This window comes from Engystomops pustulosus, chromosome 3 (genome assembly GCF_040894005.1).
Source record: "Engystomops pustulosus chromosome 3, aEngPut4.maternal, whole genome shotgun sequence".
Classification (NCBI taxonomy): Eukaryota; Metazoa; Chordata; class Amphibia; order Anura; family Leptodactylidae; genus Engystomops; species Engystomops pustulosus.
In genome coordinates this window covers 29,717,928-29,862,106 of record NC_092413.1, presented here as the reverse complement: position 1 = coordinate 29,862,106, position 144,179 = coordinate 29,717,928, and the positions used below count along the sequence as shown (strand labels likewise).

The following is a 144,179-nucleotide window of genomic DNA, read 5'->3' as shown; positions in this document are numbered from 1 at the left end:
GTACAACCCAAATATTTAGGCATAATGTTTTGGTTTTTAATTTTTAGGTGTATTTACATTTTAGGGGGTCATGCTTATTATTTAGGGGGTCTATGGGGCCCTTTTTATTTTAATCCCCAAATTCATTATATTTAGGGTTACTAGGGGGGGGCACATAGGGAGCACTATTCATATTCAGGGTTACTATGGGGAAAACTCTTAATTTTTAGGGGCACTATATTTAGGAAGACTTTGGGGCATTATTCTGATGGGGAAAGCAATATGGGGCAAAAGTGCATTTAAATCGTGAATCGTGGTGCATTTAAATCAGAAAAATCTTGGGCAGGACCCAAGGGGCCTTTGGGGTCACACTTATGAAATTATTTAGAATCTTATGAAATTATTATTTAGAAACTGTCAATATTGAGGGAAGGGGTCATCGGAGGCCCTATTATATTTCAGCGTACTATGGGGAGCACAATTTTTAATGGTGCTATTATTTCGGAGCACTTTTGGCAATGTATGGGGGCCATCAACAAAGCTCCCAGGGTTTGGTAACTTCTACAAGCAGTGGAACATCTCTTTTGATGTGGTTCCTATCTCTTCCTGATATAAAAGGGGTTACTGCAAACAAAACAATGGACCCAGAAGTTTCGTGAAACCTTTGCCCCAAGCTCCTATCCCGTATCTCTAACAGTTTTTCCTGAAGGTTTGCAGCCTCCCTGTATACCAGTGCCAAAATAAACTTTGAAAACCAAAAGTAGTACAATTAACCATGTGTAGTGTATATACTGAATATATCATTGCAGTGTGGCACAGCTCATGGCAGTTCTGTAATATGTACAGTAGACAATAATATATATATATATATATATATTTATTTTTCTAATAAGTTTAAAACAATGACTGCATCTTATCCGGACAAGTGGTTAGTCTTGATGAATGAGATCAAGGGACAGAGTCGTTCAGCACAGGGCACTTTTTTGTGACACTGTAGAACAATCCAATGTACAACCATCAACAACTATTACAACAACTATTAAAATAGCATATGTGGAACTTTTCAATATAGAGGGGCAGATTTACTTACCCGGTCCTGTCGCGATCCAGCGGCGCATTCTCCGACGAGGATTCAGGTCTTCCGGCGATTCATTAAGGTCGTGCGCCCGATATCCACCAGGTGTTGCTGCTGCGCCGAGGTCAGCTGAGGTCCGCCGGAGTTCACCTGGTTCTTCTCGGTGCATGAGAGTGCTTGATTTTGCGACACACTTCGTTTTTTTAAATTCTGCGGTTTTCCAAATCCGTTTTCACCCCCCCCCCCGATTTCTGCCGCGGGAAAGCCGGCATGATTGCGCTGAAATCCGATCGCGTGTGCCAAAATCCCGGCGGAATTTGGCGTAAAACGGAAAAAGTCGGGAAACCCGACGAAACTGCGGCCGAGGAGCCCTTAGTAAATGAGTCCCAAAGTGTTCCCAATGTGCTAATAACTGGGAAATTTGAAGGGTACAGAATGCTACATTGATTGTTCTTTCTGATTGAAATTGCACACTTTGGTACAGTTTGCTGACATTTGTGTAAATATAGAGCTATATTCGTGCCTAAGATCAACTATTAAATACAAACTAAAAAAAGAGTGATCAATACTGGATCTATACATAACTATACTAACCTACAAAAAGGCTAGATATAATGGGGCAGATTTACTTACCTGGTCTCTGCACGATCCCTGATCCGGACTGTGCGCCGAGGATGCTCTATGCTGCAATTCATGAAGATCACGGGGCTCATTTACTAAGGGCCCGATTCGCATTTTCCCGATGTGTTACCCGAATATTTCCGATTTGCGCCGATTTTCCCTGTATTGCCCCAGGATTTTGGCGCACGCGATCGGATTGTGGCGCATCGGCGCCGGCATGCACGCGACGGAAATCGGCAGAGCGAAAACCCGACGGATTCGGAAAAAACGCAGCATTTAAAACAATAAAAGTGTCGCTTGGGACGCGCTTACCTTCACTTGGTCCGGCTCGGTGAATTTGAGTGCGTTCAGATGCTTTTCAGCGCAGCAGCGCCACCTGGTGGACAGCGGAGGAACTACCTTGATGAATCCCGGCCGGACCCAAATCCACCACAGAGAACGTGCCGCTGGATCGCGAACGGACCGGGTAAGTAAATCTGCCCCATGTGTCGCTTCCCCGCTCCGGTCCGCCGGAGTTCACCTTGTTTTTCCCGGTGCATATAAGTGCATGGCTTGCAACACAAATTTAAATGTTAAATCCCGCGCGTAGTCCGAATCCAGCGCAATTGTGACACAATCCGATCGCGTTTGAAACAATCCCCGGCGCGATCCCCGAAAAGTCGGGAACCCTGACAAAAATTAGGCCGCGGGACCCTTAGTAAATAAGCCTCACTGTGATTTAAATGCCGCTAATGCCTTTTCCATTTGAACCAAACCCGGATGCAGCCACAAACTTCTAATAAAGTTACAGTTGGGTCACACAAAGTTTAGTACAAACCCATATTTTTGTACTGTGGTTTTGAGTGGCTTTGGTCCGCTGAACCCTACATATCACATAAACAAGAGCATTTTATATATATATATATATAAGCTTTATTCAAAATTTCCCATACAAAAATACATAATATAAAAGACATTGGGGGTCATTTACTAAGGGCCCGATTCGCGTTTTCCCGACGTGTTACCCGAATATTTCCGATTTGCGCCGATTGTACCTGAATTGCCCCGGGATTCTGGCGCACGCGATCGGATTGTGGCGCATCGGAAATCGGGGGGCGTGGCCGAACGAAAACCCGACGTATTCGGAAAAACCGCCGCATTTAAAAAATCGAAAAAGTGTCGCTTGCGAAGCGCTTACCTTCACCTGGTCCGAGGTGGTGCATTCCGGCGCGTTCAGAAGATTCAGCGCCACCTGGTGGACGGCGGAGGAACTACCTTCATAAATCCCTGCCGGACCCGAATGCAGAGCAGAGAACGCGCCGCTGGATCGCGAATGGGACGGGTAAGTAAATCTGCCCCATTTTATACACTGTTGAAATTCTATTTTACAAATACACATTATAAAAAAAATTACAATATACAGAACAACCCTAATTCCAACCTCCCTCCTTCACCCACCTAATATAGGTTCCCCCAGGCCTATAGAAGACTATGACCCACCCTTACACAAACAAGAGGATTATGTGTACGTACTTAATGGTTGGCAGATTGTGCCAAAATGATTCATGTGCAATAATATATTATACCACAAGATGTCAGTGTTGTTCAAATTTAACAAACCGAAATCAGAAAGCAACATATTCCTGAGTCTTATATTAATCATCAAGTTTATTATCCCTTGTCCAATTCCCACTAATTGATGGAGCTGTAGGTCGAGCATACATACTGCCACTCCATTCCTTACTATGGGAAAGGTGCAAATTGCACAGCACACACACGTCCAGCAATCTCCTAGACAGTGAATGGAGGTGCCCTAGATTTTATGCTTGAAAATACCCAACTTCCTTTGTATTTCATGGATCAACAGGTCACATGCTCATCCTCAACGACATGATACTGCATCAATTATTGAGAACAGGACCCCCATTCTGGTGATTGTGGGGGTCCGACTTTAGGATTGTTATTCGCTATTCTGTGGATAGGAAATAACATTATAACCACTCTGGAATGACATCAATCTACCATATCAAATTATTGAAGGGGTCCAAGGAAGGTTAGAAGCCCCCAGTCCCCCCTTAATCCACATAGGGTGTGCAATGAGAGATGAGTGCACCCGATTTCCATTTGGGTTTGGTCAGAGTAAATATTGGACTTATCTCCATATGCAATAACTTTTCAGATCAGTTTGAAATGATCAATGGGATCTTTGCCAACACCAAAATCTTCTGCTTTATGTAAATAAATCTTAATAATTGTAAAATAAATGATCTGCAATTCCTCAGTTCTTAACAGAAACCTGTATGTCTTCCTGCAGCTGTGTTTAGGGTTCTTTCTCTAGAATGCTATCACAGGCACACCTACTGACAGGGTTCCTTTAAGAAACCAAATAAATTGCACTGATGTAGAACTTTTATTTGTATCCTCTCTTTGTCAGGGGACAGTTTACTATCAGGGCCGCCATGGGGAGTCTATTTGGACTGTGTTCAAGGCCCCCCCCCCATTTTCCAATCAAAAGGCAGGCCAGAAGGGTTAACAGTACCCACAAACCCTGCAGCACTTTGCCGCGACCCCTTGACATCATAGTGTATGCGCTGCGCGGGCTCTTATACTATGATGCCATTCGTGCCATGTTGTGTATGCGCCCGGGCCAGAAGAGAAGACGGAGCCGCAGAAGGCCCTGCTGTGGACATTACATTAATGATGGGGTGGGGATTTATGTAAAGGGGAGCATCTATTGTAGACTGGGAGGGTGCCTGTGGACTGGGGGGCTGACTATGGACTGGGGGGCTGACTATGGACTGGGGGCTGACTATGGGCTGGGGGGCTGTCTATGGAATGAGGGGACACGTGCTGGGGGCTATCTATATACTGAGTGAGCACGTGCAGGGGCTATCTATATACTGAGTGGGCATATGCAGGGACTATCTATATACTGAGTGGGCACGTGCAGGGGATATCTATATACTGAGTGAGCACGTGCTGGGGCTATCTATATACTGAGTGGCCACGTGTTGGGGCTATCTATAGACTGAGTGGCCACGTGTTGGGGCTATCTATAGACTGAGTGGGCACGTGCTGGGGCTATCTATATACTGATTGGGAATGTGCTGGGGCAATCTATATACTGAGTGGGCATGTGCTGGGGCTATCTATATACTGAGTGAGCATGTGCTGGGGCAATCTATATACTGCTTGGGAATGTGCTGGGGCAATCTATATACTGAGTGAGCACGTGCAGGGGCTATCTATATACTGAGTGGGCACGTGCTGGGGCTATCTATATACTGAGTGGGCACATGCTGGGGCTATCTATATACTGAGTGGGCACGTGTTGGGGCTATCTATATACTGAATGAGCATGTGCTGGGGCAATCTATATACTGCTTGGGAATGTGCAGGGGATATTTATATACTGAGTGAGCACGTGCAGGGGCTATCTACACTCACCGGCCACTTTATTAGGTACACCATGCTAGTAACGGGTTGGACCCCCTTTTGCCTTCAGAACTGCCTCATTTTTCGTGGCATAGATACAACAAGGTGCTGGAAGCATTTCTCAGAGATTTTGGTCCATATTGACATGATGGCATCACACAGTTGCCGCAGATTTGTCGGCTGCACATCCATGATGCGAATCTCCCGTTCCACCACATCCCAAAGATGCTCTATTGGATTGAGATCTGGTGACTGTGGAGGCCATTTGAGTACAGTGAACTCATTGTCACGTTCAAGAAACCAGTCTGAGATGCTTCCAGCTTTATGACATGGCGCATTATCCTGCTGAAAGTAGCCATCAGATGTTGGGTACATTGTGGTCATAAAGGGATGGACATGGTCAGCAACAATACTCAGGTAGGCTGTGGCGTTGCAACGATGCTCAATTGGTACCAAGGGGCCCAAAGAGTGCCAAGAAAATATTCCCCACACCATGACACCACCACCACCAGCCTGAACCGTTGATACAAGGCAGGATGGATCCATGCTTTCATGTTGTTGACACCAAATTCTGACCCTACCATCCGAATGTCGCAGCAGAAATCGAGACTCATCAGACCAGGCAACGTTTTTCCAATCTTCTACTATCCAATTTCGATGAGCTTGTGCAAATTGTAGCCTCAGTTTCTTGTTCTTAGCTAAAATGAGTGGCACCTGGTGTTGTCTTCTGCTGCTGTAGCCCATCTGCCTCAAAGTTCGACGTACTGTGCGTTCAGAGATGCTCTTCTGCCCACCTTGGTTGTAACGGGTGGCGATTTGAGTCACTGTTGCCTTTCTATCAGCTCGAACCACTCTGCCCATTCTCCTCTGACCTCTGGCATCAACAAGGCATTTCCGCCCACAGAACTGCCGCTCACTGGATGTTTTTTTCTTTTTCGGACCATTCTCTGTAAACCCTAGAGATGGTTGTGTGTGAAAATCCCAGTAGATCAGCAGTTTCTGAAATACTCAGACCAGCCCTTCTGGCACCAACAACCATGCCACGTTCAAAGGCACTCAAATCACCTTTCTTCCCCATACTGATGCTCGGTTTGAACTGCAGGAGATTGTCTTGACCATGTCTACATGCCTAAATGCTGAGTTGCCGCCATGTGATTGGCTGATTAGAAATTAAGTGTTAACGAGCAGTTGGACAGGTGTACCTAATAAAGTGGCCGGTGAGTGTATATACTGAGTGGGCACGTGCTGGGGCTATCTATATACTGAGTGAGCATGTGCTGGGGCAATCTATATACTGCTTGGGAATGTGCTGGGGCAATCTATATACTGAGTGAGCACGTGCAGGGGCTATCTATATACTGAGTGGGCACGTGCTGGGGCAATCTATATACTGCTTGGGAATGTGCTGGGGCAATCTATATACTGAGTGAGCACGTGCAGGGGCTATCTATATACTGAGTGGGCATATGCAGGGACTATCTATATACTGAGTGGGCACGTGCAGGGGATATCTATATACTGAGTGGGCACATGCTGGGGCTATCTATATACTGAGTGGGCACTTGCTGGGACTATCTATATACTGAGTGGGCATGTGCTGGGGCTATCTATATACTGAGTGGGCACATGTTGGGGCTATCTATATACTGAGTGGGCATGTGCTGGGGCTATCTATATACTGAGTGGGCACTTGCTGGGGCTATCTATAGACTGAGTGGGCACATGCTGGGGCTATCTATATACTGAGTGGGCACGTGCTGGGGCTATCTATATACTGAGTGGGCACGTGCTGGGGCTATCTATATACTGAGTGGGCACGTGCTGGGGCTATCTATATACTGAGTGGGCACTTGCTGGGGCTATCTATGTACTAAGTGGGCACGTGCAGTAGAGTAGGGTCCTGTCTGGCTTGTTATTGCTTCAAAATGTTTTGGTTAAAAAAAATTGTGTATACAACGTTATGTATCAGTGTGGTAATGTGGGGGGGAATCTTCCAGTCACGGGCCCCAAAATTCCTAATGGCGGCCCTGGATACTATAGACAAAGTACTGTATATACCAAATATGTTTTTTGTGTTAAATGGTGTTTGAAATAAAGTATGTGAAACTTTTCCTGGCTCCCTGCCAGCGAGTCCCAGAGAGGAAAATGTAAAATCACAGCCTGGCTCTATAATATATTGACTGCTCTGTTCATCACTCCTTGCTGCTGCCCCTACTTCTACATCCTCTCCTTGCAGAGGGAGATATTGTCTGCAGTGAGCTGACACATCATTGGGGTGGGGAGGGATGGGTGCAGGAGGCAGAAGTGACGAGCAGAGCAGTAAATATATTACACAGCAGACAGAAGTTGTAATTTGAAACTTTAGACCTTTAGAGGTCCTTTCAAATGTCAAGGAAGTGTTGCTGTACACATGTGTGTGATAGGAGCCAACACACATGCCTGAGTGGTGTAGGGGTCTTTCCCCTTATTATATCTACTTTAACACAACAGTTGTCGAAAACACTGGTATGTCTGTGGTAGACGCTAAACCTTGATCCGTACGAGTGAAGGCGGTTCTAGGGATGTAATCAATATTTCACCTTAGAGTCTCCACTAGACTCAGTATAAGTTTGTTGTCCCAGACTTACAACCATGACTAAGTCCTACGGGAAGAAACACGTCGGTTTTGTGTCGTGTTCATCCCTATGCTGTGATGCTTGAAAATGTTTTTTTACTTATTTGAATAAACAAAGAATTATTAACTGGATTGCTGTAGTTTCTATTATCTACTTATTATATCACAGCCTAGTATCGGTGTTTTGGTTTAGATGACCATGTGCCCCCAAATCGCCCGCCCAAACAGCCCATATGCAGTACTGTAAGTGAGGGGTAACGTTATATAGCTAGAAAGAGCACGAGCACAGTAGACAGAAGAGAGATGGGTCCTCATCAATCCCATTAGAACGGTCTACTCATAATCCCAAAAGAAAATCATAGGGACAACTACAAGAGAGTCCCCCTTTTGCCTTGATACTAAGGAGCTAAAAACAACCAAACTTCTGAAACAAGAGGGATATCTAGATACTTCTGTACAATTTTGATGTCCAAGATACCATAGCGAGAACCTAAAATGACCTTCAAGATGACTGGACATGGCTGACATATTTGGTCCCAGTTTACAGAAGAAGTATAAGCTCTACTCCAACAAAAGAAGTGCTGTATAAAGAACAGTAACTTCTGAGAACTTGTAAGTTTCTACCTTGGGCGGAGATGAACTTTATCTTCCTCTTCACTGATGATTAAATCCACTTGTTCCAGCATTATGTCACCTGTTCTGGGTCCCGCACCGGCCTCTTTGGAGCCCTTTTAACCTATTTACATGGCACAAAAGAACTCAAGTAGATAATTTTAAACCATGTAAATATAACCTAATTAAACGCAGGAACGATATGCCGTTAAATTCATTAAAACTGAGGTCAGTCTAATCTGTAACAATAGACTCTCGCCTCAAGGATCGGGTTAGTACAAGGCTAACCAACAAGAGGCTTTCTAAATGCAATCGCAAGCTGAAGAACAGCCGGATGACTACTTGTTGGCTGAGAGTTACATTAGTTCTTGCTCAATTCAATGAAAAGTTAGAAATATATGTAGTTAACTAATGTAGGTAATCAAATCCACTGCTTGCAAGCATTGAGCAGTGGCTTAACCAAGGGTGTACATCATGGACGTGCATTCTATAGGAGATTTAGGTGGCCATAAGGTTTATATTTGGCTCAAATTGCTCTGTGGTTTACTTTTACTTTTTCTCACCCACGATCCATGAAAAACCTGCAAAAAAATCATTAGGGCTTATTTACTAAGGGTCCACAGACGCACTTTGGTCGGACTTTCTGATGTTTTCGGGTTATGCACGGCTGTGACAGGTATTTAACAGGGGATTGTGTCGCATGCGATCGAATTTTGGCACAGCTGCGCTGGCTTTCATGCGACAGAAGTCGGAGGGCGTGCCGTCGGACGATGCGACTGATTCGGACTGAGCGCACAATTTAACTTTCAAATTGTGTCTCAAGATCAAGCACTTACATGGACCAGGAAGAAGCGACACATGCAGGATATCGGGCGCACGATCTTAGTGCATCGCGGCACAGTGCATTATCATCAGACAATGCACTTTCAGTGAACTCCTCCGAACCGGGTAAGTAAATGTGCCCCATTGACTTCTAAATGCAGTCGGTAGAGGGGTTTAGCCAAATTTGTTATCACAGGATAGGGTATATGTGATCAGTTGCTGGGACCCGCACCGATTATGAGAGCGGAGCTCCTATTCTCACTAATCGATGGAGTGGCAGGTTGAGTACTTGCAGCTCCATTCAATACTACAGTAGCATTCATAGTATCATAGTATCATAGTATATAAGGCTGGAAGGAGACGCAAGTCCATCAAGTCCAACCTTTAAGAATTAAATAAATGTTTTATCCCCGTAACCCGTGATATTTTTTCTCTCCAGAAAGTCATCCAGGTCTCTCTTGAACATGTACATAGAGTCCGCCATAACAACCTCCTGCGGCAGAGAGTTCCATAGTCTCACTGCTCTTACAGTAAAGAACCTTTGTCTATGGTGATGGTAGAATCGCCTCTCCTCTAGGCGTAGAGGATGTCCCCTTGTCCTGGTCACAGGCCTAGGTATAAAAAGATCTTTGGAGAGATCCTTGTACTGTCCGTTCAGGTATTTGTACATTGTAATGAGGTCTCCCCTCAGTCGTCTTTTTTCTAAACTGAATAATCCCAAATTTTTTAATCTGTCAGTGTATTCTAGTTCCCCCATTCCCCTAATAATCCTGGTTGCTCTCCTCTGCACCCGTTCCAGCTCTACTATATCCTTTTTATACACTGGTGCCCAAAACTGTACACAATATTCCATGTGTGGTCTGACCAGGGATTTGTATAAGGGCAAAACTATGTCTTTATCATGAGAATCTATTCCTCTCTTGATACATCCCATTATTTTATTTGCTTTGGCAGCAGCCGCCTGGCTCTGGTCACTAAATTAAGTTTACCATCCACCAATACCCCCAAGTCCTTTTCAGCTTCAGTTTTACTAAGTAATTGACCGTTTAGAACATAATTGTACTTTTTGTTTCCATGGCCCAAGTGCATAACTTTACATTTATCTACATTAAACCTCATCAACCATTTCTCTGCCCATCCCTCAAGCTTCCACAAATCCCTCTGTAATGCTAAACTATCGACCTCAGTATTAATTACTTCACACAGCTTAGTATCATCTGCAAATATTGAAACTTGACTGTGTAAACCCACTACAAGGTCATTAATAAAAATATTAAAAAGAAGTGGCCCCAATACTGACCCCTGTGGCACTCCACTGGTAACATCAACCCAATCTGAGAATGTGCCATTAATGACCACTCTCTGTTTTCTATCACTAAGCCAATTACTTACCCAAATACACAGATTTTCTCCTATTCCCAGCAGTCTCATTTTATATACCAACCTTTTATGTGGCACGGTGTCAAATGCCTTTGAAAAGTCCAGATATACAACATCCACAGCGTCCCCCAGATCCAGTCTTGAACTTACCTCCTCGTAGAAACCAATCAGATTAGTCTGACAGGAGCGATCTCTCATAAACCCATTGCTGAGCCCAGCGGTATCTCCAGCACTCCCATTCACTGTCTATGAAAGAGCTGGAGAAACTCAAGCTCTGTGTTCGGTAATTTGCAATGCTACCATAGTACTGGATAGAGAAGTAAGATACATACAGCCTGCTAAGTTGTTAAGTATTGAGAACAGAACCCCAGTTCTTCTGAACAGGGAAGGTTCCACAGTCGGATACCCACCAATCAGATATTAATCCCCTAAACCAGACCTGGGTTTTGTGCCACATGGGTCACACACAGCCCACGTGAGATTTTTTTTTTTAATTTTAGCTCCCGATCAATAAATAATGATGTGATTATGTACTCCAAGTTTTCATGGAATCATTGTAATGTTTTAGTTACTGTTTTTTTAATGTAAGGATAGGTTATATACTGAATACAGTATATAGGTATTGGGTAGAACTGAGTTAAGTATAATAGTCTGGCCCTCTAAAAATATTCCCAATTCTCATGTGACCCCATGGGAAAAGTAATTGTTCACCCCTACCCTAAACTGTGGATAGAGGATTACAATAAAACTTGGTACAAATCCTTTAAAGTTAAGAGATGCCCGTGTTCTTTGTAGTGACAAAATACATCCATCATCTAGGATTTGTGCATAGGGCTCATTCTAAGGGTCTACAAAAGGCCCTCATCTTGTTATATATTAATTGTATCCTCTATAGTGATTGAAAGTCCTGTGCACAAACACTTATAAAGGGAGAGATGATAATCACTGTGTGTGGGCAGAGTAATCAGGACTCTCACTGACAATCACTGTGTGTGGGCGGAGTAATCAGGACTCTCACTGACAATCACTGTGTGTGGGCGGAGTAATCAGGACTCTCACAGACGATCATTGTGTGTGGGTGGGGTAATCAGGACTCTGACTGACAAACACTGTGTTTGAGCCGAGTAATCAGGACTCTCACTGACAATCATTGTGTGGGCAGAGTAATCAGGACCCTCACAGACAATTGCTGTGTGTGGGCGGGGTCATCACGACTCTCACTGTCAATCAATGTGTGTGGGCGGAGTAATCAGGACTCTCACAGACAATCACTGTATAAGGGTGGGGTAATAAGGACTTTTCTCTAGAAATCACTTTGTATGGTGAAGTAATCAGCACTGTCGCTGTGTATGGGCAGAGTAATCAGGACTCTCACTTCCAATTACTGTGTGTGAGCGGGGTAATGAGGGGTCTCATTGTCAATCACTGTGTATGGGCGGTGTAATCAGGACTCTCACTGCCAATCAGGACTGTCTCTCAACCTATGTATTATAGAACCCAGCTTCTCCACATCTGTCATACACTGCTTTTGTAGACATGATGGCAGAAACTATCCGACTGGTTCACTTTATAAAACCATAATGTGCAGGGTCGGCTCTAGGTTTCAGTAGGCCCCTGGGTGACAGAGCCTCTGTGGGCCCCTTTGCAGTGAACTCACATGGCAGCATTAAATATTCAGAAACTAAAACAGTCTCCCTAAAATATTCCCCAGTTTATCATATCAAACAGCCCCCTCATGGATATTTTAAATAAGCCCCCTTCACACCCTATGGATTCATTAGATACAGCCCCCTCACCCTATGGATTCCTTATGTACAGCCTTTTGTGGGCCCCCCCCCCCCCCAGCTGACCTGCACTTGGCGCCGGCCCTGATTATGTATATAACATATTCCCGTTGTGTCATTTAATAGTTTAATAGACATACTATATAACACAAAGTATAAATTCATAGAATTAACTTGGTACCAGACTCATCCAAAAAGCTGTTTTTTAACCAGAAAAAATAGCTCAGTAAAAGAATGGGAAAATCTGTGTGTGGGCTTTAGTGAACGAAATATCTGCCAGGATGGATGAGTCAGCAGGCAGGCACCATTTACATGTGGGAACAACATTACATGCCCCTGGAACGCTGCAGAAGTGACATTTGTTATATATTCTAACCTTAGATGCTAACACTTGTTGTGTACGATCGGTATGACATAATGGTTGTATTTATCATGTAGCTTTTGTAAGGCTATGTTCACATTTAGTTATAGGGATACATTCAAGTTAGACTAGAGACCACCAAATAAGTTAATATCTAGCTTTTTGCAAATGTTTCACGAACACTAGTAATAGCCTGCCTAGTGACTTAACAAGCCCCAAAGCTACTAGCGAAGGGGCTGAGGACTGTAGGGGGTGGTTTGAAGCCTTCTGGTAGGCTGGTGGGGCTTGCCCCTTTACTCCCCCCGTGCGAGGTCACAGGAGGTGGTGTTTGGGGGCGGGTAAGGACCCGCCCGGTGGTTTTATAAAGTCCGAGAGCACGTGGGGGGGCCTCTTTCCTTCTGCCCCCTGGACCGAAGAGGCGAGAAGTCACCCTCCCACCCTGCCCTCAGAATTATTTCTTTTCAGCTTTTCTTTCCTTGGTTCTGGCTGTTTCCTTCTGTTTTCCTACAGTTGTCACAGCGAAGACAGAAGTTACACAGGCCCTAAGGCGCTGGAAGATGCCCACATGCCGGCTGCAGGGCCGCAGCCGCCATTTCGGGCGAAGTTGGTTCTCAAGATTTTGAAGATGCCAAGCGGGCCTAGCAAGTTGGGAAATGTTTTAATTTATAACGTTATTTAATAATTTATCTTAGTTGTTAATAAACGCTGTGGCCTTCCCACATTACCCAAACATTTAGTTTCCCGGTCTGTTGATGGGTGGTTAGTCTAGGTACACGGTCAAGTACCAGACGGTTGGGTGGTTAGTCTAGGTACACGGTCAAGTACCAGATGGATGGAAGGTTTATCAAAGTACAAGGTCAAGTACCAGACGGATGGAAGGTTTATCAAAGTACAAGGTCAAGTACCAGACGGATGGAAGGTTTATCAAGGTACAAGGTCAAGTACCAGACGGATGGAAGGTTTATCAAAGTACAAGGTCAAGTACCAGACGGATGGAAGGTTTATCAAGGTACAAGGTCAAGTACCAGACGGATGGAAGGTTTATCAAAGTACAAGGTCAAGTACCAGACGGATGGAAGGTTTATCAAGGTACAAGGTCAAGTACCAGATGGTTGGATGGTTGATCAAGGTACAGGGTCAAGTACCAGACGGTTGGATGGTTTATCAAGGTACAGGGGCAAGTACCAAATTTAAGGTTTGGGTTTGTTAATCCCTACAGTCCTTTCCTTTTGTTTCTGTTTCTGTAATAGTGGTCCTGTCAGTATCCGGCTGCATAGCCCCTGCCTCTGTTTCTGTAATGGGGTCCTGTCAGTAACCTGCTCCCTAGCCCCAGCATCTGACTGTTCTGTAATGGAGGTCCTGTCAGTATCCTGCTCCTAGCCCCAGCATCTTACTGTTTCTGTAATGGGGGTCCTGTCAGAAACCTTCTGCCTAGGCCCTGCCTCTAAATATTTTGGTAATGGAGGTCCTGTCAGTAACCTGATGCTTAGCCCCTGCCTCTAACTGTTTCAGTAATGGAGGACCTGTCAGTATCCTGCTGCCTCTGACTGCCTCTGACTGTTTCTGTAATGGAGGTCCTATCAGTATCCTGCTGTCTAGCCCCTGCCTCTGACTGTTTCTGTAATGGGGGTCCTGTCAGAAACCTTCTGCCAAGCCCCTGTGTCTGAATGTTTTGGTAATGGGGGTCCTGTCAGTAACCTGCTGCTTAGCCCCTGCCTCTGACTGTTTCTGAAATTGGGGTCCTGTTAGTATCCTTCTGCCTAGCCCCTGCCTCTGACTGTTTCTGTAATGGGGTCCTGTCAGTAGCCTGCTGCCTACCCCTGCTTCTGACTGTTTCTCTAATGGGTGTCCTGTCAGTAGCCTGCTGCCTAGCTCTTGCCTCTAACAATTCCTCAAGAGTTGTCCTATCAGTAGTCTGCTGATTGACCTCCTTTTAGGAGTTGTCCTGTCAGTAGCCTAGCAGTAGTCTAGCCTGGCTTTTGCCTTAGACAACAACCCATTTATAGCTGTCCACTAGGAATATATACTCACACATCACTTCAAGATACTTCAAGATACTTGAAGCTCCCACCTTATTGTATCTCCCTAATGCAAACGATAAGGTGGGACCTAGTAAGGAAGACGGTCCTTCTCAGCGCCTAGATGTCATCTCAGTTACCGAGAACTTCAGTACTCAGTTCTTACACATTACTGTAGGAACAAGCACCAGAATAATGAATTCAGGGAAAAAAACTAAAAGTCAGCTGACCAAACATTCTCCAAAAATAATGAATCTGCCCCCAATGAGTTGAACATGTGACATTCCACAGATCGTATATTTTTACAAGAAATGCAACTCCTATAGGAAAAAATATGTAACGTAATTCTACATATCGATTCTGCAAGGCCCTCACAAAATATCAGTAGCAAGATCTTATAATAGCCACTCGCTTTCCACGTTTGCCAGAGACACTAACAAAGGATCCAGACCAGAGACCAATAAAGCTGCACTTAATGAGAGCTTGGACCGGTTCCCAGCGCCGGAAGAGATTGCTGGAAAAGAACATTCCAGAGCGCGGATGCAAATCCAGCAGCTGCCAAACATACACTGGTAAGGATAGGTACTGGCTGCGATGCCGAGATGATGTCAAACCAGGTGGGAAGATCAGAGCGAAGCCCCTTAATTAGGAGGAAATTGATAGAAACACAACATAAACGGTTCGTGTCTTTGTTATACTGTTGATGTGGATGATGAGATCAGGAACATATAAAGTTTGGGGATTTAAGGGACACACATACACTAGAAAAAAAAACTCCCCCTATGTCGTAGGAAAAGATTGGGAATGTAGAGGTGCAACTTTGCCTCAATAATATATATTTCATAGTACAGGACTAGTATGGAGAAGAGACATCTTATGGGTTCCCTATGTCCTACTGCCCACGAGAGAGTTTGATGCAATCAACTCACAGCAAACTTGCATCATGTATGTGCTGGAACATCTGTCCCGCATGCCCGTGTGTGATATCATATAAAAGAGGAATTTCTAGAAAGGACATTTTATACCCTTCGTGTGAGAACTAGTAGTTTAGTGGGTCAAACCTGGTGACAGGTTTTCTTTAAACAGTTTATGTAAATTTCTGTCCTGTATTCACTTACTGCTGAAAGACAGTCTCCGGAAAGTCTAATCACCTCAGAGAGCTAAATACTGAAGGAAAATATTTTCTAGGTATTGAAAGAGTTAATCAGTAGCCTCCTTATCTATCTGAAGTGGATGGACCTCAGAAGGCTTTCTGATACATTGCTCACTACAGGAGAAAGAAGCAGAAAAGGGGCAAAAAGAAGCTGCTTTCCCTAATGAATTATATTGTAATTTTACTATTATCGGTTGCTCTATTCATTTCAGAATTTTTTAACCCCTTCCCGACATGTGACGTAATAGTACCTCACACGTCGGGTGCATGTAGAGGGCCGGTAAGTCTTTGCTGCATATTGCAGCAAACACTTACTGGTAACACCCGCAATCAGTGCTAAGCAAAGACAAAGCCCGACAAAGCTTCTGGAGGTTTAAAAAAAATGGTCATCTTGGCGAAGATTGTCACCTTTTCTGAAGTCATCGGGGGGAGGCGATCGGTCGCCATGACAGCCTCGGGTCTGTAGTATGGCAGTATATGGTAGGATCGATCTTACAATCTAGGGTTAAAGTACCCTAGGGGGTCTGAAAAATAGTAAAAATAAAAATAAAACAAAGTTAAAAAAACTATATATTAAAAAAACCTAAAAATTCAAATCACCCCCTTTCCCTAGAACTGATATAAATATAAATAAACAGTAAAAATCAGAAACACATTGGGGGTCATTTACTAAGGGTCCCACAACCGAATTTCATCGAGTTTTCCGACTTTTTGGGGATCGCGCCTCAGGGACTTAGAATAGGATTTTGTCGCAATCTCGGGCGGGCCATCGGACGATCCGACTGATTCAGACTGAGCGCGGGATTTAACTTTAAATTTGTGTTGCAAGGTTTTAATTCTTGTAAATGAATGAAAAAATTATAAAACCTATAACAAATTTGGTATCCACGTGATCATACTGACCTAAAGAATACTTAGACATGTCATTTGGGGTGCACAGTGAAACCCATAAAATCCAACCCCACAAGAAAATGGCAAAAATGCATTTTTTCACCAATTTCACTGCATTTGGAACAAGCCATCACACAGCTCTGTACTTGGAAAAATAAAAAAGTTATATATTTTTGAAGGTAGGGGAGTGAAAAATGAAAATGGAAAAATGAAAAAGGGCCCCGTGGGATGGGGTTAAAAAATTGCTTCAAAGGTGTATTTATTTTTTTAACAGTAGGAGTTCCATGTTCAGGATTCTAATGTCTTGTCCAGACTGGAAGCGAACTTGCCCTTACTATTTTAGGCTACATTCACACTGCCGTTGCCCGCCGTACCGTATCACGGTGGGCACACGGCATTGCCGGGGAGATGATGAGGGGGAGAGCGCCGCTCATCCCCACCCCTCTTCACAACCTAACATACAGCCCGGCTCCATATTCCGTCAAAAGATAGGACATGTCCTATCTTTCTACAGGGTACGGAGTGGTACGGTGCCGCATGTGTGCTGCATCGTACCGCTCCCATTGGGAGGCGTGCGCCCATCGCCATCTATGGGGGGGGGGCGTATATTGGCTATATATACATTGGCCGTATATACGTCCCCCATACAGCATTGTGAATGTAGCCTTACTGTGTAATGTTTCATTTTTTTTACAATTATTTAAAAAAATTACCAAAACTAAATGAATTTTAAATCTTTGCAACACAGTGAAAAAGTTTTTTTGCCCCTAGGAAGCACATTTTGTCCTACAGAACACAAACCCCCAAACAGCTCTGTTAATGTAAAAACGGTAAAAAAAAAATGGAAAAATTGGAAATGCAAAAATGGGAAAGAGCCCTATAGTACTTAAAAACTGCATCAGGAAAGCTGAAAGTGTAAACCTATTCTAAACATTTTGCAGAATCTATAAAGACAATTTTTAACCCCCACCCCAAAAACCCTAGAAATACACCATATAATTTCAGACTGCAATGACCTAATGGTTAGGGGTTTCCCATTAAATTTTAGCAGCGGTTTTGTATTGAGCCACTGCACGCAGCGCAACTTATTTCTCTATCTTTATTAAAAATGTATGTTCCTCTCTCGTCTGACGCTTGTCTTAAGATCTGCTAAAGAAAGGTATTTGCAAAGCCACAAAATAGATCCCATCAAGTTATCATCTCATGTCGGAGGCTCGCAGTGCCCTACGTCCACATGTGAACTGCTCACGGATGCCCAGAAGGGAAACCTCTGAGTGAAAATTGTTTTCATATGCTGGAAAGTTTAGAATACATTTACGTACAAAACAAATGAAAAAACACAGCCCTGGGATAACCCGTAGAAGATGTGGTCGTAGGGGGAAAGACTATGGATGCCTAGAGAAACTAGCATTGGGTCAGAAAACTTCCCCCCATCGGCTTCATTCGTACATAATTTTACTGCAATGTATAGGATGGATGATATATCAATTATATAAATTTATACAGATAAGCGGCAATACCCAGTTTCCCGGAAAATAAGACACCCCCTAAAAATAAGCCCCCTGAAGAAGCGAGTGGTGAAAATCTGCATTGGGGTGGTGGTACGTATCTACACCATGGCTAAGACTATTTAGTCTTTACAAACAAATTTGTTATTATGTAAACCTGTGATATATGAAATGGTGACTCTTTGACGTCTTTGTAATGATAACTAGCAATTTATTAAGGTTGTCCTTGAAGTCTAACATAGATATTTTATAATATCTTTATCTAGAAACATACCGTGTGTGTAGACCACTAGCCAGCCAACCGTTTATAGACTGCTGATATCAAGAAGTAAGAAGAGGATATACTGTGGCGTCGGCTGGCTGCATACGGAATGGCTGGATGGCTATATACTAGAGGGGGGGCAGGCTGGCTATATACCAAAGGGGGATAGGAGGCTGGCTATATACTACAGGGGGCAGGCTGGCTATATACTACAGGGTGAATTACCCCTTCATCAGGTCCAGGTACTGTCTGAGTCTATGGTAGCGTGACTCAAAAAGGGCTGGATGGGTGTAAATTGTGAGAGGCTTATCTATGGTTCCTTCCGAACCATTAGCGGTATCTCTTACTGGATTCTCAGCCCTAGTTGGTAGGTATTAGAGTGGATGAGAGTTGCGAGCCGGCGGAAGGAACCATAGATAAGCCTCTCACAATTTACACCCATCCAGCCCTTTATGAGTCACGCTACCATAGACTCAGACAGTACCTGGACCTGATGAAGGGGTAATTCTCCCCGAAACGCGTTGTCCCAAAAAGAGTCTACCATTTATTATATCTACCATTTTTAAGCACTGTTAAATAAATAGGTTACTATATTATACATCTGTGCCGCTTATGTATGTATATGTAAGTAAAGCCATCTCTGCCGACTATACATCACATTGAGCTGAACATTTGAACTAACAGCGCAACACAAATACTGGCTTCCGTACTAAACTCAAGACATTGGGGCACATTTACTTACCCGGTCCGTTCGCGATCCAGCGGCGCGTTCTCTGCACTGGATTCGGGTCCGGCCGGGATTCATCAAAGCAGTTCCTCCGACGTCCACCAGGTGGCGCTGCTGCGCTGAAGTTCGCTGGAATGCCTCGAAATACACCGGCCTATCCAGGATGAAGGTGAGTGAAATTTTCGCGACACAATTTTTTTTTTAAATGCGGCGGTTTTTCCGAATACGTCGGGTTTTTGTTCGGCCACGCCCCCCGATTTCCGTTGCGTGCATACCGGCGCCGATGCGCCAAATTCCGATCGCGTGCGCCAAAAACCCGGGGCAATTCAGATACAATCGGCGCAAATCGGAAATATTCGGGTAACACGTCGGGAAAACGCGAATCGGGCCCTTAGTAAATGACCCCCATTATATCAGGATTTATTCCTGCACACCAGTAGTCTGCAGCAGCTTTGGGAAAAACTACCTGCCCTGCCAAATCTCCTTTACACATGCATGGTGCGCGGTGTACACACACTACACTACTATATACTACAGGGGGCAGGCTGGCTATATACTGCAGGGGGATAGGAGGCTTTCTATAGAACATGGGGGGGGGGCAGGCTGGCTATATACTACAGTGGGCTAGCTAGCTATTTACTCCTGGGGGGCAGGTTAGCTATATACTACAGGGGGTCAGGCTGGCTATATACTACTGGGGGCTGGCTATATACCACTGGAGGTTGACCGGCTATGTACTACTGGGGGCTAGCTGGCTATATACTGGGGAGGCTGTGACCAATGACTTTCCCGCCCTAGGCTTATACTCGAGTCAATAGGTTTTCTCCATTTTTGGTGGTAAAACTAGATGCTTATACATCGATCGGCTTATACTCGAGAATATACAGTTTATGCATGAAATTATCCTTCATTGAGAACATGTAAATGCATCTGTGTTTTTATTCTTTTTTTCAAGAAAGATTTATAGTGTTTTTTTTATCTTTGGAACTGTATATGCTCATTGCTTTTGAGTTTGTACCCCTAAAAATAATACCTAGTGCAATTTTTTTCACACTTAGAAATATAAGGCCTCCCCAGACCTATCGGCCGTCATTTCTGCAGCCCCCCCCCCCCCCCCACGCCGTACATTAGATGAGAGATTGGGGCCACATATTCTAAAAGAAGTGAAGTCACAAGAACTTCAGCATGAAATTCAAGATTTGGGGAGTTATAAGAAGGTTCAACTGTCTTAAAATACTGGGATCCGCAAACCTACTGCAACACCCTCGCCGATGCAATGGCGAGGTAGGGTTTGCGAATACGTCCCACCTGCATGTAATCACCTTACACTACATGGCCCTGATAGGACATAGGGGATATTGCAGTGGTGAATCCTGCCTGGCAAGGCAGAGGTTAAGTATTTTGTATGATGCAAGATGCTATTGTCCAATGATATGTGTTACATCCTGTGCTTTGTGAGCTGAGATGTGATTGGAGGAGCAGCCACCACCTGACCAAAGGGAGGTAGTAAAACCCTCTGGCCAGGAATGTTCTGGAGACTAGATTATTCTAGTAAGGATTCAGTATGATTATTCTAGTGTGGAATCCTAGAGATCAGTGAGTGAGTGAGTAATCTCTGTCTGGCCCATACCAGAGCAGGAAGAGCCTAGCCCCTGCCTCTGAAGAGTGGAGTATTAGATTAGAGTTAGTGTAGTGAGGAAAAGGGGTATCATCTTACCTTTAACCCCTTAAGGACGGAGGGTTTTCCGGCTCATTTCTCGCTCTCCAACTTCAAAAATCCATAACTTTTTCATTTTTCCGTGTACAGACCTGTGTGAGGGCTTATTTTGTGCGTAACAAATTTTACTTTCCCGTAATGTTATTTATTTTAACATGCCGTGTACTGCGAAGCTGAAAAAAAATTCCAAATGTGGAAAAATTGAAAAAAAACCGCACGTGCGTCACGTTCTTGTGGGCTCAGTTTTTACGACTTTCACTCTTCGCTCCAAATAACACACCTACTTTATTCTTTGTTTCGGTGCGATCGCGGTGATACCAAATTTATATAGGTTTTATTGTGTTTTAATACATTTTCAAAAATTAAACGAATGTGTACAAAAAAGAAAAAAAAATTTTTGCCATCTTCTGACGCTAATAACTTTTTCATACTTTGGCGCACGGAAATGTGTGAGGGGTCATTTTTTGCGAAATGAGGCGACGTTTTCATTGCTACCATTTTGAGGTCTGTGCGACATTTTGATCATTTTTTATTTCATTTTTTATGTTATGTAAAAAGGTGTAAAAGTCGCATTTCGGACATTTGGGCGCCATTTCCCGCCTCGGAGGTCACCGCCGGCCGTAACCGTTTTTATATTTTGATAGATCGGGCATTTTGGGACGCGGCGATACCTAATATGTCTGTGATTTTTACTGTTTGTTATGTTTTATATCCGTTCTAGGGAAAGGGGGGTGATTTGAACTTTTAATATTTTATTAATTTTTTTTATTTTTTAAACTTTTTTTTTTCTTTTTTTTTTCACTATTTTTTAGACCATCTAGGGTACAATAACCCTAGATGATCAGATCGCTCCTACCATATACTGCAATACTACAGTATTGCAATATATGGCGTTTTTGCAGGTCTTACATTACAATGAGCCACTGGCTCATTGTAACGAACCTGCATAAACCATGTAGCCTCGTGTCAAGAGAAGACCCGAGGCTACCATGGTAACCGATCGCCGCCCCCCGATGACGTTCGGGGGCGTGGCGATCGAAAAAAAGATGGCGGCGCCCGCGCGCCGCCGTCTTTTAAACGCCGCCCGCGACTTTGCGGGCGGCGTTTAGAGGGTTAATAGCCGCGATCGGTGCAAGCACCGACCGCGGTTATTAGCGGTGGGGGTTTTGTGCAAAATGCAAAAACCCCCACCTCTGTATGAAGAGGACTCAGCCCGTGAGCCCTCTTCATACTTCCCTTATACCTCTGCGCCGTAGAGCTACGGCGCAGAGCGTTAAGGGGTTAAAGGTGATACCTGAAGCCCTACAGGACAAGCTGAAGCTTCCTACCAGGACACAGCTGCCTCCCAGCCTGCCCTCTACATCCAGGCTGGTGAACTATCTCCTGAGGCTCCCTCCAACTCACATCTCGGCACCCTACCTACCTGTTAAAGGCACGTTTGCTGCGGTTCAAATAAAGAAATGTAAGTTGTTTTCTTCAACTTCTGTCTCCGTCTGGTCCCTGCTAATACGGCTGCCTTCATCACCGGCACCCTGTCCATCACCCAGAGACTTACACTCGGGACATTAAGGGGTTGCCCCAGGGAGATCCGCTATAGCAGCCTCTCCCTCATCATTTCTTGCCAACACCACCCTGCTGGAGACCTGCCAGGCTGTAGGACAGCCCTCCGGTTACCCCGTACCAAGCACCGTGACAATAGCGTGCTTAGGCCGCAACCGCCAGCCACTCCGGTACCGCGGGCCCCGGCTGTCTCCAGGCCTCCCCTGAAAGGTTAGGCCCCGGTGGGGGATGTTGCACTACCATAGATTGTTGTACAAGGAAGTAGGGTCACTCGAAATTCTTGATGGAATTCAGAGTTTGGCAGGTTCGCTGAGGCTTGTCATGGAATGACTATAGAATATTAATAATTGTTGATTTTTTGCTCAACAATAAATTCTTGTACACAGGAAAATAAGACCTAGGAGTAAAACAGGGTATGTAGATACTGCTAATCTATTTTTTATCTGTTATCTAATCCTGCAGAAGAACATTTTGTGATAAAGCTTTGCAGGAAGTTCCTTCCCCTGTGCCAGACACAAAATGACTGACATGTTTTGCTCCATCTCTTCTTAAAGGAGTTGTCCCATGAAAGATGTACAGGATCTGTGGGTAGGTTATATGAGGCGCGTTATCATATGCTGGGGTTAAGTTCCCCCACCCCAAAGCACCCACCAGAGCCTCCTGATAAATCCCAATGGGCAGCTGTGATGCGCTGCGCGAACAGGTCATTTCTACCCCAGGTCTAACCCTGTGTAGAATTGCGCCCTAATCTGCACATGAATGGGGTACCGTACAGATGCGGGGCAGGAACACCCCAGGGGAGGGAAAAAGGCCCTGAATACACCCTTTGAATGATGCCCCAGTGATGGGGTCCTAGTTTTCTGGTCCTAAGTGATCTAAAAACTATTGTTGTCTCTTTAGTAGGACAACCCCTTTAAGAAGAAGAGACTCAGCAATTCACCTCTAATTACAAGAAACATTGAACTTCTATAAATGTAAGTCGTCTCAAAGTCGTGTGACCTACATAATGGGGCACATTTACTTACCCAGTCCCCGGAGTTCACCGAAAGTGCATTGTCCGACTCCAATGCACTCTGCCGCGATTCACTACGATTGTGCGCCTGATATCCTGCATGTGTCGCTCCCCGCTCAGGTCAGAGTTCACCTTCTTCTTCCTGGTGCATGTAAGTGCATTGTCTGGCAACACAATTTGAAAGTTAAATCCCGCGCTAAGTCCAAATCAGTCGGATCGTCCGATGGCCCCCAATCCCAGCGCAGACACCTGTTAAATACCTGTGCAAGCCATGTAATCCCCGAATAAGGTGCACAGTCTGATGAAAGTGAGCAGCGTGACCCTTAAATGAGCCCCAATGTACTAATCCAGCATCCTTGTGTTTTACATGAAAATGGAACTACTAACAATTCTGAGAATTTTCAGAAATTATTACAGGATTACAATGTTGTTAATATTATTCTATTACATAATAAATAATTATATTGTTATTATAAATACAAGTATTATTATTGGTATTTTGAATTAAATTGGTTTACCCTAAAATAAAAACAATGGGACTCCCACCGATAATGAAAACAGGTGTCCCATTCTTACTAATTGATGAAGCCAAAGGTCGAGCATGTATCCTACCACTACATTCCACTACTACAACTGCAGCAGAAATTGCTGAGCACAGCGCTCAGCTACCTCCAGCATTCAAATTTATATTTATATCTTAGAATTGTATCCAATTGTCCTGAAGAGTGCTGCACAGTATTCTGCTCTAAGTAAAATCTGTCCGATTCAGTGCTACGGGGGCGTAACTAGGAGAGGCAGGGCCCAATAGCAGTCTTGTAAAAAGGGGTCCCCCTTCCCCTTAAAAAATATATATATTTGTTTACATACACATGTGAATTACAATCAATCAGTATATACACATGATATATACATACATACAGCATGACTACAGCACCATATACATCTATGGATCCTATACACAAACATGTGGCATACATCACATATGCACACACATATAGAGCAAATACAGGGCCACAACTAGGAAGTATGGGGCCCCTAAATGCCCCCCCACAGAATGATAATCTGGTCCTGTGTGCACAGTAAGTTCCCTGCACCTGGGAAGGGAGGAGGGTTTTCTGTGAAGGGGCCCTGACAGCACATTCGCACCCCACACATACAGCATATTCACACCCAATACACACCCAAACCCTCTGACACTGAGGGCCCCATAACAGCTGCTGTAGTTACGCCCCTGCACCCCATCTATGCTTGAAGAACCAACAATCCTGAAATATAAATCCTTTTTTTTTCACAGTCCTGCTGCTACTAACAACACACACAACGGTAAGATTACACAGATCTCCAGGGCAAATACCGTACCTGCTGACAGTTTCCCTTTAAAGCCTTTCTATGAGGATGAATACATTGGTAAGGTGTTTCTGTGATACAACTAACGCCATGTGCAGGTATTTAAATCCCATTTTAGATATTTCCACGAATAAAAAAGCTGTACAGAGAAAAGAAACAACACCCACAAAGTTTACTCATTGTCATCTTGGGTGGACAAAGTCTTAGTCACCGAGAACAATGTGTTCTAATCGCTACAGTTATACTTATCTAAACATTATGTGAAAAAAGCGCAGGCACTGAGTCACAATGAGTGGGCTTCTAATCAAAGCCGTTCCCAGAGTGCTGAGCCTGTGTGCCTACATGCTCCCAACACAGTCAGACACAAGGCAGCAATACTTCATTTTTAACACACAAAATGATTCATAAAATGTACAGCGAGCCTCCCCCTTACCTACACAGCAGCCCCGGAGATCGCTATTCATTATTTAAACACCTGATGTTATTTCCTTCTACATTTCTGCTAATCTTTCATTATTGCGAAAAAATAAGAAACCACGTGGATCCATTTCAGACCCACGTGACTCGAAATAGCTGTAAAATGCGAGTTATATTAGGTGAGAAGAGAGATATATCATCACATTTTGTAGTTACCAATTGGGTCTATCGAAATCCATGGTGCTTTATGCCCTCTCCAAAGCAGGATCAATAACCCATCATTACATCACTACTGACAATAGATGATGTCACAGCTTAACTCCTCCCCCTCCCTGTACAATGACCTCTATATAGATAACACTGACCCATCATTACATCACTACTGACAATAGATGATGTCACAGCTTATCTCCTCCCCCTCCCTGTACAATGTCCTCTATATAGATAACACTGACCCATCATTACATCACTACTGACAATAGATGATGTCACAGCTTAACTCCTCCCCCTCCCTGTACAATGACCTCTATATAGATAACACTGACCCATCATTACATCACTACTGACAATAGATGATGTCACAGCTTATCTCCTCCCCCTCTCTGTACAATGACCTCTATATAGATAACACTGACCCATCATTACATCACTACTGACAATAGATGATGTCACAGCTTATCTCCCCCTCCCTGTACAATGACCTCTATATAGATAACACTGACCCATCATTACATCACTACTGACAATAGATGATGTCACAGCTTATCTCCTCCCCCCCTGTACAATGACCTCTATATAGATAACACTGACCCATCATTACATCACTACTGGCAATAGATGATGTCACAGCTTAACTCCTCCCCCTCCCTGTACAATGACCTCTATATAGATAACACTGACCCATCATTACATCACTACTGACAATAGATGATGTCACAGCTTATCTCCTCCCCCTCTCTGTACAATGACCTCTATATAGATAACACTGACCCATCATTACATCACTACTGACAATAGATGATGTCACAGCTTATCTCCCCCTCCCTGTACAATGACCTCTATATAGATAACACTGACCCATCATTACATCACTACTGACAATAGATGATGTCACAGCTTATCTCCTCCCCCCCTGTACAATGACCTCTATATAGATAACACTGACCCATCATTACATCACTACTGGCAATAGATGATGTCACAGCTTAACTCCTCCCCCTCCCTGTACAATGACCTCTATATAGATAACACTGACCCATCATTACATCACTACTGACAATAGATGATGTCACAGCTTATCTCCTCCCCCTCCCTGTACAATGTCCTCTATATAGATAACACTGACCCATCATTACATCACTACTGACAATAGATGATGTCACAGCTTAACTCCTCCCCCTCCCTGTACAATGACCTCTATATAGATAACACTGACCCATCATTACATCACTACTGACAATAGATGATGTCACAGCTTATCTCCTCCCCCTCTCTGTACAATGACCTCTATATAGATAACACTGACCCATCATTACATCACTACTGACAATAGATGATGTCACAGCTTATCTCCCCCTCCCTGTACAATGACCTCTATATAGATAACACTGACCCATCATTACATCACTACTGACAATAGATGATGTCACAGCTTATCTCCTCCCCCCCTGTACAATGACCTCTATATAGATAACACTGACCCATCATTACATCACTACTGGCAATAGATGATGTCACAGCTTAACTCCTCCCCCTCCCTGTACAATGACCTCTATATAGATAACACTGACCCATCATTACATCACTACTGGCAATAGATGATGTCACAGCTTAACTCCTCCCCCTCCCTGTACAATGACCTCTGTATAGATAACACTGACCCATCATTACATCACTACTGACAATAGATGATGTCACAGCTTATCTCCTCCCCCTCCCTATACAATGACCTCTATATAGATAACACTGACCCATCATTACATCACTACTGACAATAGATGATGTCACAGCTTATCTCCTCCCCCTCCCTGTACAATGACCTCTATATAGATAACACTGACCCATCATTACATCGCTGCTGACAATAGATGATGTCACAGCTTATCTCCTCCTCCTCCCTGTACAATGACTTCTATATAGATAACACTGACCCATCATTACATCACAACTGACAATAGATGATGTCACAGCTTATCTCCTCTCCCTCCCTGTACAATGACTTCTATATAGATAACACTGACCCATCATTACATCACTACTGAAAAACCTTTACAGTAACTCTTTAAGCATTGTACATTTTCCGGACTCATGTGCCAGATTTATGTCTCTGTATTTTGCACAAGATTGGGACCCGATCCGTGCACCTATATTTGAAAGATGTTCTGGCAAACTCCCTAGGAAATACAGAGACGGTAGGACCGCCCACTGGACTCTCAGTGACTTTCAAGCAGAGATATACATGAAAAACATTTAAGTTATCCTGATTTTATTCCCACAAAACCGTATATTATTATTGTTGTTTTAAACATGCCCCTGGCAGATCAGATTGCAACTCCAACGCGAAAACGTTCACTTGAAAAAATGTTACGCTTTTTCCAAAAAAAGCTTGAAAAACCCGTTTAACAGAAAAACCGATAAAACATTTCGGCAAAGTAGTTCAATAATGAATTAGAGGGATCTTCCCTTTGAGGCTATCCTCCTCATCTCATACTTTATTTATAGCTCAGTATGTGAAAATGAAGACAAAGCCACAAGAGAACTGTTACAGTTTCACTTCATTGCTGCAGGAAGTTAGAGAGGATCATATCTATTAGGAGCCGCTGACCTATCAGCTTACAGGACCGGCTGTGACCGCACCAAGAATACGGCTCCCAGCGTCGCCATCTTTGCACGTCCATACAGAAGTGACATGATTTTTTTCATCTCTCCATTCCGCTTTATTTCTGACTCACTCCATGACCACTCATTTGTTGCTCATTACAGCATTTTCACCATCTGGACATGTTTTCTATTTTTGTATCGTATTAAAAAAAAAAAAAAAAAAAAATCTGCTTTCCTTGCAAAAGCTTTTATGGCTTTATCGAATATGAAAAATGTAACGTAGGACTATTTTTACAAGCGTGCAGAGATATTAGAATGCACAAGCAATTAGACTGTCTGGAATGTATGCACAAATTCATGGGAGTTGAGTCATGGGTCTCCCCAGTTGGCCTCACATGGGATAGAACTGAAGTCATTAAAAAGATTTTTTTTTTTCTTACATGTGATCTCAGGATTTTGGATTTTTAGCATCCCACTGTTCCTTAGACATTGTGAATATTTTCTCTATGACTTATATTGAATAGGTTACAGTGATCATCCTTAGGTCATTAAAGTCATTAAAGGAAACCTACCACCACAAATCTACCTATAAAGGTAGATCGGGCAGTAGGTGGATCAATGGGACGTGAGGATAGCCCTTTTAAGGGCTAATCCTCACGTCCCCACACTTTTTTGATAACTTTTATTACACATATATTCAAATTTACTTATGCGGCTACTGGGGCGTGGAGTAGCCGCATCTGAGGTTACACGAGGCAGCTACTCCACGCCCCGGTAGCCACTTTACCCCTCCTACTCACCCATCTTCGGCGCGCAGCTCAGCGTAGCTGCGCGCCCTCGTCCGGCGATCCTGCCGTCTGCGCATGCGCAGAAGAGCAGGCCCGCGCCTGCGCGGTCACTGCTCCGAAACTGGCGCGGGCCTGCTCTTCTGCGCATGCAGAGCGCCGAAGATGGGTGAGTAGGAGGGGTAAAGTGGCTACCAGGGCGTGGAGTAGCCGCCTCGTGTAACCTCAGATGCGGCTACTCCACGCCCCAGTAGCCGCATAAGTAAATTTGAATATATGTGTAATAAAAGTTATCAAAAAAGTGTGGGGACGTGAGGATTAGCCCTTAAAAGGGCTATCCTCACGTCCCATTGATCCACCTACCACCCAATCTACCTTTATAGGTAGATTTGTGGTGGTAGGTTTCCTTTAATGACTTAATGACAGGTCCCACTCACTTTTAAAAGTTGATAAAAGTTTACCTGGCTCAGTGCCAGCGAGTCATGGAGTCATCATCATTATCTGCACACTGCTCTTACAACTCTACTTCCTGCTCCCTCCTCCCCTCGCGCAAATGGGAGGTGACAGAGATTTGGTCGCAACACAAGGTCAGCGGGAAGTAGAGTTGCAAATGCAGTGTGCAGATAATGGGGCTCATTTACTAAGGGTCGCACACTGTGCTTTCCTTGGACTTTGCACCGTTTTTGGGATTTGTACTGCTATGACAGGTATTTAGCAGGGGTGATTCGGACTGAGCGCAGGGTTTAACTTTCAAATTGTGTCGCCAGACAATGCACTTACATGCACCAGGAAGAAGAAGGTTAACTCTGTCGGATCTTAGAGAATCGTGGCAGAGTGCATGATCGTCGGACAATGCACTTTCGGTGAATGCACAGGACCGGGTAAGTAAATGTGCCACAATAGTGATAACTTAAAGCAGTTTTCTAGCAGAGAGCCAAGTAAACTTTTAGCAACTTTTGAAAGTGAGTGAAACATTAGGTTTAATATTAGGTTAATTATAAAAGCAGAGTGGGAATAAGTATTAAACCAGCTGTAGGAACCTGATTTTGGACACAACTGCATTTTTTGGTTAATTCTAAAGGATTTTTTTCCAGCTTTCCAGTACATTGTACAGAATATTAAATAGTGCCATTAGGAAGTACAATGGGGCAGATTTACTTACCCGGTCCATTCGCGATCCAGCGGTGCTTTCTCTGCGGTGGACTCGGGTCTTCCGGCGATTCACTAAGGCAGTTCCTCCGACGTCCACCAGGTGTCGCTGCTGCACTGAAGTCCGCTGAGGCCCGCCAGAGTGCACGATCCTATACTTGGTGAAGGTAAGCACGTGTCCCGCGACACTTTTTTTTAAAAAATGTGGCGGTTTTTCCGAATCCGACGGGTTTTCGTTCGCCCATGCCCCCCGATTTCCACCGCATGCATACCGGCGCCGATGCGCCACAATCCGATCGCGTGCACCAAAACCCGGGGCAATACAGGGAAAATCGGCGCAAAACGGAAAAATTTGCGTAACCTGCAGTAAAACGCAATTCGGGCCCTTAGTAAATGACCCCCAATTTGTCATGCAGAAAACAAGCCTTTTTATGGCTCTGTAAATGGAAAAATAAAAAGAGAAGATATAGAATGCAGAAAAATAAAGACGCAAAAATGGAAATATGTCATAAGAGGTTAAAGGAGAATTTAGGTCATCACCTACATCACTGTTTAATAGTGCTCAACCCCCGAAAGTTTTTGGACAAACCTCCAAATGGCATATGCTCTAAAGTTAATGCGGGGAGGGGATTGAAATAATGCAGATTAATAGGAAATGCACCAGCATATACTCCAGTATACAAGTATTTACAGGAATGTTTAAAGGGGTTTGCTTTAGCTCTTATCACTCCCAGTGTAAAATTCAAGAGTGTGTGGGGGGGGGGGACTCTGTAAGAAGACACAATGGGGCACATTTACTAAGGATCCTGCGGCCAGGATTCTGTCGGGTTTCCCCAATATTTTCTATTTGCACCGGTTTGCGCTGAATTGCCCCGGGTTTTGGCGCACGCAATCGGATTGTGCCACATCAGCGTCGCAACAGAAATCGGGGGGTGTGGCCGTCGGGCATCCCGACGAATTCGGACAAACCGCGGAAATTAAAAAAAGAATTGTGTCGCAAGATCAAGCACTCACGTGCACCGGGAAGAAGAAGGTGAACTCCGGCGGACCTCGGCGCAGCAGCGACACCTGATGGATATTGGGCGCACGACCTTAGTGAATCCCGGCAGCCCCGAATCCTCGTCGGACAATGCGCCGCGGGATCACGGCTGGACCGCCATCGGTGGGATGCTATGTACTGACAATGTGCTTAGATTATTAGATGTGACGCAACCAATGCACTTATATACACTGGGAAGAAGAAGGTGAAATCCGGCGGACCTGAGCAGAGAAGTGACAGATGCAGGAAATCAGGCGCACAATCTTAGTGAATCGCGGCACAGTGCATTATCTTAGGACAATGCACTTTCATGAACTCTGCAGGCCTGGGTAAGTAAATGTGCCCCCATGTGTATTCCAATAGTTTACTTGATTCACTACAAGGGAAACCTTAAATGGAACCCGTCAGCAGCTCTACACCATCCAGATCAGGTTTCTTTCATGGTCCTGCATGGTTCCATCATCCACAAAATCAACTTTGAAGTGAGATGTAAATTGGTTGTATAAAGTCAAAGAGAGTGAGAGTTTAAAGCGGAAGTCAAGCTCTCTCTGCCTCAGAACAACTGTGATTGACATCATGCACAGGACTTCAGGAGATCTGGTTAGTGATGTCTCTGGATGCAGGACCATAAATGACGGTGATGGGGGTTTTCTGAGGAAGAGAGAGCTTAACTTCAGTGTTAAAATTTCCACCTTGTACGTTTGTACGTTTTGTATTGTTGCCTCACAAATTCGCATATAAGCTTTTCATTTGATTAACGCTACTGTCGGCACAATCCCTTCATGAGGAGGGAATGGTGATCGATGTACTTTTTCCATCAATTCCCACCTCTCCTATTACACGAAGCTGCATTCTTATACATATGACATTTGTGTTTGATTTTTAATCCTTGACTCCACTTTCCCACTCCACTTATAATCTTAAGTTATATTTAAATCTATTTTTAACTAGAAAAACATCCAAGCGCAGTGACTCAGATAACACGATCAGGCGTATTTTTGTACCTGATTTTCCAAAAGACAGGAGTGACTCATCCACATATTGAATGCAACATGTTGGATTAATATTATTTTTTTTTCCCGTTGCATTATTTGTCATCTATCAATAAGCAGGCACAATGACACTTATAAATCCAATTGCTTGGGTGGTATTGAGGTTTATGAGGAGAACTCTGCGATGATTCATTCATCTGATTCATATCTTATTTTGTACCAAATTCTAATCACATGTATTGGGAAATGTTATTTGTACAAGAATTTTGCCAAGGAAAGATGAAGTCTGTTCGGTGCCAGGCACTTAACTGTTTTGCTGGCATCGCATCAGGCTGATGTCATCACTTTCTCCAGTATTGGATTCTGCATTTATAATATTCCATTTAAATAGGTTGGAGAGGTAAGAAGGTGTAACGTTGTAGCGTAACAATTGTTATAATTACTTTTAGAAAAGATAGTGGGGCTCATTTACTAAGGGGCCGAATCGCCGGGTTTCCAGAATATTACCGTTTTGCGCCTTTTGGCCCTGAATTGCCCAGGGTTTTTTGGCACACGCGATCAGATTTTGTCGCATCGGTGCCGGCTTGCATGCGACGGAAATCCCGACGGATTCGGAAAAAAAAATTGTGTCGCAAGATCAGCACTCACATACACAGAGGAGAAGAAGGTGAACTCCAGCAGATATCGGGCGTGCGGACCTTAGTGAATCCCGGCAGAACCCGAATCCACGTTTGAGAAAGTGCCGCTGGATCGCGACTGGACCAGGTAAGTAAATGAGCCCCAGTGTGTAGCCCTTTAATAAATCTAATTACTATGAAAGTCAGTCATTAAAGAAAATCTACCATCAAAATCCAGCACCAAAAATTCCACCTCCAAAAATTCTCAGACGACACAGTTATAGTAGGCTTTGTGAAAGATGGTGATGAAAAGCACTAAAGAAACCTCATCAACTCCTTCGTGGTCTAGAGCAAAAACAATAACCTTATCCTTAACTGACAAAACAAAGAAAATGATCATTGACCCATGTAGGAATAAATCAGTCCCAGCCCAATCAACATCAATGAACAAACCATTGGTCAAAACTTACAAGTAGCTGGGTGTAGTAATTGATGACGAATGGGACTGGACCGGAAACTTTGGCCTGGCGGTAAAAAAGGCTGCATCAAGATCTTACTTTCCTTGGAAACTCAGGTCCCTTAATATATGCAAAAAAAGCCTAAGAATGTTTTATGAGTCCTCAATTGCGAGCTTGTTATACTTGGCCGTCACCTGCTGGGGGGAGCACTAAAGAAGAGATGAGAGTAAAATCGCAGAAAATCATCAGGAGGGCCCAGGGTATTATGGGCTCACCACTCTGTAGTTTTGAAGAAGTAGATGTATCAACAAGCTTTACACAATCACATCAAACAAATCTCACCCATTGTACCATCTAATAGCTAATCAATTGAGCACATTCCTCGAGCTTTACCAACAAGTTAACTGCCGTACTTAAAGATTCAGGAACTCCTTCATTCCAATGTCAATTGAACTGTACAACAAAACAATCAGCACCCACCCGTCAAGGGTTACCACCGATATCCCTCCCGGCCTTACCGCCCATCCACACCATTAATTGTCTTTAGATTTTTAGTTATTTGTGTGTTTCTTTACCTTTATGTAATCCCGGCTCGGACGTTGTGTGTAATACTCAATTTCCTGAAAGGGATCACTAAAGTTATATTATATTGTATTGTATGATAAACAATCAAAGATCCAGGCACTGTGACTGTGGTAATGCTCTTATATTTGTAATCCATGGCCTCCTTCCTTCTAAAATAAATGTTTAAAATTATTCTAATGAGCCGGGGGTGTTGACAGAGCCCCTACATGCTGCAGATTCACAGGCTGTTACACTGTCACACTCCCCCCTTCTGCTCCTGAACACACTCTCCCCTCAGGAGGAGCTCCTGAACTGTGTGCCAGCCTGTAAAGATACAGAACGGAAGAGCTCTAGTAATGGCTCCAGAGCCCTTTCCGGCTCATTAGCATAATTTTAGAAGGAAGAGGGTAATGGATGACAAATGTAGGAAGGTTACCACAGTCACAGTGTGTGGATCTATGAGTGAATGCCCCTGGTTTATCATACTTGGGTCCCTTCTGTGAGCTTTCAGTTCTGCAGTTTCAGGACTTGGATGGGCTCTTCTATACATGTATGTAAATACATATATAGCACATATATATGAGGATTTCAGGGGTTTTTTAATCCCTACCGGGCAGTATCACAATTGGCGGGTGGTACGTGTGGTAATGGACAGCCCATATTATAGTCCACCAATGAAGAACCAAATCTTTTGAAAACTTTTGAGAAGCAGTGAAGTGAATATTAGGTGAATCACTCATCTCTAGTCACATATCATCAGGTCTCCAAGACTTGGTCTAGTAGGGGCTCCCAATTATCCATCCTATGGACTTGTTGTACCTTCTCTGTGCTTCTTTGACGGTACTTCTGGTATTTTGCATTTTCAAAAATTTGTAATAACAAAAATGAGCAAAATTGAAAAAAAAAATCCTCTGAAACTGGGCCTAAATACCAACCTTAACATTGTCTTGTATTTTACTAGTATATTTTTTAATTTGCTGTAATGCCCATTCATTTTATTTTGCTATGGTGTGACATAGTTCTGTCAAAACAGACTAGAAAATTAAAATGTACCTCACCTTTCAATAAACTCCATATTCTGATGTGAGTACATGCGCAGTAACTATGTTTCTGGTCATTATGAGACTGCTTTCCCCTCAATATCTGTAAATTTACAGACCTCTTTAAAATGCTGGGTAGAGACCTAGGTGCCGGGACTGCTCGACCTCCCCTCTGCATAGACCTTCTATTTAGTCTGACACCTCAATAATCTTCAGTCTGTCTTGCTAGCAAGAAAGAATACAGCAGAAATTTCAGATTGAAAAACAAATTAGGAAGATAAGAGCGAAAATGATAAGAGGCAAAGTAGAGAAAGAAGCACTTTGCTCTATATAACAAATTTATTGGGGCAGATTTACTTACCCGGCCCATTCGCGATCCGTTCTCTGCGGTGGATTCGGGTCCGGCTGGGATTCACTAAGGCAGTTCCTTCGACGTCCACCAGGTGGCGCTGCTGTGCTGAAGAGCATCGGAACGCACTGGAGTTCACCGAGCGGGGCTGAGTGAAGGTAAGTGCAAGCTCCGCGACACTTTTTGTTTTTTAAATGCGGCGGTTTTCCCGAATCCGTCGGGTTTTCGTTCGGCCACGCCCCCCACCCCCCCCGATTTCCGTCGCGTGCATGCCAGCACTGATGCGCCACAATCCGATCACGTTCGCCAAAATCCAGGGGCAATTCAGGGAAAATCGGCGTAAATCGGAAATATTCGGGTAACACGTCGGGAAAACGCGAATCGGGCTCTTAGTAAATGACCCCCATTGTGTTTACTTATACTATTGGTTTGTACTTCTGTGGCCAACCATGGTTATGATATATGTCACAATTTGTTGTCCTGTTCTCCCCATGATCCAGCATCCAACTCTCCTTTCCCCCACCTGCCTCAACAAACTGCTCAATTCCAATGCCCACCAGTGGTCCTAGTTTTTAACCAATATAAGTGCCAATTGCCAACAGGTTCCTAAACACCCCTTCACAGTTACTTTTGGCCCATGCTGTAAAGTCATTTTGCTGCTGGCTATTGGCTAAGGTCCTCTGTTGCCAATTGAGTTTTTTAGGTTTTTCTTCAGACCTGATATACAGCCTTATTCCGTATCAGTTGTGCTACCTCCCCTGACCTACTCAAGCTTGCTTACCTGCAATTTCTGACCCACAAAATATAAGATAGCTGTTGGCCGACAGCTATTTCTCCAGACCACCTCACATGTGTAATACATTAAGAGAACCTCTGCCAGATGTTCTCCCATGAACATTTAGGCCACATGTAGACAAACACAAGCCTTGCACTGCTCACACACCAATGAACGCTGCCTGGACCTCACACTTGAGCAGCAATAGGATTTCTTCTATGTTCTGTGGCCCAGGCAGGCAGCTTGTGCATGGGGCCATGGAGTCCACAGCTTTGAGACTATAGAAAGATATGGGAACATGTGGAGGCCGCTGGAAAGACTGCTAGAACATAGCCCCATTTTACGTTCATCTGCATGAGAAACCAGATTGCAACTTACACATCTTGTCTTTCCCAATATATACCATTGGAGGAGAGTGGAGGAACATGGGGATGTCCTAAGTGGCCAACGGGTTTTCAGAAGCAAAGATGGTATTCCTGTAAAATCATTAGACTCCTGTCCCAGGTTTAGCCCTTAGCCAAATCTGCTGTAACCAAGTTGGCGTACACCCTTCCTCCGGGCCATCCATATCCTTTAAAAATGAAAATAAATAAAAACAGCATCACCACAACCAGACTTGACGCAAGCTGTCAGATTGGGAAAGTGGTGAAGAACTAACCCTGTGATGTCCCTGCAGGCTATGGCCTTGCCTACAGAAGATAAATTGCTCTGATAAGAGCAGACCCACTATCAGAAACAGACCCTGAGAGGTCCTGCAAGTTGAGAGTGAAAACAAACATTATCTGGAAGCTGTTGGATAGTGGAGCGAATAGGTAAAATGAGGTCAGAGGCAGACCAGCTTACATACAAGGACACAGAGGGACAAACAACAAATAAAAACAAATGGAGTCAACGAGAATCGTGTCAAAACCAAGATGACAGTGAAGCAAAGATTCAAATAACTAGAGAGAGGTCGAATAAACGTAACAGAGGTCGGATACACAAATAGCAAAGTAAAAGTCAGCAGAAATCTGGAAAAGGTATCAGGAGACTAGTAGAACCTGTGAGGTGTAATTGAACTGGGCAGGTATATAAAAGAATTCCTGGACACCACCCCCTGCAGCTGACTGAACCGACTCTCCATTACTGTAGTATCCCTTGCTGGACAGGGCTGGGCTGCAAAGAGCTGGGTGTAGTTTAGTCCATCCAAAAACAGCAGCAACCTAGCCACAGGTCACACACACAAAACACTGAGGAGATTTAACGTCCTCTGTGGACCGAAGATGATGCTGCCATGGATGTTACAGGATCCAATCACATATATAAATGTTGTCACTTTCTTTATCCAATCTTATATTTAATAGTTGGCACTTCTCTTCAACTTCTTATAGATATTTTCTTAAAGTCTTCAATATCTACAGTACTTTTGGAACACTTGAGTTTGCTGTCCGCAAAATGATCAGTTGTCAAACCATCGTCTGCAATGGGTCAGTTTTGCTTAGCGAATGTTTTCAGACCTACTTCCAGGAAGATCTAAGTCTAAATTAAATATTGTTTTAAGCATCGTACAATTATTATCTCTAAATTATTTTTCTAGGAATAGAATCAACATTTGTGTCATTTCAAGCATCAAGTATAAAGTATAGCTCTTCAACCACAATTGCCGACTGATTGATGTCAGGAGAGAAGGACAGTTGTTAAACGTTGGATAATGGATTATCATTTCGTCTGGCAAGATCCATGTAGCCACTTCAGACAACACACACTTTGGAGACTGGCTCAAGTCTCGATTCATACATCTTTGCTTCTTTTATTTTTGTCTAGGAACGTAGTAATATGGCAATATGAGAATTTACTATGAATTGTTTTTACAGATTAGGCTGCCAATGAATGTCTCACTAAGCTTACCAGAAACATGTAAGGAATAGGACACATTGCTATAATTTGCTGCCTATGCAGGATGCTATATACAATCTTCTCTGCTCATCTTGCTCTATAACATGCCCCCTGAAGATAGGACACTATGTACAATCTGCTCAGCTCCTCCTGTTCTATAACATGCTGTCTGCAGATAGGACAGTATGTACAAGAAGAGAAAAAGCTGCAGTGTGGTCCAAGAAACAGAAAAGGAGCCAGGAAAGGTGAGTATTTTTTAGGTCTGCTCTCGGGGTCTCCACTATTTTTCTGCTCTGGGGTCTCCAGTATAATTAGTTGTCTGTTTTGGGGTCTCCAGTAGAGATGAGCGGATCCGAACTTGCCATACTTGTTTAGGTGTGCCCAAAGCGACCCAGATTTATTGCCAGATTGGCTGAGGAACAACCAATCTTGCAAGTTTACACCCCTAGCTACTAGCCATACCTGTGATCGGCCAATGGGAAACCCCTTGACCAATCATAGCCATAGCTAGCTGCTAGGGGCATTCATTTGCCAGATTGGTTGTTCGACAGCAAATCCAGCAATATGTCCGAGTTGCATGGGCTACATTCAAACCCTGATCCCAAACAAGAACTTCGGATCTGCTCATTTCTAGTCTCCAGTATTAGTAGACATTGTTCTGGGGTTTCTAGTATTAATAGTTGTCTGCTCTGGGGGTCTTCATTAATATTAGTCTGTTCTGGGGTCTCCAGTATAATGTGTGAGCTCTAGGAGTCTTCAGTATTATTATTGTCCACTTTAGGATCTCTCCATTATTATTGTTGTCTGGTATTTATTGCTGAACTGTTAACTTCACGTTTTCTGCTGTGCTTTACTTTGGTTGTTATGCGTCCTGCCCCAAAGAAGTGAGCAGTATAATAGTGGGGCCCTCAGACTAACAAAGCTTGTTCACCCATCATCTGGAATTGAACAGACCTTTAAAGGACATTTCATAATTTTCACAAATTCTTATGAACACATATTCACCAAACCAAAATGGTCACCAACTCTGACTCTATAGCCCTCAATGATTTATTTATTATATGTTATTTTATTTAATTATTAATTCTCATACTTCATTAAGATTGGCTGAAGCATAGTACAAGCACTGTCACCTCCACTTCTTTCTTGTAGATCGTAAGCTCTTGCTTATTTTATTTGTATATGACACAATAGAAAAAAAGATTTATTATTACTATTATTATTATTATTATTATTATTATTATTATCGCCCACTTGGCTTCCATGCAAAGAAAGAGAGAATATTACAATGAATAGTAGTATCCTATTATATTGAGTCTTCTAATACATATAATACATGTTACGTACAAGATTGGTTATTAAGGCTTGTTCTTAAGTTGAATTTGTATGTAAGCTGGAACAGGTATACATTTATATAATGAACTCGAGGTTTTTATTTACATTTTGATCAAATTGAATAAACCCGCTAACCACTTCATTGTGACCTTGTTGTAATGGGTCCCTGCGCTATTGGGTGTGGCATCACATGGCATCCACCGCCGCTGCAGCACAGTACCAACAGGTACCAAGACCAGGTTGCTCCCAGCACCCATACAGGCAGACATACCCCTCATGGCACCAGGCCATGGGTCCCAAACAGCAGCCTGCACCACAGAAGCCATGGCGCTATGCAACACTGCACCATGTGTACAGGACTTAAATGCTCACCATGAGTGAACAGGTCTTGAATAATTACTGTTCCATGTGGTCTCAGACACTGGCTGTAGTTTAAAAATAAAAGTCGAATGGGGTGGAGTGTTGGTACCAGGCAAAAAACAAAATAAATAAGGGTATAGATTAAAACTAAACCAACATTGGGAGAGAAAAAAGGACTAGACCGCACATTGTGTAATTGTAACTCCATAAAAAAATGTCTTTGTCCCATTGACATTTGGATTTTCAAAACTTTTTGCTGTAATGGGACCAAGTATTATAAATAAAGATTCATCACAGACACCTTACATCTGACCATTGCAGCCTGGGAGTAAAGTAACATCCAGAGAGGTCACCAGAGGTCACAGGGGGCACATTGGACTCACATCAGAGGCTTTTGTGCTTCATCTTGCGATGAGGAAAGTGAAGCCAGGACAGTATCTATGGTGCTTGCATAGTGAAGCCGGGGTGTAATGCTCCAGCTTCATTTGCCAGAACGTGCAGGCGCTAAGGGATGGAGGGACTGAGGTAAAAAAATGCTTAAAATAATACAGGGCGATTTGGAACACTAAACCACCAGTCCATAAGGTTGCATATAATCCTGACAGGTTCTCTTTAAATATTGTAACATCGGTGCCAGCATCATATTCTGTCGTCAGAAGAATGCGGCTTAGGTGGTGTTGATTCTCTCTTTTTGTTTTTGTTTGACTTTTCATGGTGTGAACTGTGCCTTATGTTGCTGGTTGTATTGAGACTAATTGCACCACATCCAGTTCTCTGCAGTTCAGCTCTGGTCCTGCAATAGTTAACCTACTGTGATAGACAGATCTCCGCTCCTATACTTCTTATATCTCTGATTTTCCAACCTTGGCTTTTGTATTTTTGACTATCCTTTTTGACTTTTGATTTTGTGCCGCATTTGATATCTTCTTTGTGAGCCAGACATCTGACCTTGATTTTTGTTTTGTTTTTTTGTGAATCTTGTTTAAGTCTATGCACAGTGACCTAGGGAGAGATTGTCTTTGTGGTTGTCTCGTGTAACCTAGGATAAGCAGGGGCCAGCAGGCAGGTGACAGTTTGGGGGCTCAGTTTAGATCTCACTGTCTTGTCTGCCCTTCCTTTGTCCAGAGTCCACATTACATACATGACATTTTGTTTCAGTTTTTAATGTTTTTTACCATATTTTACTGCATCTAGCATAACTGTATATGCCATATTCGAAAGATTAAATTACTACTATCCAATATTGCTATCATTGACATAGGCACGTCTAAAACTACACTCACGTATAAAACTACACAAGAGCTCTATGTGGTCATACTATGGAACTTTGGCAACATTGTTTTTTCTACTGGTAACGGAGCAATATTATCATTATGATTACTGCATTACAGTAAATTGAAGCTTGAAAGAATATAGCGGTTTGTCCAAGACCACACACACAATGTGTAAGCGCTGGTGGTTAGAAACAAACAGAGAAACCACAAACTTGATGACAAAAAAATGGTTACAAAATGGGTTCTTAAAGGGGAGTCTTGAAAAGTGGTGACATGAAAACTTTTTTGTAAAGTGTTTTCATCATGCAAAAACATTTTGTAAATTATACAAATTTTGTGTCTCCCTATCTTCAGAATGAAGATAGCAACTTATTTATGAATACATTGATTAACACTGGGTTGAATAATTTGATGAACACTGTAAATTAAAAACTCCAATAAAGCATCAGAATTGCACTTTGTCCTAATTTTCCACCAATTAAGCATTAATAAAAGTGAATCAATAAACTCTAAAATAGTGCCATTACAGAATTAAACTCATCCCGCAAAACAAAAGCTCTCTTCTGGCTACAATGATTGAAAATTAAAAATATTCTGGTTTTTAACAGGTTAGGTTGAAAAAATTACAAAAGGTGCACAGACATCGAGCTGGTCTCTAAGAGGTTAAATGGGTTAAAGAAGTTATTCCTTTGTGGATATGAAATAACTTGTGTTTAGTGGGGTCCCAGTGGTGCGACAACCACTGGTCATTGGTTCTGCACGTGAACAGAGCAGCTAGTCACTCATGCACCTGTGTATCTATTCATCTAAAAGGACATAGGGGATCAGATATACTCGGTGAATGGAGCTGCATTGTGCATGTCCCACCTGTCGCTCAATTTATTTGGGGTACAGTGGACCGCCGTTCTCGTCATCTGTGGGGTTTGCACAACTGGGACCCCACCAATCAGGGAGTTATGTGAGTATATCAGTGAGCAAATTCCGTGAAGCTTCAAGCAGTGGGAATGCCACCGATCACGAGAACAAGGGGTTGATTGTACCCCTAAATGAAAAGGGAAGCTGCTCATGCACCTTTCTCTCTATTCACCTCAATGACCCCCACTCTGGGACCCTCACTGGTCAAGAAGTTATCCCTGACAGTGGATACTGATAGGGGAAAACTTGTAGCGACCAGAAAATCTCTTCTAAAGGGGTTTTCTCACCAATCAAGTTATCCCCACAGGATAACTTGCTGATTGGTGTGGGCCTCAGTGATGAGACCTTTCAGTGATACGACCACAGATCCGTCGGACCCCTCGTCGCTCCCAGGGATGAAAGGAGCAGACGGCCGCACATGTCCGTTCTGCTCCATTCATCTTTATGGAGCTGACGAAGATTGCCGAGCGTGGGGCTTTCAGAAATGAACAGGGGCACATTTACTAAGGCTGCTGGAAAGCGACAGATTCATGAAGAACGAGCACCAGACATCCTGAATCTGTCCAACTGTCCGAATTTCTAAGTAAATGTGCCCCTATGTATGATGTACAGTTCATACATTTCCATGGTGAATATGGGGGAAATGATTGTGAATTCCTCTATTTTTGTGTCCATGACATATATGAGTTATATTTTCATAGTGTAATAGATGAAGTAAGCGGCGTACAATGAATAGGTCAATGTCTTTGTAGTGAGCAAATCATAAACTAACAACGTGGGTAAAGAGGTTCATTGAGCATTACCAGGATAATGTACTGTACCAGATGATATCGGGCTTCCTGTTGGGTAATGCGGTTCTGCAGCTGCTTGTCGCTGTCTGTGATATCTAAGATATCATCTCAAGGAAATCCTGCTGTACATAACCCATCTGCTTGATCTTTTCTCACGAGTCACCGCCTTATATATATCATCCGACAGAGTCTCATACATCATTGTTTGAAATAAACAAATTTTTCAGTTATTTATAAGCGCATGTTCTCACGGGACAGAAAAACTGCACTTTTTTTTTTGCTGTCGAAAATCTGCAGCATTTCTGCTAAAAATCTGCAGAATACAAAAAAAAACACATTGGGGCACATTTACTAAGGTGTTAGACTTTTCACATTCTTTTAGCTGCAAACTGCTTGCACAGGTACTTAAGTAGTGTCCGCACCACAATTGTGTCCCTCGCGACCCTTCTGTGGCACAGCTGCACTGGTCATCATGCAACACAAATTAGGGGGCATTTTGGTGCTCGGACCATGCACCAGATTTAACATGCAAAGTGTTATCAGTGCACAAATAAAAAGTTGCAGGGCAAGTTGCAGGGGTGCAAGATTCATGAAGAATGTGCACCAGAAATCCTGAATCTGCCGCCCCGTGCACTATACACAGGCAAACTGCATATAGTGCAGACTACACTGTGCTTAGTAAATGTGCCCCACTGTTTAAATTGGGGAATTCTTTACAAAATTGCCATAGATTTGATTTAATTAAAGATGGGATTCAAGGCCCAAAATTGTATTGGTCTGCTCAAGTTGTATCAATGGGCTTTTTCAGACTTGCACTTTTTTTCACACGCGTGGTTTTTTTTAACGCACGTTTAAATCTCGGCATGCTCTATTTTTGCAAGTCACACACGCGAAAAATGCACCATAGAAGTCTATGGAGATGCATCAAAAACGCATCGCACTCTGAGACACATGCAAGTGAAATGCGTTTTTCACGCAACAATTCCCATAGAAAAGATAGAGCTCAGTCCTGAGTCCTTTTCACACGGATTATCTGCGCGTGAAAAAGCATTGAAATTGCATTGAAAATGTGCATGAAAAACTCTGACTGAAAACTCATTGAACTCTGAACGCACCCTGATCAGACTCTGACGAGATCTGCAACGCAAGTGTGGAAGGGGCCAAACTCTCAATTTCAAAAAGGAAAGGACATGTGGCCACCGTGGTTTGGACCGTCTCTCTCAAGACCCCTTTGAATGCCGGATGTCCATGGCTTTATACTTTACCTGACTGTGCTCACCTATTACCATCTGTTTGTCCTTCTCAAACATCACTCTACTTCCTTCTCCTTTTTGGTTAATGTTATATACGCTGTGACGCAAAACAGCAAGGTGACCATTCAGGTTTTGGTAAGTGTCAGTCACTACAGCAATAAAAATGTCCTTTTAACAAGATAAAAAACTAGGAAGGACATTTCTTTGTGGCTTATCTTAGTAATCACTCCATTTATTGAATGCTCATTTGTTAAGCCATTTCCAGGTTAAGTGAACATTATATATTCCGCTTGTTTAGACGTCTTTTCAAAGCTTCGGGATCGGAATCTGGAGCACAGGGGAAGAGCAGAGAAGGCTGTGGCTGCTTTTGGAAAATTCCACATGTAAAAGTCAATACGTGACATTAGTCTCAATTCAAAACTCCTCTGATCAGGACATGTAACACAACAATGATAATTACAATTCTATCCTGTCTGATATTTCTTCCCAATACTTAAAGGGAACCTGTCATCAGAAATTGGCCTAACAAACCACTATCAGTATGTTGTCGAGCAGTTGAACAGCTTCTAGATCATGTTTCCTTCGTGGCCCAGCTTGGTGTCATAATCCAGAAAATCAACTTTGAAGTGAGATGTAAGTTGGATGTATAAAGTCAGGGAGGTGGAGAGTTTAACGCAGAAGTCAAGCTCACCTCTCATGGCGCCCCCCCACTTCCCCAAATTATTTATTTGCTCCATGACAAAGCCTCTATAACTAGTGACAAATTATATTGTATATATCAATGTACAACTGGGTGGAGAGCATATGTAATAGAACAAATAGACATAACACATTTACATTAAGATAAAAACAAGCATAACGTATATACGGAGTAGCACAAAAAGACAAAAAGATGGAATAAAAAAAAAAAAGATGACTGCCACTGTTTTTGGTGCTTAAATAACCTAATAAGGCAAATTGTAGTAATTATGAGTTCACTATGAATGTTCACGTGAATGTATAATTTCTCCAGTTCTACCGTATGAATCTATATATACATGACATTTTTCAACTTTAGGTTATAAAGCACAGTATCATCAGCGTACAGGTTATTCAATAGGGTCGCTGAGTGGCCAGCTCTACAGCCTTGCAGTGCTGTGGTCCTGGGTTCAAGTCCAACCCAGGTCAACATCTGCAAAGAGTTTGTGTGTTTTCTCCATGGTTGAGTGGATTTCTTCCGGGTCCTTCGGTTTCCTCCCACACTCCAAAACATACTGGTAGGGTGATTAGATTGTGAGCCCCATTGGAGACAGGGACTGGTTAGGCAAGTTCTGTGCAGCCCTGCAGAATATGTGTGCGCTATATAAATAAAGGAATTATTATTATTAATAACTCCACCTCTCCACCCATTGTCTACCCTCTACCACCAGACAAGCCCCGAAGTTTCACAGCTAATGGTTCTACAGCGATAGCATACAGGAGGGGGCTAGGGGCAGCCCTGGAGGGTTCCTCTAGCCAGCGGAAACAGCCTGAACCTTTTACCAGAACAGAGGCCACGGGGGAGTAATGCAATAGTCGCACCCAGGTACAAACTCCCTAGGGAAGCCAAGCTGTTCCAACACTAGCCAAAGGTAACGCCACTCCACTGAGTCAAAGTCCTTGGCCGCGTCCAGCAAGAAAAATAACATTTTACTTATTCAAAAGAATTACTAGTTTGGCTAGTATTCCACATCATGTCTCTAGGCTTCTTGAGAGTCAGGTATTGATGTAAAGCATATTCTTAGCTTTTATTTATATGGTTGACCCATAAATAGGGGCCAGTTAGACTACAAAACATTATTATTAGGCCCATTGGGGACATGAACTGCTGAGAGCGTATATATACTCCATTTACAGAACTGTGAATGTCAGATCAGTTGATCAGTTTTTGCACTTAAAATTCTCAATTCTGAAAAAGTCTGAATCATCACGAGAGGTGATGTGGGAAAAAGTAGAATTTTTTTTCTCTAAAAAGCATGGCAAAAATAGCACATGTAGCCAAAATCAACACCATTATTTCCTAAACTTGCATAGACGTGAGACACCCACTTCATCTCATAAGCCCCAAAAGCAGGTGTACAGTCATTTCCGATTCCTACTTCCTAAATGTAGCCCACGTCAGAGCTTGTACATCTATTATCAAAGGAAAGCAAAGTCAGCACATGGAAACAGGGTCAGAGGTCCAAAGATTTATTACAATTCAGAATACATTCTTGGAACAAGATTATGATTGCTGGTTGTGCTATGAGTATCTGTTACACAGCTTTTACCTAGTTTTTTTTATCACCAGATGGATAAGTAATTTATGGACAGTATGGATTCCCTTTCATGCTTTACAAATAATTACTTTATGGAAATTCATGGCCTATTGTCTTCTAAAATCAACTTTTAAAATTATGCTTATGATATTGAGGGGCTACCCCAGCACCTCTGTGATCTGGCTTTACTGGCTGTTACACTGCCCACAGTGGGCCCCTTTACAGTAAACTCACTTGACAACATTAAAAATTCAGAAACTAAAACAGTCTCATATTCCCTAGTTTATCATCGCAAACAGCCCCCTTCATGGTTATTTTATATAAAGCCCCCCTCACCCCCTATGGATTAATTATGCAAAGCCTTATGTGGGCCCCCCCCCCCCTGCAGCAGCTCTGGGCCCAGGTATGCCCAGTGCTGGCTCCGGCCCTGGCGTCATCTCCCCCTGCGCCCTTGACACCCTTGGCACTAGTGCAATGAGCAGGAAGTATACAGTCAATAGGAAATAGAAAATCACAAAAAATATCTTACATGGATGAGCACATAAAAATTTAAAACAACAATGCAATAATATTATGAATAACAAATTATTTCATAAAACAAACACTTTTACCATTTTAAGGCTTTGTTTTTTTTATTTCCAATGTCAAATTTTTTGGTATCAACACAAGATATTGCTTAGATTTCAGGTAGATGTGTGTCCCACCTCCAGGGATCAACCTAAAACTCTCTGCTGCCTGATGCAAGCTATAGAACAGCGTTGCCCCATCATGTAGTAATATATCAGGTTTAGTAAGCAGGTTCTCAATTGTCAGGCACCAGGGGTAGTGGACCCACTGAACCTCCACGAACAATGACGTAAGCTGACACGTAAGTTTAAGTGGTACCTGGTTTTCACAAAGCGGGTTGGACTTGCTGCGGTGTGGTACCACCAGGTCGTTCCACAAGCGCAAATTTGTCCGCGTTGGCGGCCAAGGCAAAGTACAGAATTGTAAGGCAAACTCGTGGTCAGGGACGTAGCGGTAGGTCAAGACAGCAGCACGGGATCAGAGTCCATAACAGATCCGGGGTCACAACGGGAATTTGGAATACAAGCAAAGGGCATCAGACAAGCTTTCTCTGAGGCAGTGAGGCACAAAGATCTGGCAGGGGACACAGGAGGGGGCTGGCTATTTAACAGAATTGGCCTTTAGAGACAGGGACGTGCGCGTCGACCTGCGAGGTAAGTGAGGCAGAGGGGCACACAGAGGCACACAGGTGCGTCTGCGACCTGAGACATGGGTCGCAGGGGCACCCATGAAATCCATGCCGACATAGGGTGTGAAGAGACATTATTTTAAGTGTCAGGTCCTGCTTTGTAGCAGGTCACTGTGCTGCTGATGCTGCCCCCATATCTTGTTGCAGGTGGTGCTGCCTGAGGCAAGAGACTCAACCACCTACATGTGACTCTCAATTCACTTCTACAGGATTTCTGAGAACAGCTGGTCAGACATGCTGTAGTGAATTGAGAGAACCACAAAGCTGTGATTTTTTTCAATAGTAGCAGCTATTTCATTGAATGATCACCATTCACAATATAAGAATACCTGTTTAGGAAGCAGGTATATTATGGGGCACATTTACTTACATTCACTAAGATCGTGCGTCCGAGTTCCAGCAGGTGTCGCTGCTGCACTGAGGTCCGCCGGAGTTCACCTGCTTCTTCCTGGTGCATGTGAGTGCCTGATCTTGCGACACAAATCCTTTTTTAAATTCCGCAATTTTCCCGAATCCGTCCGACGGCCACGCTCTCCGATATCTTTCACATGCAAGCCGGCGCTGATGCGCCACAATCCGATCGTGTGCGCCAAAAACCCGGGGCAATTCAGGGCAAAAGAGAAATATTCGGGAAACCCAACGAAAGTGCGTCCAACGGACCCTTAGTAAATGAGCCCCAATATGCTTATAATAATGCAGATCAGTTAGATTTTTAGTAGTGACATAAATTGATGGAGTATAGCGGTTCATATTATGGTCCAGGTGTCTCATTGGGACCATACAAAGTGATCAATCCTATAAACAACATATTATAGTCAGGTGCCAGATCCACAGATAAAGCAAACCTGAAATTATCAGTGAATTTGCATCTGCTGTAATTCCTGCAGATTCTGCTGCGGATTCTCTGAAGATTTCTCCTCTACCATTGAGAAAGGAGGAATCTTTTGTGAATCCATATCAGAAAAAATTGACATTCTGCAGATAATAAAGTCTGCCCTTCATGTCAATTTCTGTGTACATCATATTCACTCCACAACTGCAATTATTAAAAATGACACCCGGAAAAAGTATTGAACACGTGCCTAAAGAGAGGTGCAAAAAGCCATGGAAAGTCATGACACCAGTTGAAATCTGTCAGTAATTAGAAAGCAATCTCACACTTGAAAATAATATAAACTGGCTATAAAAATGTGTCTTATTATCAAGGTGCCATACAAGAAACAAACTATTGAGCCGTCTTAAGACCTTTGCAGCCTTATTGTTGTGAAATATTCGGATGGTATTGGTTATAGGTGAGTTCATAACTACTGAAGGTTGTAAGAAAATAGAAAAAAACTGAAGGTTGTAGTAAAATGGTGATGTGTTCAATACTTATCTCAGCCAATGTAGATATTAGCATCGCATAGTGTGGTTGATGGGAAATATCATCTGTAGATGGACAGAGAAGCCATGAGCACAAAGATTGAGATAACAAGAAACAAGAAGACACATCAGGATCCCGGAGCACCATCGCTTTTTTTTTTGCTATGTAAATTCTGAAAATTGATTGTGTCCCATTTCTTTCTCATCTGGGTACAAAGAGTCCGTGAACTAGTTTTCATCCCTAGTTGATAAAACCGAGTATAACATCTAGTTCATACTGGTGTTAATAGTCACACATTGAATTTTACCCCTTCTGGTGCTGCTGAGTCAGAGCCGGAAAGGATCGGTAATTATAATCTGATAATGCAAATGTTAATGTTGGACATAAACCTTAAACCTGCCATTATAGAGGAAGCACTCATTTCCTACTCACTGGTCCTGCAGATGTTGGTACAAAGCCCTTGTCTTGCTTTCATGACTACAAACAAACAAGAACATTCACAACATATTCGTGTATAACAAATGGACAACTTGTTATAATAGAATGGTTCAAGGGGTTTCCCAGATGGGGGTCTGGGACCCGACACCCCAATACATCATCTGATTGAACAAGTTCTTTTTCACTTGCCAAGCAAAGCCCTATGCAAGATCAGCCCAATTTATAGGGAACCCGTCAGCAGAAATCGACCTAATAAACCACTACCAGTATGTTGCCAAGCAGCTGAACACCTTCCAGATCATGTTTCTGTCATGGCCCAGTGTGGTGGCATCATCCAGAAAATCTACTTTGAAGTAAGATGTAAATTGATTGTTTAAGGTCAAGTAGGTGGAGATTTTAATGCTAAAGTCAAGCTCTCTCTTCCTCAGAAAGCTCCCTTCACTGTAATTGATGGTCCTGCTTCAGAGACATCCCTAACCAGATCTCTATGATTTCTATGACAGGGGAGGAGGCATTTAGACCTCCCCACCTTGACTTCAGTGTTGAACTCTCCTCCTCCCTGACTTTATACAACTAATTTACAGCTCACTTCAAAGATGATTTTCTGGATGATGCCACCGCCCTGGGACATGAAAGAAACAAAAACTAGAAGGTGTTACACAGCTTGACAATATTCTGGTAGTGGTTCATTAGGCCAATTGCTGATGACAGGTTCCCTTTAATTGCAAAGAAGCCATGTGACCAGGGGCGGTTTTACACTGCCATAGGCCCTGGGCTGTATGGATATTATAAGTCTGCAATCGCTTCCTACATATGGTACTAGAATGAAGCTTCTTGGGTAATGGGGGATCCGTCCTTTTGCCTGCTTTCACTCTGCAGTTTCAGGACCTTTGGACCTTTAAACAGTCCTATAATGGCTTTTGTGTACATATTAATTGAAAGCAGGAACAGATATAGGAGGATTTTATGGGCGAAGGTCCATTTCGGTATAAAATTTAGTCAGTGGCTTAGATGGCCTTGGGCCCCATAGTAGCCTAGGGCCCTGAGCTACCGCTCATTCCACCTATATTATAATCCACTATGGCAGCTGATATATCTACTGCTGCTATAGTTACGCCCCTGATTAAGTCTGAATGGCTACTGCGGCCATTACCTGAGCTGCTCCTCACAACGAGAGGTGGGAGCGCACCTGCACAGTGTAACAGCCTGTGAAGCTACAGGCAAAAGGGACAATGGTAACCTCGCCGCCCCCAGATCCCTTCTGGCTCACTAGCACAATTTCAAAAGTTGATTTTAGAAAGAAGGAGGTCAAGAAGAACATATATAAGAAGATTACCACAGTCACAGTGCCTGGATCCACAATTAAGCATCCTTGGTATTTTAATGCTAGATTATAATGGTTGAGTGGCTAAGATCAGGTTCACAAATAGTTTTTATTTAGGATTCCGAGGCAGTCGTCCACCTTGTCCACCTGCGTTTGGCATGTGGATTAGCCATATACGGGGGGCTTATCTGAGTGCCATCACCTACCGCTGTTTGAGAAGTGATTCTGCCACTAAAACCCTGAAAAGACAGGGCATGCAGCTTTTTTTTCCACTTGCTGCAGTGGTTGGTTATGTCATGTTATTCCCCATTTGACAATTTTTCTACACAGACTGAACAAACCCATTGAGAGAAGTTAAAGAGTGGAGTGTGAGCTTATAGGATGCTATAGATGAAAGAAGACCATAGACCCAGGGGCGTAACTACAGCGGTAGCAGCCATAGCAACCACCATGGGGCCCACAGTGTCAGGGGGCCCCGGGATCTGATCTGACACATTGAAGAATGGAAGATGTGCACCATTATATACATAATGGGGCAGATTTACTTACCCGGTCCATTCGCGATCCAGCGGCGCGTTCTCTGCGCTGGATTCGGTTCCGGCCAGGATTTATTAAGGCAGTTCCTCCGACGTCCACCAGGTGGCGCTGCTGCACTGAAGTTCCCTGAAAGGCACTGGAATACACCGAGCCGGGCTGAGTGAAGGCAAGTGCAAGCTCCGCGACAGATTTATTTTTTTAAAATGCGGCGTTTTTTCCGAATCCGTCGGGTTTTCGTTCGGCCATGCCCCCCGATTTCCGTCGCGTGCATGCCAGCGCCACAATCCGATCGCGTGCGCCAAAATCCTGGGGCAATTCAGGGAGAATCGGCGCAAATCGGAAATATTCGGTTAACACGTCGGGAAAACGCGAATTGGGCCCTTAGTAAATGACCCCCATTATGCTGCACATTGTACAGCATATTTATCAGTGCATAAATGTGTGTAAGAGCGTATAAATGTTTGAGTATACAAATGTGTATATTTTCTAAGGGTCTACGGTGCCCCAGTCAAACATGTGCTATTGGGCCCTGCCTCTCCTAGTTACGCCCCTGCATAGACTATACATGCTCAACCCTACAGGGCTTATTTACTAAGGGTTGTGGATCACACTTTTCTCGGACTGTTCACCATTTTTGGGATTTGCACAGCTTTGACTGATATTTAACAGGTGTCTGCGCTGGGATTGTGTAACACGCGATCGGATTGTGGCGTGGCTGCGCTGGCTTTCATGTGACAGAAATTAGGGGGCTGGCCATCGGACGATCCAACTGATTCGGACTGAGTGCAGGATTTAACTTTCAAATTGTGTCGCAAGACCAAGCACTTACATGCACCAGGAAGAAGAAGGTGAACTCCGGCGCACCTGAGCGGGGAAGTGACGCATGCAGGATATCGGGCGCACGATCTTAGTGAATCACGGCACAGCGCATTATTGTCGGACAATGCACTTGCGGTCAACTCCTCGGACCGGGTAAGTAAATGTGGCCCCCTGCGTCAATTTTACAGTGAAAATATATCTTAAGACACGGCTACCATGTGACTTTCATTCCAATTGTTCAATTAGTTGTAGTAACCACCGGAAAGCAGTAGGAGGTGCTCACATAATTTACAAATTGGTTTTGTCATTGGTATATAACGTAAGCTCCATGTTATCCTAAATAAAGGGAGTGTAGGCTGCTGTTGTAAGTCATTTCCAGAAGATAAGATATATGTACGGACGGACAGTCAGGAAACAGAGGGGGGATTTAATTTTAATTTTACATTTTGTTACATTTTCAGTAATAAAATCCATAACGATTAGGAATTTTGAGAGTTTGCCAGGACACCCACTAGACTACAAAAATACAAATCATATTTGAAGGGGTTTTAGGAAACAGTGCCACACCTTTCCAAAGGTTGCATCTGGTATTGCAGCTTTGCCCCATTCAAGTGAATAGATCTGAGCTGCAATATCAGAACAGAAGGTTATTTTATGAAGAAGACAATTGATTGCTTGTTATTAGAGTGTTACACAGCCTCTCTCCCCATTCACACACACACACATATATACATAGCATCGGAGGAAATCGGAGCACCCAGAGGAAACCCACACAAGAACAGGGAGAACATACAAGCTCCATGGAAGGAAACAGCACTAACCACCGATTCCCCGCAGCTTTCATTCTATCCTGCCCCCCCTCCCCCCGAACATCATAAAATATCTATAGGTTGTATGCACATGGTCTGATTAGATGGGTGTGTCCGCAGCCAATGGCTGATCTTCATATAGGTGGTATGGACGGGTGCCCTTGGCCCTACATGAAGATTCCCCATCAGTGCAAAAAAGAAAAAGGTCTATACTCACCTTCCGGCTTCTTCTCCCCAGCCCAGCAGCTCCGCTTTCTTGTCTTGCAGCCTGGGCGCATACACTATGGTGCGGTGGTGGCGCGGCTGCATCACATCATAGTGTAAGCGCCGCGCGGGCAAGAAGAGGAGAAGAAGGAGCTGCAAGGAGAAAACAGACCTGGGAGGGATGGGGAGAAGAAGCCGTAGGTAAGTATGGATTGGCTCTGCTGACTGGGGACATTTCATTAATGGAGGGGGCATTTGTGTAAAGGGGGGCTCAGCTGTAGACATTTCAGTAAAGGGGGACTCTACTCTAGAGATTTCTGTAAAGGCTCAGCTGTAGACATTTCTGTAAGGGGGGCTCTGCTGTGGAAAATTCATTAAAAGGCGGGCTCTGCGGTGTAGTGCGGTCCAGGCACACGGGGCACCAGACCAAGGTAAGTCTTTTATTTTAATAGAAGCAATGGAGCGACTTGGTAAAGGGCGATTTGGGACACTAAACAACCGGTGCAGAAGGACCCTGACAGATTCCCTTTAAAGGGAACCTACCACAACGATTCTACCCATAAAGGTAGAACGGGTGGTAGGTGGATGTATGGGACGTGAGGATAGCCACACCCCAGTAGCCTCTTTTCTCCTCCTACCCTGACATCTTCGACAAACTCCGGCTTCTCGGACAAGGGCGCACAGCTACGAGGAGCTGCGCGCCGAAGATGTCAGGGTAGGAGGAGAAGAGAGGCTACTGGGGCATGGAGTAGTTGCAACATGTAGCCTTAGCTCAGGCTACTCCACACCCCAGTAGCCTCTTTAGAAAATTTACCTATTAGGGTATGAAAGATTTTAATAACATAGCGGGGACGGGAGGATTAGCTCTAAAAAGGGCTATCCTCACCTCCCATACATCCACCTACCACCCGTTCTACCTTTAAAGGTAGATTCGTGGTGGTAGGTTCCCTTTAAGTAAATTTTTGATAGGTTTTCAATATTGATTGTCTATCGTTACTCCATCAGTATGAGATTGTAAAGGGCTAACTCTTGGCAACCCCCAATGATTTGCTACTTAAAGGGGAGTGACACCAGCGCCAATCAGCATTTTGGCTGTGGTAGCTAAACCCCTCCCGATCCGATACTAAGGGCATTCCCAAAGGACAGGCCATTGATAGAATACTCTGGGAAGGGGGTGTGGCTTAGAATCCATGGGCCAATTGAATTGCAATAAAATTTTGCTGCAAAATTTTGGCAAATGACAGGGACAGGAAGTAAGACTGGACTGTTTTATAAACCTGGTGGACTGTCTTAGTCCCACTCTCCAACCATAAAGAACTTGATGCACATTTTCAGCTTTTTTCTGCTATTTCTTCATGATATACAAGGTAGACAGATTTTTGTTTGGTAGGCTCAGCTTTTCCTCTAAAATGAGCCCGTTTTGGTGGATATTAAGTACATCTCTTATTGATTCCTCATTTTTACTACCATTTTTGGCCTCTGAAGTCTTGACCAGGTCACTTTGCTGGAAATAGCAGAAGTGCCGATCAGTCTCACTGAGCCAAATCTCCGCAGCTCTCAGATCAAGTCTCAGGGACCTAATTTCACTGTAGAATTTATAAGAAAGTCTGGGTGCTATTTAGAAATTTCTGGAGAGACCCCTTTATTAATCTGAATATAATTTGTACACTTTATACTACTCCAGTGAATACATAAAAAAGAAGGCAAAAGGAAAGTGCACTTGTTAAGTTGACTGAATATTACCCTTTAAATGGAAACCATCACCAGATTTTACTGCATTAAATTACTAGGTAACATATCAAATGTCCTTTCTAGAATTCCTTTTTTTATGTGAAATCTCACTGGTTTACCTAAAAAAAATCTCCTCCAAAGTCACATGAATCTGTGCGGAGAAGAGTCATATTTTGCCTGAGAGGAGTCAAGTTTAAATGCTGCAGGTAGAATGTCACTAAAGATGCCCCGATCTTCAGTTCTATAACGCCTAGAAACATGCTGGCATCATATTAAGGCTACATGCACACACACGTGTGCCCGCCATACCGTAGCACGGCAGGCACACCCCGTCCCCCGGGACCCCCGTCCCTCTCCATAGAGTAACAAGGGACACGGCGCCATAGTCCGAGAAAAGATAGGACATGGCTACGGTACGGTGCGGAGCCGCATGCCAGCGGCACCATACCGCTCCCTACGGAGCTGTGCGCCCCATTGCCTGCTTATATACATCCGGCATATATACGTCCCCCAACGGCCGTGTGAATGAGGCCTAAATAAAAGAATCTTATCTTTCTGTTATCTACAAAACCAAAGATAGAAACATTTAAAGAAAAAGGCAGGAACTGGATCTTTAGCTGTAACTCATTTCCAACATTGGGGGTCATTTACTAAGGGCCCGAATCGCTATTTGTCTTTGCGTTTCCTGAAAATTACCGTTTTGCGCAGGCAATCGGATTGTGGCGCATCGGCGCCCGCATGCATGCGACGGAACTCGGGGGCGTGGCCGTCGGAAAACCCGACGGATTCGAAAAAGACGCCGTATTTTTTTAAAAGCTCGACACGCGCTTACCTGCACCCAGCAACGGATGGCGAACTCCAGTAAACTCCGGCTGACTTCACTGCAGCAGCGACACCTGGTGGACATCGGGCGCCGGAAGACCCGAATCATCGACGGAGAACGCGCCGCTTGATCGCGACAGGACCGGGTAAGTAAATCTGCCCCATTGTCTTTAACTTATCTTTAATATGACCCTGGCATGGTTCTAGGTGCTATAGAACCGGATATACAACCTTTAAACTTGACGCTTGTAAATATGACTCATTTCTGCTCATTTGCATATGACTTTGGAGAAGATTTAATGGATGAGAGGGAATAAAAGAGGGAATTCTAGTAAGGACATATGCATTCATACCCTACCTGAAGGGGGTGCTAGATTAATGGGGTAAAATCTGGTGTCAGGTTCCCTTTATAGGCATACGTTGCTCATTGAGTCACATTGTAGAGATACATGCCGTGTCTTTACTATTTTATACATAATCTTTACGCATAACTTGTATGTATAAAACTGTACAGATGTCTGGTATTTGGCAAACAGGAGAAATGTACAGTGCACACATGGAGTTATTCTGCACATGCTGCATCCACACATTTGGACATATTTTCAGCTATATAATTAGGAGGGAACACTTAATTAAAAGCAGATATTGCTGAATGAAGTTGTTCTGCTATTGTTTATACAGTGTAAATAGTCTGGATGCATTGTGCCCGGTACATGAGAAATGTCTGGAGTTCAACTCACTATTCTTCACCGGATAAAAAAGAATGCAGATATTAAAGGGGATGGCCAGGCATTACTGTTGATGGCCTATTCTCAAGATCAATAACTGATCGCTCAGGGGGCTCACATCATGCCTGTGGCTGGCGCTAATAAAATCCCACTATGTACAAAGGTTAAGCAACCCACAACACTCGAACTACAGTTCCACAAAAGCTGGAATGACACAGATTACGGACTCGTGTAGAAAACCTGTACAAGTGCTGTTGAAATCAATAAAAAGGATAAATCTGTATAGAGCGTGTAACTGAGCTCCCCCTAGTGGTGACTACAGCCGGCTGAATTGTATCATTTACCACTATGGATAAACAAAGATGAAACACAGGGTGATCTGAAAAAAAAACGATCACCTCTATAATTAAAAGGTAAAAAGATGTGAAATTACCTTCTGGCCCTGTGTCCCACTCTCTCCTGGCCGTGTCCCACTCTCTCCTGGCCCTGTGTCCCCCTCTCTCCTGGCCCTGTGTCCCCCTCTCTCCTTCCCCTATCCCCCTCCCTCTGGCCCTGTGTCCCACTCTCTCCTGGCCTTGTCCCACTCTCACCTGGCCGTGTCCCACTCTCTCCTGGCCCTGTGTCCCCCTCTCTTCTCGCCCTTGGGCCCTTTCTCAAGCACTGTGTCCCCCTTCTCTCCAACCCTGTCCCCCCTCTTTCATAGCCCTGTGTCCCCCTCTCTCTTTGCCCTGTGTCCCCCTCTCTCCTCGCCCCTGTGTCCCTCTCTCTCCTCACCCTGTGTCCACCTCTCTCTGGCCCTGTGTCCACCTCTCTCCTCACCCCTTTGTCCCCCTCTCTCCTTACCCTGTGCCCCCCTCTCTCCTGGCCTTGTGTCCCCCTCTCTTCTGGCCCTTTGTCGCCCTCTCTCCTGGCCCAGTGCCCCCCTCTCTCTTGGCCCTGTGTCCCCCTCTTTCCTGGCACTGTGTCCCCTCTCTCTCCTCGCCCTGTGTCCCCCTCTCTCCTGGCTCTGTGTCCCCCTCTGTCCTGGCCCAGTGCCCCCTCTCTCTGGCCCTGTCCCCCCCACTTTCCGGGCACTGTGTCCCCCTCCCTTCCGGGCACTGTGGCCCTGTGTCCCCCTCCCTTCAGCCCTGTGGTCCCCTCTCTCCAGTCCCATCGCCCTGTGTCCCCCTCTCTCCTGGCCCTGTGTCCCCCTCTCTCTTCACCCTGTGTTCCCCTCCATTTAGCCCTGTGTCCCCCTCCCTTCAGCCCTGTGTCCCCCTCTCTCCAGTCCTGCCCCCCCCTGTGTCCCCCCCACCCTGGCCCTGGTCCCCCTCTCTCCTGGACCTCTGTCCCCCTCTCTCCTGGCCCTGTGTCCCCCTCTCTCCTGGCCCTGTGTCCCCCTCTCTCCTGGCCCTGAGTCACCCTTCTGTCTGGCCCTGTGTGCCCTTCTGTCTGGCCCTGTGTCCCCCTCTTTCATGGCCCTGTGTACCCCTCTCTCCTGGCCTGTGCCCCCCTCTCTCCTGGCCCTGTGTCCCCCTCTCCCCGGCCCTGTGTCCCCTTCTGTCTGGCCCTGTGTCCACCTCTTTCTCCGGCCTTGTGCCCCCCTCTCTCTGGCCCTGTGCCCCCCTCTCTCCCCGGCCCTGTGTCCCCCTCTATCCTGGCGCTGTGTCACCCTCTATCCTGGCCCTGTGTCCCCCTCTCTCTCCCCCTCCCCCGGCCCTGTGTCCCCCTCTCTCCTGGCGCTGTGTCCCCCTCTCTCTCCCCCCTCCCCCGGCCCTGTGTCCCCCTCTCTCCTGGCCCTGTGTCCCCCTCTCTTTCCCCCCTCCCCCGGCCCTGTGTCCCCCTCTCTCCATGCCCTGTTTCCCCCTCACTCTCCCCCCTCCCCGGGCCCTGTGTCCCCCTCTATCTACAACTCCCCCGGCCCTGTGTCCCCCTCTCTCTCCCCCTCTCCCCGGCCCTGTGTCCCCATCTCTCTCCCCTCTTCCCGGCCCTGGGTCCCCCTCTCTCTTTCCCTCCCCTGTGTCCCCCTCTCTCCTGGCCCTGTGTCCCCCTCTCAAACCTCCCCTCCCCTGTGTCCCCATCTCTCTCCCCCCTCCCCCGGCCCTGTGTTCGCCTCTCTCCTGGCCCTGTGTCCCCCTCTCTTCTCGCCCTTGGGCCCTTTCTCAAGCACTGTGTCCCCCCTCTCTCCAACCCTGTCCCCCCTCTTTCATAGCCCTGTGTCCCTCTCTCTCTTCGCCCTGTGTCCCCCTCTCTCCTCGCCCCTGTGTCCCTCTCTCTCCTCACCCTGTGTCCCCCTCTCTCTGGCTCTGTGTCCACCTCTCTCCTCACCCCTTTGTCCCCCTCTCTCCTTACCCTGTGCCCCCCTCTCTCCAGGCCTTGTGTCCACCTCTCTTCAGGCCCTTTGTCCCCCTCTCTACGGCCCTTTGTCCCGTCTCTCTCCTGACCCTGTGTCCCCCTCTCTCCTGGCCCTGTGTCCCCCTCTCTCCAGGCCCTTTGTCCCCCTCTCTCCTGGCCCAGTGCCCCCTCTCTCTTGGCCCTGTGTCCCCCTCTCTCCTCACCCTGTGTCCCCCTCTTTCCTGGCACTGTGTCCCCTCTCTCTCCTTGCCCTGTGTCCCCCTCTCTCCTGGCTCTGTGTCCCCCTCTGTCCTGGCCCAGTGCCCCCTCTCTCTGGCCCTGTCCCCCCCACTTTCCGGGCACTGTGTCCCCCTCTTTTTGGCCCCTGTGTCCCCCTCTCTCCTGGCCCTGTGTCCCCCTCCCTTCAGCCCTGTGGCCCCCTCTCTCCAGTCCCATGTCCCCTCGCCCTGTGTCCCCCTCTCTCCTGGCCCTGTGTCCCCCTCTCTCTTCACCCTGTGTTCCCCTCCATTTAGCCCTGTGCCCCCCTCCCTTCAGCCCTGTGTCCCCCTCTCTCCAGTCCTGCCCCCCCCCTGTGTCCCCCCCACCCTGGCCCTGGTCCCCCTCTCTCCTGGCCCTCTGCCCCCCTCTCTCCTGGCCCTGTGTCCCCCTCTCTCCTGGCCCTGTGTCCCCCTCTTTCCGGCCCTGTGCCCCCTCTCTCCTGGCCCTGAGTCGCCCTTCTGTCTGGCCCTGTGTGCCCTTCTGTCTGGCCCTGTGTCCCCCTCTTTCATGGACCTGTGTACCCCTCTCTCCTGGCCTGTGCCCCCCTCTCTCCTGGCCCTGTGTCCCCTCTCCCCGGCCCTGTGTCCCCTTCTGTCTGGCCCTGTGTCCACCTCTTTCTCCGGCCCTGTGCCCCCTCTCTCTGGCCCTGTGCCCCCCTCTCTCCCCGGCCCTGTGTCCCCCTCTATCCTGGCGCTGTGTCACCCTCTATCCTGGCCCTGTGTCCCCCTCTCTCCTGGCGCTGTGTCCCCCTCTCTCTCCCCCCTCCCCCGGCCCTGTGTCCCTCTCTCTTCTGGCCCTGTGTCCCCCTCTCTATCTCCCCTCCCCCGGCCCTGTGTCCCCCTCTCTCCTGGCCCTGTTTCCCCCTCACTCTCCCCCCTCCCTGGGCCCTGTGTCCCCCTCTATCTACCCCTCCCCCGGCCCTGTGTCCCCCTCTCTCTCCCCGGCCCTGTGTCCCCGTCTCTCTCCCCTCTTCCCGGCCCTGTGTCCCCCTCTCTCTCCCCCCTCCCCTGTGTCCCCCTCTCTCCTGGCCCTGTGTCCCCCTCTCAAACCTCCCCTCCCCTGTGTCCCCATCTCTCTCCCCCCTCCCCCGGCCCTGTGTTCCCCTCTCTCCGACCCTGTGTCCACCTCTATTGCCCCCCTCCCCCAGCCCTGTGTCTCCCTCTCTCTTGGCCCTGTGTCCCCCTCTCTCTCCCCCCTCCCCCGGCCCTGTGTCCCCTTCTGTCTGGCCCTGTGTCCTCTTCTGTCTGGCCCTGTGCCCCCCTCTCTCCGGCCCTGTGCCCCCTCTTTCTCCAGCCCTGTGCCCCCCTCTTTCTCCGGCCCTGTGTCCCCCTCTCTCCTGGGCCTGTGTTCCTCTCGATCCTGGCCCTTTGTCCCTTTCGATCCTGGCCCTTTGTCCCCCTCTATCCTGGCCCTCTGTCCCCCTCTCTCGCCCCCCTACCCCAGCCCTGTGTCCCCCTCTCTCCTGGCCCTGTGTCCCCCTCTCTCTCCCCCCTCCCTCGGCCCTGTGTCCCACTCTCCCCCGCCCTGTGTCCCCCTCTCTCGTGGCCCTGTGTCCCCATCACTCTCCCCCCTCCCCCGGCCTTGTGTCCCCCTCTTTCCTGGCCCTGTGTCCCCCTCTCTCTCCCCCCTCCCCCGGCCCTGTGTCCCTCTCTCTCCTGGCCCTGTGTCCCCCTTTCTCTCCCCCCTCCCCCGGCCCTGTGTCCCCCTCTCTCCTGGCCCTGTGTCCCCCTCTCTCCTGGCCCTCTGTCCCTCCTCCCCCGGCCCTGTGTCCCTCTCTCTCCTGGCCCTGTTTCCCCCTCTCTCTCCCCCCTCCCCCGGCCCTGTGTCCCCCTCTCTCTCTCCCCTCCCCTGTGTCCCCCTCTCTTCTAGCCCTATGTCCCCCTCTCCCCCTGTGTCCCCCTCTCTCTCCCCCCTCCCCCGGCCCTGTGTTCCCCTCTCTCCGACCCTGTGTCCACCTCTATTGCCCCCCTCCCCCAGCCCTGTGTCTCCCTCTCTCTTGGCCCTGTGTCCCCCTCTCTCTCCCCCCTCCCCCGGCCCTGTGTCCCCTTCTGTCTGGCCCTGTGTCCTCTTCTGTCTGGCCCTGTGCCCCCTCTCTCCGGCCCTGTGCCCCCTCTTTCTCCAGCCCTGTGCCCCCCTCTTTCTCCGGCCCTGTGTCCCCCTCTCTCCTGGGCCTGTGTTCCCCTCGATCCTGGCCCTTTGTCCCCCTCGATCCTGGCCCTTTGTCCCCCTCTATCCTGGCCCTCTGTCCCCCTCTCTCGCCCCCCTACCCCAGCCCTGTGTCCCCCTCTCTCCTGGCCCTGTGTCCCCCTCTCTCTCCCCCCTCCCTCGGCCCTGTGTCCCACTCTCCCCCGCCCTGTGTCCCCCTCTCTCGTGGCCCTGTGTCCCCATCACTCTCCCCCCTCCCCCGGCCTTGTGTCCCCCTCTTTCCTGGTCCTGTGTCCCCCTCTCTCTCCCCCCTCCCCCGGCCCTGTGTCCCTCTCTCTCCTGGCCCTGTGTCCCCCTCTCTCTCCCCCCTCCCCCGGCCCTGTGTCCCCCTCTCTCCTGGCCCTGTGTCCCCCTCTCTCTCCCCCCTCTCTCCTGGCCCTCTGTCCCTCCTCCCCCGGCCCTGTGTCCCTCTCTCTCCTGGCCCTGTTTCCCCCTCTCTCTCCCCCCTCCCCCGGCCCTGTGTCCCCCTCTCTCTCTCCCCTCCCCTGTGTCCCCCTCTCTTCTAGCCCTATGTCCCCCTCTCCCCCTGTGTCCCCCTCTCTCTCCCCCCTCCCCTGGCCCTGTGTTCCCCTCTCTCCGACCCTGTGTCCACCTCTATTGCCCCCCTCCCCCAGCCCTGTGTCCCCCTCTCTCATGGCCCTGTGTCCTCCTCTCTCTCCCCCCGCCCCCGGCCCTGTGTCCTCTTCTGTCTGGCCCTTTGTCCACTTCTGTCTGGCCCTGTGCCCCCCTCTCTCCGGCCCTGTGCCCCCCTCTATCCTGGCCCTGTGTCACCCTCTATCCTGGCCCTGTGTCCCCCTCTCTCGCCCCCCTCCCCCAGCCCTGTGTCCCCCTCTCTCCTGGCCCTGTGTCCCCCTCTATCCTGACGCTCTGTCCCCATCTCTTGCCCCCCTGCCCTGTGTCCCCCTCTCTCTCCCCCCTCCCCTGTGTCCCTCTCTCTCTCCCCCCTCTCCCCAGCCCTGTGTCCCTGTCTCTCTCCCCCGGCCCTGTTTCCTCCTCTCTCTTGGCCCTGTGTCCCGGTCTCTCTCCCCTCTCCCCAGGCCCTGTTTCCCCCTCCCTCTTGGCCCTGTGTCCCCCTCTCTCCTGGCCCTTGGTCCCCCTCTCCCCCCCTCTCCTGGCCCTGTGTCCCCCTCTCTCTCCCCCGGCCCTGTGTTCCCCTCTCTCCGACCCTCTCTCTCCCCCCTCCCACGGCCCTGTGTTCCCCTCTCTCTCCCCCCTCTCCTGGCCCTGTGACCCCCTCTCTCTCCCCCCTCTCCTGGCCCTGTGTCCCCCTCTCTCCACCCACTGTGTCCCTCTCTCTCTCCCCCCCTGGCTCTGTGTCCCCCTCTTTCTCCTCCTCCCCCAGCCCTGTGTCCCCCTCTCTCTCCCCCTTCCCCGGCCCTGTGTTCCTCTGTCTCCCCCCTCCCCAAGTCCTGTGTCCCCCTCTCCCCAGCCCTGTGTCCCCCTCTTTCCTGGCCCTGTGTCCCCCTCTCTCTCCCCCGTGCCTCCTCTCTCCTCCCCCGGCCCTGTGTACCCCTCTCTCTTGGCCCTGTGTCCCCCTCTCTCTCCCCACTCCTCCGGCGCTGTATCCCCCTCTCTCTCCCCCCTCCCTGTGCCTCCTCTCTCTCCCCCCTCCCCCGGCCCTGTGTACCCCTCTCTATTGGCCCTGTGTCCCCCTCTTTCTCCCCCCTCCTCCGGCCCTGTATTCCCCGCTCTCTCCCCCTTCCCCCGGCGCTGTGTCCCCCTCTCTCTCCCCCCTCCGCTGGCCCTGTGTCCCCCTCTCTCTCCCCCCTCCAGCCCTGTGTGGTGTCTGCCCTCTCCCTGGCCCTGTGTCCCCCTCTCTCTCCCCCCTCCCCCAGCCCTGTGTCCCCCTCTCTCTTGGCCCTGTTTCCCCCTCTCTCTCCCCCTTCCCCGGCCCTGTGTTCCTCTCTCTCCCCCCTCCCCAAGTCCTGTGTCCCCCTCTTTCCTGGCCCTGTGTCCCCCTCTCTCTCCCCCCTCCTCCGGCCCTGTATCCCCCTCTCTCTCCCCCCTCCCTGTGCCTCCTCTCTCTCCCCCCTCCCCCGGCCCTGTGTACACCTCTCTCTTGGCCCTGTGTCCCCCTCTCTCTCCCCCCTCCTCCGGCCCTGTATCCCCCTCTCTCTCCCCCCTCCCTGTGCCTCCTCTCTCTCCCCCCTCCCCCGGCCCTGTGTACCCCTCTCTCTTGGCCCTGTGTCCCCCTCTCTCTCCCCACTCCTCCGGCCCTGTATCCCCCGCTCTCTCCCCCCTCCGTTGGCCCTGTGTCCCCCTCTCTCTCCCCCCTTCAGCCCTGTGTGGTGTCTGCCCTCTCCCTGTGTCCCCCTCTCTCTCCCCCCTCCCCCGGAGCTCTGTCCCCCTCTCTCTCCCCCCTCCGCTGGCCCTGTGTCCCCCTCTCTCTCCCCCCTCCAGCCCTGTGTGGTGTCTGCCCTCTCCCTGTGTCCCCCTCTCTCTCCCCCCTCCCCCAGCCCTGTGTCCACCTCTCTCTTGGCCCTGTGTCCCTCTCTCTCTTCCCCTTCCCCAGCCCTGTGTTCCTCTCTCTCCTCCCTCCCCCAGTCTTGTGTCCCCCTCTCCCCAGCCCTGTGTCCCCCTCTATCCTGGCCCTGTGCCCCCCTCCATTGTGCCTCCTCTCTCTCCCCCCTCCCCGGCCCTGTGTACCCCTCTCTCTTGGCCCTGTGTCCCCCTCTCTCTCCCCCCTCCTCTGGCCCTGTATCCCCCTCTCTCTCCCCCCTCCCCCGGCCCTGTGCCTCCTATCTCTCCCCCCGGCCCTGTGTACCCCTCTCTCTTGGCCCTGTGCCCCCCCCTCCTCCGGCCCTGTATCCCCCTCTCTCCCCCCCCCCCTCCACTGGCCCTGTGTCCCCCTCTCTCTCACCCTTCCATCCCTATGTGGTGTCTGCCCTCTCCCTGGCCCTGTGTCCCCCTCTCTCTCCCCCTTCCCCAGCCCTGTGTTCCTCTCTCTCCCACCTCCCCCAGTCCTGTGTCCCCCTCTATCCTGGCCCTGTGTCCCCCTCTCTCTCCCCCTTCCCCAGCCCTGTGTTCCTCTCTCTCCCCCCTCCCCCAGTCCTGTGTCCCCCTCTCCCCAGTTCTGTGTCCCCCTCTATCCTGGCCCTGTGTCCCCCTCTCTCTCCCCCTCCCCCGTGCCTCCTCTTTCTCTCCCCTCGCCCTGTGTACCCCTCTCTCGTGGCCATGTGTCCCCCTCTCTCTCCTCCCTCCTCCAGCCCTGTATCCCCCCCTCTTCCCCCTCCGCCGGCCCTGTGCCTCCTCTCACTCCCCACTCCCCCGGCCCTGTGTCCCCCTCTCTCTTGGCCCTGTGTCCCCCTCTCTCTCCCCCCTCCTCCGGCCCTGTATCCCTCTCTCTCTCTCCCCCTCCGCTGGCCCTGTGTCCCCCTCTCTCTCCCCCTTCCAGCCCTGTGTGGTGTCTGCCCTCTCCCTGGCCCTGTGTCCCCCTCTCTCTCCCCTCTCCCCCGGCGCTGTGTCCCCCTCTCTCTCCCCCCTCCTGCCCTGTGTCCCCCTCTCTCTCCCCCCTTCCACGGCCCTGTGCCCCCTCTCTGTCCCCCTGTGTACCCCTCTCTCTTGGCCCTGTGTCCCCCTCTCTCTCCCCCCTCCCCCTGTGCCCCCCCCTCTCTCCCCCCTCCCCCTGTGCCCCCTCTCTCTTTCCTCTCCTCCTGTGTCCCCCTCTCTCTCCCCCCTCCCCCTGTGTCCCCCTCTCTCTCCCCCCTCCCTGTGTCTCCCTCTCTCTCCCCCCTCCCTGTGTCTCCCTCTCTCTCCCCCCTCCCCTGTGTCCCCCCTCTCTCTCCCCTCGTCCCCCTCTCTCTCCCCCCCCTCCCCATGTGTCCCCCTCTCTCTCTCTCCCCCCTCCCCCTTTGCCCCCCTCCCCGTGTCCCCCTCTCTCCTGGCCCTGTGTCCCCCTCTCCCCCGGCCCTGTGTACCCCTCTCTCCCCCGGCTGTGAGGTGTCTGCCCTCTCTCTCCCCCCTCCCCTGTGTCTCCCCTCTCTCCCTGTGCCCCCCTCTCTCTCCCCCCTCCCCTGTGTCCCCCCTCTCTCTCCCCCCTCCCCCTGTGTCCCCCTCTCTCTCCCCCCTCCCCCTGTGTCCCCCTCTCTCTCCCCCCTCCCCCTGTGTCCCCCTCTCTCTCCCCCCTCCCCCTGTGTCCCCCTCTCTCTCCCCCCTCCCCCTGTGTCCCCCTCTCTCTCTCCCCTCCCCGTGTCCCCCTCTCTCTCCCCCCCCCCCGGCCCTGTGTCCCCCTCTCTCTCCCCCCTCCCCCTGTGTCCCCATCTCTCTCCCCCCTCCCCCTGTGTCCCCCTCTCTCTCTCCCCTCCCCCTGGCCATGTGTCCCCCTCTCTCCTGGCCCTGTGTCCCGCTCTCTCTCCCCCGGCCCTGTGTACCCCTCTCTCCCCACTCCCCCGGCCCTGTGTACCCCTCTCTCCCCCCTCCCCCGGCTGTGTGGTGTCTGCCCTCTCCCTCCTCCTCCCCGTGTCCTCGCAGCTGCTTGTTGCTGGGGAGGGTGACGTCATCGCTTCCGCCCCACTTCCTCTCCGTCTCTCTCTCCTCCTCGTCCCTGCGGCGGGTGAGAGCGCACACATCTACTGTACACACAGTGACTGCACACCCGGAGCCAACATGGAGTAACAGGAGATGGGGCTCGGACGGGGCCACCACCAGCAGCCACACGGGCGGGGCGCGTAGTCCGCCGGTCCCCGGGAGGTGCACGCCGCCGCCGCTCGTCCACAAGCCGGGGGATAGCGAGTCATACATCGCCTGGGAAAGATGAGCAGCTCGGAGCCCCCCGAGGCGGGTGCAGGACGACGGTGATCGGGACAAGATGAGCGAGGAAGCCCCCCCTGAGGAGTAAGTGCTGCCCCCTGTCGTGTCGGGGTGCATGGGGTGGGCTGGCAGCGGATCCCCTCCCCTGGCTGCAGATGTGTTGGGGCCGCTACGTGCTGGGGCTGCATGCAGCATGGCACTGTGTGCATGCACCGGCCTGCTGCAGAGCTGCTGCTGCCATGCTACACATGCCAGGGGCTGCAGTCATAGTCACCCCTGCATGCTGGGGGCATCAGATGCCAGGTGCAGGAGACAATGCTCATACCCAGGGCACATGTGTCGCCATTGTCTCAAAGTTGGCACCTGAGCGACAGGTGACACCTTCGTGGTTACACATTGAGCGCAGTAATTTGTCGCCTGGCGTGTTTATACGATGACAAAAATGTTATAGATTGCTTGCAAATAACCTGCCATCTGACCCCAAAATCAGTCTACACCTTTCATAGGGTGCTGTATTCCTGTAGCATACGATCACAGTCTCCTGATACCGTTTAGTGACACCGGCTGCTGCAGAACCTCTTTATGTAATTTGTATTTTGACTTGGAATGTTGCATGTACTTGTCCCCCTCCTGTCAGCCACAGTCGGACACTTATTGACAATGCGGATGACTTTGGGTATATAATGTGGGTATACGGTGGCCTCAGTGTGCTCCATTATTGTTGTATGTATAGATCTAAAGCGTAGTACTGCCTGCATTGATCTGTAAGAGGACATGGATGTCATGTATAGGATGCGACGCTCTGCTGGACATAGTGCATGTGCTGGTTCTGTGTCCATTTCTATATACAGTATTGATATGCAGTTCATGCCACGGACATAAGACTCTATAAGGACTAATAAGCTGCATCTGTCGCCATATCTATGTATGTATCATCATGTGCGCCTTATTATTGTACCAATATATTGTATATTATAAAAAAATGTGATGTTAATGTCATAGAACACTTTGTATGTCTTGCAATATCCTGGACGTGTCTATACTATGGTTTCTGATGGACTTCTATTATTCTTGAACATGTGTTCCGTATAGAATAACACTCAATGCACTGGATTTTGGGTGATAGTCGGTGTTATTACTTTGCTCCCGTGCCGGTATGAGGTGCTCTCTTTATAGACAGATCCATGGGAATGTTGTATTTATTGTGTGTGTATCACTTTCATATATAGGGTCTTGTGTGAGATGATATACATTGTATCCATGTGGACATTCTGTATTATCAATGCAGTTTGTAACTATGTATATACTTGTCTTGTGTGGCCTGATCTGGGCATAAGTGATGGCATCTGTAGACCAGTGTATTCTTTGTCCAGTGTCATGAGACAACCACAAGAAGACAGAGCGGTTCTGGTTGGACCGTTTACGGGTCAGCCATAAGATTCACGATTTTTGCCTCCAAGTGAATGAGATACTTTTATAAATGATTTTTTTTTTTTCACAAGACTGCAGATATATTAATAATAATATATACTAATATATATAATATACTTCTAATATATATAATATTATAGTGTATGTATATATATATATACGGTATATTAATATGTGTGTGTGTGTATATGTATATATATAGATGTATATATTTATTAATAATAATTCCTTTATTTATATAGCACACACAGATTACGCAGCGCTGCACAGAGCCTGGCACATTGGTCCATTTTCTTATATGTTGTTTTCAGGGGTCTTTAGAAAGTTAGGGGGGTGTTGTGATGGTGCCGTATGAGCTTTCACCCAACTTTCTCAAAATCCGACTCGCCGGTGACTTCTGTTGGCTGCGACTTTATTTTTAATTTGTAGGAAATCCTCTTATAAAGCCTCGCTATGTATCTGTGGTAAATGTGACTTTACCTCAGGAAGTGAACTTAGACTAAACACAGAGCAGCCACCGCCATTCACAAAAATAAAAGATGTCAGATTAGAGCGGAGTTACTGCTGCTGCTGGGTATTTTGCGCCCCTCATGACCCCCATGTGACATGACGTGCATTGTTTCCCGTTGGCACGTCTCTTCTGCTTGGCATTGTCCTTGTGGTCCGGGCACAGGACCTTATGTTTGGGTTACCTGTAGGCCTAACATTCAGCGCAGGCATTTGGTTACTGTGTAATTATGAAGCATTCATCAACTTCAATGGCTTGCAGGCCCCTGAGGGGAGGTAATGTGCGACTTGTCATTAATAAAATGCAGATTGTTATCGTATGGAGATCTTATGGAAGCTGGAAGAATAATAATTACTATTACATAGCGCTCAGTCTGCGGAGCCTATAGAGAGGGTCATTTAGGGTCGGATAATCCTTGGAGCCAGGTAGCCTATGTGACTGCAGATTTACCTCAGGCTCCTCTAGATATTTCCCTTTGTCTGTCTCTGTCGTGAGCAACATATACTAGGCTCTCTATATACAGTCTAAAAAAAATTTGAGTCATTGGTAGCCTAGGTGGTTAAAAAGCAGTGGTACCTTATGGGTCATGTACACAACGTAGGCCCATACAGTGGTCTGTCACATCCTCCTAACACATACATAAGAGGGAAGGCACAAACTTGAATGTGAATAGTGATATTCTATATAATTTATTAGTAATATACTACCAGCAGGAGGTACCATGAAGACAGCTGGAATGTATCCCAAAACCTACTTAAAGGGGTTGTCCAGTATGCCACTGTACTCTCTTTACTTGCTACTTTGCATAGTACAGTGGCTGTGCTTGGTATTGCAGCTGAGGTCTAGTCATATGAATGGGACTGAGTTGCACATAAGCCACTTCACAAATTAGACCGGCAGGTGGAATAGTTGTCAGACTTTCACTATTCTGATATAGAATAAGAGGTAAATTTTATACCTTTTAGGCTCTACTTGTTACTAGAGATAAGCGGACCCAACGATTGAGTTCGGACGCGCAACCCAGACATATTGGCGGCTCAACAGTCAATATCGATATGTCCGGTTTCCGCAGCCGAACCCGAAAGAAAATGTTGGGTATTCTCATCTCTACTTGCTACCGAAACCACCTCATGCAGATAATTGGAAGTGATGACCCATGAATAAGGATAAAATGCTTATCCAAAACACATAGGCCAATGCCTTGACTTTTGTTGTTTATTGGAGACCATTGCAATAAAGATTTCCTGTTTTTATTACACATGGATCGATGTATCTTTGAGCTGGATCTTCGGATTTATTGGCCACATGTAGACGCATCCTCGAGGACCCGTTGGGAGGAAGTGTGTTTTGTATGTTAAACTCATCAGATACACCACAGATTAAGTGAGGTGATCTTGCATACAGAATGTGACTCTTAGGCCCCTTCCACACTAGCGAGTGTGATGCGATGAACTCGCATCACACTCGCAACGCAAGCTGCCGGGAACGCACGGCCCGAACGCTGCACCGCGGGAGTGAACTCAGCATGTCAGTTCACTCCCGCGGTGCAGGGTTCGGGCCGTGCGTTCCCGGCAGCTTGCGTTGCGAGTGTGATGCGAGTTCATCGCATCACACTCGCTAGTGTGGAAGGGGCCTTATACAATCTGCAAACATAGAGTAATTCTGATCCACCATGCTACTGTATTGCGCTACTTATTTTCTACACGAAAAATCCATACATCATACCGTACGTCTGCAGTTGTGCTTTTTGTTGCCCGAATTTAAAGGGGCAGCATCATTATCACAATGTGTGTCCACTTTCACATTCTAGAAAGGAATCCTGAGCACTCGGGAACCTTGGTAAACCTGGAATTTACTTGCAGCTAAGGTTTCTCCTGACAAATCTTATGCCCTTCACAAACTAGAGAGAGTGAGGTGTCTCCTGGCAAGTTTTTTTTTTTCTGAGGGGACACATCCATGTTCAGTTGCATTAGTGGACTAGCTACGTACAGTCTGTTGTACACAGCTATGTGATAGTCTGGGAGGCCCCGAATGAACATCTGGCAGTAAACGTTTGTAGAAACGTCCCCTCCATTTCCCGCTCTTTATATGGAAATGAAGTATGTGAGGCTTTCTAGGAAGTCAAATTCCAGCTTCATCCTCAGGTTAAATTCACGCTGGCACTGAGACGACAGCATAGCAATGATGGGTGTACTCTCTATCAGAGCGACACAACCCAAGTGCTTGAAAATTAGTGGGATTTGTAGATGTTCCTCTGATGCATAGTCTCCTGTAGATGCTTGGCATTGTGAATGATGTTGAGTGATGGGGTTGCCATAGGTCAGTGATGGCGAACCTTTTAGAGACCAAGCTGCAAACCAAATTCCACTTAATTACCGTGAAGTGCCAACATGGCATTTTAAGCTGTAACCTATTGCTACCCAGTTCTTCCACATCATTCAATTGTATCAGTCCCGGAGGCCAGTTGAATGAAGGAGGACAAATTCAGACTCTCATTGTAGCTTCTCTCCAGGGTCTCTCTGTGCAGGAAGAACGGTGGGTCCAGCAGGATGTCTTCCAAAGATAATGTAGTTATGTCAACACCTGGGACGTTGGCCTGAGTGCCCACAGAAAGGGCTCCGAGTGCCACCTCTGGCACCCGTGCCATAGGTTCGCCACCACTGCCATAGGTTGTTGCTCACTATTGATGCACTATCTAACGGGTGGATGGTTTGCTGTCTGACGAGGTTGGGATGGAAAATCCCCTCAACTGGCTGACCACAAACTAGTTCTGTTCGAGAAACTGTAGAGTTTCCTGCACTGGACCTTGAATCAGTGAACTGAACTCTGCATGTCCGCTAAGGTCAGGGAAATCCCAAAGGGACTTCTCTGTGGTGCAACTCGCCCTTTACTGTCACACAGAATTGGACAGTAGTCCTGCAGGGACTGTGATTTCTAGCATCATGGATGATCTTGTTGGAGGCAGTAAATCAAGACCACACAGGGCCCAATATTGCAAGAGCCAGATTCACCATGTCCTCTTAGGTCAGGGCTGCTTTGTGACTTTGATCACGTATTTCACAATGCAAGTTGTAACTAGTAAAGAATCACTACAGCCGCGCTGAATCCACCTTAGGCCAGGTTCACAAATGCATTGGGGTTTCACATTACTCCCTTTCTAGGAGAACATAACAGAAACTACAAATGAAAGCTCAAAGCAACATCTTCTGTTCCCTTGTATTCTTCATTCTGTTCCCTTGTATTCTTCATTCTGTTCCCTTGTATTCTTCATTCTGTTCCCTTGTATTCTTCATTCTGTTCCCTTGTATTCTTCATTCTGTCCCCTTGTATTCTTCATTCTGTCCCCTTGTATTCTTCATTCTGTCCCCTTGTATTCTTCATTCTGTCCCCTTATATTCTTCATTCTGTCCCCTTATATTCTTCATTCTGTCCCCTTATATTCTTCATTCTGTCCCCTTATATTCTTCATTCTGTCCCCTTATATTCTTCATTCTGTCCCCTTATATTCTTATATTCTTCATTCTGTCCCCTTATATTCTTATATTCTTCATTCTGTCCCCTTATATTCTTCATTCTGTCGCCTTATATTCTTCATTCTGTCGCCTTATATTCTTCATTCTGTCGCCTTATATTCTTCATTCTGTCGCCTTATATTCTTCATTCTGTCGCCTTATATTCTTCATTCTGTCGCCTTATATTCTTCATTCTGTCGCCTTATATTCTTCATTCTGTCGCCTTATATTCTTCATTCTGTCGCCTTATATTCTTCGCCTTATATTCTTCATTCTGTCCCCTTGTATTCTTCATTCTGTCCCCTTGTATTCTTCATTCTGTCCCCTTGTATTCTTCATTCTGTCCCCTTGTATTCTTCATTCTGTCCCCTTGTATTCTTTATTCTGTTGCCTCGTATTCTGCGTTCGGTTCCCTCGTATTCTGCGTTCGGTTCCCTTTTATATACACGTCATTGTATCTTCTGTGATACATCAGTTCTATACAGGCTACTGCACTATTTTTCCCACTTATAATAACTGACTAGTAAACCGAACCTGATAAAATGTGTGAACTTAGCTTAAAGGGCATCTACCACCAGGATGAAGGGCTTTATGCAAATGAGCCTGAGGTGCTCCAGGCCCCATAGGTGTTAATGGAGCTTGGAGCCCCTCAGGCTCATTTGCATTCAGCATTTCATCCTAGTCATAGATGACTTTTAAAAGTCCAGTTACCATTTTGTTAAAGGGTCTTTTTCCTGCAGATAGGGCCTAACTTGCTTATCGTGGGGGTCTCCGTGATGAGCCCCCCCCCCCCCCCCCCAGATAACGAGAACGGTGTGTTGGACGGGGTACCAGATACTTCCGTCAGACCCCTCGTCACGCCGCAAGATGAATTGAACAGATGGCCGTGCATGACCGTTCTGCTCCATTCATCTCTATGGAGCCGATGGAGATTGCGCACGTCGCGTATTAGTTATGTAGTGTTAGGTATGCCAGCCATTGACGTGTATTCTACTGGGGACATACATTGTATATTTTAGGAATATATGTAGGACCATGATGTATACCACCTCCTATGTACTCAACACCTCTGTCGCTCCTAAAGATGTGCTCTACTCATCCGTGGGAGAGACGAGGGGTCTGACAGTATTACATGCCCCCCCCCCCCGTTCTCGTGATCTGTGGGTAATCGTGATCACTTAGACCCTCATTGATCAGCAAGTTAGGCCCAATCCTGTGAATAGGGCCTAACTTGTTTTGTGAGAAAACCACTTTAAGTGAAAAACATCTAATTTTGTCTTCAAGTTTGTTCCGATCTCAGCCCTAGTCTTATCCGACCGTCCGTTTTTTCTGGTCCTAGTTGTCATCCCACTTTATGTCAGACTTTCACAGCTCTGCGCTACTTCCATGAAACACGTGTGTGAAAAACGGACCTCCATTAGGACGACTTCCACATAGAACTTTTATTTACGAAGATGGAACCTAGATTGGTCAGAACCATAGCCCGATTCAAGCTCCATCGTGACTGCGGTTACTGACGTGAGACGCCGTTGTCTCGTTTCTCTGTCAGTGGTTAGCGGCAACATTTTTTCTTGTCTGGAAGAGCGACTCGAGTATATATACATGTGGGTTTTTACTTCTATACAACTTTAAGGTTCAGTATCTTGTTCACACGATGTCCGGTTTGCAGGTTAGGGAAGTCGTATATCGGAGATGATTATATGGTTATAGACTTGTATCGCCTAGTTTACAAGATTCTGTATAGAGCGTATAAATGTGTGAGGGGCGAGATGTCACCGGTGTATACGGTTATGTGACACCCTGCTATATGCCCGCCACCATGACCAGCCCTGCCAGCTGTGACACACGTTTGTTTGTAAGCAGTGCTGCAGGGGATTTCTCACCCCCTCCCCTGCCAGCGCCGCCATCTTTTCTCTATTGATTTGCATGCTGCTCTCCTCATTCATAAAAAACAAGCAGAGGAGATCGGGGCGGCAGCTGCAGCCTCCTCCTCCTCCTCCTCCTCCTCCTCCTCCTCCTCCTCCTGCTCTCCCTCCCCCACCTGCACGGCTATTGTCACGGTGAACATGTCCCAAGTGCACAGAGCACAGCGGGGTGGGGTCGGATGTAGGGGGGGGGGGGGGCGGCTCACGCTGCCGCCCGTGTCCCCGGCCCGGTATTTGTGAATAGGAGCGGAGCCTGACGGGGTCACGTGACCCGCGGCCATTCATAAAAACTTCTTCCCAGGCTCCTGTCACACGACGCACCGTGTGTATAGGGACCTGGCTGTTCGCTGCACTGCCCTATATACACACACAACTCCTTATGTTCTGTGCAAATATTACCATGGGAGAAAAAAGAACATCAGGCAAATTAACCTTTTCCTCATAATGTGGTCATTCACTTCATTATATTGTGCAAGGAGGAGGAAGTCACTGATTCTGACGTGGAAGATGCAATAAAAAAGCCATTTTTCATTCTATGTATTCACTTCCCACTTATTGTTTTTGGAAGGTGCATGTCTAGTTTCAGAAATCACTCCCATCACTGGCTGAACTCTGCTTGTGTGTGGTCAGTTTTGTTGGCATGTGTTCACACACAACGTTTTGAAAAGCGACTTGTAGGCCGCCGCATCGCAGGCGCAATTCAAATGAAATGCTCGCCATCAGGAGCGATCGCCATGTACTTTGCACAGGGAGCCGGTTACTCGGACTGAACTGGCGCATGGGCAGCTAGGTTGTGCCGCACGCTCCGTAGAAATGTTTCCGTTAACAAACCTTGCACAAACCACCTACTGTACCCACCCAGTATTATACTGGTCCCTACACTGTGTAATGCCCCTTGCACACGAATGTGTGCTTGCCCCGGTTACACCGCACCATGACCGGGCGCCATAGACCTCTATGGGGGCTGAGATTGTGCCGCAAATTGTAAAGCTATATTAATGGCCCCCCATGCGGTCGTGTGCACAAGGCCTTTTTTTTTTTTTTTTTTTGGATAGCCCCATAATATGATGCCCCATTTTTCGTTGGCCACGGTGTAAAATGCCCACATTCTTTTGAATGACCCTTTGTCTCTAGGTTTCTGCACACCCGGATTTATAATGGCCCCATTTTTGTAGCCTTCATGTTTTTATGAACGTTTTTTCGGATATGCCTCCTCCGTTATTCCCCTTCTTTACCCTTTGCAGCGTCCCACGGGGTTGTCTTCTGTCTTATATCATCTATTCTGCTCAAACACATCCTCCTCACGAATCACACGACCATAGATGTGTGTTTTGTCCTTAATAATGATTAAAAGTAAAGTGCTATGGATTTCAATGGCGCTATATTAAAATAAATTATTGTGCGATGGCTCCATTCTTTAACATTGCAGTCAGCTCTATCTGCAGCCAGGATTGCGGGACGCAGTTGAAAATCGAAGGACTGTCCCTCTAAATTTTTAATCTTTGGGAGATGTGTGTGTATTCAGTCACAGACCTGGAGAATGTCCTGGTCCTTGACCTCTGCAAAATGGACTAAGTTCACAATGCAACTTTTTCTAAACACACCCCCGGCCCGCATGGACTTATCATTCCCGATTGCTAGATTGTCCGCTCCCAATCCACTGGTAAAACAACATAAATGTGGATTCGCTCCTGGTTTTCATGTATCTTGTGCTGCGGATTGGTAGAAGAAGGAACCTACCACAGATCTGCATCAGAATATTGGCATGCTTTGCACTTGACAGACCGTGAACAGCAGTGTTAGAGATACCTGAGCACTGTGCTCAGCAATTTCCGACGCTCCAATACTATTGAATGGGCCCCAGTTCTTCGGATTGCTAGGCGTCCTAGCAGTCGGACCCTCACTGATCAGCTTGAGCCCCCACCCAATTGAAAAGGCCTCATGTAACCTGGATGGAAAGTTGTCCCCTTTAATGCTTATCTGATGCAAAGCTCTGACATGGTTTCCAGGCTTCCGTTTTCCATGACGTCCCCCATGACGGCCCACCTGGAGGATTACCCCTTGACCTCTGCAGGGACAGGAAGAAGAGAGGTTAAATGTCCCTCCCCCTGCATCCCTCGCCAGTGTTCTTCCTGTCCCTACACAGGCAGGGGGAAGAGAGGGTCTCTCTCCTTCTCATCTCCTTAGGGGGGTGGGAGTGGAGGGGGACGCCTTTATGAGGCGCGGTACCTGGTGCTAAGATCCTCTCCTCTCCTGGCCTCGATCGATCTCCTTCCTGGCTGACATCTAAATGGGGAGGTATTGGTGTGATCCCTGCGGTCCTGCGTTGATCCACGGCAGCACCACATGTTCCGGCTCCCGATGGTGAGGCGCAGCTGCGTTCCACCGGCCTCCGATGACGACTTCCGGTTTTGTGATGACGACTTCCGGTTTTGCGTTCCACTGGCCGGATGACGACTTCCGGTCCGCGCGCACCGGAAGTGACGCTCGTCATTGGCGTTCGGGAGTCAGGAGCGTGGAGCGGTGAGTTTAAAAGGCAGAGAGTCTACTAGAGACCTTCTCTTGCTTCTGAGATATCCGCAGGTGATTTATTGCAGATCTAAGTGTGTCACAGACAGGTTAGTGAAACACACGATGACTGATCATTTATCTGTACCACCGCTCCACTTACACCTCCACTTACACCTCTACCTCCTCCCCTGTCCACAGGCAAGCATGGACCCAGTTCCCCTTCCTCAGATATCTGTAAGTAAGGGGTCTGGAGGGTGGTTCGTGGAGGGGGGGCCCTGTATATATATATATACATCCCCTATGCTTCCTCTTGTCTTCTTCTCACATGTAGGAGAGAAAAGACAAAGAGAAGAAAGAGGATAAAAAAGAGGAAAAGAAGGAAGACAAGTCTAAGACTAAAACCCTTCCATCTCGCAGATGCAATATGTGTTTTAATAAACTTCCAGAATCCTATAAAAAACCGCTATGCAGAGACTGCCTTGACAGCATAATGCGGGAAGAAAAAGCGTCCTTCATGGACGAGATGAGATCCATGTTCAAATCCGAAGTAAAAAACACAGTTGCATCCCTCTTTTCTGAAGGAATTCCTCCTAAAAGGTTCAAACCCTCTGAACCAAATCCGGAGGAGATGGATTCAGACCAAGACAGGGCTTCCTGTTCCTACCAAGGAGGCGAGGAAGAACAGTTAGATAGCCAAGAACAAAAAAACGACACCAGATTCCTTTTTTCTATGGACAACTTGGACACCTTATTAAAGGCAGTCCGAGAAACACTAAACATTGAAGATCCTGTGGAGATTAAGTCTGTACAGGACGAACTCTTTGGTTGCTTAAGAGCAAAAAAGAAGAGGGTATTCCCAGTTAATAATGTACTAGAAGACCTTATCCGGGAAGAGTGGAAAGATCCAGAGAAACGGCTATCAGTGACCAGGGATTTCAGGAACAGACTCGTATTCGACGAGGAGAAGTCAAAATACTGGAATTCAATCCCAAAGGTGGATATCCAGATTACCAAGATGGTTAAGAAGACCGATCTCCCCTTTGAGGATGCGACCCAACTTAAAGACCCCATGGATCGCAAATCTGACAGCGTCTTAAAAAAGACCTGGGAATCGGCAATGCTAAATCTGAAGGCAAATGTCGCAACCACATCTATCGCCAGGACAATGACCTGCTGGCTAAATGGGTTAGAGAACCAAATTATTGGCGGAACCTCGAGAGAGAAGCTTCTGGAGTCTTTGCCACTGCTAAAACTAGCAACTACCTTCATCGCAGATGCTTCAGGGGAATGCGTCAGGTTTTCCGCCAAAGAAGGAGCTCTCTCTAACGTTGCCCGCAGAGCCCTCTGGCTCAAGCAGTGGTCGGGTGACTTCCGTTCTAAATCTAACCTATGTGGCATACCCTTTTCCGGCGAATTCCTATTTGGTCCGGAACTGGATACGATCCTGGAGAAAGCTGCAGATAGGAAAAAAGGCTTTCCAGAACCTAGACAGAAAAGGCATTCCTTTCGTGATTCCCGCGACAAAGTTCCATCCTATCGTGGGAAAGGAAAACAAGGCAGATGGAGCTATACCAAAGGAGGTAGAGGTAGAGGTTACAGTTCCTTCCAGAACACCCAACCCAACCCTGCCAGAAAGCAATGACGCCAGGGTGGGGGGAAGACTAGCTCTTTTCCCCTCTCAGTGGAAGCAAAGCATAAAGAATGCCTGGATCCTACAAGTCATACGCGATGGCTACAAGATCGAATTGAATACCCCTCCCCCTCAAACATTTGTGACAACAAAGACATCTTCTCAACAAATGCTTCTACTCATGTGGGAAGAGGTTCAATCCCTATTACTCAAAAATTTCATTTCTCCTGTACCTCCCCACCATCAGAGGAAAGGGTTCTACTCCCCCCTCTTCTTGGTTCAGAAACCGAATGGAGCCTACAGGATGATCATAAACTTAAAGAGTCTGAATACCCATATCAAATACAGAAGATTCAAGATGGAGTCCCTAAAATCCACAACACCATTGATCCCCAAAGGGGCAGCTCTTTGCACCATAGACTTAAAAGACGCGTATTACCACGTCCCAATCCATCCCATCTCTCAAAAATTCCTGAGATTTGCCATCCGGTCCCCGGAAAACCAGGTAAGACACTTCCAATTCAGAGCTCTACCATTCGGGATCTCCTCAGCTCCCAGACTATTCACAAAAATTATGGCAGAGGTGGTAGCAGTTCTGAGACAAAGAAACATACTACTGATTCCTTACTTGGACGATCTCCTCCTAATCTCAGGCTCAGAAGAAACCTTGTTATCCCAGAGAGACATGACATTGACAATCCTAAAAAGCCTAGGTTGGATTATAAATTTCGAAAAATCAAACCTCCAGCCAAGTACCAAGCAAAAATTTCTGGGAATATTGTTGGACTCAGTACATCAACACTCAATTCTCCCAGAAGAGAAGATCAAAAATCTCACCCTACAGGTATCTCTGTTCCAAACCAAACAGAAGTGCTCAATCCGGGAAGCTATGAAACTCCTGGGCCTTCTTACATCCTGTATAGCTGCTGTCCCCTGGGCTCAAAGTCACACAAGAGATCTTCAAATTTGGATTCTCTCGTCCTGGGACAAAAATCTAAACCACCTGGAAAGAAAAACCAACATTCCCTTATGGGTAAAAAGTTCACTAAATTGGTGGAAGACAGTGGAAAACCTCTCCAAGGGCCTAAAATGGAACAATTGGCCAGTTACATCAATCCTAACAGATGCAAGCAAGACAGGTTGGGGAGCGAAACTTCCGGGGAAACTGATTCAAGGTCAGTGGTCCCAGTCAGAGATAAGCAGATCATCAAATTACAAAGAATTGAAGGCAGTCTGGGAAACCCTGAAGGCCTGCTCGGATCAAGTACAAGGAAAAAACCTAAAAATATTATCGGACAACACGACCACAGTCGCCTATCTCAGACGCCAGGGGGGCACACAATCAGCATCTCTCCAAAAAATATCAAGGAAGATCTTTCTCTGGGCGGAAGAAAATGTTCTGTCTCTGACGGCAACCCATCTAAAGGGGTCAGAAAACAAAGAGGCAGATTTCCTAAGCCGATACACTCTGGATCCCCACGAGTGGTGCCTAAACAAGGAAATCTTCTTCCAGTTAACCCAGAAATGGGGAGTACCACAAATAGATCTATTTGCCACCAGAGAAAACAAAAAAGCAGACCATTACTTCTCCCTACAGAAGAATACCCCAGACTATCTTCTAGACGCCTTCTGCCACAGTTGGCACTCAAGACTGGCCTATGCCTTCCCTCCACTTCCTCTGATCTCAAGAACAGTACAAAAAATAAGACAAGAAGATCTCAGAATTATCCTGATAGTACCCTTCTGGCCAAAAAGAAGTTGGTTTCCAGCACTGAAGAACTTGGCCCTGGAAGAACCAGTTATTCTCCCTCTAAGGAAGGATCTCCTATACCAGGGGTCCGTTCATCATCCAAATCCAGAATCACTCCATCTATCAGCCTGGATCCTGAGAAACAAATGCTGAAAGCTAAAGGTCTCTCAGAAGAAGTCATTGCAACATTACAGGCAAGTAGGAAGCCAGTTACTTCAGCGATCTACCACAAAATCTGGAAAAGATTTGTATCCTTTTGCCATCCTGAAATTCCTAATCTGTCTTCTCCTAACATACAGCAGATATTGGAGTTTCTTCAAGCAGGACTGACCAAAGGCCTAAGGACCAGCACACTAAAGGTCCAAGTCTCAGCCCTCAGCGTTTTCTTTGACGTCTCTCTGGCTGACCATAGGTGGGTAAGACGATTCCTTAGAGCATCCTCTAGACTAAGTCCCAAATGTCCTGTCAGGACTCCTCCCTGGGACTTATCAATAGTCCTGAATGGCCTTATACAGGGGCCCTTCGAGCCTCTAGAGGACGCTAACATAAAAAATATCACCCTTAAAACTGCCTTTCTTGTTGCTATAACAACTGCTAGAAGGTTAGGAGAAATCCAGGCACTCTCCATTAATGAACCTTACCTTAAAATTACGGATGATAGAATATCCCTGATGCTTGATCCAAATTTCCTACCCAAAGTAACTACAGATTTCCATCGTAGCCAGGAAATTATTCTCCCCTCCTTTTGCCAAAAACCAAAAACCTTGGGAGAAGCTAAATGGCATACTTTAGACGTGAGAAGAATAGTGTTACACTATCTCGAAACAACTAATAACTGGCGGAAAGACTCAAACTTGTTTCTTCAGTTCCAGGGCAAGAACAGAGGAAGAAAAGCATCAAAGATCACCATCGCCCGCTGGATTAGACAGACTATCCGGGACTGTTATTCTATCCAAAACTTAGAAGCTCCTACAAATCTTAAGGCCCATTCTACCAGGGCAGTAGCCACTTCCTGGGCAGAGCGAGCAGGAGCTTCCCTGGACCAAATCTGTAAAGCCGCAACCTGGTCCAGTTCCACAACCTTTGCGAAACATTACAGACTGGACTTACATTCTACCAAGGACCTGTCATTTGGTAGAAAAGTTCTGCAAACAGTAGTCCCTCCCTAAAAAATTCCTTTTGTTATCTGGTATATCTCCAGGTGGGCCGTCATGGGGGACGTCATGGAAAGCGAGAATTAGACTCACCGGTAATTCGTTTTCCATCTAGTCCACCATGACGGCCTGGAATTTTTTCCCAACCCTTACAAATGTTATTATATGGTTTTTTATTGTATGTGGAGTAACATGCTAATAAAACCTCTTGCATCCTTCCATTGGTGTAATTATTTGGTAGAACACTGGCGAGGGATGCAGGGGGAGGGACATTTAACCTCTCTTCTTCCTGTCCCTGCAGAGGTCAAGGGGTAATCCTCCAGGTGGGCCGTCATGGTGGACTAGATGGAAAACGAATTACCGGTGAGTCTAATTCTCGCTTTATTGCACTGCTAACTACTATAGGCTCTTGCTCCCCCTTTGGAGGAGCGCTGCTCCATATGACCACGGCAGTGAATTCTGCCCTTCCTCCTCCGCTGACCTGTATTAACTTGCTTGAAATTATTGCTCGGCTTCCCCTATTTATAGTGAAAAGCTCATAGCAGCCCACTGTCCTCACACAGCTATTTATACTAACAGTCTAGATCTTCCGTAATTACAGGTTGGATCCATACAGAAGCCTCGCTTTCAGATGTGTTTGCACAGTTTACTCTCCCCCGGGCCTCTTTTCACTGATTTCCACACCTACTATCACCTTCTGACAAGTTTCTTCAAGTTGTAGCAGATAGGAAAAACAATCTCCTGTAGTTGTGTAGCTCGCTGTAGAATTACAGTGGAAGCGTGTAATTGTACAATGACTGTCACGGGAAGACTTGATGCTGCGGTATGATACTCGCCGTGTAGACCTCAGGGCACTGCGATTATGACATAACAGGTATCCCCGCTGGTAGGCCTCATCAACGTGTAGCCCTAATCAGGGGGGTAGTGCATGGCTGGAGGGGTGTAATAGCCTTGTACACTGAACTGTAATATCCAAATTTTTTGTTTTGTACCCTTAAACAAGAATGATCCTTGGTCCTCGAATACTCCAGACTATTGCAGGACCATTCGGTTACAATTAAAGTTTCCAGATTTTCGTTCCAGCAACGTTGCGTTTGGCTCATACGTTGATGTTCCGGGTTGGGAGTAGTTGCAACGGACGTTACAACTCAATGTCGCGATTCACTGGATGTTGGGTCTAGGGCTTTTATTTTTTTCAACCATTGTGAATATATCCACACACTGCTTTTCACTTGGCTCTCTACAATAAACTTCACCGCAACCCTCCTCTATGCTCCGAGCTGCTGCTGTAGTATCTGATTTTAGTATTTTTTAACTTGGAACTGGATGTAAATGCCGTGGCGCGGTTTGTTGCAGAGTGCTAAGTGCACAGCAGGGCAAGGACACTTGCCCACAGTTTGAATGGAACCATAAAGGCGCTGGCACAGTTGCTGTTTCTCTGTTGGATTATTATACCCTAGTATGGCACTCCTTGAATTATAGGGCACACGTATCAGTGGGGTCCACTGGAACATCTTTTGATAGTTAGGATTTTCAAAGGAGGGACAGACACGTCACAATTGTGGGTCAACCTACCCGCGGAAGGATGGAAATGTTTCCTATCCAACAGGATTCCTATTGCCCAAATTGGCCTTACCTCCTCTATAAAGGAACTTTGTATAATGCCCCTGTGTGTCGGTACTATATATGTGTATATGTATGAGTGCGTTTATGTATATAGGTACATACATATACATGTGCAATTTTTTTTCTCCATATAAATACGCTGACCGAGGTACACGATGGCGCCGACGGAGATTATATGCGGCGTATTGCGAATCTATGATACGTCCACTTTTATGAGGCCTTCCATATTTACTTGTAATGTAAGGATTTCAGTATTATTGATTGTCATATTGGGTAATATTGGGCGATCTCATCTTTTATACAGCATATAGATTTTGGCATCCCATTTATTTCTATAAGGGGAACTGCACTCGATTGGGGGATTTACAGACATTCAGCAAACCACAGTCTGCTCTGGTATGTTTCTGGTATGGATACTTCCGCAAATTCGGCTGCAGCCTGTGGGCGACGCTCAACCTTTGCATTGCAAAAAATGTGCATTGGAGGGGTTTTTCTTTTGGAAATGTTTTTATCATTGTGTATGTATGGGATTGTCATCAGCCCCATACACTACAATGCTTCTCTGTTGCACTGCAAATTTGCTGTATAGAAATTCAGCATGAAAATCTGCTGGTTATAAGAATGAGTCCACAAGTGGAATTCCAATATATATATCTATATATCAAAAGTTTTTACGTGGCAAAACCCTCATCCAGCTTTGCCAAATCACAGGTTGGGTTGTGATGGCTTTCCTCCTGTCCACCATATGTTTAGTATGTTTCCCAGTGAGGGTGTGCAAACTATATATCTGTCCCTATACACTTGCTGATGTTTTTGGGGTATGGCTAGGTAGGCTTGTTCGGGGGTTAGAAGTGACCTCGCTTTGAACGCTGCTGCGGTTATTTCCTGCAATGTCTCCTATGATGCAGAATATTTTAGATTTAGCAGCCGCAGAGTTTGCTTCTATCACATGGAAGGGATACCAGCGAGCGCCATGACTGCACATTTAATGGTTGTCGGATGCTGTACCCAAATGTCCCCACGGAATACTCCTAACACCCTGTACCCGGATGCTGCCTCTGGGCCCTCTGTACCTTTTGTCTATCTTGCACCATCAAAGCTTCTGATGTTTAAGATTATCTGAATGGCCACCGGATGGAAAGCTTCATCCCTGATAATATACAATCAGGTCAGGGCATAATTAGACTACAGGGGGGTAAGGGGCTGCCTGTGGCGTTTTAGGACATGGTTTCAAGTAGTAATTGCTTACAGTCCTCATCCACTATACAGTCACAGTCTGGAATCCTTGTAATCCTTGCCAAAAAAAGATGTTTCCATCCTGCTGTTTTATACATTTGCTTGGAATACGGCAACAAATCAGTTTCTTCACGGACCTGCATACCACAAATCTCCTTTACTTTTCTCCCATATTGTAAATCAAGGTCCAGAATTCTCATCTAATTAATCTTTATAGGGATCAGATTCCAATTCCCGGATTTCCAGACTGTGTTTGTCTGAAAAACATTAAGAGGCTGTTCACACATTCAGGATTTTCCTATAATACGCACATGTTGGGTTTAAAAAGACTGTAGGCTCACCCTGCTGTCTCTCTTTGTACCATATGGATTTTTCCTGCCATGTATGAATCCGCTGATCCTCTTCCCATGATCAGCCAGAATGTAGACTAGCCACTAGCCGTTTAGGTCTAAGGGAGTGCCGAAAATAACAGGTTATTGGGGGATTTGTCACGTTGTGGGGTTACCGTGCCTGATGATAACTCCCGCCTACCGAATATCTCTAGAGGCTCCGGCTTCTGATATATCAGGGAAGCGGTGAGGCAGATCTATGCCAGGTCCTGACTGGTGTTGAATTGCATTATCACCTGTTCCAGTTCCTGCCACAGGCCGGCCCGTTCCTCTGTTGGTCACTGCAGCCCTCACATAAGGAGAATGGTCACAATTCCTTTTTGGTCCCATATACCCGAATAAAGAGTGGTCGCACATGCATGACAAACTCCACATTCCGCCCTGCCATGGGAAGAAGAGGGTTGGTGCGGTTAGTGCAAATTGGATATGTCATAAATACACAAGACAGAAAGTCCTAAAATGTAGTATTTACTTTGGTATTGGATCTAGAATGTTTACAGATTATCTGAGTATTAATGAGGGTGAAATCTATTATTTAATGTATACTCTATACATAGAATTGGGGATAAAAGCTGATCAGTGGGGGGTCCAACTTCTGGAACCCCCAAGCAATCATGAGAATGGCAGTCCTGTTCTTCTCACAAATGGGTGGAGAGGGAGGACCAGACATGTCCTGCTGCTCCATTCAATTGTTGCTTGTCCTGTCTCTCCACCTATTAGTGAAAATGGGACCCCCGTTCTCTGGTTTGTTATGGGGATCCCAGCACCTTGCTTCTTCTAACTTAATTAGTTAAAACCCCTTTATGGCTCCGCCACATAAATTACGGTAAGTTGTTCCGCAGACTTTCATTCTGGATCTGCTTGTAGAAAATCACCAGTGTATTACAATACCAGCTTAGTGGGTCCACGGACAGATGAAACAACTCCAAAAGACACTCTGAAGGAATAATCTGCTGCAGAAATTGACTCTTTGGTGCAGTTTTTTTAATCCTAAATATTTGAATGGCACATTTTGCCCTGCTTAGTGATTGAATTATGCATTTTATACATTATAAATATGTATATTTGAGCAATAAAATGTTTTACATTTTGCCCGATGGGGAGTTTTTGTTGCCTGATTACAGTGTTTTGGCACAATACAACATTGAATCTTGTCCAGGGAAAACCTCTGTGAACTATTGAGGTTTTTTTTTTTTTGCCTAGTAAACAAGTGTTTGTGTTTTTCTACACGAGCGACATCTGTGCAGAATTGCATCTACTTACAGAAAATTCTGTCATTTTGCAGAGTATTTAATTTCTGCCAGAGGTTGGTTCTAATCTTGCAGACGCCATAATTAACGTGGTACACGAAAAACACAGGAAATGAAATCACTTAAAATACCCAGCTATTTTTTTTTCTCTCTCTCCTGAAAGTTTTTTCCTCCCTTTAGGGATCACATATAATTATCTTGTGATCGATAGATAAGCCTTATTGCTTCCTGACAGACTTTGTACTGCTGAAATCCAGGATGCTGTGTTAAGCAGGGCGACAATAGTCCGAGGAATGTGCTCTGGTGGAGGTTACTCGCTTTTGCTTTGTCTCAAATTACATGGACGTTTTTTTTTTTTTTTTGTTTTTTTTTTTTACTTGAAGGGGTTTTTTTTCGACATACCGTAGTTCTATATTTTATTCACGATAATATAGATTTTTTTTTTTTTACTATTGCTTTTGTCCTTTCGAGGTGTGTCTTTCATAATGGCTCTGCGTTATATTATTAGGCTTTTCTCAGGCCGAAAAAAATGGGTCCACGTGTCCATTGGTGTCTCATCCACATCCCAGTAAAACTTTGTGTCATCCGTTTATCGCCCGTTTTTGCAGATCCAAAAAAAGAAAACGGGAAGGCTAGCTTGCTCCTTTCCTTAAATTGTGGCATCATTGTGATACCTGGAAACAGATCCTGAAGTCTGGTCATCCTTGTGCTTTGTCCTGTTCTATAGGAAGGTCCAAGCTGCAAACACGGGTAGGAATAGAACCTGTTGAGAGTTTTGCAACTCGCACAATAAGACAAGGCCTTGTGTCTGATCCCATAAAAATGAATGTGCCTGTGTGCGGCTGTCTTGTAAATTTTTTAGTTTTACACCTACGTTAGATGCGAACATTTATGCGAATTTCACATTTAAGGGGTTTTGGTACCAACACGAGCAGGAGCTGACTTGAGGTAAATATAAGTTATATGTTACTTTTACAACAAAAAAACCATTAGGGTAGATTTGACAATATATTTGACAGAAATTTGTCCTAATTCGTTCCAAGAATGTATTTAAAACTTTCAATACAAGTGGTCTACAGCATTTTAGACATTTTTATGTGAGGTCTGGCACAGGGGATGTGGTCTAAATTACACCAAAATTTGACACGTTTCTGAGGTAAACTAAGCCGACCAATAGATGGAGCGATATTTGACTTGAAAACGTCTGGTACTATTCTGCATTTATTATCGTTTCGAACGTAGAAATAAAGTTCTTAGTCATGGTCTAACCTAGACCATAACTAAGAACTTTATTTCTACGTTCGAAACGTGTAGGTCTTATGGTTAATGCCATGTAATCTGCATTTTTAATGGATTTAAATAAAGACTAATAATTTTTATTTGTATGGAGTGCCGGTCTCAACTTACCTTTTGCATTGGATTAACGAGGATATTTGCCCACAGTAATAAAGTGAAGGGGTATTTGTGAAACAATCTGCATTGAACTCCTGTAGATGTCACATGGGGGTTCAGCCTGATATAACATCATGGTGGACAGTTTATTGGCGTAGAAATCCCAAAATAATGGCAATCATTTGGAGTTATTTTCCCTCCACCATGTAGGGGGTAGAGGTAGGGCCGAAGATGGCGGTCTAGTGATTTTAAACGCTCCTATCGCGCAAATCTACACCAGGCCGGGTTTCCTACATATGCTGGCGCACATTTTAAAATTGCGTGTTTACTCTGCTTTTAAGGGGTTTTATCGTGAAGATGCTGTGAATGGATCTGCATTAAATATAACGAGACCAGTAAAATCCTGAACGTGTGAACAGAACCTGAAGTATATCATTCGCTTAGTCTTAACTAGAATCCTCCGGTCACTGCATGCCTTCCTATAGTATGTCATTACCAATTTACTGCAGTGAAAAACAAACTTTTGACAGAATTAAGATTAATTATTGGAATTTGGTGATTTTTTTTTTTCAGGGATTTATTTAATTTGAAAGGCGTTCTTGTCATGCTCCATCAGACATGATGTATAGACCTGGCATTATGTGAGGTCTTCTCAGGGCATCTGCAGATATCCCCGGGTTTGGTGCAGTTATATGGGGAGGCTAAATTAGATCTTCTGTAAGCCTGACATTGCAAGAATTCTCTGCGCGCTCAGACAGAATCATATTCATTATATGTTCCTAATAATATATACATCTATTTAGTTTCTTCTAATGGTGAGAGTCTAGTCTGTATTGATTGCTGTGTCTTTGCTACCTATTTTGCAGCAATAACCTATAGGGAAGTCAAAATTTTACTTGCTGTTTTACAATCCCTGCACAAAATTATTTCAGGGGTAGGAAAAAAACCCCACGTGTATTTTCAGTTCCCACTTAGCGCCTGTACATACAAGTTTTCAGTCGCGTGCGGAAATTGCTAATATCTACCAAAATCCAAATTCTGCTATTGGTTATGTAATCAAAAATGTTCTACATTACGTTGACTGAGCTTTAAATGGTATATTTGGTGTTGGAATAGGAAAACGTAAAGTAGTTCTTGATGGGAAACATTTTCCATGGGAGAATGGCTTTCGCTGGTGTATGGTTTCTCTTCCGAATTTACCAGATGGAGAAGGATACAAAATTTAGCACGTTTTAGTTTTGCAATATTGTGTAAAGAACTTGGAAGGGGATATATTTGTCAACTGACCTAAACTTTGTCTTCTTTGATCCATCATCCTCAGGATTGGTGAGGGTCCGACCTTGACCTAGCGATAAGCAATCTCTTCCTGTTACCATTTAGGTCATGTTCACATGGAGCGGATACTGTATCCAGATTTCAGAGCAAAAACTTCACTAGAGTAAATACAATTTTTAACAATTTCTCCACTAAACCTAAAAATGTACACCCTGAAATTGTCCTGGTTTACAGATCTTGGGTAAAACGATTCATCGATCAGTATGATGGGACTTATTGTAGCTAAATTTTTTTTTTTTTTTTTTTTTTGCTCTGTTCCCCTAGGGCAGTGATGGCAAACCTTTTAGAGACCGGGTGCCCAAGCCCTAAAACCAAAACCCTATTATTTACCATCAAGTGCCAACATGACAATTTAAACAGTAACTTATTGCTCCCCGTTCATCCACAACATTCAATTGTTTCAGCCCCCCCCCCCCCCCCCCGATACACCAATATAGTTGGAAGAAGGAGGGTTAATTCAGACATCATCGTAGCTTCTCTCCAGGGTCTCTATGTACTGGAAGAATCATGGGGCCAGCAAGGGACCTCAAAAGATAATCTGGCCCTGTTTACACCTTCTTACTCTTCCTGCAGTTCCAATCACTTAAGAATGTGTCACCTTAAAAGAGCATTGGGAGCAGCATCTCAAGTTGTCTGGAACTGCAGGAAGATCCAAGTCCTGTCTGGTGAACTCTGTCTTGTGGTGAAGGCCTGGGTGCCCACAGAAAGGGCTCTGAGTGCCACCTCTGGCACCCGTGCCATAGGTTCGCCATCACTGCCCTAGGGTCTTGTATTTTTTGTAAAGCTCTAAATATGGCAGCATTGTCTGTTTTTTATGAAATTCTGTAACTAATAAATCACAACTTTTTTTCTTATTTTAATATTTTTTATTTTTTTTGTCTTCATTCTTAAACGGAAAATAGTTTTGGTTCAGGAAACCAGTGTGTGTGTGTTTTTGATTAAAAACCCCCTACAGATATGTCTTTGAAGTGAGGAAATGTAGGGGCAGTATGATTATTATTGCATATGGGATACAACCTTGAGAGCAGATGAAGTTCGGCGTCTCTGGAATAAAAGCTTCAGTTACTTCACATGCAAAATGGGATGTTATCGCATAGACGCCGATTCTTCTTTTTTTGACTTCAAGCTAAAAACTCCACTTGAGTTTTTGTAGCCAAATTCATGATGTAAATACTTTTCTGGATTTGACTCCTAAAAGTGCATAGAAAAGCATCAAAACATTGACGTTCTTTTAAAAACGTTGTATTTTTAAAAAAATATATATATTGTGTATTTACTATAAGAACATTGGTATTTGTAGGCTAGGACCAGGGTGTGCTTCTATTAGGTTTCCAAAAAAAGAAGCTTGAAGACTGTAGGGCATTTAGTTGATGAGTTCGGCAACGTGTTTGTCCTGGTGAAGTTGTCGCTTCAGCGTTTCGTGTCCTGCCACTGTTGCAATCTGATACTTCATCCCAAGCATTTCTTTATCTGTCTCGCCACCAACTTTTGCTTTTTATCTTGTGTCTTCTGCACCATGAGGTGCCATTATTTAGTGAGGGGTCAACTGGTGGTTTTTGTAACAATTGACACATTAAAAATCTGCTGTTCTGAGTATGCAGGGACTCCTTACATCATATATATCTGTGATGGTTGGCATCCCTTTCCTGCGGCATTGTTTGCTAGTAGAATACGGTCACCACTTCCTGAACCGAACAGATTCATCTGGAGACCTTGTTCTGCATAGCATTGATCAATGGTATTAAAATTTTTGGTAAATGTTAAATGTGTTTATAGTGTAGGTTCGCTGTATGTACTAGGGCAAAATTGCTCTATTGTCCATATAGAAGTTTGCCTGTAAAAGGATCTGTCATGTCGATTGGGTCTCTAAACCAACTACAGGTGCTTATTGAACTGTGGATTAGGGTCCCGAAATTGATCTTTTTGAGGGCTGGAAGTGGTGAAATTTTTTTTAAAAAAATTAACTATACGACATGCTCGGGCGCCTCTTCTCACGATGCAGGAAGTAGACATAAAAGAGGACGGTGCCCCGAGTACTTTCGGTGCTTGCGCAGTGAAGCCGGGGTGTACTACGCTGGCTTCAATTGCTGCGATGAAGGGAACAAGGGACGAAGTGAGTATAAAGTTGTTTTATTTATTAACTGATGGCTTAAAAATCACTTAGGAGGAATTGGGACACTAAACCACTTTTCCATAAGGACCTGTTGGTGGTTTAGTGACCCAAATTACCCAGACATGTTCTCTTTAAATTACCAACCTCATTCTGCATAATGTTGATCAATGGTATTAAAATTTTTATTATACGTTTGTAGTGTCGGATCGGGGTGTGACCATATTGCCCCCTTTCTGGTTGGTATACATTATTTATATATATATGATACATTAATCGTTATATAACTTTATTGTTCAACCTTGTGGAATAGTGTAGTAGGCTGCGCTTTACCTACACAGTTTCCCTGGGAAATAATACCGCCTGGGGAGAAAAAAAACTTGTGATCGGTTGGGTGAAATATTTTGGTTTTGGCAGCAAAAAAATTGTGGGTTGGTAACATTGCCCATAATTTGCTTCCCCATAGGATATTATACAAATAGTGTGACTGTTGGTCTCCTGTATGCGGTGGGGTGTCGTGTAGGCTTTGAGGCCATGCTTTCTAGCATGCAGACCATTAGGGTGAAGCCTTCCCAATGTTTCATTTCTAACCCACCCAAAAATGATAAAAATAAGCTTCCAGCTCTTCCTGTTTTCGTAGCTTGCCTATTTCCTCTACATTACGTATTTTTGTCAGTATTGCTGCTTTTTTTTTTTGTAGACAATAAGGACATGAGAAATGTTTCCGGACAATGTTGTTCTTTAAATATCTCCTCTTGAACCTGCGGCTGAGACATTCCATGGTGCTATGTCGTCCAGATAACACCGCACATCATATTACGCCTGTTTTTGTGCCGTTTTGATGACTGCTTTGTTGTATTGTGTTGAGGTAAACAAGCTTGTCGCCCGGATATGCACCACCGCCACCACACTTGACAAAGAGGAAAGATGATCTTCTGTAAATATGTGATGTAAGCCATGGAGTATTTGGTGGAATTTTTACAAAAAAAGGTCATCCCTGCTGGTCCCCACTTTCTCTCAGTTCCATCAAATAGGCCTTCAACATCCTGGATCATCCTGGACAGATACAACAGAATTGTTTATAAAAGTTGACCAGGAATTTATGGTCCATATGGTTTTAGTCGTGTGCAAGAATGTTGTTTACATCCGATAAGGCCTAAATCTGCAGCCAAACACCAGACCAGTTGTTGTAGACCAACAAGTAACTCCTCACTTAAGAAAACCGGTTGCCCTGGCTATGGTCTCCATGTTGCTAAGCACTTTCCTACTGTTAACGCAACCAAAACATTGAAAACATTAACAAACCTGCCAGGGGCAAAAATCTGAGAGGGAACCTGCTCAGTAGTAACGCATACAAAACATTAATGGGAGATGCCACCGGTTTTTGTTCGAAATTGTGAATTTGTTATTTTTTACTTGAAATGTCTATATGTATATTGTATTGGTGCAACTTTGTGTTGCCTAAGGCAACTCTTAAACACGAAGCAATTTCAAGTCCATGACACTTCTGTGAAATTAACTTGGTCCAGTTACGAATCAACAACAGTTGTGCAAATGGAACATATAACAGGTAGAAATCATAGGCCCTTAGCAAGGCAACCCCTATAGAAAATTGGTTCTGTAAGTGAGGACCACAGACCATTTTATCTGTTCTCATCCTTTCTGGCTGTTTTGGTCACTTTTTTGTCATTCTTATCACCTGTAGAGGTAGCATGAGGTGGAGTCTACAACCCACTGCAGTTGCTCAGGTAGTGCAGCTCACCCGGGGTGGCACCTCAATGCAAGCTGAGGCAAGAAGTTTAGCTATGTAGGTCAACACAGTGTCCGGAGCATGAAGCAGATTTCAGGAGACCGGCAAGTATACCACGGCCTTTGGAGGGCAATAACGCAGCAGCGGGACCGTTTCCTCGTCCTCTGGCATTGCTTCTGCCTCCTTACACAGAGACCTGCAAAATGACTCTCAGCAGGCCACTAATATCCATGTATTAGAGGTACCCTGACTTGCATTTGGTACTGGGATGAAATCCTTAGACCCATTGTGAGACCATTTGGGCCTTGGGTTCCTTCTAATGCAAACAATTCCAGGCATTGTGTGGCTGTAGTTGACAGCAGTTTCTTCATAGTGATGGCATTCATGCTATGTTCCCTACCTGTTCCCCAGACTTGAATACGGTTGAGCACATATGGGACCTCATACCTTGTTCTGTCAACCAATGCCACTTTGCACCACAGACTCTACAGAAGTTGACTGATGCTTTAATTCAGGTCTGGGAGAAGATCCATCAGGAGAATATATCCGCTTCTTCATCAGAAGCATTCCCAGGTGTTGTAGGGAGGTCATACAGGCACGTGGAGGCCACACACAATACTGAGCCTCATCAGAAGCATGCCCAGGTGTGTAGGGAGGTCATACAGGCACGTGGAGGCCACACACAATACTGAGCCTCTTCAGAAGCATGCCCAGGTGTTGTAGGGAGGTCATACAGGCACGTGGAGGCCACACACATTACTGAGACTCATCAGGAGCATGCTGAGGCTTTATAGGGAGGTCATACAGGCACGTGGAGGCCACACACAATACTGTGACTCATCAGGAGCATGCTGAGGTGTGTAGGGAGGTCATACAGGCACGTGGAGGCCACACACATTACTGAGCCTCATCAGAAGCATGCCCAGGTGTTGTAGGGAGGTCATACAGGCATGTGGAGGCTACAAACAGTACTGAGCCTCATTTCCTTGTCTTAGGGCATTTCTAATGAAGTTAGATCAGCCTGATATTTGATTTTCCACTTCAGTTTTGAGTATCCTTCCAAATCCAAACCTCCATGGGTATTCATTTTGATTTTCTGTGATAATTTTTATGTTTTGTTGTTCTCAATGCCTTCCACTACGTAATGAATAAAAAATTGCAACTGAGATGTTTCATTCATTGATATCATGTAGTATTTCAGTATTCCGTTTATTCTTTTTTGAGTAGTGTATATCCATTCCTATGGAAGGGGAGATCCAGATTTGCTATCAATGGAGAAGCAGGATCAGAAACATTTAATTGAAGTGGACACTTGAGTGATGAGGCTTTTGGGTCAGTGATCACCGATCAACTTTTTTTGATTTATTATTGTTGGAGTAAAGTCGGGATAAGGTGAACCATCTGAAGTCAACTAAAGGGCAGGTGCAGGTCTGTGTATGTTGCTCGGTCAGTAGGTTTCCTTAGTGTCAGGGTTTGCAGTGTCTTGATCATATGTATAATCACTGCAAGTCTTGAGCGATACGCCTACGACTGGTTCTACGACTGGTTCTCTGACGATGAGATAATCCTTGATGAAATTGTAAACCCTTTGCATCAAACCGTTTGGAATCCGAAAATGTAGCGTAAACTCAATGCATCGAGCGTTCCAACTTTAGAACGAGCAACATGTGGTAACGCAGGGTAGATTTGGGTTGGTCTCCTATAAGGGAAGTATATTCTCCATAGATCTGTTCACACACAATAGCCCTTTGATATAAGGATGTGGCTGTTTTGTGTTGTCTTTTGTAAGCTTTGTGGTCATTCTTACATGCGGCGACAGGGTCTATGTATCTACATCGCATCTTAATGAATTACAGAAGGAGCCTATAATCCAGGGTGGTGATGAATCATCCACATGGCACTCTTTGTTGCTTGAGGATGTAGAATTGCGCTGAGGAAGGAAGCTATATTCTCAAAGACATGTTTTATGATGGCTGTTACAATTCACGTCTCCTACTGTGTATTCAATATAAAGGCACTACGGTCGCTTCTATGTGGCTATTACTGGTTGTGTACTGTATACATTCCGGAATGTTATGTATATTCCGTGCCCCTCCCACCACTGCCATTTTTTATGGCTTTTGGGTCTTTTGTATTCACTTTTCAAAACACCATTATCATTGTAATCCTTCTAATCCTCAGGATTTATTGCTGTATCTCTATAGCGAGCTATTTCGTGCAGCTTGACATGCAAGGACCTGAATACTGCGCGAGCCATCAGACAACCTTTTGCAGGAGCGCTAGATTTGTGTGCTTCGGCTGGTTTCTTTTGCAAGTGGAATGGCTACAAAATGACCGCTGTTATTCTGCTTCAGGTTCTTGTATAAGATCCAAATTAAATAACAATTAAAAAAAAATAATTACAGACCCCGAAAAACACCTATGTGCGACTTGCAAACTGGAACTAAATTTCAGCAGCGTCATGTTATGTCTCATGTTGCCACGTAAACACAAATATTATTTGCAATGTAACAATGTGACCTTATCAACTCTGTGTCGTGTCAGAAGTTACTGTGTAGCTTCATCCTTAAAAGAAATCTGCCGCCGGATCAGGGATTGCAAACCAAGCGTACTTAAATGTCGGTGTGTGCCCCCTCTAGCAGGATTCGCTCTTGTTTTAGCTTATGCCCTTGTTTTTACAAAAAAAAGGCTTTCAAAATTATGCAAATAAGCATGGAGGTCTCCAGGCTCAATTAGCAGTTACGGAACCTGTGGCCCCTGAGGCTCATTTGAATCATTTTTCAACTTTTTTTTTTTTTTGATGTTGTAAAAACAACATAAGAAGTTAAAAGAAGAGCAGATCCTCTCTTTACAGTCCTTCATCCTGGTGGTGGATTTCCTTCAAAGATGGCTCCGGTTTCTGTATTTCAGGTAGCTGTCAAGGATTTTTCAGTGGTTTGGGGAAAAAGTGGCTGCACTTGTATTTCTTTAGATTCATACAAGTTTTTAGTGTTATGAAGGTGTTTGGTAACAATGTACAGTCCACTTTAAAGGAAAGCCTGTTAAATTCCATCTTGATAAACCAGGGACCAGGCATCGTGACTATGGTAATCTTCTTATATTTGTTATCTTCTAAAATCAACTTTTAAAATTGCTACTGAGCCCCTGAACTGGAGAGCTATGTGGTGGTGTGGTGTTGCAAAAGCCCCCCAATGCTGCAACTTCACAGGCTGTTACACTGTCTTGTCCTCCCCCTGTATCCTTCGGCACTTTACTCCCACCCCCACAGCCTACCTTTCAGCACACAGTGGGAGAAGGGGAGTATTTCTACACAGTATTACAGCCTGTGAAGCTACAGTCCCGAGGGTCTTCATTAACACGCCATACAGTGCGCCTGGTTCATTAGCATAATTGTAAAGGTTGATTTTAGAAGGAAGGATAACAGATATAACATGATTACAGTCATGGTGCTTTATCTTTGAGTAAGTGACCCTGGTTTATCATGATGGATTTTGATGGTAGATTTCCTTTTAGTCAAAGTGTACACTGTGCCTGTTCACTTGGTCTATCGATCACAAGTCTTCATCGAATTTATGAATCAAAGCGCCAAACGCACAGCCCCAATGTGCACAGCATCTAAACCTGTCAACACGTGCTGGCAAGAGTGACATTTTTAATCTTTGGTATGTTTGTAAAGAAGAAAATAGCCGTTGCTTGGAGAGATGCTAAAGGATGGTCAAAGATGATCTCCTGGTGGCCATGCAGGTATTTTTGGACACCTGGTGCAGTTTTCAGTCCTGGGAAGTGTCCGTCTCCAGGCCAAGAAGCAGATGAGTACAAGTGTCCCCCTCCTGTGGCATGTACTACTTGGTGCTCCACCGAAACACTTCCTGACCTTTCTTTGTAAGCTGTAAACACTGCACCTTTAAGAGGTCTTTCTACTTTTAATGCCTAAACACGTCTCGCCTTTCAGCCCTGACAGGTAGCTATTTCTATTTGGCTAATCCTTCTAGACAGGTTATTTTAACCCCTGCCCTTCTGGGATACCTCGACCTGGAGTGTTCTGCTTTTGCTACTTGCTGGTGGGTTCTTCATGTTTCATATCATACAAGATCTTTCTTTGGAGCCACATGTTGGACCACTTTTTGCACCTATTTAATGATGTATATCCTAGCTCTAAGGGCTTATTCACAAAAAATTATGACAGTGTTTTGGCTGCGTTTTACGGAAATGAGACTGATTCAGGCATGGGACTCCATGCATAGTATTATCGTATATAAGGTTGGTCCATAAAGTTCCACCTATAAAATGTACCATATATTTTCTTCTTGTAAGAGGTGCAATTCTCAAGGAAGACATCCAGGTCTCTCCTGAACATGTACAAAGTTTCTCCCATAACTACCTACCTGCAGCAGAGTTACATAGTCTCACTGCTCTTACAGTAAAGAATTTCTGTCTATGGTGATGGAAGAACCACCTCTCCTCTAGGTGTAGAGGATGCCCCCTGTCTATGGTGATGGAAGAACCACCTCTTCTCTAGGTGTAGAGGATTCCCCCTGTCTATGGTGATGATAGAACTACCTCTCCTCTAGGTGTAGAGGATGCCCCCTGTCTATGGTGATGGTAGAGCCACCTCTCCTCTAGGTGTAGAGGATGCCCCCTGTCTATGGTGATGGTAGAGCTACCTCTCCTCTAGGTGTAGAGGATCCCCCCTGTCTATGGTGATGGTAGAACCTCCTCTCCTCTAGGTGTAGAGGATGCCCCCTGTCTATGGTGATGGTAGAATCACCTCTCCTCTAGGTGTAGAGGATTCCCCCTGTCTATGGTGATGGAAGAACCACCTCTCCTCTAGGTGTAGAGGATGCCCCCTGTCTATGGTGATGGAAGAACCACCTCTCCTCTAGGTGTAGAGGATGCCCCTGTCTATGGTGATGGTAGAACCACCTCTCCTCTAGGTGTAGAGGATGCCCCCTGTCTATGGTGATGGTAGAACCTCCTCTCCTCTAGGTGTAGAGGATGCCCCCTGTCTATGGTGATGGTAGAACCACCTCTTCTCTAGGTGTAGAGGATGCCCCCTGTCTATGGTGATGATAGAACCTCCTCTCCTCTAGGTGTAGAGGATGCCCCCTGTCTATGGTGATGGTAGAACCACCTCTTCTCTAGGTGTAGAGGATGCCCCCTGTCTATGGTGATGATAGAACCTCCTCTCCTCTAGGTGTAGAGGATGCCCCCTGTCTATGGTGATGGAAGAACCACCTCTCCTCTAGGTGTAGAGGGTGTCCCCTGTCTATGGTGATGGTATAACCACCTCTCCTCTAGGTGTAGAGGATGCCCCCTGTCTATGGTGATGGTAGAACCTCCTCTCCTCTAGGTGTAGAGGATTCCCCCTGTCTATGGTGATGGTAGAGCCACCTCTCCTCTAGGTGTAGAGGATGCCCCCTGTCTATGGTGATGGTAGAGCCACCTCTCCTCTAGGTGTAGAGGATCCCCCCTGTCTATGGTGATGGTAGAACCTCCTCTCCTCTAGGTGTAGAGGATGTCCCCTGTCTATGGTGATGGTAGAGCCACCTCTCCTCTAGCTGTAGAGGACGCCCCCTGTCTATGGTGATGGTAGAATCACCTCTCCTCTAGGTGTAGAGGATTCCCCCTGTCTATGGTGATGGAAGAACCACCTCTCCTCTAGGTGTAGAGGATGCCCCCTGTCTATGGTGATGGAAGAACCACCTCTCCTCTAGGTGTAGAGGATGCCCCTGTCTATGGTGATGGAAGAACCACCTCTCCTCTAGGTGTAGAGGATGCCCCTGTCTATGGTGATGGTAGAACCACCTCTCCTCTAGGTGTAGAGGATGCCCCCTGTCTATGGTGATGGTAGAACCTCCTCTTCTCTAGGTGTAGAGGATGCCCCTGTCTGTGGTGATGATAGAACCTCCTCTCCTCTAGGTGTAGAGGATGCCCCCTGTCTATGGTGATGGAAGAACCACCTCTCCTCTAGGTGTAGAGGATGCCCCTGTCTATGGTGATGGTAGAACCACCTCTCCTCTAGGTGTAGAGGATGCCCCTGCCTATGGTGATGATAGAACCACCTCTCCTCTAGGTGTAGAGGATGCACCCGGTCTATGGTGATGGTAGAACCACCTCTCCTCTAGGTGTAGAGGATGTCCCTGTGTATGGTGATGGTAGAACCGCCTCTCCTGTAGGTGTAGAGGATGCCCCCTGTCTATGGTGATGGAAGAACCACCTCTCCTCTAGGTGTAGAGGATGCCCCTGTCTATGGTGATGGTAGAACCACCTCTCCTCTAGGTGTAGAGGATGCCCCCTGTCTATGGTGATGGTAGAACCACCTCTCCTCTAGGTGTAGAGGATGCACCCGGTCTATGGTGATGGTAGAACCACCTCTCCTCTAGGTGTAGAGGATGCACCCGGTCTATGGTGATGGTAGAACCACCTCTCCTCTAGGTGTAGAGGATGCACCCGGTCTATGGTGATGGTAGAACTGCCTCTCCTCTAGGTGTCCTGGCCACAGGCTTTGGAGAGAAAGATCCCTGTACTGGTGTCCAAAACTGACCAGTGATTTGTTTAATGGGAACACTATGTAATGTTGCATACTGCTCACTGCATAAGAGCTGATGAAGAAGGGGGGGGGTGAAACAGTGTAACAGTCTGTAAAGCCAGATCACAGAGGGGCTAGGGTACTCGCTTGGGCTCATTAGCATAATTCTACAATTAGAAAGGAGGACGTGGATAATAAATATGATTACTACAGTCCAGGTGCCTGATCTATGAGGAAGTGTCCCTGGTTTATCATGATGGATATTTTTGGTTCCTTTTACTATCAATCTGTCATCCCAACTTTGGAGAATTATTGTTCACGATTGTAACTTTGAGATCTAATGGCCATTGTGTAAAAAAAAAAAAAAAAATCGGCGTAATAAAAGTCTGCAGACAGTATTACATGGCGGCAGAAGTTTGTTTCCTGGGTCAGGCTGGGTTTGCTCTATTGAATGGGTTACATTTTGCTCTCCCTTTTGTAGCTGTTTACAGAATGTGGAAGAGAACCGTCTATTGAAGCGGAGCATTTTGTATTCTTGTTTTGGTGGTGAGTGGAGCGATGAAAGAACCAGCCCCCCCCCCCCCCCCCCCCACAGTTTTACTTCCGTAATGGGAGGCTTCATGATCTGCGCTGCACACATTAGCTCTCATTATACATTCTGTATGTTCCTTACAGCTTTTTAGCGCTCTCGGGCAGGGTGACATTTCTAAGAACGCCTTGGGCAATGTTGTCGAGCAGCTGCTTTTACAAAAACACTTTTGGTATCTGTAATCCTTAATTTCCTGCCGGCCTCAATGGGGGAGCCTCCCTGTTGTGTACAAAGAAAAAAAAAAGCTCAATTTGTATGTACAGGGTATGAAAATATAGCGGCAAACACTGGCGGGTGACTATAGGCCATTAAAAAATAAAATTCACAGGCTTTTTCTTAACTAGACCTTTTCCTATTCTTACTCTTTTTTTTTATTTTGGTCACTGATCACAATGATTTTTTTTTTTGTATATCTGTGTTTTGGAAGAAGTATATCCATGTAAAGAAAATTTCCCCCAAAACCACCAGAAAAAAAAACCTTGAGATATTCCCTTTCAATACTTAATCTATATTTTGCTTGACCAGTACAACTCACACTTCATTGTCCTGATTCCTGAATTGTAGGGGATTTTTTGGACTCCTTTACTGAACACAAGATAAAATCTAACCTCTATCATGTTACTTTTTGTTTTGTTTTTTTTCATGGATTTGTATCAGAAATCTGCCTTGTGAGGTCGGATCAGGGACCTTATTCAAAAAGTACAAAAAAGGAGGGCAGGGTAGAGTAGACCCCCAGCCCCGTCAGCACCTACTAGATGCAAGAGACAAAATCCAAATGGTGCTTCAAAATTCATAAAACATAACTTTTAATAAAGAGTTCCTAAAATCGATCAACAAACCAGCAAGTAAGAGTTTCCTCTCGGAGACTTTGCCTTGCGAGGGGGGTCAAAGACTGTGACGCTCGATTGGGGTATTCTGGGAAGAATGCAGATATGTTTCTTCTTCCACTTTCTTCCACCATTTATTTTCTCTTTATTTTGTAAATTTTTACTGCTGATTGCTTTAATTTTCAACACCAGGGCTGGCGCTAGCACTGGGCATTCCTGGGCGAGTGCCGAGGCCCATAGCAGCTGGAGGGGGGCCCACATCCATAAGGGTGGCTGTATCTAATGAATCCATATGGTGTGGCTTATCTAAAATAACCATGAGGGGCTGTATATAAAATAACCTTTAGGGGGCTGTTTGGTATGATAAACTTGTTGAATATTTTAGGGAACAGGAGACTGTTTGTTTTAGTTTCTGAATTTTTAATTCTGCCATGTGAGTTGACTGCAAAGGGGCCTGAAGCTCTGTTGCCCAGGGGCCTACTAGAACCTGGAGATGACCCTGTTCAACATGATCGTCAAAGTGACACTGACTCCTATGGAAATCTTAGGCATCGTAAGAGGGTAGGAAAAAAATCCCTAAAAAAAGCTTCTGAAATAAAGGAGGTAAAAAAAAAACAGTAAAACTCATTTGCCCCTAAACGTCATAAAAAAAATTAAAGGCAGCAACTCTTTGCCCCCGGTCGGGAGGGAGGGGGCGCGCGATTGTAATGGCGAGTGATTTGTATAACTTTTATTTTTTGGGTGTCCTTTTTAGCAAACACTGAGGTTGCATTTGCACATACACGGAGGTCTCAACACTGACCTATTCACTAAACCGGTGAACCATACAAATATCTCGCTGGTGGAGATTGCTGATAAAGTAGTAAATCCAAAGTTGGATAGAATGACGTTGTGGTGACTGTGACGGGGGAACCTCCCTGTTGTCTAAATTGTATGGCTTATTTCTATGAACGAGGGTATACATTTTTGTGTGAAAATGACTAGGCCAAAGAAATTCTTATAATATGATTTTTTTTTTTTCTTTTCTAGTGACAACTACATAGTGCGTGTGAAGGCTGTGGTTATGAGCAGAGATGACTCCAGCGGGGGTTGGTTACCACATGAAGGCGGCGGAATCAGTCGGGTTGGAGTCTCAAAAGTGTACCCAGAGGGCACCGGAAGAAGTGACTTTCTTATTCATGGAGAACGAATAAAAGATAAACTGGTAATGGAAACTTTTTCTTTTTTTCCTACTTTTAAGTGGTGGCGTAGCCCTCTTTTAGATGGATTTTATATGTACGACTGCTGCTTTCACCATAAACAGAGGGGTTTTTTTTGTGCTTTTTGTTCCTCCTTCCATAGTTTCCTTCTGTGTCCAAATCAAACATAGTTATAGATTTTTGGCACAAAGCTGCTCTCTGGCTACAGTTGTATCCTGTTCAGGGAGCATAGCAGAGCTGTTTCATAACTCTCTATTGTGCATGATAATAGAAGTATACGGTTAAAAGGCACAGAAGGTAAAATAAAACGCTGTGTTGAGTAAAACATCCAGGAGGACATAAGCCATCAAATTACAACATTCTGGTTGGAGCTGGCCAAGACTCTGAGATTAAACTAGGGGCCACTTCCCCCTGACATGGGCAGTAGCTCTGCTGTTTCTAGTGCAGACCCCGCATCAAAACCGTCCTTGCCTGATGCCTGCACAAGTCCATCTAGTCATTATTTACCTTAAGACAGTAGTCCCCAACCTACATTTGGCAAAGGACCAATGGAGTACATGTTGGTTTTCTCGGTTAGAGGGGCAGTACAGGAGGAGAATAAGGCAAGACCAGTCGCTGACATAAGATGTGGTGGACGTGCTTGACCATGGACCTTCTGCTCCTCACACCACTCATTATGGTTGTAGGAGCTGTGGTCAGTGGGACATGTGAGGAGCTTCTTCCCTGTGCCCAAGTACCAACACGTTTTCAGCAGCCTTTCCTGTCTCATGCTCATTCTGTCCTATGACTAAACAATCCCGATCCAGCATGAGGCCACTACGCGGTTGGGGAACACTGACTTTCACCAATAGTCAGATTTACCATCCCAAATTTGGCTTTGCTAAACAATTGTGCTGTATTTAGTGGAGTACAGCCTGTTTTGGTTCAGGTAAACCACATTTTCTGACTCTATCAAAGTCTTTCAGAAACCATGTCTTACATGGGTGTACCTAAATTTTCACGCTGTCCTTCACACGTTTTCCTTCTTTGTTCTTCTCTCAAGTTTTATATCCGTTTTTCCCTTCTCATCTTTTTCTGCTTTCCCTTATTTTTCCCCTGTCCTTCTCTTTTTCTGCTTCCCCCTATTCTTCTATTCTTTTTTTTGTCTATCTCTTGCCAATCCCCTGGAGAGGTCAACTTCGTATGCTAAAGCCCCCATGTACCTAACCTTATTTTTGGACGTTCTAGCCATTGTTTTAACGGCGAGCATACATACTGATTGAGTTCTATGGGCACATACACATGGCTGTGGTTTCCACGGCCCGTGTGTGAGCCACAAATTGCAAACCAGGTCCTCCTCTTGCTGGAGTTTGCAGCTCGGGCAAACTCCGATGTGACCCAAACCGCAAACAACGGGTCAGTTATTTGCGGTCCAAGAGCTCACCATGTACGCAGGAGACCTTAGAGTAAATTGTCTTAAGATCTAATTATCAAGTTATCTTCTGTGAAAATGATTCTATTCAAGGCCATATAGAATCCATATCGGCCTCGCACCGTACCCTTTGTTATGGAGAGGTCTGCCACCTTTTTACAGCAGATTCGAGCATGCCTCTGCAAGCCCTCAGAGCTGTGTGGATTTAGTCCATGTGTGAATGAAGTAGTTTAGAATTGCACTTTTGTTTGCTACAATTTTTTCCACAGCAAATCTACCCCATGTGAACATGCCTGTACAATGCGTGGCTCCCAGCAGGTAACACCAGGCCTGCTAAACAAGAGCGGCTTGTTCACACTTTACACAGGAATGCATCGGGGATTATGCCGTTTCTAAGATAATACTAGTAGGTCACCCTGAATAACTTGTTCATTGAATTGGGTCCATTCATACCTTTCTATTGTTCTGTATCCCATTGTTTTACCTTTTGAGATGTGATGGTCCTCTAAAAATACAGTAATTATTGGGGATATGGTAACGTGATTAAAATGTGTATGAAGTGTTGGTTGTAGAGAACCGTTAGGAGAAAGTGTAGTCCATTTCAACCTTGTTATCGGAAAAATATGCCAGAACTGTCTGTCCTAAAATGGGATGACCACTTTACCTCATGTTTTTTGTAATTTGTGGTAATTTAAATAATTTTAGGTATTAGTTAATTTACTAATAAACATATATTAAAAGTTCTGCTCCACTTTTTTATATGTAAAGTGAATCCTCCTGTGTTTTATCTCATCAGGCAGACATTCCTGACCATAAAATGCCTGCAGATCGAGGGTCATGTGATCTCTATCTGTCCACGAACAATGGCAGGGAGATTGCTCAAGACAAAGATCACATGACCCTCCATTTGCAGCCATTTTGGGAAAATCTGACTTGGGGAGGTAAAAGGCAGGAGGATCCACAATATTGTATTTTCTAGCGCACAGGTTATTTCTGGCGAGGACACACAGCCTAAAATTGATCTAAAACATTCAGTAAATGTGGCGCACGGAATTTCAGGTGCAAATGACTCCAGTTTTCTGGCGTTGACAGATTGATAGATCTCCTCCAGCGTCTCTGAGTGGATAGTCTTTAGTTTGCCTAGGCTGCCTAGGGAGAGTTGACCTAAAGCTACCAGCAGTTAGAGCCCTGGAAATGACTTAACACAACTAAAATGTCATAGAACAGGTTGAGATCCTCCACACTTTTACCTCTAAGCTTTTATTCTCCTTCTATACATTCGTCCTGTCCTTCGGGTTATGCCATAATTAATGCATTACGCACTTAGCCGTTCAACGTACGCGCACAACCAGCGTTGTCGGATCAGATTGTGCATGCAGTATAATAGTAAAGTTACTGAGTACAAGGAGTAAAGTCTATTCCGCCAGCAGGATTCTGCTTGTGTCTTAGGGTAATCAGCATATTATACACACCCTAGGTGTGGGCTCCTGTTGAACCCTAAGGGCGAGTGATTTTTGGCTTGACACACCCCACCTATAATATCCTTTATTTAGTAACCTAACCTATAGCTTAAGCAAGTATTTTTCTTGCCTTTGGCCATTCCTTGTCCTTCTAAGTGTTTGTTTCTTGCGCTTTCTTTTTCTTGTCGCTTGCTATAAAATGCTGTTCCTCAGTTCTAGAGAGATGGAGCGTTGTCAGGTAGTTTGACTATTCATTGTACATTTTACAGGGTTTCTTTCTTTCTTCTATAAATTAATATCTATAAATAGACTATGCAAAAGCCTGGGAGCAAAGTGGAAGATGCTCAAGAGATGCAATCTCCCACCGCAGTAGTAGAAGAGAGACCAAAGGAGCACGCTCCTAGGGCATTACACGATAATACTGAAATTTAAGATTTTTTTTTTTTTGTCCAGTAGGACTCTCACCTGGTATGGTAAATATGTCCGCATAAAAGACTTTAGTCGCACGTATCCGGCAGCTCATCTCAAATAACGTCCCATCCTTCGTGTTCCAGGGTTCCTGAGGGAAGGTGTTTCAACGCCAAACTCCAACTGATGCTCCACGTTCACGTGGGGTAAGCGCTCATAAGGATACTCCTGACTCCCGATACATGGTGATATTATCGGACTTTAATGTTAAAAATATCTTGCGACGCGTTTCGGTCCAGAACTCGGACCTTCATCAGGCAATTTATAGTCTGATGAAGGTCCGAGTTCCAGACCAAAACGCGAAGCAAGATATTTTTAACATTAAAGTGTGAGAATATCACCATATATCGGGAGTTAGGAGTATCCTTATGAGCGCTTACCCCACGTGAACGTAGAGCATTAGTTGGAGTTGGGCGTATAAATAGACTATGCAATGCACATTATGAGGACATGAAAGGATCAGAAGTCTCATTCAATCCAAAATATCAGTTTTATTAAATTCATAAGTCATAGTCACTAGGACTTAAAAACACTCATCAAAAACAAACCACAAAGGTGTTGAGTACATAGTAGGTGGTATACATCATGGTCCTACATATAATCATAAAATATACAATGTATGTCCCCAGTAGAATACACGTTAATGGCTGACTTATCTAACACTACATAACCACTACGAGACACGCGGCAATCTACGTCCGCTCCATAGAGTTGAATGGAGCAGAACGGTCATGCACGGCCATCTGTTCAATTAATCTTGCAGATCACGTTCTTGTGATCTTTGGGGGTCTCATCACTGAGACCCCCACGATCAGCAAGTTAGGCTTTATCCACAGGATAGGGCCTAACTTGCTTGGTGGGACATCTACCATGAGATTAGCGATGGTAGACTGTCCTATAATTGATGCTGGTTACCTCTAGGGCATGGTGCAAGGGTCTCCAGCTTAATCCCGTAGTCCCAAGAAAATAAGGTTGTTAAAACATGTAACTCAGCCTTAGGCCTGAGCGCCTCATGGCTCCTCTGCTCATTATGTACACCCCCTGGTAATATTCAACCCCTCCATTCGCTCGAGAAGTTATCCCTTCCACATCTGGACTGGTAAGCCACAAGCTGCACAAGAGAGAAGTTTGCGCACATGCGCAAGATTTCCAGACAGGCAGCCGTATGACGTCACCGGTTGTCTGTTTTTGAACTAGCGGATGGAGGGGCTGAACATTAATGAACTGGTGGATGTGCACAATTGAGCCATGAGGTGCTCAGGTGATGTGACTCGGGATTAAGCTGCATCATTTGCATCATCCCTAAAAGGTAACAAGCATCAATTATAGGACAGTCTCCACCACTAATCTGGTGGTAGATATCCTTTAATGGGAACATTCCTTTTAAATTAACCTCCCAAAATGAATACTGCATAAAAAGCATTGCCCTTATCCCAAAATGGTTCCTTTCAATGGTTAAAATCAGTTTGTAAACTTGTATGCAACTCACCTGAGGTTCTCTTTGAAGAAAATCTATCATAAAAATCAAGCGTGATGATCCAGGGCACCATGACTGTGGTAATCTCCTTATATTTATCCATGGCAACTTTCCATTCCAAATCAACTTTTGAAATTATGCTAATGAGCCTGAAGGGCTCCTGGGGGCAGATGCAAGCTGTTACAGTGTGCAAGGAGCAAGAGCCAGGCAACAAGTGTCTGGCAGGGCTCCCAGTTCGAGATTAAGTCTGTGAAGCAGCTACTAATGAAAGAAATGGGACGGCTATGTTTTTAGGAATTTTCAAACAAGTAAATTGATATTTTTTATATAGCTCTATGGTTATAGGCCACAAGAATGGCTTTTCCTTTTGGCCTCTGCACCTTGTCTGACTTTACAGACACCCCTATTATTTTATTACTATGGTTTCTTCTTATTATTATTTCTTAATCTCATCCTTCTATGTTGTCCGTCTCCTAGGTGTTGCTGGAATGCTACTTAAAGAAGGACTTGGTGTATCAGAAGGCAACTCCAACTTTCCATCACTGGTCCGTTGACGACAGGAGGTTTGGTCTCACCTTTCAGAGTCCCGCCGATGCACGAGCCTTTGACAGAGGAGTACGCAAAGCAATCGAAGACCTCACAGAAGGTAAAGTAGCTTAAGACCTGCATTCTTGCTATTCTTTGCATTGGGGCGTGGAGCCTGCCTGATCGTCTCATTCCACCGTCCCATTTTTCATGATCTTGATACTAAAAAACTCCTAAGCTGGATGAATGGTGGCATGAATTAAGAGAGGGTGATTTTTTTTCTCTCTATCTGCATCCTATTTTGTCGAAGAGTACGTATTGTAATAAACTCTTCCAGGATGGGGGATGATCAAATGATTCCATATCGAATACATGCCGACTTATTCTGGTTTTATTCTGGCCCATTGGGTTGTCTGCCAGATGAGAAAGGGAGGAAGTACTTGCCCGATGAGGTGCTCCATCCTTAGCTCCCAAAAATCTGGGTTTGGGAAGAGTTAGTAGGACCCCATTCACAATAGGCTATCAGCCAGTGGAGCCCATATGCATCTGTGGCTATACACATAAGGATAAGTGCCTTTTGAGCCAAAACCAACCCTTTGGCCAATGTCAAACTAGAAATGCACTATATGTTTATCGATGCCTAATGAGTAGATCAAAGTAGTCGTTTTTCTGCCAGTAAATGGGTTGTCAGGGTTATAAAAACTAAACAAAATTAAGAATTCTACAGTCACCGGCCACTTTATTAGGTACACCTGTCCAACTGCTCGTTAACACTTAATTTCTAATCAGCCAATCACATGGCGGCAACTCAGTGCATTTAGGCATGTAGACATGGTCAAGACAATCTCCTGCAGTTCAAACCGAGCATCAGTATGGGGAAGAAAGGTGATTTGAGTGCCTTTGAACGTGGCATGGTTGTTGGTGCCAGAAGGGCTGGTCTGAGTATTTCAGAAACTGCTGATCTACTGGGATTTTCACGCACAACCATCTCTAGGGTTTACAGAGAATGGTCCGAAAAAGAAAAAACATCCAGTGAGCGGCAGTTCTGTGGGCGGAAATGCCTTGTTGATGCCAGAGGTCAGAGGAGAATGGGCAGACTGGTTCGAGCTGATAGAAAGGCAACAGTGACTCAAATCGCCACCCGTTACAACCAAGGTAGGCAGAAGAGCATCTCTGAACGCACAGTACGTCGAACTTTGAGGCAGATGGGCTACAGCAGCAGGAGACCACACCTTTCAGCTAAGAACAGGAAACTGAGGCTACAATTTGCACAAGCTCATTGAAATTGGACAGTAGAAGATTGGAAAAACGTTGCCTGGTCTGATGAGTCTCGATTTCTGCTGCGACATTCGGATGGTAGGGTCAGAATTTGGCGTCAACAACATGAAAGCATGGATCCATCCTGTCTTGTATCAACGGTTCAGGCTGGTGGTGGTGGTGTCATGGTGTGGGGAATATTTTCTTGGCACTCTTTGCGCCCCTTGGTACCAATTGAGCATTGTTGCAACGCCGCAGCCTACCTGAGTATTGTTGCTGACCATGTCCATCCCTTTATGACCACAATGTATCCAACATCTGATGGCTACTTTCAGCAGTATAATGCGCCATGTCATAAAGCTGGAATCATCTCAGACTGGTTTCTTGAACATGACAATGAGTTCACTGTACTCAAATGGCCTCCACAGTCACCAGATCTCAATCCAATAGAGCATCTTTGGGATGTGGTGGAACGGGAGATTCGCATCATGGATGTGCAGCCGACAAATCTGCGGCAACTGTGTTCCGAAATTCTCGGAACTTCGGAAATTGTTATGGTTACAGAAAAAAACAAAGTTTTGAAAAAAAAAATTCTGTTTCAATTTACTTTTTGTTGCACTAATTGCAAGAATGCACAACATTTTCCTGCAGAAAAAGGAAGTGTGTCCTTTGCTAAAAGGGGGTCATCCGGGGCGAGAGGCGACTTATCTAGATGTAATTCCTCTATTTCTGCTGTAAGATTTCCAGTTTGTGGACATTAAAAACTTGTATGCAATTCTGTTCTGCTTCTACAGACTACAGAACACTAGATATTATTTACCTTTTACATTACACATTTTGTGTTATTTCTATAATAAATCAGATGGTCAACTGGCTTAACTCCTGAGCATGTACATAAAGTGCATCCACAATTATCTCAACTATAAGGGAGATCAGGGGTGCACAAACCTGTCAATCCATGAGTTACAGTCTGCCTCCTGCTGATAATCCGAGTCCAATGAGCACTTCCATAACTGATGTAACACAACTGATGGGAAATCATTTGTGCAGGAGGCTGGGTAGCGGTGAATGCAGCTGAGAAGTTCTCATTGCTCCCGGGTCCTCTCCTGCTGCTCCACTATGTGTCCTGGGTCCTGACACTGGTTGTATGCGTCCTTTCAGGACCCAGAGGAGAGTGCCACTAGGAGCAGGAGAGGACCCAGGAGTGGTAAGTACTTGTCAGCTGTACTGTACGGCTCCTGGCACGGATCTGCTTTGGTTCCTGGAGGACAGAAGAAGCTGCAGTGTGGTGCAGGGAGGAGAAGAGGAGACTGGAAAGAAGAGTATTTATTTATTTCTTATCTGCTCTGGGGTCTCCAGTTTTAAGCTCTGCGGGTTTCCATTATTTTAAGACTATGTGTCCTCCGGGACTATTATCTGCTCTGGGGTCTGCACTATTATTGTCTGCACTGAATGCAGTATTTGGTTGCAAAATGCCACGTGTGAACGCACCCTCAGAATTATCCGGCTTCGGATTCCGCTTTCACTACAGATTTTGTGGTTATTTTGAAATAGTTTTATAATTGTTTTCAATATTTTCTCATATATACATGAATATATACAATTTATAACATTTCCAGTTAGGAGCTTGTAATGAGAAAATATATGCAATGACCAACCCTTGCAGTCTACAAATTTCCGATCTTTATGGACTAATGTGGCTTTGTTTAGCCAGCAGAATAAAATACAACCTCCACGATTCTGATACAGTTAATTACAATTCTGATGTAATGACAGGGCAACAGCAGGAGGGGCGCTGTTGCTGGGGTCCTGCATAACTCTGATACACCCCCCCTTCCCCCTCCGTGCACAATGATATATCCATTATAACTTTGATCCCATATTAGGAAAACAGAAAGTTATAAGATGTGACAAAAGTGATGTTCCTTTTGGTGTTTTGTTGGGTTTCCTTTCATGTGTTTGGGCTTGTGTATACTGGGCGCTGCGCCATCGCTTGCCCTGCAGGTACTGAATTGTTCAAAAATAATGCTCATAGTTATATATACATCAGCCCCACCTCAGGACGAGCCTTTACTAATAATCTGTGAGTCATATTACATATTAAATTATTTTGAGGTGTGAAGTGAGTTGAGTGGTTGTGTTTTTTTTGGTTTTTTTTTTTTTAATCTAAATACAATATTATTTTTTTTTTCTCTTCTAGGATCCACCACATCATCTTCCACAATCCACAACGAGGCTGAACTCGGAGACGATGATGTTTTTGCAGTAAGTTATTTTTTAACTTTTGAGCTTCAAAAACTTTTTGGGGATTTTTTTTTTTTAATGTACGTGGTATACAACCTTTAAATATAACATTTATAATTCTGGAAACCCTGAGAACTGGATGTTTGACAGTTGTGGGAGCTGACATTTTGGTGGATTGTTTATGCAAAAAGTGTTTTTGGAGACTCTTAATTGGCTGATAACAGAATAAAAACGGCGGTTCGGCGACTGAACCAAAGGAATTCGGATGACATTTAGATGATACTTTCATGTATTTATAGGTTTTTGGAAAATCTGTGGTGATTTGGTCTTTTCTTGACTTTGGTACTTGATATATCAATGAAAAAGATGTGTACGTTCTCATTGAAGTATAAGCTGGCTCCTCTTCATTTGTTCCCAGTAAGTGGTCACATGGGCGATTAATTCAGATTTTTAGGAACAACCATAAAGGTTTTTAAAGGAATTACCATTGGAAGGAGCTAAGCAAAGTGTCTTTTCTTCAGGAAGCATGTTATAGAGCAGGAATAACTGAGTAGATTGTACATGGTGTCCTATCTGCAGGCCGCTTTTTATAGATCAGGTGTAGCTGAGCAGATTATACAAGTCTACTATCTGCAGGCAGCAAGTTATAGAGCAGAAGGAGCTGAGCAGATTATACATTAGTGTCATATCTGCAACAGGTTGTTATAGACCAGGAGGAGCCAAGTAGATTTTACAGCGTCTTTTTATAAATTTTTGTCTGCTTTATCTATCCCTAGCTGCTGTAGATGAGTCAGCGTTATGTTCACATTAGTAATTGACATTCCCTCACTATATAAAGTTACTCCTCCTCTATAACATGCTGCCTGCAGATAGGACACCATGTACAATCTGAAGAGCTACTCCCGCTATTTAACATGCTGCCTTTAACACTATGTACAATCTGCTCGGGTATACCTGCTCTATAACATGCTGCCTGCAGATCGGACACTATATACAATCAACGCAGTTCCTCTTGCTCTATAACATGCTGCCTGCAGGGTGGACTACATTTTTATGATCCTTTTAAGCTCCATCTGGTCCTCGCCCACCCCCCATTCAGCAATAAAAATTAGCTCTTTACTATAAAATGAATGACCAGGCGTGACGCATTATTGTATTTGCTCCCTCGATCCTTCTTCAGAGCCCCCAATTTCTGATGTCAGTAGATGGGGCCTGGGGAGCGGAGCGGCGTTGGGCTCTGCAGTCGGCCTGTAATGCTTTGCACATTTGGTGGCTTAACAAAGGATAAAACTGCTTCTCGCTGTAAGGCAGCATCACATTCCACTCCGCTGTAGTAGATGAATCATTGAAGAGCTGAAGTGAACATGATCTTAATGGTCAGATCAACCAAGGTCAAGGCAATACAAGGGAGGAGCGTATTATCTGTATTGTTGAATCAGTGAGTCATCTGCTTCCCTGTAAATGTAACACCCTTTCTTCCTCAGCACGAATATCAAGTGCACTTGAAAGGATAGAGCGAGACTACTGCAGAGCTAACCAATAATTCATTAGGCTGATAATCTGAGCATTGCATGGCAGCCGGGCTGCAGAGGAGAGCCCGATTCTTGGTGCCGAGGGGTCCGGGTTATAGCGGGTCCTCTCGGGTTGACCAGATTCTTTCAACAGTTGGCATTCTCTTCCCATCTGTTCTTTTGTCCCAGTTTTAAAAGACAAACAACAGCAGGCCGGGTTAAAAGGTGACTTCCTCTGCTCCAGAGTTAAGCTATCATTAGCAGCTGCTTCCCAGCTACCTGCCACATTGATTTATGGAAGGCTATAGGGGAGGGGATGGAGCTCTAGCCGTCTATGAACCGAAATATCTCCGCGCTTCGCAACCTATCTGAATTCTTGTCCTCCCTGAAAACTCCGGGTTCCGTACTTTTACCTATTTTTTTTTTTGTTGGTAGTCTGAATACTGTATACTAGGGGTAACAAGATGGGGAGAAAAATATTTTTAAGAAAAGTCTAGTCTGAAGGCTAAATTTTGACTGCACCTTCAGAGCCTACTCTTCCTGTATATGCTGGAAAAGGTGACCATAGTATACACCCAGAGGTGCACCACTCATGAGTTGAGCTGCAGGACCTGCCAGTTATAAATAGTGTCTCTTCCCTCCTGATGTCACCGAGGGTGTGAGACACTGCATGGAGAACCCACTTGCCGAAAAACGGATATATTACTAGTGGATTGGAGAGGGCCTCAATCAGCAGAGAGTTGAGCTTCACTCCTGTATACACCACAATACATACCAAGGGCTATGCTCACTTGAGTGAGGCTAACAGAGTGTCCTTTGCTTGCCTCGTCCCATTTAAAGTGATTTTGAATGATTGTGTAAACTATAATATATAATAAAGAATACAGTACAAGCATATCCTATAGTGACTACATAGCCATATACATCTATTGCAGGAATATCTCTGCCTTTGGGGGGGGGGGGGTCGGTGTGTGTATCCGCCTGATGTATACAATTTTTGGATTTTGATCAGAGCCTACAAAAGCTACCTTGAAACCGATAACAAAGTGATCGACAGAGATCGACTTTAATCCATTGGAAACCTGTCAGACAGCGTTTAGTTTCCCTACAGTGCCTCCGCAGGGCAGATGAAGCATTACACATTATTCCTCTATGTCAACTGTTTGCGCAGTGACATGCAGGAAAAGCCATTGAGAGAGATGAACATTGTAACTGATCCCCATTCTGTAATGAGTTGCTCTATTAATTCAGAAATTCCCTTAAAGGTTATACAAAAATAGTTTTTCTGAACTGTATTATCTCTAATAATAATTCTATCCCTTGTGTTTAAGAAACTGGATTAAAGCGTGAGCGATGCATTTAGAAATTCTTGCAATTATTCTTGAAATTAAGTTTTAAAAGTGATGTGCCCCTTTGCGGGCAATTTAATTATTTACATTTGTTATAGAGAGAAAATTTTTAATAAAACATTTTAGTTTTCCTTTAGTTTTTTGTTCTGCAGATGCTTCTCGTCGGGTTTACTTGTTCTTGCAGAGTCTGTCAGAGAGGAAGCCTAATGTATCTGTGTCCATATCTTATCTCTGTTGTCTTGAAGATAACCTGTCCTCAGGTAGGGGATGAAACGTCCATTCTAGAATTACCTCTTTTATGTGAAATCTCGCCAGATTTGGGCAAATATGACTCCTCTTATCTCAGTTCTGTTCTGTTTTATAGCACCTAGAAACATGCTGCTGGTTTCATATTCGATAAAAGAATCTCATCTTTCAAATGGTTCTTATGGTTCTGTGAGATACAGAACTGGACATACAGGCTGCTAAAAAATAGACAGGAACTAGATCTTTATCTGCAGCTTGAATTTTTGACTGTTTTAGCTGCCTGTATCTCTGCTGAGATGAGAGCCATATTTTTAATACAACACAAAAGTATGTTTCTTGGTGCTTTAGAACAGAAGATAAGGGCATATGAATTGACACTTCCCCTGCAACCCCTAAACTTGACTCATCACATGTTAAAATGTGAGAAGAGTCACATTTGCCTGACTTTGGAAGAGAGATTTTTTTTTTTATAGGTACCGTATTTTCCGGGCCATTAGGCGCACCGGAATATAAGGCGCATCAGTCCGATGCGCCTTATATATGTAATAATTCCATATATAAGGCGCATCGGACTATAAGGCGCAGGGTCCGGGGGCGTGGCGGAGGTCCGGGCGCGGAGCGGAGACCCGACGAGACGCGGAACGCGGGGAAGGTGAGGGGGAGGTGGAGAATGGCATACTTACATAGGTCCCCGCTACCGGAGACAGCAGATCTCCAGCGGGAACTGCAGACCGACGCGGCAGAAGTTGTTCGTGCCGCGTGGTCTGCAGTTCCCGCTGGAGATCTGCTGTCTCCGGTAGTGGGGACCTATGTAAGTAAGGTCCGCTGCCCTCCTATAGGGCGCACCGGACTATAAGGCGCACTTTGGATTTCCAAGGAAATCCAAGGCTTTTATGTGCGCCTTATAGTCCGGAAAATACGGTAAATGGGTGAGATTTCACATAAACTTCTAGACTTCTAAAAAGGACATTGAATACCCTACCTAATGCGGCTGGTAGTCTAGTGGGGAAAAACCTGGTGAAAAGTTCCCTTTTAAATGGTTGTAAACACTCATTTAAACCATAAATGTGATTAATTTAGTGGAGAGTTTTTGTTTGTTTGTTTGTTTTTTTAGCTCATTTAGCAGATCACAGATGAGAGATTCGCACTGAACTACTTCACTGGCAGATGTCTCGGTGATCTGTGAAGTACTACGGATTATGATGGCGCAATATATATAAAGATTATTATATTATAAAGATACATATACTCCAGAGAAACCCAGCAACTTTTTTTTCATGCTTTCTACCTCTTAAAAGATTTGCTAATAATTTAAGAAAAAGTTGCCAGCAAATGTACATAGATTTTAACAAGAACTTGTTAGCCATACAACAATCATCATCATATAAGAATTCTGCTGCACCCACTCAACAACAACCTGTTATCCCATCATCATCGGACCAGGAGGCCATTTTGGTTTCTTAAAGGTAGTGACTTCTAGAGACTTGCCAGCTGGACCTCTTAGCTGGGAATCCCATCTGGATCTGCTCCTCTGATACTGCGGGTAGTTGTTCTTCATTCCCTATTGATATTTAGTAGTTTTGATGATCCCACATCCAGAGCCCTTCCATGTCTACGTTCCCCAGCCTTGCTCCTGGATTTGTGAAATTTCAGCCCTATTGTCTTTTCCGGACTAAAAGCTGATGAAGCAACTCACTGTTCTGTGTCTCTGGAGTCTTTGAAGCACAAGGCTCAATGAATAGGGCAGTGTTCCCTTATGCAAACAGTATAAAAAGTAAACTTGCAGTGGGGCAGAGCTGGCCTTTTTGTGTGGTGTGTGTGTGTGTCAGACCAGGATTTTGTTCCAGTCACGCACAAGATCTTCAAAGAAACGTTGCCCTAAAATTTTATGTAATGTCCATGTGAGTACAAAGTACAGCACCACCTATTAGTTTGTATAGAACCTAGTACTATATGGGGGGTATAGGGTATTGCACCCCTCTTTTATGTTGGGTTTGTTTTAACCCCTTTTCCAAAAGCTGATCCAAGTTTACAATAAGCTGTGTACATAATAATTTTACTTTAGGTTGAAGTGACTGTCCAGTCTGGGGCTGAAACATGATCCACAAGTCTATAGGGGATAGATATCTGCTATATATTCTCCTTAGATGCAACTCTGTTCTCCCTATGGCTAAGCTGTGATGTGTGACTCCAGCTATACTACAGTATCTACAGGGAGTCCAAGGTGGTCTTGAATCACACCTACTGTCTCCTTATTGGTTCAAGCTGATGGTCAAACCCTCCCCCCTGTAGATCTCTCCGCCCCAGAAGAGTCCAGCGCAAGTAGACTTGGAAGTCCGAGCTCATTTTTATTACAGTATTATAAAGGGCAAATTATTTAACCACCAGTAAGGGTGAATATCAAGTATTTGTCATGCCGAGAGCATTGAGCCGTCACGAGTCTGTGGGGACACTGGGCATTTTAACGGTATGGAAGTAGTGGAAGAGACTTCTCCCAATTTTGTAATTTGGGTCAAGTAGCTTTTGTGTCTGCACATCACGATGAGAAATCGGCAGATTATACAACCATTGTGACATACTTAAAGGGAAAGTGTCACCAGTATTTGCCCCAGTAAACTGCTATTCCCCGTCAGGTAGAGTAGGACATGTGTGGGTTTCCTCTGGGTCCTCCAGTTTCCTCCCGCACTCAAAAACATACTGGTAGGTTGATTAGACAGGGACTGATTTGACAAGCTCTATGCAGCGTTGCTTAATCTGTGTGCGCTGTATAAATAACTGAATTATTATCTCCTTTCTAAATTCCCACTTTTTTGTGAAATCTCACACGTTTCCCTATTTAAAAAAAAAAAAATCCCCCCATAGTTGGGCAAATATGACTCTTCTCCCCTCATTTTTGCATGAGATGAGTCAAGTTTGCTGATTGCATTGGCAGTGTCACTTAAGAAGCCCCTATCTTCTGTTCTATAGCACCTAGAAACATGCTTTTGTGTCATATTAAAGATAAGGATTTCATCTTTCAGATTAAATCAGACTTATGGCTTTGTGAGCTATAGAGCCAGGGATACAAACAGATAAACACATAGTTGGAAATGTAAGCACCAGTTTCCGGCTATTTTTCAACTGCTCGTATGTCCAGTTCTGTAGCTTACAGAATGGTAATTCTGATGTTATCTGAAATATAAGATTTTTAACTTCAATATGACACAAAAACTTGTTTCTAGACTTCTGAAGTGCCACTGCCCCTACAAACAGTAAACTTGACTCCTCTCACATAAAAATAAGGTGAGAAGAGTCATATTTGCCTGACTTTTTTTTTTATATAGTTAAAGGGGATCTCACATAAGAGGGAATCCTACAAAGAATATTTCATACCCTACCTGAGAGGGCTAGTAGTTTAGTGGGGTACATATAATTTTATGTAAATTAGCCAAAGAAATGGACTGTAAGTGAATGACTACTATACTAATACTTTCCAATCCCTGCTGCATGTGACTTCCTGGGTGTGTCCTTACACCGCAGGAAGTGATGGGATAGGCTCCTCCTCCAATCACTGATGGGATCACCTAACTTTCTCAACCAGTAGTCTGATATATAATTTGATGATTGCATATCTAAATGTATGAAATCCAGTAGTAAGTAAACATTTATTCCATTTACACAGCGATTACTTTACTCAACACCCCCTCTAATTAAAGTGACTCTACTTTTGTGGTGTAGAGAGTCGTACAATGTTTTAGGAGATCTGCTTTCCTATGACATATACCGTAGCGTCTAGTATACAGGAATAATTGTGCAACCACCAAACACAGGTTATTTGTAGTCTGCGCAGGAGGATTTCCTGAAGGTGCAGGAAATTATACAGGATCCACAGTCATGTGAAGCAGGAAAGGGTGTCATCCAGTCCCATTTCGCGGCAAGAGCCGGTTAGGTTGGTGGATTCCGGGAAGACAATGCAATCTGCTGTCCGGATTATGTTTTCCATAAGACTTTTTATTTTATTTGCTCATTGCAAACGGCTCTTCATGGACTCACAATGAACGTGTAATGTAATACAGCAGAGAAAACACGGGTGGGACCTCGCAGCTAGGACATAAGAAGGAGCTACTTGTATCGCCTCCTAAAATGCAACGTTACACCTGTCCGTGAGGGTTATCCCTTGTGTCAATATTCACTTAGGACATCAACTGCGCCTTGGCTTACTCTCCATAGTACAATCTATTAGGGAGTCTGCTCACACGAGACATAGAGAAATAAGTCCTAGAATATACCGTACTGTGTTTTTTTGTGCTACTTTTTGGCTGGATATGGGTCTCGTTTATTTATTTATTTTTCCATCTGTAACGATTTTGTAACTATGTATCTTTTTTTTTGTTTACAACTTTAATACAGACCTGTGCATTTCCATTGGTTACAGACTACAAATAAAGCCTGTAGTCGTAGCCTCTTCCATGAGCTCTCTGCTATCAGGAGGGGATGAGGGAGACGGATTATGAATGTGGTATAAGACGACATAGGGGCGTTTTTTTTTTTTTTTTTTTTACCATTGAAATACAGGTCTGCACTGGAGCTGTAGACACAAAACGGTATCCTATATGTGATGTAGAATATTGTGTGACAGGGTGTTAACGGAAATCTACCATCAAAATCCATTATGATAAACCAGGAAGACTTACTCGTAAATCCAGGCACCGTGACTGTGCCGATTTTTTTATATTATATGGCATCCTTTGTTCTAAAATCAACTTTTACAATTATGCTAATGAGCCTATATGTTGTTGTATGGAGGGCGTTTCCTGAACCTCCTAGTGGTGCAACTTCACTTGCTGTTACACTGTGGAGGAGTACTTCCCCCAACGACTGTCTGAGATTACAGGAGGGGGAAATGGTGTAACAGCCTCTGAATCTGTAGCATGGAGGAGTCCCTTGAGCCCCTCAGATTTATTAACATTAAAGGGAACCTACCACCACGAATCTACCTATAAAGGTAGATCGGGTGGTAGGTGGATCAATGGGACGTGAGGGCTAATCCTCACGTCCCCACACTATTTTGGAAACTTTTATTAGAGTTATATATAAATTTTCTTATGCAGCTACTGGGGCGTGGAGTAGCCGCATCTGAGGTTACACGAGGCGGCTACTCCACACCCCAGTAGCCTCTTTTCTCCTCCTACTCACAATCTTTGTTGCGCAGCTCCTCGTAGCTGCGCGCCCTCGTCCGACCATCCTGCCGTCTGCACATGCTTAGAACAGCAGGCCCGCGCCTGTGCAGCTTCGACTTCGGTGCAGTGACCGCGCAGTGACTGATGCAGAAACATATCTTGTATAATCCCTGAGCTGTGGGTAGTTTTGCTGAATTAATGATGAAATTATGATAATAAGGCTCTGTCGCCAGGACTTCTCCTCTCACATTAATTATGCACTGCTTCAGAGAATGATGCAATCCATGTGTTGTGCCTGAAGTAATCCGTGAACCATCTCCCAGCTGCTGTGTAAGAGTGATCCAGCTCTTGATTAGTCATGTCTGGACTGTTCAGGAAGTTCTGTGTAATGTGCAGGCTGAATCAAACGCAGCTTTCCCAAGGTCCTGAATGTTAGAATTGTTTTTTTTTTTTCAGTAAAACCACTTGGCTCAGGGATTAAACAAGATATATTTCTGCATCAGTATAGCTACAGCATTCTTAAGGTATGCTTGGTTCATAATGAAATCAAATGGTAGATTTCCTTTAAGTTGATTTTGGAAGGAAGGAGGCCATAGATCCTAGAAACTTGACTGTGGTACTCTTATATTTATTATCCATGAGTAAGTACCAGGTCTATCATGCTGGATATAGATAGAAGATTTCATTTAAGTCCTATAAAAGGCTGTAGCACCACTTGCTTTTTTGCAGCAAAGATTTTTTTTTTTGTGACCTCCGCGGCTAGTAATAAAATGTCGAAGTAGTGGAGGGGAACCATTCGATTTCCATTCCTTGAATAAAGGATTAAAACTTTTTTTTTAGCATCTGGCTACTACACCAGTCTTCAGGACGTTGTGTCCGATCTTTCCTTTTAGAAGGAGCTTGTCCTGAGCCTGCGCCTCCCATCCAGCGACTTCACATGGAATGCACATCACCCGCTCCGGCAGGCGACACTTGTTATGTTACTTGTCTTTTGTTTCTATTAAGTCTGTTACCAAACATCCTGTTTTCTCCAACAGCTTTTTGTGAGGATTCCAGTTTGTGCTGTTTTGGCTTTAGCAGCTGCAGTTTTCGGAAGGTGATCTGAGTCCATGAGGAGGGCACTAAGGATCCGACTCCGAATTCTGAAGAACAAAATGTTTATGGTCCCTGTAATATTGGGGTAGAGGCCCTATGCGACAGAAGCTAGTGGGTGTATGTGTGCCCCTCCGTGTATACTCATACAAATACAATATGTATACAAATATTTCAAGTATTCATTATTATACTCTATATATTTCAAATTTGAGCTTTTACCCAACCAAATTACTAATCCCCTTAGGTAGGGGATGAAATGTCCTTTCTATCGTTCCAATGCATTAAATCTTACCCATTCACTTATTTAAAAAAAAAAAAAAAAAACCTCCAAAATCGTATGCAAATGTGATGAGAGGAGTCACATTTAGAGGCTGGAGGTGAACCACCTGTATTGGCTTCTACAATGCCTAGAAAAATAGTTGTATCGCCTGTTCTGTAGCTCACAGTTCCACTAATCTGATGTGGTTTGAAAGAAAAGTCTATTAATTTTAATATGATGATGGAATTCTAGCTAGTATAGAGACCATAAAGTCACACTACCCCCCCCCCCCCCCCCCTCAGCCTTTAAAAGGGACTCTTCTTTGCTCATTTAACTATGGAGGTGTTTTTGTTTTTAATAGGAATGATACTTTACATAAATGAAGGAAATATAGAAAGGATATTTCGTACCCAACCTGAGAGGGCAGTTTAGATGTAACTGCTGGTGATAGGTTCCCTTTAAAGGAAATCTACTATTTGTTTTTATGCATTGTGAAGCAAACATACCTTGAGAATGCTGTAGCTACACTGATGCAGAAACATATTTATTTTAATCCCTGAGCTGAGTGGTTTTGATGAAAAAACAATTATAAAATTATGATATTGAGGCTCTTGCCCCTGTGGCTGCCCCAGCGCTTTTCCTATCACATTACATATGCAATGCTTAAGAGAATGATACAATCACTATGTTGTGCCTGACGGGCAGAAGTAATCAATCCCTGCACCATCCCCCAGCTGCTGTACATGAGTGATCCAGCTCAGGTTGATTAGTGCTGTCTGAGCAGTTCAGGGAGCTCCGTGTAATGTGTTTATGAATGGCAACAAGCATGCAGCCCAGCTTTCCCAAGGACCTGAATTTTATGATTTGCTTTTTGAGCAAGATAAAACAGGGATTAAACAAGATATGTTTCTGCATCAGTGTAGCTACAGCATTCTCAAGTTATGCTTGGTTCATAATGCATGAAATCAAATTTCCTTTTAGACTTCCTTTAAAGTGACTTATAAGTAAGTACCTGCAGGCAGCTTGGAAGCTATTATTTTATCTTAAAGTTTAGATTAGAGTCTTGATCTGTAACTACATATTATCTATTGTGCCTACAGGAAGTTTACAATGGTCTAAGACACGCCTCCTGCTCCATTAGTGGTTCACACATCTGCTCACTCCCTCCCCTCACAGCTTGGACTCTTCTGATTGGCTGCTGAGTGTAAACAAAAGTCTCTTGCTGGATTTAAAAAACGCCGTATGGCGAGTGTACAATTACAGATCACTAATGCACCAGCGAGAAAAAAAATAATAATGCAAATGAGTCTCCGTAACAGGAATTTGGAGGGGGTCTATATGTAGATCGGGCCTTCTGGGATCAGCTCTTAAGCTATCCCATAAATCTTATGAAAAACAAAGGAGTACAGGGTAGACCTATCCCTGGAGTCCTGCTTGTATTCGGAGATGTAGATTGCGTAGAGTCCAGGTGGTCAGAAGATGAGAGATTTTTTTTCCCCTTTAAATTCTGTGACCTCGGTGAAGCTCCTGGATAAATGTGCGGTCTTTAGGTCCCTTTTGATTTCTTTACTTAGCGTGTAGAGAGATTGGATGGTGCCGTTGTGAAGGTGACACTCGGCACAGACTGTGAATACAATTACAGTGGAGCGGTGGATGCTGGCCCGGTGACAACGGGGTGATTGACAACTTCCTGTTAGCAGATTAGATCTGCCTTTCAGTGTGCAGAGCGGCGGCGGTGGCCAGAGAGGGAGTAGAAGAGCTATAGGAATGCGGGAATCTTTCCTCTATGTACATATTGCATCATTGTTTCAAGCTGCAGAATGCACTTTAGCCCACAAAACTAAACTGCGCTCCTCACCGAGTGGTGTGCAACGACTTTCAGACATCTGGACCTGGAAAACTGACTCTTACAAGACTCGACGTAGCCATGTTCTGTAGAAGATCCGGCAGCCATTACTATATGTGTGTCTTTCGACAGAGAAGCTTTAACTGTTGTTTTATATGTTTATTGCAACTGCTACTATAGGGGGAGGGGGGCGATCAAAAGACCCTAGTAAAGGGGGGGGAGGCTTCATGGATTCTACGATTCGGGTTGCATCTGTTTTACATTTTCTTCATTTAGAGAGATAATTGGAACAATACGTTGATTAGTTTTGGTTCCAAAAGTTTTTTTTTTTTCCGGTTCAACGTAAAAAGGGTGGAGGTTACTTGTGACTAGTAAAATGTTAAGACTACTGTGCTCATGTTGGAGTGCTTTCTCCCAAAGAGCACCACCTTAGGTAAAGTGGCCGTGCGATGTATTGCAGCTTAGCCCACATCATGTATATGGCCATCATACAAGCCCGGATAAACTTGTGGCCACTTGATGCAGAAGCGGCACTCTTCTGATCACTTTAGGCACTTTAGGCACAGTGTCTATTAGATTTCTTTAGCAACATGCAGGTTATCATCAAATAGCCTGTAGTTTAGAGGGGCATTGGGTTAGCACCTCCCCTAAATAACCCATAAGCCGCTTCCTTGCATATTGTGTTTAGGACACCCCTTAATGAACTGCATTAACCAAAAAAAATAAAAAATCTGTGTGAAACATGGCTGCATCAATATGTAAGACTATATTTATCCTTCTTGGGTTTTGGGTTGTCACATGGATTTTTGTAAATCATGCCTCACCCTTTCAGGAATTCTCTAAAACTCCTTGGGGCAGGGGTAGAAAACAAGTGTACTTACCTGCTCCATTTCTCACATATCATTGGTACATTACTGCAGGTCTTTGACACCTATAACCCTACCGAAGTGCTGAGAGGTCATGGGATGTTATTCGATCAATCCATGGCCTTCTCAGACCACATGACATAATGACCAAGGCTGGTCCTATGACCCACCAGAGCTACCAGCTTGAAACGTCTGGCTAAGAGTGGAAGTACTGACGGAGAAAGGATGGTTCTGTTTTTGTTTTTTAGGGGGTTTTCCCTACCTTAACCAGAAATGGCCAGCACGGTGGCCGAGTGAATAGCACTTCTGCCTTGCAGCGCTGGGGTCCTGGGTTCGAATCCCATCCAGGTCAACATCTGCAAAGAGTTTGTATGTTCTCTCCGTGTTTGCGTGGGTTTCCTCCAGGTACTCCGGTTTCCTCCCACACTCCAAAAACATACTGTTAGGCTGCTTAGATTGTGAGCCCCATGGGGACAGGGACCAATTTGATATGCTTTGTGCAGCGCTGTGTAATCAGTGTGCGCTATATAAATAAAGAATTATTTATATTTATTTAATACAATCTACAATTCCTGGGAATTCCCTTCAAATTCTCCCGTAATTTAGATGTTCTAGATAAGTTATAGATGTAGAGGAGAGAATTTTTTTTTTAGTCACACAAAAATGTCTGCCACAAACCTGCATGTGAATAAACTTTGTGGCACTTCTTGTGCTACGCAAGACTATAATACTTCATCATTTTTGGAAAAGGGATAAAGGCTCCACCACATTTTGGATAACCAAAGCCACCATCCTTGGCTGTTTTAATGATCTTATTTGTATAAATCTGTCACGTTTGTTGGTCTTCAACCCCCCTGGGTTTAGTCTTCAAGAGGATTGTTTATTGGATATTCAGCCTTTGTGTATGGAGACCAAGGCAGGTTCACCCATTGAGGGATTAAAGATCAGGACCAACCTGAATAATAATCTCATAGTCCATAAAAAGCTGGTAAGAAAGCAGCAGATTGTCTATAGACCGTGCAGTAATGTCACATGAACTGCAGATAGTAAAATACAGCATGAAGGAAGAGCAGTAAGGAGTATTATGTTCCGGTGCGAGACGCTGGCGGTGAGCAATGTAATTCCCACTGGGCCAGTGAGCTGGCAGTCTGGTTCACAGCACCGTGAATATTAAAATATCTTGTGTTCTACTTGGCATTGTTCAGGAAAACTATTTCCGCTGGTTTAAAATCGTAGCAGGGAGTATATTTTAAGCATTTCGGTTGCATCAGCTGTTGCCTTCTATTTCGAGGTCTGCCCCGGAGTGAAAGTACAGGGTGGTGACCTCAAGCATCTATAAGTGACCACTGACAGACCTTAAAATACCACCTCTGCTTGCCGTGTGGGAAATGCCTGTGTCGAGCAGCTTTTAGAAGTCGCCACAGATTTGTTTTTATATCGTTCTGAAGGACATTCAGTCCTTTTCCTTGTGTAACGCTACTGGAAACCAGTCATTTGTAGCTGGTCTTTTTAAGGCAGTCCTAAAGGGGTTTTCCAGTTAATTATTATTATTTTTTTTTTTTTAAGTAAAATGTAAAGAATCTTATTTCTGTACTTTGCATTCGCCGTCCTGGTCCCGTTGCTGCCTCGTCCTCCACCACTTTGCATTCTAAGGTCCGGTGAGGATCTTTTCAGATGGGGTCTTCTCGTTTCTCATCCCTGTATCCAGGTTTTGTTTGGGCTTATGTTGCAGAACATACTTGTGTGTTGGCTGTATATCATTGACCGAACACTGTTCAGGGAGCAGGACAAAGATAACAATGACGCTTGGAGGCCCTGCATGACTACTTCCATACCACATGACTATGATGCCTTTGGTCTATTTTTCATATTATTTAATATTTTCATATATTTATAAATTCGGATGAATACGGCCTGAGGCTGCATTCACACTACTGTATGGGGGACGTATGTACGGCCGCAATCTTGCACCCGTCATGTCCTATCTTTCCCCGTGTTACGACACGTACGCAATTTATTTCTGTGGAAAGGGGAGAGGTCACCCCTCCTCCTCCTCTCCGTGGCGCCGGACATTTGCCTGGCCGGCCGTAGCCATGTGGGCATACCTTCATATAAATGCAGCCTTAGTTGGGGTATGCATTTTTATTTTTGCATTTTTCACATTTTTTTTTTTTTTATATACTGAAAAACCTCTGTAAATTTCCTTTTGGATTAAATATACACTTGATCCTCAATTACTTATTTGACAACCTTTGTAGTATTCGTAACTTCTCAATTGCCGTAATTTTTGCTGTTTTAAAAAAAAAAATTCTTAATATTTCTCCCTTTAGCATAAATGTCGAGAAAGTTTCCACAAAATGGACTCTTTCTATACCGTTGCTATATTCTTACCTAGGATTTCATCCAATCCAAACTGTGCGTTGGCTCATCCTGCTTATTTTAGATAATACCATCCCTTCTTTTCCAGGACCACAGCTATCATTATGGGAGGGGGTGGATGTTTCCTGGTCTCTGCTGGTGGCCCGAGCTTTAGATGTTCTTATAAATGATAGAGTTCTGGAAATGCAGGCCGTGATTCATGGTTTACAAGCTGCAAATCTTTACCCAACTTCTGTTCTCCTTGCTCTTTGATAAATGCTGGAATGTGACTCAATGACTGGCATCTTGAAACTCATTATCGCTCATTTGGAATTACAGAAATGTCTGCCTTCTTAAAATGGGGGTCAAGTATGTTGGGAATTACTGATCCTAGATGGGCCATTTTTTTCTGTTGAGAGGCAGTAGTCTTCAGTCTGTGGATATATGACCCTTAATGTCTACTTCAAAGCATGTGGCACTCCACAGAAGATGTTGTACCCCTGTCAGGCCTCACCTTCCTATTAATTCCTTAATGTAAACCATCCCATTACCAGAAATGTATAGGCTTGGATCCAAGTTAAAGTTTGGACTGCACGGGTCATATGATCCTGTAGGGCAGTGTACCTGATAACTTAGGTCTGTACTTAAACACTTATCTAAGTACCTACAAAGTTAAAACTTTTAATATGTCATAAGATTTTAATATCTGTAGCCCCTGCATCACAGGGGAGCCTTATAAACAGAAATTGACCCAATAAATTATTAGATTAACACCTTGTTTGAGTGGTCCAGATTGGTGGCATCATTCAGAGAATCGCCATTTGAAGTGGCATGTAAAGAAACAAATGCAGAGAGTTTAGCACTTAAGTCAAGCTCTCTTTGCCTCAAAACGCGCCCTCTGCTGTGATAGACATCACAAACGATACTATAGGAGATGGGGAGAGTGATGTCCCTGGAGGAATTGAATTTGAAGGAAAACCTGTCACCTGGAATGTCATTTTTTTTTAGCTGGTTACAGCCTATGCAATGATGGTTTTAAAAATGTCTTTTTCAGCATTCTGAAACTTTTCTGTAGTTCATAATAGTTTTACATTACCTGGTTTCCTGCCAGCAGCATGTGGCGAGTCCCAGTGAGGAGGGCGCTGCAGCCTTTGTTTCCTGATGCATTCTTCCTCTCCTCCACACCTTCCCTCGCCCTCCTCTGCCTTCTCAATGCACATGACAGGAAGTTGTGAGGGAGGGGGGGGGGGGGGGGAGAGAGTTGGACACCGGCACAACCAGGCTGCAGCTGCAGTCAATTTCTGCTGACAGGCACCTGCGACGGCTGACACTACAGCCCCTTAGAATTGTGCTGTAGCTTGTAAACTTTCAGGCCTGAATGTTTGCAGGTTATATCTAATGCGTATGTGCAAGGTAGGAAATATTTCAGGGCATGTTTGCCATAAAACTGTTGTACAAGTCGTGATAAATGCCCCCCAAAAACTTTAACATGCATATATCAAACTTCATAATATATATTAGAAAAAAAATAACTTGCTCCACTTATTAGCTCTTATCAACCTCCCTCCGCTCTGAAATCTCTAATGAATTCCATCTTGCTGGAATGAGATAGAAGTCTATGGAAAGGAGAGAGTCACAGCAGCTAGATTTATATTCACCACAGCAGAAATGAAAGAATTTCTGAACCTAAAAAATACAGGTGGAACAAGTTCCTGCTTCTTACATAGTTTATTATGTTCTTGGATTTCGGCTTGCTCAACAAAATGAAAGACCTCCAAGTCCAGGGCTTTCCACAGTCTGTAACTCCATATGACTAGAAATTCTCGAACCGCTAGATGATTCTGAAATATGCTTATATGGCTGATTTGTCTAAGTTTTTCCTTGTTTGCTGCTTGCAGACTGGTACAGATAGCTCCTCGAATTCCTCGCAGAAAAGGGAGGCACCAGTGAGGACCATCTCTTCTCCTCTGACGGGCGGAGGTTGTCGATACAGCACCTTGAGTCACATTGATTTCTACAGCTCAGAACACTATCCCCCAGAACAAGTAGGTATCTTCTCATAAAAAGTTTTTTTTAATCTACATTTTTGTGTTCTCCGCTGCAATGCAGACATCTATGGTTCTATTACTACAAACACACTTGATATAAATTTGTCCTACTTCGTAAAGCCTATAATCTGTTAATCTTGGACAATCCCTTAGTAATGGCAAATGTATATTATGAAGAATCTTTTCTAGTTCCTCTGGATTTTAATTTTGACCATGGTCTTCCTCTTTCAGTCATTACCTAGGCCACCTCGCCACGTCAGCTTTCCAGATGACGACGATGAAATTGTCCGCATCAACCCAAGGGAAAGAAACTGGCTCACCGGTTACGAGGATTACCGACAGGCACCGGTCCAGCGTAAATACTTGGAAACTGAGAGCTCAGACTCGTATGTCCGGTTTGCCAAAAACGAATCCTCCAAACATGACTACAACTATCCTTATGTAGATCACACAGACTTCGGCACGTGCAAGGACCTTAAAGGCCCGGTTATAAACACACAACCCAGCCGATGTAAGTCCAGGAGAAAAGATGGCGAAAGGTCCAGATGTGTATATTGCAGAGACATGTTTAACCATGATGAAAACGGCCGGGGCAAATGTCAGGATGCTCCAGACTCGGTCCGAAATTGCATCCGCAGGGTCAGCTGCATGGGATTTGCAGACTGCGTCCTTTACCACTGCATGTCGGACTCGGAAGGAGACTACACAGATGCTTGCTCATGTGATACCAGTGATGAAAAATTTTGCCTCCGGTGGATGCTGCTCATCCCTTTGTCAATCATTGCTCCTGGCATGTGCTGTTACCTCCCACTACGAGCTTGTTATAACTGTGGTGTCATGTGCGGGTGCTGCGGCGGCAAACACAAAGCGGTGGGGTGACCGACTACAAGGCCAGCACGTCGCACCATGTGTTTTTGTTAACTGTTTGCCAGGAAACCATTTTGGCACAAAACACTCCAAACCATTTGGGTGCCAGGAGGCCCAAGCCGGCTGCACTGAGCCACATGAATTTCAGCAGGGGTTCCCAGTGAACTCTTCGCTCTCCGCTTGGAAAGCCGTATTACACATAGCAAGGCATTTAAAGGGTTAAGCCGCGTGAATGGGATGTGGACACGTTGATTCTGTCAAGCCGCCTTGGCAGCAAAATCTCACCTGTAAATAGTCTTGGCACTTCCAGAGATGTGATATGCAAACGGCATATGTGAGATTGGGGTAGGTTGGGGGGAGGAGCCCTGGAAGGAGAATGGTTAATTAGTATTTTAATCTGCAGCCAGGTATTCTGTGCATTATAATCAAGGGGAACACAGGTATCATAATGCAGTATTGCTTTGTCTCTATTATGCCAAAACAAATTTATTTATGCATATGTAGTATTTGATGTCCATTACCATTTCCTCTTTTTCCCCTCCGTACGTCCCTTTATTTTGATATCCAAGATTTTTCTTAATATATGTGTAAGATGCTACAGAAAAACCCAACACTCCACGTTTGCACATACCCTTTAATTATAGGGACATCGTTGGTGTCACCTCTAACTCATGATCTTCACCCTCTTTATAGTCACTTTATAATCACCGTGACTGCATAGGGGGTGCTCTTATGGGTTGAAAAGTTTTCTGGAAAGGGAATGGAATATCGTAAATGCTTTCTTCCAATTTTGTATCTTATTTTTGTCTTTTCCCATTTGTTTCCAGTTGGTATATGTGTTTGTATGTTTTATGTTGCTATATTTTTTTTCTCCCCCCCCCCCCCCCCTCTTCACTAAACACTACAATTTTCAAGTTATGTTGCTGAAAGTTAAAAAATGGCAGCTGCATTTAGAGAAAAAAAAGCTATTGTAGATAAATCATGTATTCTGCTGATTGTATAATAGATTTTTCTCCCCCCTCCTCCCGAAAGACTTGAGGCGGACCAGAATTTGGACGTAACGTATGCTGGTATAGCCAAATGACTTGTTCTTATATTAAGAGAATGTGTTACTGTTCACAGTTCTATATGTAAAAAAAATGTACTTATATTGACGGCCTGTAAGAGCTTAGACGTTTCCTTCTGCTTTTCTATAACTTGGAAATATTTGGGATGAAACGGTCCCAACTCCCTTGGGGAAAGATTTGTGAAAAGTAGCGCAAAGGGGAGCGGAAGCATAGCAGCCAATCATGTCATTCTGCCTGGGATAGGCAATGCCTCTATGGGCAATGATTTCTGATTCCCTCTTTGCGCCATTTTTTGCACAAATTTGACCTTCCGCAGCTTTTTCTTGTATAATGACACACCGCTAAGAGGTGTAGACGGCACAAGGTGCCTTTTTTTGTAATAGCCAGTCTATTTTATGCTATTTGAGGTCCCTCTTTCTATTCTAGACAAGCTTCTTGTAGTTAAAGACACTAACTTGTAAATAATTGCCTTACGATAACGGTCCAGCATACAACGATACAGTGGATTTGCTTTTGCACTGCTCCTGGGTCTTTGCTGCAGGATTTTATACGAAGAGGGTTTTCTTGGGTTTTCCGGTGGCCCTTCGCCACCACATTATAACGCAGTATAGCACTTTTATAATCTGCCTTGGGTCGCATGGCGGCCAGAACCCTGATGAAGGCTTCATAAGTGAGGTCTGGGTGTACAGAGAAGTCTGCTGTATCGCCATAATGTCTTCTCGGTCAAAGGTGAAAGACTTATTGTGTCCTCAGTGCTGTGTCTCCTCCTCAAACGTTCTCGCCTAAGTGGACCGGAGCCTTCCATAATTCTCAGTTGTTATCCCTCAAAACGTCATACATGTGTTCTATAGAGGGTATAAGGAGCAGTGTACACCTACTTTGGGTCATGCTCATGTAGGTTGTATGACAATGAAGCCATGAGTATGAGGCAGGTACCCAAGAATATAGCCATCGCTGGTGTTGAAATAATAAAGAACTAATTCATAAGTTGGTCCTTGCCTCCGGTCCAGCGTGGCATGCATGTCATCGCTGGGGGCTGTTGGTATACAGGGACTCGATGGTGATAAGACATCAACAGAATATTAATATTTCTCTTGCTGGCCTCTTCATAGCGCAGTTCGTAGTCTTAAAGGCTTTATTTAAAGGGTTTCTACCACCAGGATGAAGGGCTGTTTGCAAATGAGCCTGAGAACGTCCAGGCTCCATAGGTTTTAATGGAACCTAGAGCCCCTAAGATTCATTTGCATGTAGTCTTTCATCCGGGTGGTAGATATCCTTTAAGGTCCACCTCTTATGGAGGAGGAAACCAACCTTCGAGGCACAACTGGAACTGAAAATTTGCCTTTGGCATAGATTTGAGATATGGAAATCTCTAACCTACGAGTCAAGTAAAGCAACCATGGGATCCTTCTTTCTAGCAAATGATGGTTGTCCCAGCTCATAAACCTCATGCTTGTCCATGATGCTGTTAAAAGGGATAGCTGTCAACCAAGCACTTGTCATTACGCCCAATTTAAGGTGAGGGACGAACAGAGTGTAATCTGGAATATCTCTACCTCTCTCTCTGCAGCTACTTATTTTTTGGTCTGCTGCCCTTCTACCACCAGGATGAAGAACTATATGCAAATAAGCCTGAAGGGGCTCCAGGCTCCATAGGTGTTAATGAAGCCTGGGGCCCCTCGGGCTCATTTGCATACACTATTTCATCCTGGTGGTAGATGTCCTTTAAATATAGGAAAAGTCTTCTCTAGTGCTGCACCGCTGTAATCATCACGTTTTAAGGCAACCGTGGTTCTCCGGATATAAAGGAACTAAAAAAAGGACCTACTGGAACCTGTCATGATGTCTGGCGGTGTTCTTTCCACAGGGGCTGAACTTTGAGGAAGAGAACAAAGGCGCTCGTAGCTTTGCCACCTATGTACTGATATACATCTGTAGGTTTTCTTTTGAGGCCTGTATATAATGGAGACAGGGAAACAAGCGGGGAATAAAAAATTTTTTTATTAGAATGAAATTATATTGCGAGATTAGCCAAATAATTTTTGTATCATGGAAAGTATAAATATACCTATAAATATATATAAATCTATATAACTCGAGACGGCTCTAGCTTACTAGCATAGTACAATCTGAATATTACGAGGCAGCTGGGGACTGGCTTCCTAAAGTTGGCATTTCTGTTCCTGCCATAAACTTCTCTTTGCAGTAAATGGCCAGCGGGTGCATGCCTTTCCCCGTTCTCTGATTGCACATTGACATTCGTCTTAAAGAGATTTTTTTTTTTTTTTTTCCTTTACGCCAAGTAGATTCGATTTTATTTTCCGAGGTACCATTTAGAATGATCTGTAAAAATGTAAAAAAAAAAAAAAAAAAAAGTTCAGTTTAACCCATTGCAGTTTTTCAGTGCATTGCCGTAAAAAAAACGGTTGTTGTGTGTGTGTGTTTTGTGATTGGTGTGTAAACACTTTACGGGGTTGGCTCATTTTTATTTGATTCCTTTTCACCTGATGAAGTGTCAATCCATTCAATGTCTAAGTGATTACCGGACAAATCAATGGATGGCTCTTGTCTATATCGGGCACACTCGTAGAGAAGGAATGGAGAAGCGTAACACATGCCTGGCCTGCCGCATCATCATTTAGGGGGAAAATGAACCCCATTATTTTGGGCTGGACGACCAATGGTAAGAATGTGTACTCCTATCCTTTACAAGTAAACATGGGTCAACCCCTTTAAGTCAGACCACGTACAATATGATCTACAGTGGACCTGACCTCTTTACTGACAAGTTTCAGTAAATTCTTGTATTCCCAATGAAATGACAATTGTGGATGCACGCGCCTGTTTCTCCGCCTTGACCTCTGTCACCTGAGCATTGACCTTGTGTATCCTTCCCCAGCCGATTATTGTTAGCATGGCTGACACACCCCTTTGATTAAGAGCATTGGAAAACCCAATTGTCCGGAACAACACAACAGGGATGTGCCAGAATTGTTATAGTATTGGGAATGCAAGTATTTTTTAAAGGGTTTGTCCAGAAGGGGGAAAAACGGGTACACAACTGACTATAGGTAATGGCTGGTAGTGCAGATTAGCTCCAGTTGAGCTGCAGTACCGGCACAAACCATGTTCATTTGTGGCGCCGATTAACACTTCAACTGCCAAAATGATCTTCACTACAAACATCCTTCCTGCAAATCTCATTGGAATGAACTTGCGGTGGAGGTAAGATGGACCCTGCGAGGTTTGTCAGTGTCACAGATCCCTTATTGGAAATGTATCTTCTTCCTCACATACACTCAGTATGAGGAGCTCCTGTATAACCTCAGATTGAGACTGGAATAAAAGGTTTTGCTGAGAAAATTGTAAAAGAAAAAAAAATTTCTTCGTACAATCCCTTTAAGTGAAGGAAGTGGGCCACACTTCGTAGGGTTTGTGTATGCACCTTTCTTATATTTCAGTATCTTCAGTGTAAGGGAAGCTGTGATCATATGGCAGTGATGGTTACACAAGGCTTACCCAAGGGGTAGCCTACTTTTTTGCACTACAGTTATTGTCATATTACGGTCTGCTACGAGGCCCAGCCAGTTACTGGTTGCCGATCTTCGCTTAGCCTATAAATTCCACTCATTGTAATACTCTCTGTAGCAATGTTTATCCTTCCTCAGGTGGTAAAAGTGCTCCTACCCTTCAAGTAAAAGACCCCAATACCCATTGGTTTCGGATCCCCCAATGGTAAATTAAAAGTGAAATTGAAGTTTAGCCTTAAAAATACACACAGAAATAATGTGGGAGATTTATCAACCAATCAGAGCTCAGCTTTCTCTTTCCCACAGCTGTTTAAAATTAAAGCTGAGCTCTGATTGGTTTCCATGGGTAACTAGAACAGTTTTACCTCAAACTTATATATGGAAGATTTATCAGAAGTGTCTGATGTAAAACTGTTCTAGTTGCCCATGGAAACCAATTAGAGCTCAGCTTTCATTTTATAAACACATGTGGGAAAATGATAGCTCCGTTCTGATTGGTTTTCATGGACAATTAGAACAGTTTTACCACAGACACTTCTGATAAATCTTCCCCAATATTCACAAAAGTAACTTTAGAAATTCATGTACCCAAGAAACCTGTAGCCACATTCACAAGCTGCATTTCCGTTGCGTTTAATTAAACGGGGGAGGGGCTTAGACACGTAGGCTCTCTGAAATGAGCACCAGGTGTTTTGAATGCAAATTACATAGTGTTCATACCAGAATGTATGCATTTCAATGGATAGACATCCTGGCCAAGCCCCTCCCCGTTGTTTAAAAAATGTACCTGAAACGTAACATGTGAATGCGGCCTAAGGGAAGCTCATAAAGTTTGTCTACCCAATATGAGGGGGGATAAATTTCCCCCATTTTTAAAATTATGGAAAATACAAGCGTTTTCGAAAAAATCAAATCATCCAGAGCAACAATGAACCTCTTCTAAAGCAGATGTTTTTTCCCACCAAAATTATTTTTGAATGTAAAATGTTTTCCTGGATTGGAATGAAGGTCTGAATTATTATCACTAATGTTCATGGTCTGTATTTTAGTATTGAATCGTTCTTCTGAATAGGGATCGGCTCCAAAACCAGACATGACCATGGACAACGGTGCTGTCGTTTCTAGACTATATATTCTCTGATGGTTGGAGACATCGAGCCTTTTGGTGCTGTGTAAGAGGAAGGTGTCCTGTTATGAATATTACAATGACTGGAGTTGTTCTACAACATTAATGTGGACTTTTATTTGTCATATTGCTTTTTGCTTTCTACAGTGAATCACCATATGCTTTGAAGGAAAACTACCACCAGGATGAAGGATTGTAAACCAAGCACACTTACATGCAGGTGTGTACACCCTCTGGCAGGATCCGCTCTTTATTTAGCTGCTTATGACCTTGTTTTGACAAAAAAGAGCTTAAAATTATTTAAATGACCCTGAGGGGCTCCGGGCTCTTTTAGCTGTCAATTGAGTCTAGAACCCCTCAAGCTCATTTGCATAATTTTTAAATCCTTTCCTTGTAAAAACAAGAGGCTAAAAGAAGAGCAAATACTGCCAGAGGCGGCACACATCAGTATGTAAGTGTACTTGGTTTACAATCCTTCATCCTTGTGGTAGATGTCCTATATGTAGATGTGTGTGTATATATATATATATATATGTATATGTGTATATATATATATATATATATATATATATATATATATCATCTGTGCTGCAACTCTGTCCAGAACCATGCTATCTCATTGTAACTGTGGTAAGGGTTTCATTCAGTTAGTGTCTTGAACATACATTTTTCTGGGGGGGGAAGAGGGTTTATATATATATATATTTTTTTTTTCTCGTCCAGCTATTGCTTACATTAACAAATGAAAGTGCCTAAAGTATATTCACTATGTATCTGTATACTAAAAATGAAAAAAAAAAAAAAAAAAGTAAAACCTGTTGTAGTAATTTTTATATGCCTTTTTACCTCTGTGTAAAAAAACAAAACAAAAAACAGCAAAAACAAAAAGGTTAAAAAAAACAACAACAAAAACCTATACAAGTGTAATGATGTACATTTTTGGTTAACTTTTTTTTTAATTGTTTCTAATATGTATGATCAACCTAGTTACTGCTTTATCATGTAAATATAAGTACATAATACGACAAATGTTTGTCTTAAGTTACTTTTTATTGACAAATTTCAAGTTTGGTGACTATCAAGTTTATGTACAAATGTATAGTAATTTTAGGTGCCTCTTCTATTGGCAACGTGTATTGAAGTTGCAATAAAGTGTAAGCACTCCAACTCAACCCATGTCTTTTGTGATTTGCAATGTTTGCTCATGAAGGGTCACTAGATATGCAGCAAGGATATATTTTACTATTCCAAGGAATATTCACTAAAAACCGAAATTTCAGTTTTCCCCATATACCGAAACCTACTGCAGAAATAAGTCAATTTATATGCACAAGTTGTGGATTGTCATGTGGAAAATCCGCCTCAGATACGCACAGTTTTTTTTTTTAATTTTTTTTAATGTGGATTTATATTATGCATTTTTTTTATTACCGCTACCTCTATTTTTTTGCCCCAAATCTGAAGGCATTTCAAGCAACAACTCCTTATCAAATCCATCATGATACCAATTTATGCAGGATTTTCATATCCATAGTAGACTACAATGTGACATAACACACACACAAAAAAATCCATGAGGACGCACAATGTAAGTCATGTGATCAATATTTCAATTTTTTTGCATTGAGCGCAACCTCTGCTGTCAAAAAGCGCCTTTTCTGTTTGACTTTTTACAGTATTATGCTGTGGATTTTCCGCAACAAAATCCGCAACGTGTGCAGATCCCCTAAGACGGAGTTTTTCTCAGTCACACAAATTTTGACATGTAAAGCGGATCTTAAAGTTGTATTCTTATGGACCGGTATATAAATATGTTTATCATAGTAAATAGAGTTTAGAAAAAGATAAAGTCCAACCTATATATGTTGGTTCAGTGAAGAGGCAGCACTCCATGCTTGATAAAGGTGTAACGGTACACCGAAACGTCGCTTTTTATGGAATAAAGCTTCACCCCTTTCACTACTACAAGGAGTGCTGCCTCTTCACTGAACCTATATTGGAGACCCAGGCCAAGGGATCACTGGCTTCTGCACCCACCACTAGCTGTGCTGCTCTGGATCTTTTCCTTTTAATTTGTCATATATATATATAATATATATTTTTTTTCATTATGCCATGTTTATCGAGAGTAAGGCAAAAAAAACCTCTGCAAGGATCCTTCCGACACCCCTAAAAATTCCTTCCGACACCCCTAATATAGTGGTCAGAGTAGCTCCCTGGATCAACAGAAACTACTTGAATAAATCTTTATCCCCATAAGATGTGATATTATTGCTCTCCAGAAAGGCATCCAGCTCCCTCTTGACCATGTGCATATTATCAGCTACTACAACATCTTGCGGCACAAAGTTCCATGGTCTCGCTGCTCGAACAGTAAAGAACTTTTGTCTATGGTGATGGTAGAGCCACCTCTCCTTTAGGTGTAGAGCAACCTTTTTTTGAGCCGCGGCACACTTTTTATACTTAGAAAATCCTGGTGCACACCACCAACCAAAATAGCACAAAATGACACTAAAACAGTCATAAAAGCCCTCCCTTTACTAATAAAAAACCCCTAGCGGCCTCCCTTTACTAATAAAAAAACCCCTAGCGCCCTCCCTTTACTAATAAAAACTTCTAGCGGCCTCCCTTTACTAATCAAAAGCCCCTAGCGGCCTCCCTTTACTAATCAAGAGCTCCTAGCGGCCTCCCTTTACTAATTAAAAGCCCCTAGCGGCCTCCCTTTACTAATTAAAAGACCCTAGCGGCCTCCCTTTACTAATTAAAGGACCCTAGCGGCCTCCCTTTTACTAATTAAAAGACCCTAGCGGCCTCCCTTTTACTAATTAAAAGACCCTAGCGGCCTCCCTTTACTAATTAAAAGACCCTAGCGGCCTCCCTTTACTAATCAAGAGCTCCTAGCGGCCTCCCTTTACTAATTAAAAGACCCTAGCGGCCTCCCTTTACTAATCAAGAGCTCCTAGCGGCCTCCCTTTACTAATTAAAAGACCCTAGCGGCCTCCCTTAACTAATCAAGAGCTCCTAGCGGCCTCCCTTTACTAATTAAAAGACCCTAGCGGCCTCCCTTTACTAATCAAGAGCTCCTAGCGGCCTCCCTTTACTAATTAAAAGGCCCTAGAGGCCCCCCTTTACTAATTAAAAGGCCCTAGAGGCCCCCCTTTACTAATTAAAAGGCCCTAGAGGCCCCCCTTTACTAATTAAAAGGCCCTAGAGGCCCCCCTTTACTAATTAAAAGGCCCTAGAGGCCCCCCTTTACTAATTAAAAGGCCCTAGCGGCCTCCCTTTACTAATCAAGAGCTCCTAGCGGCCTCCCTTTACTAATTAAAAGACCCTAGCGGCCTCCCTTTACTAATCAAGAGCTCCTAGCGGCCTCCCTTTACTAATTAAAAGACCCTAGCGGCCTCCCTTAACTAATCAAGAGCTCCTAGCGGCCTCCCTTTACTAATTAAAAGACCCTAGCGGCCTCCCTTTACTAATCAAGAGCTCCTAGCGGCCTCCCTTTACTAATTAAAAGGCCCTAGAGGCCCCCCTTTACTAATTAAAAGGCCCTAGAGGCCCCCCTTTACTAATTAAAAGGCCCTAGAGGCCCCCCTTTACTAATTAAAAGGCCCTAGAGGCCCCCCTTTACTAATTAAAAGGCCCTAGAGGCCCCCCTTTACTAATTAAAAGGCCCTAGAGGCCCCCCTTTACTAATTAAAAGGCCCTAGAGGCCCCCCTTTACTAATTAAAAGGCCCTAGAGGCCCCCCTTTACTAATTAAAAGGCCCTAGAGGCCCCCCTTTACTAATTAAAAGGCCCTAGAGGCCCCCCCTTTACTAATTAAAAGGCCCTAGAGGCCCCCCTTTACTAATTAAAAGGCCCTAGAGGCCCCCCTTTACTAATTAAAAGGCCCTAGAGGCCCCCCTTTACTAATTAAAAGGCCCTAGAGACCCTCCTTTACTAATAAAAAGCCCCAGCCTCCCTTTACTAATAAAAAAAAAAAGACCCTAGCTGCCTTCCCTATACAAATAATAACCTTATATACTTACCCTTGATGTCTTCTTCCGCGTAACGTCTCTCCTAATGGCGATCCGCCCATCTTCTGTAGCTCCTGCACCGCGCGGCCCATGTCACGTGACTGACGCGACCTGACGTCAGGTCGCGTCAGTCACGTGACATGGGCCGCGCGGTGCAGGAGCTACAGAAGATGGGCGGATCGCCGATGCGGGGCTTGGAGGTAAGTATGGGTGCAGAAACACAGGGGCGCGGTGGCAGCGCTACACAGGGGCTCCCCGCGGCACACTCAACCATGTGTCGCGGCACACAGGTTGAAAATCACTGGTGTAGAGGATGCCCCTGTCTATGGTGATGGTAGAACTACATCTTCTCTAGGTGTAGAGGATGCCCCCTGTCTATGGTGATAGTAGAACCTCCTCTCCTCGAGGTGTAGAGGATGCCCCCCTGTCTGTGGTGATGGTAGAACCGCCTCTCCTCGAGGTGTAGAGGATGCCCCCTGTCTATGGTGATGATGGAACCGCCTCTCCTATAGGTGTAGAGCATGTCCCCTGTCTATGGTGATGGTAGAACTACATCTTCTCTAGGTGTAGAGGATGCCCCCTGTCTATGGTGATAGTAGAACCTCCTCTCCTCTAGGTGTAGAGGATGCCCCCCTGTCTGTGGTGATGGTAGAACCGCCTCTCCTCGAGGTGTAGAGGATGCCCCCTGTCTATGGTGATGGTAGAACCGCCTCTCCTATAGGTGTAGAGCATGTCCCCTGTCTATGGCGATGGTAGAATCGCCTCTCCTCTAGGTGTAGAAGATGCCCCCTGTCTATGGTGTTGGTAGAACCACCTCTCCTCTAGGTGTAGAGGATGCCCCCTGTCTATGGTGTTGGTAGAACCACCTCTCCTCTAGGTGTAGAGGATGCCCCCTGTCTATGGTGATGGTAGAACCGCCTCTCCTCTAGGTGTAGAGGATGCCCCCTGTCTATGGTGATGGTAGAACCGCCTCTCCTCTAGGTGTAGAGGACGCCCCCTGACTATGGTGATGGTAGAACCGCCTCTCCTCTAGGTGTACAGGATGCCCCCTGTCTATGGTGATGATAGAACCTCCTCTCCTTTAGGTGTAGAGGATGCCCCCTGTCTATGGTGATGGTAGAACCTCCTCTCCTCTAGGTGTAGAGGATGCCCCCTATCTACGGCGATGGTAGAAAAAAAAAAAGGAAAAGAGCTTCAGAAAAACACATTCTTCAAAAAAATAAATTAAAAAAACAGCAATGGAGGGGAAATGTCAAGATATGCAAAAAAATTCCATGCAATGTGGGCAAATGGTGTCCTACATTGGTGGCTGGTTCCTGTTTTTGTTTCACATTGGAGATCATAGAGAACTTAACACCAGGGCTGGTGAGTTGTAAGAGGTGTCCAAAAAGCGTAGGACTCTGCATAGATCTTACTTATACGTTGGTCTACGTACTGTGCATTGTATTTTATTTTTGGATGTGATATAAACGTACACTAGACAGTCCAGTGGTACATTGTCCATCATCAACCTTTTTCCTCCACTGCAGTCACCACCGCTCCAACCTGTGGGTGGGTGCACACTGTCAATGTGGTGTCACCTCTGAAGGTCTGTATACGAAGAGGCCAGCGGTGATGATAGGAGCTGCCCTGCTCCACAGTGGAAGAGTCCTAGGCGCCTTACACACTTGCTCACATCATACTCGCAGTGTGTACTGGCTGGAACGTTCTATCCCGGCGACCGGAACATTAGTTTTCCTACAAATGCGAGAACACAGTTTTGCCTTTTATTCTCCACCAAGCTTGATCCATAACTTGGTAGATCAAGGCTGTCCTACTCATTTTCAATGGAGGCCACATCAGCCTGGTGGTTGCCTTAGAAGGGTCAACTCTTTAGTTCTTTATGGAGAACCAGAAAGCTCCGGTAGCCACGTTACAGTAAACTATGGGCTGCCCAGTAAACTACGTGCTCCAGGTGGCCATGTTACAGTAAACTATGGGCTGCCCAGTAACCATTCTCTTGACTGCTGGTTTTGTGTGGCAGCAAGATGGCATGGCACTTCGATAATGCGTAGGCTGTGCAGCACAGCGTAGCTCCGCATCAACACCAGTGCAACTCATGCACATTGGCTCATTGTGTTTGACACCTATGGTGTACAAGAATGGACTACCCCATACTGATCCCTGACCTAAACTTTATTAAAACATGTTGAAGGAAAAAGAACTGAGATTAAGCATCAGGCAGTATCTGACTGATCTTCTGGATGGATGGGAAACAGTTCACACAAAAACATGCAGAAAGTCTTCCCAGTAGAGTGGACGTCGTAGAACTTGATAATGTGGCACGTACTTCATATGGATGCCTATGGAATTTGGATGGGATGTAATAAGAATGTAGGTGTCCTGATACTCTAATCTATATAGGGTACAGTTTTATTTTATGCTTAGAACAAACCTAACTGCATCATCCGGCTGCCCATTAACTTTCATTCCTATCCCCCTATCCATGGAATATGGAATAACATTATGATCGGTAAGGGTCCGACTGCTGGGACTCCAATTGTTAACACAAATAGACTCCTTCTCTTCCTTTGGATACAAGATAACAATCAAAGTTGATACAACCCATTTAAAATTCAAAAAATAGAACAATGTGGAGCAACTGGAAACAATACTTGGCAAATTCTGTACAACCCCTTTAAATTATAGTGGAACTATGGGAAGCTTTGCATAGATAGATGAGAAGAACATAAAACACAAACACTGGACTCAATTTACAATATATGACATAAAGCACAATTTCCCTTTTAATAAATATATCCCCATCACCCCCGTCCTGGCGTCGACTCGCCCTGACTGCTTACATAATTAGGCTTTCTATTTCCTTTCGGGTGGTCAAGTGTGTGAGTGTCAGCTGTCTGAACAGTCGCTTATCTTCTCCTTTTATAGATTGCGTCCACTTTTGGTTTTTGTGGGACACATGACTGCAGTATCTACACTAATCAAGTGGAATCTTTAACAAGTTCTTAAAATTAAAGGGGTTTTCATTTTTTAATTCACCTATTCTTCAGATAGCTGATCAATTCAAGATCAGTAGGAGTCCAGCACATGATAATGATGACCTAAACTAAAGTTAAAGGGGTTGTCTAGGGGATTGAGAAGCATGGCTGCTTTTTTTTCCCCTAGAAACAGTGCCACACCTGATTGTGGTTAGTGCCTATATTGCAGCTGTGTAGAAATGAATGGAGCTTAGTTGTCATACCACACATTACATATGGTAAGAAAAGGAACTGTCTTTGGAAGATAGCAGAAAAGAAAGCAACCCCTGAATTTTATTTTTAACCCCTTGTGATTTATTAGTACATCACAAGTATGTCAAGGGAGTATAGCGCTCACGGGTTGAGCCCTTTCCATACAAGCGGGGTGTTTTGCTTCATATTGCAGCAAACACCCACTGGTAACACCACCAATAGTTTTGATCATCTCTCCCCATGATGTCATTGGGGAGCAACGATCAATTACAATGAAAGCCTGGAGGCCTTATAAGACACTAGGACCTGTCATTGCTGAAGATCTGTAACAGTGTTCCAGTGGCACACTTTTAAAGATCTATAGCACATTCTCCATATATTACAATAGAGTAGTAGTGCAGTATATAGTAAGAGCAATCAGACTCCCTATGGTTTAAGAACACTAGGGGACCTAAAGCATACCAAAAACATTTTTTTTTTAATGAAAAAATAAAATGAACTTAGTTGGGAAGATAGTGTATAGTCTATAGGCGCTTGCCCCTTAAAGGTAATTTACCACCTTGGGTAGCCATGCTTTAAACTAAATACACTTACAGGTCAGCCTTTTCTCCTGCATTCAGGAACAGGTTTTTATTAGGCCTGAAACACCTGTATTACGTTAAAAGACTACTTTTTAAAATATGCTAATTAGTGCCAGGCATTCCTGTACACGTCACAAAGGCGGTCCTGCACTCCTCCGGCTCCTAATTGTGCACGCCTACTGCATGCTATCATATCCACCCACTCCCATCCCCCTGCCCGAGAGCTGGTGACGGATACAGCATTAATTAGTTATTAGGTCAATATTTCAGCAGGAATAAACCAACAAATATTGGAAAATTGTGTATTTTTGGTTGAATAACTTTTTTCTTTTTTTCCAACAAATACACAGATAATTCCAGCAATGAAGCAGAATTCCCTATTCCTTATTCCTGGATTTCCTGTGCAGCTGTTTTCTATATTGATTGTGTGTTGATTTACACGTTATACCACGGTTACAGATATTCCAGGGTAAAATAGTAAGAGGAAGGTATATATATATATATATATATATATATATATATATACATGCACAATGAAAAGTAATTTAGAGCTGTACATTACCCTGATCTATAAGATGTTATTACAACATCCATCAGAACAAACATATTGTTCAGGTCCCAATGTATGTAATGAAGAACATTTCCATCATGAAGTTAACTTTTACTATACAACCCCTCCTGCAAAAACATAGGCCTCATGCAATTGACTGTATGTTTTTTTCTGTTCTATATGTACCGTATACACTCGAGTATAAGCCGACCCGAGTATAAGCCGAGACCCCTAATTTTACCACAAAAACCTGGTAAAACATATTGACTCGAGTATAAGCCGAGGGTGGGAAATGCATTGGTCACCGCAACCCCCCCAAGTATATAGCCAGCAAGCCCCCAGTAGTATATAGCCGCAGCAGCCCCCCAGTAGTATATAGCCGCAGCAGTCCCCCAGTAGTATATAGCCGCAGCAGCCCCCCAGTAGTATATAGCCGCAGCAGTCCCCCAGTATATAGCCAGCCAGCCCCCAGTAGTATATAGCCAGCGAGCCAGCTCCTTCCCCCCAGTATATACCCTGTCAGCCCCTGCTCCAGTACATAGCCTGCCAGCCCCTGTGCCCCAGTATATAGCCTGCCAGCCCCTGTGCCCCAGTATATAGCCTGCCAGCCCCTGTGCCCCAGTATACAGCCTGTCAGCCCCTGTGCCCCGGTATACAGCCTTCCAGCCCCTTTGCCCTGGTATATAGCCTGCTAGCCCCTGTGCCCCGGTATACAGCCTGCCAGCCCCTGTGCCCCGGTATACAGCCTGCCAGCCCCTGTGCCCCAGTATACAGCCTGTCAGCCCCTGTGCCCCGGTATACAGCCTTCCAGCCCCTGTGCCCTGGTATATAGCCTGCTAGCCCCTGTGCCCCGGTATACAGCCTGCTAGCCCCTGTGCCCCGATATACAGCCTGCCAGCCCCTGTGCCCCGGTATACAGCCTGCTAGCCCCTGTGCCCCGGTATACAGCCTGCCAGCCCCTGTGCCCCGGTATATAGCCTGCTAGCCCCTGTGCCCCGATATACAGCCTGCCAGCCCCTGTGCCCCGGTATACAGCCTGCTAGCCCCTGTGCCCCGGTATACAGCCTGCCAGCCCCTGTGCCCCGGTATAAAGCCTGCCAGCCCCTGTGCCCCGGTATACAGCCTGCTAGCCCCTGTGCCCCGGTATATAGCCTGCCAGCCCCTTTGCCCCGGTATATAGCCTTCCAGCCCGTGCCCCAGTCAATAGCCTGCCAGCCCCTGTGCCCCGGACCCCCGCCCCTTTGATTTAAAAAAAAAATATTCAAAACTCACCTTTCCGGCGGCCCCCTCGGGTCTTCTTTGCTGTCTGTTGGTCAGCGGCAGGTCCGTGCAGCGCACAGCGCTGACGTCAGCTGCAGCCGCTGACATCACAGTGTGTGCCGGCTGCCGACATAGACAATTCTATTGCAGCGCCAACGGCTGATGTCAGTGCTTGTGACATCGCACGGACCTGCCGCTGACCGAAGAATCACACAGAAGACCCGAGGGGGCCACCGGAAAGGTGAGTTTTGATTTTTTTTTTTCTTTTTTTTTTCAGCGGCAGGTCCGTGCCGCACACAGCGCTGACATCAGCCGCAGCCGCTGACATCACAGTGTGTGCCGGCTGCCGTATATATATATATATACATATATTTATGTACATAGACATACAGTTCTTCACTCATACACACATTTATACACTTACAACATATAGAGCATATACACAACACATATACAGCCACATAAAGTGCCATATACAGATGTACAGCATATATACACACATCACATATACATCACATACATGTTATATACATATTATAATGTACAATGTGCAGCAAAATATGTATATAATGGTGCACATCCTCTATTCTCTAGTGTCACATTGGATGCCGGGGCCCCCTTACACTGTGGGCCCCATAGCAATTGCTATGGCTGCTACCACTGTAGTTGCGCCCCTGATACAGCTGTATTTTTGCACATTATTCACACATATGAACACGTATGGCACCTTATCTGTACTGTATCCGTGTAAAATACAGTGGGCCGGCAAATGATGGATGGCTGACTATTGACTGACAGAACTCTGGGATGACAATACCCCGATGTGTGTTTCGGCTTACCAAGCCTTTGTCCGGGGCGGGTCCTGCAATGCAATGTTGCCATATACAGATTATAATATAAACAGTATGGTCGATAGCCCAGGGCCCAAGCCTTTGAGGGGGCCAATGGCCACCTAAACCACACACCAAATTTTATACTGAGAAGAATCTTCCCCATTGAAATCCTTTTATATTTGTTCTTGCTTTGAACACATATGTACACAATAGCCATTTCAGGACCGTTGAACATCCTCCAAAGGTTCTGAAACCACAGATTGAAAGCAGGCATAGGGGATCCATCCTTCATTTCCCAAAATTAGCTTAGGGGACTTGTAGGGGGTTTATAATATTCATATAGCCAAAGGCACATGGAAGTCTTAATCCACCCCTGAGCAATGTTGATGTTAAAGGAAATCTACCACCAGGACGAAGGATTGTAAATCAAGCACACTTACATACTGGTGTGTGCCCCCTCTAGTAGGAACGGATCTTCTTTTAGCTTCTTATGCCATGTTTTTTTAACAGCCATGGAGCCTGGTGCCCCATGTTGGGCAAAAGGACATAAGACGCTAAAAGAGGAGCAGATCCTGCTAGAGGGGGCACACAGCAGCATGTAAGTGTGCTTGGTTTACAATCCTTCATCCTGCTAGTAGATTTCTTTTGAGCTCTATAGGGCAGTGGAGAACGTTTTTAAGGGTAAAATTTGATAATAGATTTCCTTTAAAGTAAGATTACATTTGCCTTTGATGCAGTTTAATTGTGGATGAAAACTCAGTTTTTCAGTAATTTCGTTTTTTCCTTTCAATTATGGCAAGTTCTCTTTATAAGAAGTCATATTGAATAACAAGCAGCCAATTAAATACATGAACACTTTTGTAAGGAAGCCATTTTGAATTTTAGAAGGAAAAAAATCCTTTTATCCCATCAAGACAAACAAATCAGGGACCATGGCTGATCAGGTAGCTCATATATCACAGTGCTTAGCTGGACACTTATCCCTCTTGTTTATTGGGAGTTATTAAAAAGGAGGTTGTCTAAAAGAAAATAATTTATGTTGAATTTAGAGTTTTTAGTAGGGCAATTTTACATCAGATATACTATGGGAACTGGTTAAAACTTGCATCTAGTAGTAAGTATACAGGGACTGCCATGTGATGAATATACTACAAGAATAAATTAACAAAAACTTGTAGACTCCTAAAAACAAGACCTCACCCATGGAAAAATAAGAAGAAATTTATGCTATATGTTAATACAGCAAATTAAAGGTGTTGTCTGGTTTCATAAATAGTTTAGATTACTGGCCCCCGGTGGTGTAAAAATATTAAAGAAGCAAAACTTACCTTGTTCCATGTTTCCGGCACAGTGTGGCTCCTCCCATCACCG

At 44.9% G+C, this 144,179-nt stretch overlaps 2 protein-coding genes across 2 annotated transcripts; both read left to right on the top strand.

Annotated features, from left to right (window-relative positions):
* Positions 1 to 65,258: 65,258 nt before the first annotated feature.
* SPRED2 (sprouty related EVH1 domain containing 2) lies at positions 65,259 to 133,511 on the top strand. Its single transcript, XM_072140406.1, has 6 exons — positions 65,259 to 65,601; positions 100,001 to 100,175; positions 105,464 to 105,632; positions 108,969 to 109,033; positions 125,600 to 125,746; positions 125,981 to 133,511. The coding sequence occupies exons 1-6, from the start codon at positions 65,576 to 65,578 to the stop codon at positions 126,626 to 126,628; spliced, it is 1,230 nt and encodes a 409-aa protein (XP_071996507.1). The 5' UTR covers positions 65,259 to 65,575; the 3' UTR covers positions 126,629 to 133,511.
* LOC140121142 (uncharacterized) lies at positions 78,079 to 79,771 on the top strand. The gene is made up of 2 exons (XM_072140405.1): positions 78,079 to 79,196; positions 79,651 to 79,771. Exons 1-2 carry the CDS (start codon positions 78,124 to 78,126, stop codon positions 79,745 to 79,747), a joined length of 1,170 nt encoding a protein of 389 aa, XP_071996506.1. The 5' UTR covers positions 78,079 to 78,123; the 3' UTR covers positions 79,748 to 79,771.
* Positions 133,512 to 144,179: the final 10,668 nt, after the last annotated feature.

Coding starts and splice junctions, on each gene's coding strand:
- LOC140121142 (XM_072140405.1), top strand. CDS start 78,124: ATGGAACAATTGGCCAGTTACATCAATCCTAACAGATGCAAGCAAGAC. Junction 79,197..79,650: donor GTCTCTCTGGCTGACCATAG/GTGGGTAAGACG, acceptor TTGTTTCTTCAG/TTCCAGGGCAAGAACAGAGG.
- SPRED2 (XM_072140406.1), top strand. CDS start 65,576: ATGAGCGAGGAAGCCCCCCCTGAGGA. Junction 100,176..105,463: donor AACGAATAAAAGATAAACTG/GTAATGGAAACT, acceptor TCCGTCTCCTAG/GTGTTGCTGGAATGCTACTT. Junction 105,633..108,968: donor AATCGAAGACCTCACAGAAG/GTAAAGTAGCTT, acceptor TTTCTCTTCTAG/GATCCACCACATCATCTTCC.